Here is a 140,359-nt window from a genome sequence, read left to right as displayed (position 1 = left end):
TGCGGCAGCCAATTGCACTCAGTGGTGTCCCACACACAGTTGTGGATTGAGCGGCCAAATTATTATTATTATTTTAAGGGATTATTAACCCCAGAAAGTGAACCGCGGATCGACTAACAACTGGATTCCTACTTACTGCTGGGTAGCAGAGGCGTGTGGAGTAAGGAAACTTGCCTAAGATTTTGCCCCGCCTGGGAATTGAATCCGAGTCCTTTAGCTTGCGAGCACGCTAACCGCGACACTACAGGATCCCACTCTGTGGGCCCCATAGGTCCCTGCAGAATTGTAACACCAATTGGTTTGTACATAGCTTCACAAATGCTTAATAGCTATGATGGGCTGGACTGCTGGCCGCGGTGCTGAATCACTTTAAACTCTTATAACTGGTGTCTTCAGAAGCGAGGTCAATGTTAGGGTATTTAAAAAGAGAAGGGCGTTTTTTCAGAGTCTGCCACAAGACCTACCCTTTGACTGCACTTCCGGTCCTCTTTTCCCCTCCACCCATTTTTGTCTGATAAGGGATATGGAGCAAAGGTGGGTAAATAGAATTAAGATACAGATCAGCCACAATCTAATATAACGATGGAACAGGCTCAAGGAGCTGAATGGCCTATTCCTGTTCCTATGTTCCCATGTTCCCACCACCCGATTGGGCTCCTACCTCCAGCTTGGGTACCAAGCCAGGATTGTTAAGCACCATGGGGTTATCTCCCAATATGAAAGATGCTATATAAATATAAATTTGGATTGTATTGAGTATTTTGGGGCATAAAATAGCTGCCATGTTTGCCTACAGAAACAGTCATACAGTCAACAAAAAAAATCCTACATTTGATATTGCGTCTTTCACTTTGGGATGACATCTCAACAGGATATATTGTAAATGAACCAGCAGCCAATTTGTGCACAGCAAGGGCCCTCAAACAGTAATAAAGTGAATGATTTTATCTGGGGGATTGTTGGCTTGGATACCAGGAGAAACTCCCTTGTCTTTCCAACAGTGCCAGAGATCTTTAATGTCTACCTGAATAGGTAAGCAGGACCTTGGTTTAATGTCTCATCTGATGATGGAAATCATGTTAACGTCTATGAGATGTTGACAAGATATGAGTGCTATAATAATAATAATAATCCTTGCATTTTGATATAGCGCTGTTCACGTCGGGAGGACGTCCCAAAGCGCTTCACAGAACAAACACACTGTAAAGTGAATTGACTGTATATTTGTGGGCGAACGCGGCAGCCAATTGCGCACAGCAATGTCCCACAAACAGTCGTAGATTGAAAAAGATCAATTTATTATTGTTTTTGGTTTTGGAGGGATTATTATTAGGTGTGTGGAGTAAGGAAACTTGCCCAAGGTTTCGCCCTCTGCCTGGAATTGAACTCAGGTCTCTCGCTTGCAAAGCGAGTGCTCTAACCACTGAGCTACAGGACTCCAAAATGCAATGTACAATACGTTTATTTTTGGGGTGCGCTGAGGAGGAAGAGAGGATTAAGTATGTTGACCAAAAGCACGCTCAAAAACTAGATGGTTTTACAGAGAAAGAAGTAACAAAGTGAAGGAAGAGGGAAACTAAAGGTTTAACCACCAATATGGGAATCAAGTAGTGAGCAACAAGCAGTAGAATTGGAAGAGTTGAGCTCAGGGTAATTGGCAGGAGAAGATGCTTATTTAGGGAGTGGCAGTTCTAAGCAAGACATCCATGTGCCAACGCAGACCTACAGAAAGCCCTGTGTAGGCACAAATGCAAGGATGATTATTATCATTAGTTGTGGTTAGGTTAGTGTTCCATTGAGATGTGCAAGGCAAGTAACTAACCTGAAGCTGTTATAACAGAATGCATCATATTGATACAAATAGGCTAATTAAGTGACTGATGTGAGGATGCACCTGGATCACTACGGGGAGACCTTGTGCAGAGTATAGAAGATTATTCTCGATTCTCAGGCCGGGGAGAGCTTCTACTTCTTAGCCCAGAAATTGTGGGCAGCACCAGGGCAAACACAGGCAAAGTGGGTCACCACTGCTGCACACCCCAGCAGGCACAAATACCAGGCATCTCCGTCCAGCTGATAACATGGCCTGAGGCTGTCCTGGAAGGAAAAGATTTTATATTTGGACTAAATTTATTTGAAGTTAAATTTTTAATTTACATAAATTCAATTGTTGAGCTGTGGGTAACTACCAGGACTGGGTATAAATCCCTGTGAGTTGTGGGTAAATACTGCGCCGTTAGCACATAGAGCATACAGGAGCAAAAAAGATCACAGCTATGTAACGTTTTCTAATCCAACCTCTCCCTATTTCACTTTCCTTCAATCCCCTTCACCATCAAACATTCATCCAACTGCCTATTGAAACTATCCTCATTATACTATCTCCTCACTGGGAACAATGTTCCACCTTAGCCTTTTCCCCCTCCTTTGTTTGTTCTGTTGCCCTTGCTGTGGATCCTGACCCTATTCAACAAAGCATTGGAATCCAGTTCATCTAAGATAAGATGTTGTTAGATCTCCCCTGAGGCAGTAGTTATTATAATGATGATAATAATAATTAATCCTTGCATTTGGTATAGTGTCTATCACATTGGGAGAACCTCCGAAACGTATGGTAAATCCTCTATTGTTGAGTGGATGCTCCTTACTGTGAGGGGGTGTTAAACATTGACTGCTCACAACTCCATAAATAGAAGCGCGTAGCAGAGGAGTGGTTTTGAGCTTCAGTGTGACATCAGTCCATATGAGGCAACGACCATTTCCAGTATACAAGGGTTTGGTGAGAACATTGACCTCACTTCTGAAGACACCAGTTATAAGAGAGTTGGCACAATACAGCTGTTAAACCATAATCTGAATTTGATCCAGAGAAATTCAGAGATGTTGTTTATTGGTCTCCAGTCTGGAGCCAAATCTTATTCATATCAGGCAGCATTCTGCTCCCGCTGTTTTTTTTAAACATTCCATAATCTTCCCTACTCTCCTCATACCCCAGGAACCAACCAGACAGTAATAAGCTTCTGCGATGAGGCAAATTAATAGCCTTAAGGTTACAATGGAGTTATGTAACTCAGTGGTTAGAGCACTCGCCTCGCAAGCGGAGACCTGGGTTTGATTCCCAGCAAGGTGAAATGTTGGGCAAGTTTTTTTACTCCACACACCTCTGTTTACCTAGCAGCAAGTAGGTTGTTAGTTGGTTGGCGGATCGCTTTTCCGGGGGTAATAATTCCTTAAAAAAATAATACATTGGTCACTTCGATCCACAACTGTCTATGGGACACTGCAGTGAGCAATTGGTGACCACGTTTCGCCCACAAAGTATACATTCAATTCACTTTACAGTATATTCTGTGAAGAGCTTTAAGAACATAAGAACATAAGAATTAGTAGCAGGATTGGCCATTCGGCCCCTCGAGCCTGCCCCGCCATTTGATAAGATCATGGGTGATCTTCAGACCTAACTCTAATTACCTGCCCTATCCCCATGTCCCCTAATCCCTCTGTTTTTAAAAAATCTATCAGTCTCAGCCTTGAAGATGTTCAAGGACTGAGCATCTACTGCCTCCTGGGGTAGTGAATTCCATAAATTCACTACCCTCTGAGTGAATAAATGTTTCCTCAACTCTGTTCTAAAAGGCTGACCCTCAATTTTAAGACTGTGACCCTGGTTATAGATTCTCCTACCGGGGGAAACAGACCCTCAGTGTCTACTCTATCCAGCCCTTTAAGAATCTTATATGTTTCAATAAGATCTCCCCAGGCATCTAGAAGACGTGATAAGGCACTTTATCAAATGCAAGGATTATTATTACAGGCTCCAATTGAAAAGATTCTGTAGTAACGAGACACAAAGGAGACTTCTTTCTGGGAATCAGATGGTAGGGTTGGTATTCTGTATTCTGATCAAATGGGTCAAAGGCTTGTGAGTCTTTTGTAGACAGTTTACAGAAGAGCATTCTCTCCCTGAAATAAGAATAGACACATCACCACTCCCATGGGGTCTAATTTTGGAACAGTCAACAGGGATTTTAATGGGATTCCTTATGAAGGAATCTCACTAAAACATATTGCACATTAGATCCTATTATTAAAATCAGATTCCAAGCATTGGGGAGAATGGACAGGTTATTCCGAAGCAAAATATTTCAGGGAAAGCTATCTGGTCGCTAATTGGTATCACAGGTCTTGTTTTGGGACCCACTAGCTTATAGCTAATGGCTTTAAACCATGGCCTGCTGAATTGATAGCCAAAGTCCAGCAGTGATTTTGCTTCTAGAAACCTCCTGTCCTCATTATAACTGTCAGGAGGCATTGGGGCATCTCCAGGTAGGTGGTCATTACAGCCAAAGAAAGCACTTTGGATGGCTGACTTAGTCTTGAAGGTGTGGGTGTCCCTGATTAATGGGAAGACTGAACACTGGATATTCTGGGAGGATGGAATCCAATGAGCTGAATGGACTTCTTCTTCCAAACCTGTCTCCTGAAATATAATAAATGTTATTGCTGTACTGTTAACTATTCAGAAAAGTTGTACTGTTAGGCAGAGGCATTTTACCTGACCTCGTCAGCCTAGAAAGCAAACTATCGAAATATTTTAGATTTGGTGGGTAGCATTGAATGAGTGCTCTTTCCCGGAGCTTCAGCATTTTTCAGAAGAATCCTTTCTCTAAACGCATGTGTATGTTTCAGATCACACAATAATTCCTCAAGTTACATTCAAAAGATATGGGAGCTGCATTGGGTGGAGGTGGGGGGTTGGGGATGGATTAATGCAGATTGATACAGTTTGTTAATTAAATCGAGGTCAGGTCTGCCTATTCCAGTGGATGGTAAAGATCCCAAGGCACTATTCAAAAGAGAAGGTATCCTGGCCACCATCCCCCGAATAAAATTGGTCAATCACACTTTATGGCTGTTTTTGGGACATTGCTGTGTGGAATGCTTGCCTACAAAATCACTCCACCCTATAGTAAATCCCGGGAAATACTTTGAAACATCATTCTGATGTGAAAGGCATGGTATCAAGCACAAGGATTATTTAAAATGCAAAATACTGCAGATGCAGGAAATCTGAAACAAAAACAGAGATCGCTGGGAACACTCCATAGGTCAGGCAGCATCTATAGAGAAAGGAAAGTGGGTGAGTGTTTTGGGTCCATGACCCTTCGTCAAATTATTTATAATCGATGTGTAGACAATGGCTATCTTATTCGTGGCATTGGGAAAAGTGAGAAACAAAGGGTTGCTACCTGTTGACAAGGGGCTCAATGCCAATTATCAACAAGGCTAATCCCAGGATTAAGGACATTCGATTTTTAGATAGGACATTTTGCCTCTGTATAATTATTTTACCAAAGAAATCAACAGCTGTAACAGGTTAACGGGAAGGGAAGAGAGATGAAGGCCAAGACACTAATCAATTAAGAAACTGTTTGATTGCTAGAATGGGAAGATGGTATTCTGTGAGGATGAGATCAAAGGGACTTGCTTGCAAGTTTCTTGTGAGCACTTTGATACAGTTTACAGAAGAGCATTCACTTCCCAAAATACGAATAGTGTTTAGGATGATTCTAGGATCAATGGAGAAAAGGAAATTGAGAAGAAACAGGATCAAAATGTTTAATACTCTGTAAAATGTGGATAGTGTAAATGTAAGATTATTTAACTTAAACTGTGATTGAAGAATGATACCGTGCTTAAGAGTATTCAAACCAGACCGAAGGTTTTGTACAGCCATTGGCAAGCCTCAGTAAAAATAGGGATTAGAAGATGCTTTTCCCACAGAGGAGCAGGAAGCTCTTATCAACGCTGATACTATGTTAGTTGAGAGCTTTAAAAACAGCAGGAGTGGCTCTGATTCTAAAAAGAAGGTTGATGGTGAATTGGGATTTAGCAGGTGATCAAATATTCTGTCTTTAGTCTTAGGCTCGGGGGAAGTTAAACATGGAGTGAAACCACATCCTGTGGCCTGGAGTGACGTAGTGTATGATGTTCAATTGATATTCTGGATGTTATGCTTTAGCAGAGAGTCCAAAGAAATGTTATTCTCCTTATTCACTTTGTTCTCAACACTAAATAAGTTAGAGGTGACTCCCCTTCAAGTACACGATATCAGATAATGTTGATAATAATTTGGTCACTCAATTCATGACTGTTTGTGGGACCCTGCCGTGCCCAATTAGCTGCTGCGTTTCGCCCACAAAATATATAATAAATTCACTTTACAGTATATTCTGTGAAGCACTTTGAGATTTCTCAAAGACATGATAAGACCCTATATCAAATGCAAGGATTATTATTATTATTTGAAGCTCTATTGTGGTATCCAAGGTTTCAGCTATAAAACTCCCTACTAGTGACACCTATACATAGTTTTCTCCCCAAAACAACCAAGAGAAGCATTCACTCTTTTCTTGAAATAAGTTATTTCAGTCAATAAAAATTCCAGTGAAAGCCAGTGAAGAATCCAAGGGCATTTAAACTTATTGTGAAAATAAAAAAAAGTCTCTCTCTCTGGCTGTCTTTGCTAATAAATCTCAGTCTTATCTTTTAAGAGAGAACCAAAGATTCATGAGGATGAAGAACATTTTATGTTATCCATATCCCCTTCAATATTTTGTGTCAGCCTCACTCAATCAGTAGCACTCTCACCTCTGAACCAGAAGGTTGTGGGCTGAAGTCCCACATTTGGACAAATATCAAACTATAACTAGTTATTAAACCGTTTGATAAAGTGCTACAGAAGAGCCTTGAAAACAAAACTGAAGCCCACGGTATTAAAGGGATATTAGCAGCATGCATACAGAACCGGCTGGGAAACACAAGGCAGAGAGTGGTGGTGAATGGTTGTTCGACTCTCTACCCCCTCCTCGCCCCCTCCCTTCCCTCCCCTCACTCTGACCATTTCCCCCCTGCTCGGGTCCCGACCCAACTGTCAAGGGCCTTGGGACGTCCTCCCGACGTGAAAGGCGCTCTATAAATGAAATCTTGTTGTTGTTGTTATTGTTGTTGTTTTTCTGACTGGAGGGAAGTGTTCAGTGGTGTCCCCCATGAATCGGTATCGGGACTACTGCTCTTTTTCATCTATATAAATGACCTGAACTTGGGTATAGAGAGTTTGCGGATGATATTAAGCTAGGAAAAGTAATAAAGATAGTAGCAGACTGCAAGAGGATAGAGACAGACTGGTATAATGGGCAGACCGGTGGCCGCTGAAGTTTAATGTGGAGACATGTGAAGTGATGCATTTTGGGAGGAAAACTGAGGAGAGACAATATAAGCTGATGGTAGAATTTTAAAAGGGTCGAAGTTACAGAGAGGCCTGGGGGTTCATATAAGTAAATCTTTGAAGGTGGCAGGACAGCTAAAGCTGTTAAAAAAGCGTACGGGATACTAGGCTTTATGAGTAGGGGCATAGAATACAAAAGAATTTTCACACAGCAAGTTGTTCAGATCTGGAATGCATTGCCTGGAAGGGTGGTGGAAGCCGATTTGATAACAACTTTTAAGAAAGAAGTAGATAATTATTTGAGGACAAGTTTGCAGTGCTGTGGGGAGAGAGCGGGGGAGTGGGATTGATTTCGAAGCTCTTTTCAAAAAGCCGGCACAGGCACGATGGGCCGAATGGCCTCCTTCTGTGCTGTATAATCCTATGATTCTATGATTTTACAGAGAGGTAATACTGTTAATATCAGACTATATTCACCAACAAATATGCAGTCAATTCACTTTACAGCATATTCTGTGAAGCGCTTTGAGATATCTAGAAGACGTGAAAAGCACTATATCAAATGCAAGGATTATTATTATTATTATAGAGGTGTCACTGTTAATATCAGACTTTATATATGTGTCTGTGCTGATATCAGATTAATATCTTACCAGTTTGCTTCTATAACCCATAAGATAATAAGTTCCTAAATATATCCTGATTATCACTGGGAAGTGAATGTGAATATTGAACTTAATCTAGGCTGACACTCCAGTCCAGTGCTAGGGTTGTGTTGCTTTGTTGGAGGTGTCACCTTTCAGATGAGGTGTTAAACCAAGGTCTTGTCTGGCTGTTCAGGTGGACGTTAAAGATCCCTCAAGACTACTCGAAAAGATAAGGGAATTTCTTCCAGTGTCCTGGCCAATAAATTGGTAATTCGCTTAATGGCTGTTTGTGGGACATTGCTGTGTGCAAATTCAGTCCCTATATGCAGTCACTATACTTCACAATAAAGTCCTGTGAAGCGCTTTGGCAATTTCCTGACGATGTGACAAGACACTATACCAAATGTAAGGATTATATTATTTTGAGAATTGAGTTATCATAAGAGAGACTTATTTGTTCTCATCTGTCCGAAAAACCCTCCCTACCGTCATCCCAACAGCTTCAATGAGAATCTTAAATAAGAATCCTGGACTTAACCAAGGTAACACTTGCTGGTAACATTCATTACTCACGTGTGAAGAAATACTTCTCAGTGGCTTAAACTTGCTCTTCACACCCCTGAACCAGTTTCTTCTTGTCCTGCTGCCTTGGTGATTCTACCAACTGGTATATCATGTTCTCTCCCGCACCAGTCTCTGTGATCTTTTCATCGCCATCCTCGCCCGTCTCCACTGGCTCCCCATCCCTCAGAGGATAGAGTTCAAAATCCTTGTCTTCGCCTTCAAAGCCTTTTACGGCTTTGCTCCTCCCTATCCCTGTGACCTGCTAACTCTGGCCTATCCACTCCTTCCGCTCAGCAGGCTCCGTCCTGCTCCATGTCCCCTGCCTGGCTCACACCCTCAGCTTTCAGCTTCTCTGACCCCACGCTATGGAACTCCTTCAAACATTCCCTTTGCCTTCCCCACTCACTTGCCTCCTTCAAGGCCCATCTCAAAACCCTTCTCTTTGACCATGCCTTCAGTCACCTTCCTATCTCTACCCTCCCTGCCCTCCACCCTTCCTGATCCCAATTGTTGGAGGTGCTATCCTTCAGGTGAGATGTTAAACCAAGGTTACATCTTCTTGTTCAGGTGGACGTTATTCGAAAAGAGAAGAGTTTCTCTCTCCTGGTGTCCTGGCCAAAATTCCCGCAAATAAAATTGGCCACTCAGTCCATAGGTGTTTATGGGGCTATAAGAGATTTAAATTGGGACGACCAATATGGTGGTGTAGTAATCCAAGGTTTATTAAGTAATACAAATAGCTTAACATATTCTTAAAACTGAGACCATAGATACAGTAGAATTGATATTGATTTCACTGGGAAGTGTGCTGACCAACAACACAACTCCAACAATTCCAAAGTTACCTCTTTCATTTATACCCCAATTGAGCCCATGTGACTCTTTCAACAACAAATGAAATTCAAAGGTTGTTTTGTCCAATCAAATCCAAAATTTGGTTAGCTAATCGTATCCCCAGACTGGTTCATCCAATTACATTTCCTTACTCAGTGTACCCCATAGGTTATCAAGGTTTGAACTCAGGAATTTGGGAGTTGTTCTCGAAGCCTCTGATACCTAGTGTGAAAAGTTCACTTCGGCAGTTAACAGTCTTAATTGAGACCTTAAAGTCATAAAGTCTTTTCCCAACCAGATTGTAAGGCACCAAGAGTTCAATTAATCAGGACAATGTCCTATCCAAGGGATATCACACATTATTGTTAGACCCCAATCTTCCAAATAAGGAAAGGAACAGCATCCATCCATATCAAACGTGTCACAGAACATAAGAACATAAGAATTAGGACCAGGATTAGACAATTCGGCCCCTCTAGCCTGCCCCGCCATTCAATAAGATCATGATTGATCTATTCTAACTCCACCTACCCGCCTTATCCCCATATCCCTTAATCCCTTTATCCACAAGAAATCTATCAAGAACCCAAACACACAGATCTCAACGTCCCTTTCTGGTCCAAGTTTTAAAACACATTCCTTAAGATCAATCAGGCTATTGCTCCCAGGCCTTGCACACACCCTGGGTATCAAACAATGATTTTAACCATAATCTTACAGAACATTGCTGTGCGCAACTTGCTGCCATGTGTTTTATTCACAAAATGCACAATAACTCCACTTTACAATATATTCTGTGAAGCACTTTGAGACATCCCAACGACATGATAACCGCTATATCAAATGTAAGGATCATTATTATTATATTCAACTTGGTGGAGTTGATTGGCCTGGGTGGATGCCCTATGATGCTCTCTGTAAGATCATTGCTGCATTGTTTCATTCTACTCTTCTCTCTAACTCGGTGTGAATTTGAAATTTAAGTGCCTTCACCTACTCTGTGAATCTAGGTCATTTATGAATATATGGAAAGGGAGAGCGTCCCATTACGGACTATATAGGCACCTCACATCTCCCATTTTGACTTATCGCCCCTTAAGACACTCTGTCTTTTAAAAAGCAGCTCGATGTTGTGTGAGATCAGATGGGCTGAAAGTCCTTCTTCATCCAGACACATCTTATGATCCTGTTCATAAGTGGCATCCTGTCGCTCAGTGGTTAGAGCACTCGCCTCGCAAGTGAGACACCTGGGTTCAATTCCAGGCAGGGTGAAACCTTGGGCAAGTTTATTTACTCCACACGCCTAATAATAATCCCTCCAAAACAAAACAATAATAAATTGGTCATTTTCAATCCACGACTGTTTGTGGGACACTGCTGTGCGCAATTGACTGCTGCGTTTCGCCCACAAATATACGGTCAATTCAATTTACAATCTCTTCTGTGAAGCGCTTTGAGATGTCGAGAAGACGTGAAAAGCGCTATATCAAATGCAAAGATTATTATTATTATTATATATTGTTTGTTCCTCTTTCTACATCTACTCTGAGTTCTAAGTGAAGTGAGTTTAGATAATTTCAAGTTGATTGCTATAGTGGGTATGAGTAAGTGCCTGTGAATCTGTACGCAATGGGCACTCTCGCTGCAGAGACAACTGGGATGCCTGTTGTGAATATAGAAATAATGGTGCTCTCCTGGGGTTGGGGTTGAAGCAGAATGTTGGGCAGAGTACAAGAAGTTCTTGCCATGCTGTGGTCTGCAAATCTTTGATGTTCCACTGAATATCGAAAGGGATAAACATTCATTTCCCAGCATTGACATCTCTCAATGAGAGAGGCGTAAAACTCAGCTCAAAGCAATACATTATAGAAGCCTTTATTGCAGTTTTTAGTAAAGTCCGAGAGCGAAGCCTTTTTACTTCTGTATAGGCAATGTATATAAGGAACTTGTGACCTCTGCTCCTTGTCCCTTGGACTCTCTTTAATGAGTCCTACCTCACTTCCTGAACGCCTTTGTTCATTTCTAGTAATGAGGCTGCCTTTTGCAAGGAAACCAATTTAGAATACTATTCATTTCTAAATTCACTTTGAAAATCCCAGCTGGTGGTAGAGAATTTAACAAAATCAATAAAAGTTAAGATATATGTGTCAGTCTGGTCCTGTGACCCATAGGGCATCAAAAAGGCCCCCAACCCTGACCATTCGCACAAGTCTAGATAAGTCTATGTTTGATTTTTTCTTGATTGAATATTTCTTGATTTATGGTTTTAATCAAGAAAATTTATTTTGTTGGCTGACCATAAAGATTAGCTGCCACTTCTCCAGGTAATACTCAAAACGTCTCAAAATGCTTCATAGGATATACTGTAAAGTGGATTGACTGAATTTTGTGGGTGACGCAGCAGCCAGTTAGGCACAGCAATGCCCCACAAACAGCCATGGAGTTAGTGACCAACCAATTCAATTTGGGGGACACGAGGAGAAACTCCATTCTCTTTTTGAATAATGGCATGGGATCTTTAACATCCACCTGGATAGGCAGATGGGACCTTGGTTTAACATTTCATCTCACACCTCCGACAATGCAACACCCCCCAGTACTGCATTGAAGTGTCAGCTTGGACTATGTGATTCCAAGTCCCGATGTGAGGCTTGAACCCACAACCTTCTAACCGACAATCTTGGAGGCGAGAGTGCTACCACTGTGCCAGGCTGACACAGCAGACAACGTCACAGTATCAGCAGATATGATGCCCATTTACAATACCAGATGTGCAAGTTGCCTTTTCCCAATGTTGGCTTCCAATCCTGTTCTGCTTTACCTACTGCCAGTTCACAAATTGTGGTAGCTGCTGCTTGTGTATATAAAGCTCTGATCCCTATAGATGACCTCTACAGGGTCGACTTCTGAGTGATGTTACACAGCGCGGCTGAGATGAGACACAGGCATAGTAATTAAAGGGATAAGTAACTGAGTTCTACAAGACCAGAGAGAATTGAAGACATTCTTGTACATTAGATCGCTGGTCAGTAGACGAGGTAATAATTAGAAATGTTCATCCATTGACCCTGATAATAACGTACAGAAAGAGCTGGAAGATTTGGCTGATAAGGAAACCAGAGTTCCCAGTCTCTCGGTAGGTTCCCACTTGGTTCAACATGAGCATGTAATGAGAAGATTAACTCTGCAATTAACATTCCATATTTAAGGGGCAGAGACAGCTTAATGATGTACAGTGAAATCTATTATTCGCTGCAGAAGGCAAGAATATTTCCAGTTGCTAGATCTAGTTAATTCCAGATTATTGTGTCTTCTTAAAAAAAATCCAGTAACACAATTCAAAAAGTGCCTCTTTCTGCTCTGAGGTTGCAATCTGTGAGAGAGGTCCACTGACAGGTGTGGCAGGTCACTGGGAAATCTCTGGCATCAAGAATATGATATGTGTAACACAAATAGCGCCTCCTACTGGAAAACAAAGGAATTTCTCACCAACCTCCAGCAATTGGAGTGGATCATATGCCAGTGGCGTACATACATGTCGGCGTGATGCACATCTGATCTGCTATATAGTGAAATGTAATATCTTATTTCAAATCCCGCTAAGAACATTTTACATTGATGCAGAATATCTATGTTTGACTGCATCAGTTGCCATGTCTGGGCCATAACTGTGGGTGTTTGGCCTAAGCAGTTGCAGAAATGCACTCTGGCACTCATAAACTGGTAGAGAACAGCCAGCCCAGGCACCAGACCTTCAATGTTTGAGATGGTCAGCTCTGGTATGGAATTTTCTATCAACCCAATTGATCTTCATGGGTTTGGCTTGTGTTGGTCCCAGAGATGGGTCTTCAACCTGCCAAGTATACCCACAAAATCCCATAGGCTGTTTTTAGGGAAGTAAAGTATTAACCAAATGTAGCTGAAATGTTTTATTGGAACACAAGAGTGTAGAGGATAGTGCAGACCACTTGAGGTCAAAAGAATAGTCTACACTATTCTATCTCTCGTACCCCTCAAGTTTTCTTTACCAAAAAATTCTGAGTCAGAAGGTCGTGGGTTAAAACCCCACAAGAAACTATCAGTTCATAGTCTAGGCTGACTCTCCAGTGTTGGGGGAGGTGCTGTCCTGTAGATAAGATATTTAATCAAGGTCATATATGCATGTTCAAGTGGATGTTCTTCGCTCTATTCAAAAAGAGAAGGGAGTTTTTAACGGTGTCCTCGCCAACAATCCCCCAGATCAAATTGATCATTCACATTGTTGTAGTTTGTGAGACATTGCTGTGTACAAATTGGCTGCTGTTTTGACTACAAAATACATAGGTGGAGGAGGGATCTGAGGGCCAGGGTGGAGCTGGAGGTGGTGATGTGGGCAAAAAAGTTGGGTCTTAAGATGCGTTGAAAGTTGGGGAGGGAGCAAGCTGGAGGGTCTTTGGGATGGAGTTTTAGCGTGCGGGAAGAAAGCCCACCTGCTGATGATGGGGCGGGTAGGATAGAGGACATCAAGAAGGCTGGTGCTCGGGGCAAGTTTATGGAGGGATTTAAACATAAGATTGAGGATCTTAAAATCAGTCTACTGGGGGGATGTAGAGTCAGTGGAACCAAATGATGATGGGGTGATAAACTCATGGAGCCTGATGCGAGGAAGACATGGGCTACAGCTTGTGTAGGGACGACTTGGAGAATCCACCATTGAGCTGGGAAGTTGGATCAATTAAGCATGGACATGAGGGAAGGCATGGATCAGGGTCTCGGCAGGGAGTGGTGGTGATGAAGGCTGACGACCCATCAGGATATTAACGTTTCCCAATTCCCTTGTCTCCAAATCTCTAGAAATCCCTGCCTTGATGCCGCTACCTCAACCCTCTTTATCTATCTTTAAATCCCATCTGAAATTCTTCCTCTTTGACCACTCCTATGATCATCTCCCCCTTGTTTGTTGAACAACCCCACCACTGGGAGGAGCTCTGAGACGCTAACCAGCATGAAAGGCAGTATGTAAATGCAAGTCATTGATGGCCTTGTAAAGAGTGATGCTGTCTGCAAAGAATAACATGCCAATGTTTGATACAGAGCCTTCTGACAAAGTGTCTCAAATCACTTCACATCAGAGTTATTTGTGAAGTGTTATGTAAGCAAATACTACATTTAATCTGTGCCACTATTGCCGCACAACCAGTAAGCACAGATGAATACAACTACAACAATAAAAATAACAATAAATTGCATTTATACATCTGGCTTCCATGTCAGGAAGACGTGCCAATATGCTGGACAGTCAAGGATTTGCACCTGAGCTGGGGGACAGGAGAGTTGGGGGTCAAGGGGGTGGGAAGGTGACCGAAGGTTCAGTCAAAGAATGTGGCGATACACCTTGAAGGAGGCGAAGGGACTCCAGGATGGAATTCTAGAGGGTGGGGACAGATAACCTGACTGCTGATAGTGAAGCGGGCAGGTCGGGGGATGTGAAGCAGGCCAGTGTCTGCCAAATGGATGGAATGGGCAGAGTTTTAGAAGCCCATAGAGGAAGGTTGAGGCAAGATCATGGAGTTCTTTAAAAGTGAGGATGAGAACCTTGAACTCAATCATCTGGGCAATGGGGAGCCCATGGGACTGGGCGAGGATGGGTTGATGGACTCGTGGAGCCTGGTGCGTGGGATTCATGAGCTGCAGAGTTCTGATTGATTTGCATTCCAGTGAACCAATTCATAATCAATGAATCTGGTGTATTTTCTTGGGTAAATTTTAGATAAGAAAAGAATGCCAGCTTACTGGTTTCGTGCCTTTGGATTTTTACTGTCACCTGAACAGGTAGATTAGAGCTGGCTTTAATGTCACATTCAAAGAACAATACCTCTGCAAATATAACACTTCCCTCAATAATAACAACAATAACAAATTACATGTGTACAGTGCCTTTCACGTCAATAGGATGTCCCAATACTGAGCTTCTCTCAGTATTGCACTGGAATGTCACTGGAATGGATTATGAATTCAAAGACTTGGTGCGGGGCTTGAACTTCCAACCTTATAAGAGAAAGCAAGCAACTAAACAAAATTGATATTGCTCATACATATAGTAAGTGTAGTACACTTGGAAGAACCAGGCAGCATTGGATCTACAGTTCCCAGAGCTTTCCATGCTGTTGTAAACTGATCTACACAGAATTAATTGCTATCAACATCTCCATTATAGTAGTATGTGACTACAGCGATGGTAGAAGGTGAACCAGGTGAATCTTGTTTTTTTTTGTTAGCAATTCCTATGTTCTCATTTTGACAATACCTTCTCATCTTTATGAAGATGCAAAACCATGTGGGATCCACCGCATGAGCTGTGGCATCAATTGGAACTGAGCTATGTCCATTGACAAAAAAAATGCAAATTTGTTCACTCAATCCACGACTGTTTGTGGGACGCTGCTGTGCATAATTGACTGCCAGGTTTTGCCCACAAAATACATAGTCAATTCATTTTCAGTGTATCCTGTGAAACTCTTTGAAATGTGGCAAAGATGTGATCAACTGCAAGGATTATTAATATTATTACTATCATGTTATTACTATGACATTGAGAGCATTGCTCTAATGTTAAAATGGGATTTGTGGCTGAGATGATGAAGCATTTTACAAGGACAATCGTCTGTGAACTATTGAGATCTATCGCCTCGTGGACCAGCTTTGCTGTTTATCCCTTGAGTCAGCCAATAATAATTAACAGTGACAAGATATTTAAGGTATTTGGGGTTCTGATCTTGATTTACCATATTGGATTCCTTTGCTCTCCGAAACCTTTTGGAGCCAGAAGCGTGACTTTAGACAGCAACTGTCATTGATGTCGGTCATTTGAATAATGTTTGCAACACTTTCCCATCAAAGCTGTTTACATTGCCCAATGGTGTGGTGGACAAAGTTTGAGGTTATGCACCAGCAGGTTGCTTGTTAAAATCCCAAACCCCCATCCCCCCCGCTGAATTTGCTTGTTACACTGGGATTTAGCAGAAGGCTATTAGGGGTAGGGAAGGGAAAGGCAGCAAGAGTTTTTCTCTTTGTCACGATACAGCACCTTCTCTTGGTTTGTGCGCATTCGAGTGCACATGTGGGTGTGATAGAACAGAGGAGGAGAAGATTTATATAAACAAGCATTCAAAAAAAAACTTTCTCCTATCAATTTGTTCTTCCAAACTGCTGTGTGTGCATCTGGGATAGTGCTTGAAATAGCTCACGTGCTTGTCTCCGAGAGAATTCCCAAGCTTTCCAAGGCAATGCTTTTTAAAGGCTTAATGGTAATTGCATGAACATTGGTCCCAGCTGAGCCCCAATGCACTTACACAACAACAGGAGAAATTTGGACAGCAAAGCAAAAAATCCTTTGGAGTCTGAGTGTTTAACTTTTACAGAAAAGAGCCCCTTCCTGCACTGTGCCTGCAGAGATTGGGACATTGAGGCTGGTGGGAGGATATGAAGTGAAGTTTGAGGCCTGGCAAGATATTGTATTAAAGGTGGACCAACATCTGCACATCTGCAGATGTGCAGATCATCCAGAACTCTGTAGCTCATGTCCTCTCCCGCACCAGGCTCCGTGACCCTATCACCCCCATCTTCGCCTGACTCCACTGGCTCCCCATCACACAGAGGATACAGTTCAAGATTTTGGTCCTCACCTTCAAAGCCCTCCATGGCCTTGCTACCTCTGACACCTCCTAACCCTCTACCAACCTGCCTGCTCCCTCCACTCAGATGGCTCCGGCTTACTTCACATTCCACGCCTGCCTGCCTCACCATTGGTGGGTGGGCCTTCTACCGCTCTGCCCCCACCCTCTGGAACTCCATCCTACAATCCCTCCACCTCGCCCCCTCCCTTGCCTCCTTCAAGATTTGTCTCAAGACCCTTCTCTTCGACCGTGCCTTTGATCACCCTCCTTCCCCTACTTTCCTCCACCCTCCTCGATCCTGACCACCAGCTTGGGTTCAAAACATGGAGTGTCCAGTGCCTTGGGACATTCTCCTGATGTGAAAGTGCTATACAAATGTAATTTTGTTGTTGTTGTTGGCTGCTGAGGGCCGGATGCCCTGTTTGCGAAACATCCGCGGCCCACATAAAGCAATAAATTTGTGTTTTCCTTCCAGAAAAATAACATAACATAAGATTTACTGGTTAAGAAGGGAGTGGGCAGGCCAGATGAAATCGAATGTGTGTGTGATGAAATCGGCCTGCAAGCCGCTAATAGGGTGGACCATTGCTTTATGACGTATATGAGAGAAAGCAGTCTGGCAAAACAGACAGATATCCTGATAACACTGCAGCCGCTGTACATGGTGCAGTGGGCCTTCCCAAGTCTGACATATTTTCACATAATGTGTCGCCTGACCTACTTTCAATCCTCAAATGTTTCCAGGAAAGCTTCAGATCAGATTATATTGGTTAGAGCACTCACCTCGCAAGGAATCTCAAAACGTTTATCAAGATTTTACTGTAGAGTATAGTGATTGTGTCACCCACAGAGGTAAGTGCTACCATCCGAGCTAGACTGACACCTAAAGTAACCAAAAATGGGGAGCTGACGGACAGCTGATAGGGAGAGCTAATAATAATAATAATCCTTGCATTTGATATAGTGCTTAGTTATTCTGGCCCCAGTGTTTCAATCCTCCTTGGACCAGAGGACAAGAGAGTTGCAAATGCTACTCCCCTGAATAAGAAGGGGCAGAAAAATAAACCCGGGAACTACAGGCCCGTCAGCCTAATGTCAGTCGTGGGGAAACTTCGAGAGACTATAATACAGGACAAAATACATTTTCACTTAGGAAAATGTGGGTTGGTAAAGGACAGCCAACACGGCAAATCATGTGTAACAAACCTGATAAGAGTGTTTTGATGAAGTAACGTAGGATGAAGGTGGTGCAGTTGATGTAGTTTATATGTATTTTCAAAAGGCGTTTGATAAAGTGCCACATAAGAGACTTGTAAGCAAAATAGAAGCCCACAGTATTAAAGGGACAGTGGCAGCATGGATACAGAACTGGCTGGGAGACAGAAAGCAGAGAGTGGTGGTTAGCGGTTATTTTTCTGACCGGAAGGAATTGTGCAGTGTTGTCTTCCAGGGTCAGTGTTGGGACCACTGCTGTTTTTGATCTACATAAATGATCTGGACTTGGGTGTAGGGAGCACAATTTCCAAGTTTGCAGATGATATTAAGCTAGGAAAAGTAGTAACCAGTGAGGAGGATAGTAGCAGACTGCAAATGGACATAGACAGACTGGTAAAATGGGCAGACACGTGGCAGATGAAGTTTAATGTGGATAAATTCGAAGTAATGCGTTTTGGGAGGAAGAATAAGGAGAAGCAATATAAGATGATGGTACAATCTTAAAGGGGTGAAGGAACAGAGAGACCTGGAGGTTCATATAAGTAAATCTTTGTAGGTGTCAGAACAGGTAGATAAAGCTGTTAAAAAAGCATACAGGGAGATATTGGCTTTATAAATAGGGGCATAGAAAACAAAAGTCAGGAAGGTATGATGAACCTTTATAAAACACTGGTTAGGCCTCAGCTGCTGTGTTCAGTTTTGGGCACCACACTTTAGGAAGGAAGTCAAGGTATTGGAGAGGGTGCAAAGGAGATTTACCAGGATGGTACCAGGAATGAGGGACTTCAGTTATCAAGAGATGCGAGAGAAGCTAGGATTATTCTCTCTGGAGCAGAGAAGGTTCAGAGGAGACTTAATAGAAGTTTTCAAAATTATGAGGGGATTCGATAGGATGAACAAGGAGAAACTATTTCCAATGGCCAATAACTCGAGGACACTGATTTAAAATAGTTGTTAAAAGAAACAGAGGGAAGGTGAGGAGAATTTTTTTCACGCAATGAGTTGTTCAGATCTGGAATGCATTGCCTGAAAGGGTGGTGGAAGCCGATTCGATAACAACCTTTAAGAGAGAAGTAGATAATTATTTGGGGAGGACAAGTTTGCAGGGCTATGGGGAGAGAGTGGGGGAGTGGGATTGATTTGGAAGCTTTTTTCAGAGAGCCAGCACAGACACGATGGGCCGAATGGCCTCCTTCTGTGCTGTATAATTCTATGATTTCTATGATTACGTCTTCGAGATGTCTCAAAGCACTTGATAGAATATACTGTAAAGTGAATTGACTGTGTGTTTTGTGGGCGAAATCATCCCCCGTATCGTCCCACGCCAGAGAAAAAACTGCAGCAAGTTAGTGAACATCAAGCCTGCTGTGTATACTGCAGAGAACATTTAAGGAGCTTTTGAGATCAAATTATTACATGGGAAATGCAGCAGCGATCACAGTAAGAGCAGGGCATGTCCTCATTAAAAAGAGGAATGAATAAAATATCAGAGAGCAATCTCCCAGTATTCCAGCTGATGATTTTTGTTGTTTCAAAGTGGAGTTTCCAGCAATTATTAGAGTCTAGACCCATGCGGAATGAGTGAAGGGTTATTAAGGGGGAATTGGAATCAGCCATTCTGCAGAGGAAGTGAAGGAAGAATTGAGGTTCATGAAAGATTCATGAAAGAGCACCCAGGTAGCGGTATAGCTTGAGTTGGGTCAAATTGAAGAGAGCATTTCATTGCTCTCGCGCTCTCTTTTTTGTGGTCAGCTGAGCGTCCAACAAATCACTATGCTTAAGAGTCTCCAAATCAGACAGTTTCTACATTGCATGCCACCAACGCAATGGAAATTCCTGTGTCTAGAATGGAAGGCGCACTCACTCTATCCCTGGAAGGATGCATCCTGTTTACCTTATTGGAGAGAGTATTAGGCATAGGTTGGCAAGTCCCAATGCTTGTGGATCCCATAGTGTGTGGGTTACTGCTGGGATTTAAACACCCATCTCTCTCTGCACATGATGAGTATGGAAGGAGCATGATTTTGTCCTTGACATATTCTGTTATCTACAGCTATTTCTCTCTCTCTCTCTATATATATAATTTTGGCTTCTGCCTTGTTTGCTGTCAGGTACTTCACAAAAGTTGAGTCAGAACATCTAAAATATGTAACGATGCCCTATTTTAGAATATCTTAAACTTATTTGAAATCTTTATTTTAGAAAAATCAGCCTGCTTCAGTGGTAGCACTCTAGCCTCTGTCTCTTGTACCCCTTCAAAGGTTGAGCCTTTGAATTCAGTCTACGCTGAGAATCTGTGCTGGGAGAAAGGTACTGTGTTGTTAGAGGTGCTGTCCTTCAGGTGAAACGTTAAACCAAGCTCTTGCCTGCCTGTTCAGGTGGCCTTTAAAGATTCCCAGATACTATTGGAAAAGAGAAGGGAGTGTCTCTCTCCCGGTGTCCTGGCCAACAATCTACCAGATAAAATTAATCATTCACTTCATGGCTGTTTGCAAACACCCTGCTTGTCGGCCTGCCCAACTCCTCCCTCCACAGGTTGCAGATAATCCAGAACTCTGCAGCCTGTGTCCTCTCCCGCACCAAACTCTGTGACCCCATTTCCCCCACTCTCGCCCGACTCCATTGGCTCCCTATCCTTCAGAAGATCCAATTCAAGATCCTGGTCCTCACCTACAAAGCCTTCCATGGCCTCGCCCCACCCTATTCCTGTGACCTCCTAACCCCCTACCAACCCCCTACCAACCCGCCTCCTTCAAGTCCTGCCTCAAACATCTCCTCTTCGACCATGCCATCAGTCACCCCCCTTCCCCTCCTCTCCCTTCTCCCTCCCTGACCCCAGCTCGGGTCTGAAATGCTGTACATTGTCCAGCACCTTGGGACGTCCTCCCGACGTGAAAGGCGCTATACAAATGTAATCTTGTTGTTGTTGTTTTGTGGGACATTGCTTTGTGCAAATTGGCTGCCTCATTCACTCACATGATTCACAGTTACTTGCCAGGGGGGCCACTTGTCACACGTATCAGTAATATAAGTTTGGCACTGAACACCCAGAGTTAATATAGGTTGTAACAACATATCTGCAGTTGTTCAGAATTTGTTTATTGTTTCTGAGGAGAAGGCTGAGATAGGGAACTCAGGCCATCCCATAATGCAGGGCGATCCTAACCTCCAGATCCCTGACTGTCCATCACCTTGGGTCATCCTCCTGACGTGAAAGGCGTTATACAAGTGTAATTTTTTGTGGTTGCTATGCAAAAGTATCCGCCATTGCTGTCTCCTACACAGAGGCAAAATTTTAACAGGTGAAGTTATTCTGAAAAGCAACTTGTTATGCTGTATTCTACAAGGCAACAATTACTTTGCCTTTGACATAGGAGAAAATGTTGAAGCACCTCACAGACCCAATAGGGATATTAATTATAATAATCCTTATATTTGATATAGCACCTATCACATTGGGAGGTTGTCCCAAAGCGCTTCACAGGTTTTACTGTAAAGTGTAGCGACTTTGTGGGCGAATGAGGCAGCCAATTTGCTCAATGTTCCACAAAGAAGTGAGTGATGATAATAATCATTCTTGCATTTGATATAGCGCTTTTCACGTCTTCTAGATGCCTCAAAGTGCTTCACAGAGTATACTGTAAAGTCTGTATGAAAAGTGAAAGCGCTCTTAGATGCCGTCCGGCGTGGCGGGCGCTATATAAATCCAAATTGTTGTTGTATATTTGTGGGCAAAATGCGACAGCCATTTGCACACAGCAGTGTTCCACAAACAGTCGTTGATTGAAGTGACCAATTTTATTATTGTTTTTATTCTTAAGGGATTATTATCAGGTTTGTTGAGTAAGGAAACTTACCCAAGGTTTCGCCCCGTCGGGAATCAAACCCAGATCTCTAACTTGCTTGAGGGCCTGATTTGAGGAAAGTGTAAATGAATAGTGAGTAGGACCCACATGTATTGTTTTCATGACTCATGTGCTCTCATACAGCATAATTTAGTACAGATAAGATATTAGGTTTTTGCTAAACCCTTTGTAACCTATTTAAATGTAATAAAAAATACTCAAATTTGAAAAGGAAACGTAAAAAACTAACATATACACTAGAACGTTTGAATTTCAACCAGGGGATTGTTGCCCAGGACATTGGGAGAAACTCCCTTCTCTTTTACAATAATTCCATGGGATCCTTAATGTCTCCCCGAAGAGAAAGATGGGGCCTCGATTTAATGTCTCATCTGAAGGACGACACCTTCGCCAATGCAGCACACCCCTAGCGTTGTATTGGTGTCAGAATAGGTGATATGAGTTCCACATATGGGGCTGGAACCCACAACCTTCTGACTCAGGAGTGAGAATGCTACCTCTGAGCCAGGCTGACACACAGAATTGGTAAACAGAGAGTAAATGGGAATTAATGCCCAAGGAAGGATGCTGCTGGCATTAATGGTGTGGCTTATTAATCCTTCTTCCTCTTTGTTTGGTTAGGAACCTTCTGGACATGGACACCTTCTCCAAATCTGATCCTGGTAAGTGCCACAATTCCTGTCACAACCATCGGTTCAAAGGTCACGTGCAGCTTCTTTTTGCAAGTGGTTTCTGGCAGACGATCGAAGGCATGGGCTACTTCTGTGCTGAAGGTGCCTTCGTTTCTATGACACTGACACTCCATATACAGTGCATCGCAAGGTGTTGTTTGCCATGCATAACATCCCCACCCACCTATATTTAGTACTTGTGTGTGATGGGCTGGTGTCAGTTAGTGGGCTGACCAGTTCCCATGCTAAGAAGAAAAAATGGTCAATTTTCCAGATCTTTGGATCACCACAACATCACTTCCTGCTTGCTGCATTGTGTAAAGTAGGATGTGCAGTTTGACAGAAATCTCATGATTCGGAAATCTGATTTTTTCGTTAAGATGATTGTCTTGTAGAATATTAGGTTAGTTGTGTTGCAAAGCAGGAAGTGATGTCTACAGTGACCAAATGACCCGGAAGTTGGCCATTTTTGCATGAAAAGCCAGTGGGTAGCGAGTGAGCAGACTGCACGCATAAGCAATGAAAACTGGTCATATGGAACACACTGTGTGTTACTGGGTATAACACTCTGATACATAAATAGCAACACATTGTGTGTTACTGGGTATTACATGCTGGTACATGTACAATAATCCTTACATTTGGTATTGCACCTTTCACGTGAGGAAGCCAACCCAAAACCAGATATACTGTAAAGTGATGTGACTGTGTGTGTTTTGTGGGCGAACATCTATGTACAATCACATATATAATATATTGCATAATAACACACTGCGTTAGTGGGTATAGCACTGTATGTTATACAATAACACACTGTGTTATTGGCTATAACACTATATTATATAATAACACATTTTGTGTTATTGGCTATAACACTGTATATTATATAATAACACACTGTGTGTTACTGGCTATAAAACTGTGATTTATGTAATAACAAATCGTGTGTTACTGGTTGTAACACTATATTATATCGGGTGACCAAAAAGTCATGATAACTATCCTATTATCTTAAAAAATATATCATAATTTCTTTAAGACGTATTAGACATTGTAATGGTATCACAACTTTTTGGTCACCCTGTATATTATACAGTAACACACCATGTGTTACTGGCTATAACATTGTGTATTATATAACAGCAAGCGTGTGTTACTGGTTATAACACTTTAGAATATAATAACACACTGCGTGTTATTGGGTGCAACAGTCATGTGAAGGTGGGGCATGAGTTATTCCTGACAGGACAATGGTTAAATCTGGGACAAGTTTTACAGCATAACCATGTGCAGAGTGAAGCAGTGCTGTTAATTAAGGAGCCACTTTGAGCTGAAGAAAAACGGCGTGATAGAAACAGAACTGTATTAGAAAATGAGCAGAGAGCCCAGCAGCATGAGGAGGGAACTGAGCGAGGTGGAACAGTGAGAATTCTGTTAAGGAATTTGTTGAGAGTGGGAATTCAGTGCAGAGGGGGAAAGAGTTGATAATTATAAAATATATAAAGTTATATTAAAATAATAAAAAACATGTCTGAGCATATGGCAGGGCAGCTGAGACCAGTTGCAGTTGCATGCACAATGTGTGCCATGTGGGACCTCCAGGATGCTTTGTGTGCCCTGGACAAATACGTGTGTAGCAAATGCCTCAAGCTGCTTGAGCTTGAGTTCAGGGTTTCTGAGCATGAGGAGAGGCTGGTGTCACTACATAGCATACAGGAGGGTGAAGAGTTCATGGATTGAATGTTTCAGGAGGTGGCCACCCCACAGCCACAGAGGGTTCAGAAGGAGAGTGAGTGGGTGACCACCAGGCATGGTAGGAAGAAGGGACGGGCAGTGCAGAACTCCCCTGAGAGTGTGGCACTCACAAACCGGTTCTCTATACTGAATAGCGGTGAGGGTGATGACACCTCTGGGGAGGGGAGTCAAAACCCAATGGATGCACAGGGGGACACAGGAAAAAGTGTCAATGCAATATAATCAAATAGAATATAGAAACTACAGAGGAGAACTGAAAAAGGAAATAAGAGGGGCAAAGAGATTGTATGAGAAACATAAAAGGGAACCCTAAAGTATTTTATAAGCATATAAAGAATAAAAGGTTAGTCAAAGGTAAGGTGGGTCCAGTTAGGGACCAAAGAGGAAATCTTCTTGTGGAGGCAGGGGGTATGGGTGATGTACTGAATGAGTACTTTGCATCTGTCTTCACAAAAGAGGAGGATGCAGCCAATGCCACAGTACCAGGGGAGAGAAATTGGATAAGAATAAACTGAGAGGAGGTACTAAAAAGGTTGTCAGTGCTCAAGGTACACAAGTCACCCAGTCTGGATGGGATGCATTCTAGGTTTCTGAGGGAAGTAAGGGTGGAAATAATGGAGTCTCTGGCACAATCTTTCAATCCTCCTTGGACACTGGAGGGTTGCAAATGTTTCTCTCCTGTACAAAAAGGAACAGAAAGATAAACCTGGGAAATACACGCCCGTCAACCTAACGTCAATAGTGGGGAATCTTCTAGAGACTATAATCTGGGACAAAATACATTTTCACTTAGAAAAATATGGGTTAATAAAGGGCAGCCAACACGGATTTGTTAAAGGCAAATCATGCGTAACAAATCTGATAGAGTTTTTTCATGAAGTAACGGAAAGGGTGGATGAAGATAGTGCAGTTGATGTCCTTTATATGGATTTTCAAAAGGCGTTTGATAAAGTGCCACATAAGAGACTTGTAAACAAAATAGAAGCCCACGGTATTAAAGGGAAAGTGGCAGCGGATACAGAACTGTCTGGGAGACAGAGAGAAGTGGTGAACGGTGTTTTTTCTGACTGGAGGGAATTGTGCAGTGGTGTCCCCCAGGGTCAGTATTGGGACTACTGCTGTTTTGATCTACATAAATGACCTGGACTTGGGTGTAAGGAGTACATTTCCCAAGTTTGCAGATGATACTAAGCTAGGAAAAGTAGTAAACAGTGTGGAGGATAGTAGCAAACTGTAAATGGACATGGACAGACTGGTAAAATGGGCAGACACGTGGCAGATGAAGTTTAATGTAGAGAAATGCAAAGTGATGCATTTGGGAAAACGAGGAGAGGCAATATAAGCTGATGGTACAATCTTAAAGGGGGTGAGGGAACAGAGAGACCTGGGGGTCCATATAAGTAAATATTTGAAGGTGTAAGGACAGGTAGATAAAGCTGTTAAAAAAGCATATGGGTTACAAGGCTATATAAATAGGGGCATAGTATACAGAAGTCAGGAGGTTATGATGATCCTTTATAAAACACTGGTTAGGCTTCAGCGAGAGACTGTGTTCAGTTCCGGGCCCCACACTTTAGGAAGGATGTCAAGGCATTGGAGAGAGAGCAAAGAAGATTTACCAGGATGGTACCAGGAATGAGAGAATTCAGTTATCAGGAGAGGCGAGAGAAGCTAGGATTATTCTCCTTGGAGCAGAGAAGGTTAAGAGACTTAATAGAAGTTTTCAAAATTATGAGTGGATTCGGTAGGGTGAACAAGGAGAAACTATTTCCACTGGCGGTTGGGTCGGAGGGCACCAATTTAAAATAGTTGTTAAAAGAAACAGAGGAGAGGTGCGGAGAAATATTTTCACACAGCGAGTTGTGCATTGCCTTTCGGGTGATGGAAGCGATAACAACTTTTAAGTGAGAAGTAGATAATTATTTGGGGAGAACAGGTTTGCAGGGCTATGGGGAGAGATTGGGGGAGTGGGATTGATTTGGATAGCTGTTTTCAAAGACACGATGGGCCGAATGACCTCCTTCTGTGCTGTATAATTCTATGATTCTATGAAAAGCACTCATAGGCTTTTAATATGGATTCTTCAAACAGCAAGCCAACACTCAAAACAAAAATATTTGTGATAAACATTTAAGTTCTGATGTTTCATGGGCTTTCATTATCCAATCCAAGACCTAAAATGACACCTAATCTCAGCCTGTAAGAGTCTTTAAACAGTAACCTATTTGCCTACAAAGACACAGTCAAACTAATATTCTGTGAAATACTTGAGGTGGTTCTTCCAAATGCAAGGCTTTAATTATACTGTCTTAAAATTGAAAACGGTGCAGACCAGTTGTTCATTTGGCTCTTCATCCGCAAGATAATTTCTAAGAACTGCAGAAAACTGACTTCCAAATAAGAACTGAAATCTCCACAATTCTTTGCAATCTTCAGTGTTTCACTTTCTATCTTAATGTGAATGCTGTTAATTAAGGGAGAACATGTTGTGATGGCTATGCAAGTTCACTGTGAAAATTCCACCTGTTAATTTAAGGCTGTAATGTACTGCTGCCGTTGCTCGTCTTCTTAAATGGAGCTGATCAGTGATAATAATAAAAAATCCTAGCATTTGATCTAGCACCTTATCACATGTTGAGCTGTCACAAAGCTCCGCAGAATATATTGTAAAGTGGATTGAATGTGTATTTTGTGGGCGAAATGTGGCAGCCAATTGCGCACACAATGTCCCACAAACGTGGATTGAGTGACCAAATTATTATTATTATTTTTGGAGGATTAATTACCCTGGGAAAACGATCTGCCGATATGCTACTCACTGATAGGTAAAACAGAAGGGTAAGGAAACCTGCCTAAAGCTTTGCCCGGCCTGGAAATTGAACAAGGGTTCTCTTGTTTGTGAGGCATGCGCGCTAACCACTACACTACAGGATTCCATGAGTACTTATACTTTCCATAATGTTGTACTTGTTGACTCCAGTGCCTGGACCCTCACATCCCCTGTGACTGACACCAAGTGTGATGATATTCACTACAGGAAACCTGAGATCTGAGCCACTGTCACACACGGAGGTGCACCATCTCCTGTTCCTAGCCCCTTTAAGAGCTGAATGCACAAGACAGATTTGGACTTCTTCCCATCTATAAACTCTTTACAGCTGTTGCTAAAGTGAGGGTGATGTTGCCTAGTGATGGAAAGGCAACCTCAAGAAGATTACAAATCTCTTCAATACCAAGCTTCCATCCTAATAATGCTGACAGCATCAGCATCCAAGGCTGCACTCTCCACCTCTCAAAGCCAGTCAGGAACCTTGGTGTTCTGTTCGACCCTGAGCCGTCCTTTCTCCCTCATATCTGCGCCGCAACTGGCACCGCCTTCCATCACCTCTGGAATATCACCAGACTACGGCACTACCTCACCCCTCACGCTGTTGAAACTCTGCTCCACGCCTTTATCACCTCAAGGCTGGACTATGGGAACTCTCTCCTCGCCGGCCTTCCCGGCACCTCCCTCCACAAGCTGCAGGTCATCCAGAACTCTGCAGCTCGTGTACTGTCCCGCACCAGGCTTCGGGACCACATCACTCCCACCCTCGCTCGCCTCCACTGGCTCTCCATCCCCCAGAGGATCGAATTCAGGATCCTCATCCTCACCTACAAGGCCATTCACGGCCTCGCTTCCTCCTACCTCTCTGATCTACTATCCCCCTATCTACCTGCCCGTACCCTCCGTTCCTCTGTCTCCGGTCCACTCCACATCCCCCGCCCCAACCGCCCTACCATCGGTGGCCGGGCCTTCAGCCTCTCAGCCTCTAGGCTCTGGAACTCTATCCCCCAGTGCCTTCGCCTTGCCTCCTCCCTTTCCTCCTTCAAGGCCGGTCTCAAGACCTTTTTCTTTGACCGTGCCTTCAGCTCCCCTCTCAACTCTCTACCCCCTCCTCGCTCCCTCCCTTCCCTCACCCTGACCATTACCCCCAGCTCGGGTCCTTACCCAACTGTACAGCGCCTTGGGACGTCTTCCCGACGTGAAAGGCGCTCTATAAATGGAATCTTGTTGTTGTTGTTGTAAAGTCAAAAATGGAAGCAGCGGGGGAAGTAAACAGTGAAGAGAATCGCACACCTAACTACAGTTATTGACGGGTTGCAGATAGCTTGAGATTTGGCTGGTCTGAATACCCAGCCTCTCTCCGTCACCGTTCACAAGGGACTTTCTCAGCCTGGGAACTGAAAAACTCCAACGGGTCCTAGGCACTGAAATCCTTCAAAACAATGTCTGTACTATTATTTGCCCTCAGTTACACCTTTCATAAGATCACAAGCTTGGTTTGGATAAAGAAAACCCTTTGGCGCATTTCATCCCTCCAGAACACCCACCCTGCCCTCCCTCCCAGCACAGCATCAAGTTAACTTTTTAAATTAGTGCAGGATCCTGGTATCAAACACCTCACCTTTTAGTTACCCAACAAAATAATCATAGATATAACAAACTAGCGTAGATTTATGTCACAAGTCAAGAAATATTCAATCAAGAAACATTTATTTTGTTGGCCAGCCAAAGAGGATGACAACCACTGTTCTACTGGTTTCGAATATCTTAAAGTGTTGATCTGGGTTTACTTTTCCAATCCCATTTAAAATGTTATACAACTCAATGAGGTCCCCTCTGAGACATTTGCTCTCAAGACTGAAGAGCTCCAGCTTGTTTAGGCGTTACTCATAGCTCATTCCTCTAAGAATGCCTTTGTTGTGGTTGTAGTATTTGTGGTACTTGGGACATCCTCCTGACATGAAAGGCCCTATATAATGTAATTTTGTATTGTATTGTCTGTAATGCTACACCAGCTAATAAATCGAGAGCAGTTGTGGGGCCACAGATGGAGAGAGGACAGTAAAAAAAAAGGGCCAGTGAATGTTGAGAGACTGAGCTCAGAAATGTGTGATAACATGGAGAGTGTTTCAGCCACTTGCCCTCTGCACTCAGTGCCCAATGGCAGACCCTGAACCCAAATCATATACAGAGTTTGAGAAGTTGGATGTCAACTTCTTCAACCTAGTGGCTGAGCTCCAAGGATGGGCTCAGCAAAGCAACACTTTTGATGCAAGACTAGCTTCTCATTGGCTGAGCTTGCTGCCTTGATGGAGTTTGAAAAGATGAACACCTCGGAGCTGAGAAGCAATTGATGTTGCAAGAACCAACTTCCTCAGATGTCCAGCTGATGCTCCTCACCTGCTTTGAAACCAATACCTGCTTGGTACGATTCTGGCTTCTCATCTCCTGATTTTCTTAGCTGTCAGCCACCGGATGATCATTACACTCAGTACAGATCAAGCACTCCAGGATGCTAGTCTGCGTGAGGAGCGCTATATAAATGCAAGTTGTTGGTGCTGCTGTTGTTGTACAGAACACTGAGGATACAATATGACTGAGCAACAACGATAACAACATTACATTTGTATAGTGCTTTGCAAGTCGGGAGGACGTCCCAAGGCGCTGGACAGTCAGAGTACACATCTAATGTAAATTCCCCCGAACAAAACTCTTACTCTTAAAGCGCAACTTCCAGAATCCACCCCCCACCACCATTTGTCTCACAGGCTACGATTAGGTAGAACTTTTCCCAAATAGCTATAGTATTTAGAATTGTGGCTGAGTTGTGACTGGTTTGTCAGGGTGTGTTTTACCCTCAGTGATCTTTCCTCTCATTTCATTTGGTAAAGAGAAAGTTCTATAGTACTGCTAGTTAAAAAAAACTTTGAAATCTATTTTTTGATTTATTTTAATTTTCTTTTAAAAATGCAGTCACTGAGGGGTAGGTTTAGCGTCCAGAACCATCAAGTGAAGTACCTGATTGTGTCCTCATCACAGATTATATTCCAACTGAGGAGTTTGTTCCCACTTACCTATCTCAGCCGTGCATCCTACTACACCAAGGCCTGTGCTTGAGAGTCAACATGAACATGTCCATTTACACCTCTGTACATTCCTCTGCTTTTCTGAACCACCCACTCCTACCCCCCACCCCCCAGACCACCACCCCTCTCTCCCTAACCCTCAGACCATCCGTGGCATCCCTCCTCCTATCTTTCTAAGTTTTGTGTGTTTTCTTTCCAGTGGTCGTCCTCTTTATCCAAGGGATTGGCAGCAAGGAATGGCGGGAGGTGAGTGACCAGCAATCAGCTTTACATGCATTACATTTGAATAGCTTTTAAGGCAGCAAAAAAAATTGGACTTGGTTTATGGGTCATCATCGTGTGTTAGACTGACTCAGTGGTAGCACTCTCTCTTCTGGGCCAGAAGGTTGTTGATTCGAGCCACACGTCAGGACTTGGAATCATATAGTCTAACCAGGAAGGTCCAATTTGTGGCCCATGGGCTGATTTAATCTGACCCCCCATCCGCATCAGATTATTAGTGGAAAAAACAGCGTAGGTTAAATACAGCCTCTATCTTAGGACTGTGAAGCTCTATTCAATATATTTTCAAGCCCACATCAGGACTTTCAACTCACAGACTGACACTCCAATACAGTGTTATGGGAGCTCTGGATTGTCGTAGATACCGTCCGTCAGATGAAACATTAAACTGAGATCCTGTCTGCCTTTTGAGATAGATGTTAAAGATTCCATGGCAATACCCGAAAAGAGAAAGGAGTTTGTGGTTTACATACTGCAATTCAGTGACATTCAATTTCATTAATTTGTGAGGTTTGGAAATATGAATTCATTAAATAATGGTTGTCAGTCTGTGCGCTGTAAGAGCCTGGCACATTCATTATTATCAATAATTCTGCGTGGCAGCTTAATGAAGTCCGTTATCTACAAAAATAACCCTGGCTTAAATCAATCATCTCATAATTCTCTTTCATGTGCCTGTGTTTAGCCACTTTGGTCCAAATGGGTAATGAACAACAATGTGGTCCCTTCCATACTGGATAAGGCTATGAGAGCACCCATCTGTTCTGTTTTCAGTACAAAGCTGGTCTTTCTGGTGGGATAGTTCTGTAGATAGATTCAGCGAGAACTGTGTTTAACTCTAGATCTAGTAACTCAGAAACTATATCTTACATCGGTGGTGGCCAACCTATGGCCCTAAATGGAAATTGGTGTGCAGATGTTTAAACGTTCAAGGCTTTTACAAGTGGTTTGGGGTTAGTTTTTCTGGGGAGAGTCTGCATTCAAATGTTGACCTTTTCTGTAGGTTCTTTCTCCACTGACAAGCCTGTGGTGGTCTGAGGACAGCTATGAAGGATCGCTCACGACAGTGAAGCAAAGATCACCCACATCTCCTCTTTGGACGATAGGCTATAGAATGGGCTTGATGGGCTGTTATGTCCAGGCTGCATTTTCCAGCCAGTATGGAGCTCCAGAGCTGATACACACTCGAGTGTCTTTCTGTTTTATTTGCAGTGTATAAGTTACAGTAAAGTTGTCTCCTGCCTGATCCGCCCTACCATCGGTGGCCGGGCTTTCAGCCTCTCTGCCCCCACACTCTGGAACTCCATCCCACGGTCCCTTCACCTCACTTCCTCCCTCGCATTCTTCAAGGACAGTCACAAGACCCTTCTCTTCGACTGTGCCTTTGGTCTCCCTCCCACCTCTCTGCCTTCCCTCACCCCTACATCACCCCTCCCCAAGCTCAGGTCCCGACAGCTGACTGTTCAAAATGTAATTTTGTTGTTGTTGTCTAACCAGGGATTTTGCAAAATCCATGTAATTTTCAGTAAAATTGTGAAACCATGAAATCACTGCAATTAGGAGTCAAAAAGTGACATTTCATTCACTGATGAGTCAAAGGTTCATTTATTAAAATAAGTGAGGTTTCTATGATACCGGAACTTACCTTTTCGTTTTGCTTTGAATCATTCACAACTCTGCTCACCATTCAAAAATAAATTCCTCCCCTTATATTGCTATGTTTGCTTGTGTTGGCCTAACATCTTGATCACCACCAATAGAAGTGATTTATACACTGGATAGTGAGCTTGCTGGTTATGCGCCAGAAGAAGGACCAGCTGAAAAACACTCCACCTCAAGTAAAACCGTCACAGAAGCTTCGATCCCACCACTGAGTGACAGTGATGGGGCTACACACACTGCCGAACCCATTCCTTGATCAGCTGGCACTTCTGCAACACAACCCAGTTCAATTGAGGTCACGACACACCCACTACCAGTGCTTCTGTTTCTCCAGTCTCCAATGCCCCAGATCCACGCAGCTTAGCCCTGTAGTCTCCATGCTCTCGACGATAGAGATGTCCAGTAATCCTCTGTACAGGCTCCTATTTCACAGGCCCTGGAGATCGCATGACCCAGATCAGAAAGCAAAGCGCTGCTGCACAAATGGCACAAGTAGCCCAGGCAGGGAGGATGGTAAAGCTGAGTTGGCTGGATCTCCAAGTGCTACACCTAGAGACAACGTGGCTCTCCCCATCCTAGCAGTGTACAGGGGTAGAGGGGATCCCAGGAACATTTAGACAAGATAGCAGTGAAGGCCGGCATCCTGAGGGGTCACTATTCCAGGAACCAATTTGACCTCTGCCCCCCGTGAATACTGCAGACAGCTCTGGTCACTGTGACGTAGCGGGTGCCCAGGCCACAGAGATGGTGCAGAGGCTGATCCCCAGTGTTAGAGAAATGAGCAATAATTAAACAAGCTCAGCTTCTTCAATCTTGTGAGTAGACAACTTAGAGGGACCTCACAGAGGTCTATAACAATTTAAATGGGATTGAAAAAGTAAATCCTGATCAATACTTTAGGATGCACCGAGACAATAAAACAGAGGATACAGGTTTAGAATTGCAAAGGACAATTTCTGGATGGCCACCAGGGAGTTTTTCAATATGCAGAGGGTAATTAACGACTGGAACAGGGTTGCCAGGAAGAATGGCTAAGGGCATGACAATGGACTCATTTAAAAACCATCTTGATGCTGTGATGGAGTGAATGTTCTCATTGGATGAAATCAGATGGGCTGAAGGGCCTTCTTTTACCAAACCAATGTTCTGATCTTGTAATGGAATGAATTACCACACAAGAATATTGAACTTTGTTATTGTAATTTAGATCAGAGTATTACAAATCTGCAGTGTGCTTTAATATTTCCCATGTTTTTAAGGGAAGGTGTCTCTCTCCAGGAGGATTTATCTTCAATTTAACATTAGAATTATGGACAGTTGCCACTCAACAACCTGCATTTGGTTCATTTGTCATGGAAGCAATGTGGTGGCAAGGTACTATGCGAGAGGTATGAGATGTAAAGACAGAGAAATGAAACATAAAGAGAGAGAAGAGACATAATGAGAAAGAGGTATTGGAGACAAAGAGACAGAGAGAGTTGTAAGACGTACAATAGGAGACATTGACACCAAATTCCATGGCTCCGAATTCTCCTACAAATAATTTTTGATTCAAATCAATTCATCTAATTGATTTGTTGTCCCAGCAGGGAACCACCTGTCTCCGTTAGGTCAGTCCTGTCTGAACTCTGCAATTCTTGTCCTCTCAGCAACAAGCTCCATGAACCAATCACCCCCATCCTCGCCCGGTTTCATTGGTCCCTCTTTCCCTGGACGATCAAGTTTAAAATTCTTGTACTCACCCTTTAAAGCCCTCTGTCCTACCTCTGGGACTTTCTAAAATGCTACCAATGTATCCGCTCCCTCTGCTGGTCTGCTCCATGTCCCCTGCCCTGCCTGCTCCACCATTGGAGGTCAGGCCTTTAGCCTTTCTGCCCCCATCCTCTGGAACTCCATCCTTTGCACCTTCCCTCGTGCATAGGTTTGTCACCTCCCGCCTAGATTACTCAACTGCACTCCTCGCCTGTCTCCCCAGCTCCACTATTCAAAAGATCCAGCTCATTCAGAACTCTGCTGCCCGTATACTGATCCAGACCAAACTCTGTATCAACATATCACCAGTTCTGGCCAGGCTCCGCTGGCTCCCCATCCGAACAGATCAATTTCAAGATCCTCACTCTCATGTTCAAATCTACTCACTCCCTGGTACCTCCCTTCCTCTCCGACTTCATCACTCCCCAATCCATCACCCGGTGCCTCCACTTGACTGGCACTGGCCCGTCCCTCTCAACCTCAGCCCACCATCGGAGGTCGCACTTTCAGCCACTATGTCCCAAAACCCTGGAACACTCACCCTCAGTCTCTCCACCTTGCCCCCTCTCTCCCCTTTTTCAAGTCCAACCTGAAAACCTTCCTCTTTGACCGTGCTTACGGTCACCTCCCCTCCCTATATGAATCCAATTTGCTGTTGTTCTTGCTGTTTTGCTTAAAAGTCATTGTTAACTAATGGGCACTTCATAGAATCATAGAAATATTCAACACAGAAGGAGGTCATTTGGCCCACCATGTCTGTGCTGGCTCTTTGAAAGAGCTGTCCAACTTAATCCCACTCCCCCGCGCTCTCCCCTTAGATCTGCAAATTTGTCCTCCCCAAATATTTATCTACTTTGTTCTTGAAAGTTGTTATCAAATTGGTTTCCACCACCCTTACAAGCAAAGAATTCCAGACTAAACAACTCGCTGTGTGAAAAAAAAATTCTCAACTCCACTCTGGTTCTTTGGCAACTATTTTAAATCTGTGTCCTCTGGTTACCGACCCACCCACCAGTGGAAACAGTTTCTCCCTGTTCACCCCTCATAATTTTGAACACCTCTATTAAATCTCCCCTTAACCTTCTCTGCTCCAAGGAGAATAATCCTAGCTTCTCCAGCCTCTCCTGATAACTGAAGTCCCTCATTCCTGGTACCATCCTGGTAAATCTCCTTTGCACCCTCTCCAAGGCCTTGACATCCTTCCTAAAGTGTGATGCCCAGAACTAATACATATTACTTCAGGGCATTATTGTTCATTGTGTTTACTCAGCCAAATACACCCAGATTGCTTTCCTGAATGTATATACAGATTTTTAAGCAGTACAATTATACAGTAAGCTCTCCTTTACTTCCGACAAGCATTAGGATGTAAATAGAATGAAATGAGATATAACAAGATATAAGTCCTGTATTCTGTAGCTCATTGGTTAGAGTGCTTGCCTTGCAAGCAAGAGACGTGGGTTCGATTCCCACCAGGGTGCGACATTGGGCAAGTTTCTTTACTCCATACTCCTCTGTTTATCTAGCAGAAAGTAGGAATCCGGTTGTTAGTCGATTGGGGGAATGATTTTCTGGGGGTAATAATTCCTTCAAAAAGATTTATTTCTTAAAAATCCATGGCTGTGGGACACTACTGTGCGCAATTGGCTGCCATGTTTCGCCCTCAAAATATACAGTCAATTCACTCTACAGTATATTCTGTAAAGTGCTTTGAGATGTCTCAAAGATGTGATAAGACACTATATCAAATGCAAGGATTATTGTTATAAGGAAAAGAGAGATGTGAGTTGAAAAGAGTGGGAGAGACCTGATACTTAAAGAGGAGTGAAAGAATGAGATGTAAAGAGAGAGGGTGGGCTTGAGCTCATAGTCCTCTGACCCAGTGACAAGAGTGCCACCAACTGAGCCCAACTGAAACTACAAGACATGAGAAGTAGAGAAATAGACATGGGATGGGAGAAAGTGAGAATAAGAGAGACATGAAATGGAGAGAATGAGAGAGAGATAGACATAATATGGAGGGAGAGAGAAATAAGATGGGAAAGAGAGAGAAAGAGTTGAGGTAGGATAGAAAAAGAGACAGGAGATGTAGAGAGGAGCTCGGGAAAGACTAGACAGAAATGAGATGGGGAAATAGAGAGACATAAGGGGGGTTAAAGGGAATAAAAGCTGTATCTTTATGCAAATGTGTTTAATGTTAATGTAGTTAAGGTTATTGTTTGTTAAAGTTAATGTAGTTAATGTGTCCGTACTTGAGTGTAGAAGGATTACAGCTTACAGAGGATAGAGGTCAGATTCTGGGTTGGGAGTCCAACAGTGATAGAGTTTGATTGTGATAGAGTCTGACTGTGATAGATGAGTGCTGCTGGTTGTGAGAGGTCCTTTCATTTTCTTTTACCTCTTTGTTGACGTCTACGAGCAGCGCTGGTCCCGTTGTGTCTCCAGCCCATCCCGGGCAGGGCAAAATCTTAGGCAAGTTTCCTTACCCCACATGCCTCTGTTTACCTAGAAGTAAGTAGGAACCGGTAATTAGTCAATTGCCGATTGCTTTTCTGGTGGTAATAATCCCTTCAAAAAATAAAAAATTTGGTCACTCAATCCACGACTGTTTGTGGGACACTGCTGTGCGCAATTGGCTGCCATGTTTCACCCACAAAACACACAATCACTACACTTTACAGTGATGCGCTTTGAGATGTCTCGAAGACATGATAATGCGGCATATCAAATGCAAGATTTATTATTATTATCACACCGACTGCTCATTTTCTATTTGATTAAGAGTTGAACCCTGTCATTCACCTGTTGGCTTGAGATGCAGAATGCTGAAAAATAACTCATCTCTTTCCTTTAATCTTCAATAACCAGCTTATGGCAATATAATAGTAAGCAATAAAGCTGAGCAGCTTTGGTTTGTCTGGTGTTCAGTGGGGTGATGGATCAAGCGGTAGTATTTCTGATTTTTGCAATGATCTGAATAAACATCAAAGCTTTTATAAATAATGTGCCTGGCAGGGCTGTGTGAGACAGAGAAAGCCTTTCAGTTCCAAGACAGACACACATCAGAATGTGAGAAAAGCTTGAAGTAGAAGCTCGTAAAGATTTCACTTCACCTCCCCGGCTGTTCAACCAGACTTTGAGGCTCTTGTTTCTACGAAGCCACAACTCACCACAAGTGGCTGGACTGTGAGGATTCACTCTAGTTATCATGCTTTGGTTACCTTAACACACTTTAAAATCTCTAAACTACTTTGAAAAAGCTTGGCTTAATCATTAGTGCTTTTGACTCTGAGTCAGAAGGCTGTGGGTTCAATCCGCCCATCAGGACTTGGAACTCATATAGTTTAGGCTGATGCTGTAATGCAGTGTTGGGAGATTCCAATGATAGAGGTGCCATCTTTTGGATGAGACGTTAACCCCGGGTGCATCTGCCTATCAGCTGGATGTTAAAGATCCCATGGCACTATTCAAAAAGAGTAGGGAGTTTCATTCTTGGTGTTTTGGTCGACAATCCCCCAAATAAAATTGGTCATTCACTCCATGACTGTTTGTGAGACATGCTGTGTGCAAATTAGTTGCTGTGTTCGCCTACATAATACACAGTCACTTCACAATAAATCCTTTGAAGCAGTCTATGACTCCCTCCTGACGTGAAAGATGCTGTGTTAAATGTACATATTCTCATTGTAATGGGAGAAGCCAGAGAGAGAGAGAGTAATGTCCCTTTCCTTTATTCTATCAGCACGCTTTTTCCAATGGCTTCATCAAGTGAATTTCACACATACAGAAAACAATTTACACCCAACACATGAGTCGAATGACCTCCTGCTGTTTGTGTCACAGATTTCTCTTGTCTCTGCCCTTAAATCCTGAACTTGACAGCACTGTCACGTCAAAAGGAATCCCTGGAGGAGAAGCAATCTTACAAGAGAGGTTTGGATGAAGACAGCATTTCACCCTTTCAGAATTTCCATCCCTCTGTTTTGCCATTACAGCGTCCAGCTGTTTAATAAATCAAACCAGGTTTCTGGCATCAACCACCGTTCCTAGTGCCTTTCTGTGTAAAGAAATACTTCCTAGTGTCTGTCCTAAACATAACCTCCTCCCAGTGAACCTGTGGCCTCTTGTCCTGTTGCCTTGCCATATCTGAAAGTCTTGTTCTAAGTTTACTCCAGCCAGTTAAACAGTGAATAACCCTCACCCTGCTGAATACACAGTATTCTGTGCAGTGAGATGGGGTGACTGTGCGGTTACACTGCAGTTAGACAGTGAGCGAGGCTATATATTACTACTCTCTTTGCATACAGCATAAATTACAGTTAGATAATAAACTGAGCAGGCACTCAAGTAATAATGTACAAAAAGCCTTTGAGCATACATTACCATCCGAGCACAATCTGGACCTTTTCTTAATTCTCAAGATGCAGGTATTAACTTCCCACATTCCCATGGAAATAACATTGGCTACAGTTCCTGTGGCTCTCATTCAAAACTATAATGGGAGTGATGGTGTGACCAGGGAATGTACATTAATGCAGTATATGGTTTTAAAAATAAACTTAGTTCCTCTCTCTGCCAATATCAGGGCCATTCTTGAAACTTTTACTCCATTGTGTGGAGGTACGTGCAGACCAGGACTCCCTGATATGAAAGCACTATATCAAATGTAAGGATTATTGTATTATTCATGATGTGCAATTTACTGTTCGAATTCTCGCCAGCCCACGGGAACGCAGCATTGGGATAGTTAGGCTCGCACTAAATGTCTCCGGTTACCAGAAAGACTCTGCGCTAGTGCCATCCAGATTCCTTATTCAAGAAATCCTGCAATTTAACTTATCTTCTCCCCAAGTGAATCTTACATCTTTGATTCCCCTTTCCCCCTTTCCTCCCTGATCCAGCCTGCCCTGTTCTTCAGGTGAACAATAAAGATCCGATGACTGATACCAGTAGAGCAGGACATTTCTCGCTGTGTCATGGCCAATAATCCTCTTGATAAGCTGGTAATTCACAGCTGTTTGTGAGACCTTTCTGAACCTATGATGGCTGCCCCATTTGCCAACAAAACAGTTATCAAACCTTAAGATGACAAGATTATATAAATATGCAAGTTCTTTCTCTAGTTCACTTCTTGACCAGCACACCTCAGGACTTCAGAACACATGACCCACCCCCCAGCTCCTCGTTGATCCCTTTCCAACACAGTTTATCAACACTAAAGGGTTCTCATACACATCCTTACATTTAATATATCCAAGTGCTTTGAGACATTTTGATTTAATAACACCTATAAACATCAAAATGTCTTAATGCACTTCACAGGATTTACTTAAATGTGCAATTGAAGCCAATGGGCAATTTGTACACAGCAATGTTCCACCAACAGCTATGGAGTGAATGGTTAATTTCACCTTAAAAATTGTTGACCAAGAAATCAGGAGAAACTCCCTGCTCTTTTGGGATAGCACCACGGAATTGTTACCGTCCACCTGAACAGTTTGTTAATGTCTCATCCAGAAGGCAAACTCCAAGAATCCAGCGCATTCCGAGTATTGGAGTGTCAGTTTGGACCGTAGGCTCAAAGTCCCAAGTAGGGGTTGAACCCATAAACCTTCTGACCCAGAGGTGAGAGTGCTGCCACTGTGCCAGGCGGACACCTTTCTTCAAAGTGCTGTATGTAAGATGGAATGTGAAACTCAACTATGTTGGACGTTGTCCAATAAAAATAATTATAATAATCCTTGCATTTGATATAGCGCCTTATCATGTCTTCGAGATGTCTCAAAGCGCTTCACAGAATACATTGTACAGTGAATTGATTGTATATTTTGTGGTGAAACATGGCAGTCAATTGCGCACAGCAGTGTCCCACAAACAGTCGTGGATTGAAATGACCAGTTCATTATTCTTTTTAAGCAATTATTACCCCCAGAAAAGTGATCCACCAATCGACTAACAACCTACTTACTGCTTTGTAAACAGAGGCGTGTGGAGTAAGGGAACTTGTCTAATGACCCACCCTGGTTGGAATCGAACCCACACCTCTCGCTTGTGAGGCGAGTGCTCTAACCAATGTCTAACAGGAGTCCACAAGTGTCTTATCACATCGTCAAAATGACTCAAAGTGCTTCACAGGATATACTGTAAAGTGGAGTGACTATGTATTTTGTGGGTGAAACACAGCAGCCAGTTTGAACACAGCAATGTCCCACAAACAGCCATGGAGTGAGTGGCCAATTTTATTTGGGGGATTGTTGGCCAGGACACCTGGAGAGAGAAACTCCCTTCTCTTTTTGAATAGTGCCGTGGAATCTTTACTGAACAGAACCGCAGTTTAATAGTTTAATATCTCATCAGAAGGACAGTATCTGCAACAATGCAACACCACCGCCCCCCCCCCACCCCACCCCCAGCACTGTATTGTGTGTCATCTTAGATTATGTGATTCCAAGTCCCAATGTGATGATTGAACTCATAACCCGACGTGGTGCTTGTACCCACAACCTTCTTACTCAGAGGTGAGAGGTGCCACTGAGCCAGGCTGACACACTTAATAAAAGAATGGCTGTGTAATTACATGTGTGGACTTCAACGGAAGAAGCAATTCAATATTAATGACAAATTGCCAACTTGCAATTGTGTTAATAATAGATTTGATTCAAGCAACTGGAATCTAAGAGAGCTTTGAATGAGAACACTTTCAATACTTCTGTATAAACTAAGGGTTGAGTGTCCCTGTGGTTCCAGGCATGGTTCCATGGTTTGGGGATTCAGGAGTGAAAACTACGAGATATGATGTGATAATTCTCACATTTTTGATAAACAATGACCATTTAATAAATGAGTCTATTTAGTGACTGGAGGGCATCAATTTAACAGCAGCAACAACTTATATTTACATAGCCCTTTAATAAGGGGACTTGAGACTGAAGCAGTAAGACTCGACAGTGAGACTCGATAGTGAGACAGTGAGTGTCAGAAGAATATTGGTGAGTGAAGGACATCACAGTATGGTCCTTTTCTCCTTTGATATTCCCAACATAAGTACATTCCAGCTAGGGCGGGATGGGGGGGGGTAAGGGGGAGTTCTCATTGACCAGGAGAGTGGTGAACCTTGTTTGATTCCCTTAACCTTACAAATAAAAGGCTCCTGGGGATTTTGAGCCCTGCTGCTGGGACCAGTTAACTCAGCACAACATGAACCTGCATCTTTTATTGAACTGGCTCAGCACCTCCATGATTAGGATTCACTAAGATACATGGCCAGCCGGGAACTCGTGATTTGATTTTACATGGAATCCAACATTGTAAAGTTTGAATTAGACGATAGGAACGTAGGATTTAGGACGAAAAGGACCAAGGTCCATTGAGTTTGCCTTCTACCAACCAGGTTACAATAATGTAACATGTAACATAATGAAAATGTTGACAGTAATTAATTCTGCATGTATTAGTCTACAACCGAGAGGAAAGGTTTGGGAACCTTACATCCAAAGTTGCCTGGGTCTTCCAAGCATATACATTTACTATGTATATAAATGTAAATGCAACCAAACATCCGATTGGCTGCATCGTCCTCCCACCCCATGTCCTTTTCCACCTCACCCAGACCATCCACACCGCCTTCTCCCTCTGCCACGGTCCTGCCACTAACCCCTCCTTGCATTCGTTTGCCCCCGTTTCTCCCTCCTCCCTCTCAATCACAATCACCCAGATGAAATTCACCATCTGCTGCCTCGACACCCTCCCCACCCAGCTGCTGGTCACTCAACTATACCATCTTTCCCCACATCTGCTGGCCGACCACATCAACCAGTCTCGCTCCTCATGCTCTGTTCCACTCTCCTTGAAAACCGTTATCATCACACCCCTCCTCAAAAGCCCTCCTTTGATCCCTCTAATCTCTCACACCACCATCCCATCTCCAACCTACCCTTCCTTGCCAAAGTCATGGAACACATTGCTGCAGGTCAACTTTAGTCACACCTCTCTCTCCACTCCCTCCTCGAGCCCTTGTAGTCTGGTTTTCGTCCTGCCCACAGCAAAGAGACAGCGCTTGTCAAGGTCACAAACGACATTCTCTTTTTCTGTAACCAGGGCTCCCTCTGTCTCCTTGTCCTCCTGCATCTTTCTGCTGCGTTCGACACAGTCGACTATGCCATCCTCCTCCATCACCTCTCCTCCCCCATCTGCCACACTTGCATGGCTTGAGTCCTACATAACCAACCACCTACATTTTATCTCAGCAAATGGTTTCTCCTCCCGCCCCCGCCCGGTCACCTGCGGAAGTACCTCTGGGCTCCATCCTTGGCCCTCTACTTTTCCTTATCTATATGCTCCCTCTGGGCAATGTCATCTGCAGACACGGGTAAACTTCCACATATGCGAATGACACACAAATCTCCTTTGCCTCCTCCAGTACCAACTCCAGGTCCGTCAATGTTCTATCAGCTTGTCTGGCAGACATCAAGGCCTGGATGAGTGTAAACTTCCTGCAGCTGAATATGGACAAGACAGAAGCCATACTCCACACTCCTGCAGATCTAAACTCCTCAACCTCCCTGGGCTCTCCCTCAGACTCACCGAACCAGTGCACCATCTAGGTGTCTGGTTCGACCCCCAGTTGTCCTTCCTCCCCCACATCCAGTCCCTGACCAGGACCGCCTTCTTCCACCTCCGCCACATTGCCTCCGAATTTTATCCCAGATGCATCTGAAACCCTCGTTTATCACCTCCCACTTGGATTACTCAAACGCACTTCTCACTGGTTTCCCCAGCTCGAACATTCAAAAGAACCAGCTGATTCAGAACTCTGCTGCCCCCATATTGACCCGGACCAAACTATGTACCCACATCTCACCAGTTCTGGCCAGGTTTCACTGGCTCCCCATCACTGAACGGATTTAAGATCTTCATACTTGTGTTCAAATCCCTTCAGTCTCTGGCACTTCCCTACCTCTCTGACCTCCTCACTCCCCAATCCACCACCTGGCCCCTCCGCTCGACTGGCACTAGACTCCTGCTCATCGCACATCTTGCCACCTCCCATCAGAGGTCACGCTTTCAGCCACTATGCCCCATAATTCAGGAACACACTACCTCAATCTCTCTGCCTTCCCCCCTCTCTCCCCTTTTTTAAGTCCCTTGAAAACCTTCCTCTTTGACCGTGCTTAGGGCTTCTTCCCCCCTCCCCCCCAGCTCAGAGTCAGGTTCCACCACTGTTAAGCTCGCTAAGATGCTACTCTGCATGGAATGCGCTATATAAGTCCAAGTTGGTGTTGTTGTACTATATATCATATCTCAAATTACTCATATAGTGTGTCCCAAAATATTATTTTCTAAAAGAAATCCATCTAATTTCCATTTGAACAAATCAACACTTCCTCCTTCCATCTAGGGAGCCTGTTCCATATATTTACCACTCAGTCACTGAAATAATGTTTCTGCAGATTAGGCTTGAATTTACCTCCTTTCAATTGCAGGCTGTGTCCTCTGGTTAACATAACATAACATGTAGGAGCAGGAGTAGGCCATTCGGCCTATTCGAGCCTGCCCCGCCATTCAATCATGGCTGATCTTCTAATCATGTTTGACAAATCTCATAGAGTTTTTTTGAGGACATTTCCAGTAAACTAGATAAGGGTGAATCAGTGGATGTGGTCTATTTGGACTTCCAGATGGCATTCGATAAGGTGCTGCATAAAAGGTTAGTCCAAAAGATAAGGGCACATGGAATTGGGGGGAGCGTATTAACGTGGATTGGGGAATGGTTAATGGGTAGGAAACAAAGAGTAGGGATAAACGGGTCCTTTTCGGATTGGCGGGATGTGACTAGTGGAGGGCCGAATGGCCTACTCCTGCTCCTACATGTTATGTTATGTTATCTAACTCCAGCTAATAACCTAACCCTGCCTTATCCCCATATCCCTTAATACCTTTTGCAACAAGAAATCTATCTCAGTCTTGAATATGTTCAAGGACTGAGCGTCAACAGCCCTTTGGGGTAGTGAGTTCCATTCACATGCAGTTGTTTGAAAGTACCATCTGGGTTTATTCTGGCCTCCAGACATTAGCAATCTAGAAAATCAGGAATGTATAACTTGTATTGCTAGTCTGTATGAATAGAATGAATCCTTAGCCCACCCACAGTCTGAGAAATTGGTGCGTGGTGCAACCAGAGTGGTTTTAAAGCACTACCTTTGTGGAGTCCTGTAGCTCAGTGGTTAGAGCACTCGCTTTTGCAAGTGAGAGACCTGAGTTCAATTCCAGGCAGAGGGCGAAACTTTGGGCAAGTTTCCTTACTCCACACAGAGCCTAATAATAATCCCTCCAAAACCAAAAACAATAATAAATTGGTCATTTTCAATCTACGACTGTTTGTGGGACATTGCTGTGCGCAATTGACTGCCGCGTTCGCCCACAAATATACAGTCAATTCACTTTACAGTGTGTTCTGTGAAGCGCTTTGGGACGTCCTCCCGACGTGAAAAGCGCTATATCAAATGCAAGGATTATTATTATTATTATTATTATTATACATTCACCACCCTTTGAGTGAAGAAGTTCTTCCTCAACTCAGTGCGAAAGGGCTGGTCTCTGATTTTAAGGTTGTGACCCCTGGTTTTAGTTTCTCCAACCAGGGAAAACAATCTCCCACTATCTACTCTATCGTGTCCTTTGATGATCTTATAGGTTTCTATAGGTTGTACTGTTCAGGACAAGATGAAACAGTTTATCATCTAGTCCCTTTAGAATAGTTTGATGGAGAAACTCCATTGGAGTAGTGGGAGGCATGGGAGTGTCAGACTGATGCTGAGGGAAGTTGTGCTCTGACAGTCTCAGTCTCTGACAGGTTGATATAGTCATGCATTTGGTGCAATTACTGCTAATGTCTCACGTCCTCCCAGCTGTCAAAATACTTGTATTGTGATCCACAGTTGCCTGTCTGCTCATAAAAGGCTCAGGCTAACGCTGAGCTATTAAAGGACATCTCCCCATGACAGTTGCACAACACGTGTTGCATATTGCTTTAAAGCTAAATTGGCAATTGGACATTGACCAATGAGAAGCAAGCAGGAAACATAAAAGGATTCTGGGACAGGGACTGGGCAGAGCGTTGATGAGAGTTGAAGTAAAATAGTTATTAAATCTAAACTATGCTGTGGATTGACAAATAATACAACATGGTAACACGTTCCAAACAGCCCCAATTTTGTATCACTTTAAAAGACCCCAGCCTTTAAACCCATAATCCACGGTGCCTCACTGATCCAAATTAACAGATAAAATGAGTCAGGGCCGACTGACCATCACAGTTGCCGATCTTGCCCATGGTGAAAAAGCAGCCTCACGGGAATGGACAGTACATCAGTCACCAGTTGACTCCACTTGCGTTGTTCCAAGAATCTGTTTTACATCTGATCCCAATACAGCCGTCAACAACATCCACGGCAATGTGGAGCACCAGACTCTTTAAAGAATCTACTTGATTCTCCCACAGTAAGCTCTGCAGCCGATCACCCCAATCTTTGCCCGGCTTCATTGGTTCCCCATCCCCTAGAGGATCAAGTTAAAGATCCTTGTCCTCATATTTGTAGTCCAGTTCTCAACCAGGTGGCCTGCAGTATTCCAGGGCACTGCTGATGACAGCATAGCCAACCTGACTCATCAACAAGACTTGGAAAGAAAGAACAGTTACTGGGCGCAGGGACTCTTTCCACTCAGCTCTTGTTAATCCAACCTGTCCGCTCTCTCGGATTGGCAGGCAATGGCCTTCTCTATGTCCTCTGTCTGCCCCACTATCGGTGATTGGGCCTTCAGCCTTTCTGTCCACACCCTCTGAAACTCCAACCTGGAGTCCCTCTGTCTTATCCTAGGCCAATCTTCCTTATTCCAACCGCCTTGCCCTCCACCCCTCTCTGATCCAAACCCCCAGCTTGAGTGCAAATGCCTCTTTGTCCAGCGCTTTTGGATGTTCTCCCCATGTGAAAGGCGCTATATAAATGCAATTTGTAATTGTTTTTGTAGACCCTATAATAAATTAGGTTGTATTTTCGAGTCCCACGTCAGGATTTTGGGCTCACAGTGTAGGCTGACAATCTAGTGCAGTGCTGTGGGAAAGCTGCATTGTTGGAGATATTATCTTTCAGATGAGACATTAAAACCAATGTTCAATTTGCCTGTTCATATAAACATTAAAGAAGCTGTAGCAAATATAAGTATTATTATCATGGGAGGATGGTAGGGTGGGTGGGTGTGGGAGATCAAAGAGACTGAAGGGCTTTCTTCCTCCAACCCACTCTTGTGGTTCAATCATCGTAATTGTTCCTCAGCCCAAGCAGTTTTATGGAACGGGAATCGGAAGCTCAATGCTGACATCACCCCTTCCTTTCACACCCACCCCCCTTGTCACTTCAACCTCTATGCTGTGGGAAGCACGGCAGCATCTGTCCGCACACCATGCAGGGAGCTGCAGAGGGAAGGCTCAGATTCAGCTGCACAGAACGGTCATTGTGAGGAGCGCACACTTCAGGAAGTGGTGGAGGTAAATTGTTATATGACAAATTCAAGAGGGATTTCTATTGGTGAAGAAATCCATGGAAGGGTGTAGGAGTAATTCACACAGTTATATATGATGGTGTTATATAATATACACATGAGAGTTATTATGAGTAAAGGTGGTATGCATATGTGGAACTCTCAGTTTGGTTTGGATACTCTTAAGTATTTAGATGGGTCGCTGCATGTGTCAGAAATCTGGCTGACCAAAATATTGTACCGAATAACGTGTGTTTTTTACTTCAGAAAGATGGCTCAATGCGCTTCAAAAGATTTGCTGTAAAGTGTAAAGTGTGACTGTGCATTTTGTAGGTGAACCAGCAGCCAATTGCACACTGCAATATCCCACAAACAAACCAAAAATATTGTACCCTACAACTCAATGTTGTCAAGACGGCAGCCATACTCATTGGCTTCCATCAATGTCTTCTATCCTGCGGCTGACTTCCTCAACCTCCCTGGCCTATTCCCCCAGACTTACCGAACCAATGCGCAACCTAGGCATCAGGTTCGACCCACAGCTGTCCTTCCTTCACCAGGAATGCCTTCTTCCACCTCCACCATATTACCTGGCTCCGACCGTACCTTACCCCAGATGCAACTGAAACACTTATTCATGAGTTCGTCACCTCCCGACTGAACTTTTCAAATGCCCTCTTGATCTTGGGCAAGTTGATCTCTCCAGCTCCACCATGCACAGGATTCAACTGATCCAAAAATCCACTGCCCACATACTCACCCGTGCTAAACTCCATACCTCCATCATACCAGTTCTAGCCAAGCTCCACTTGCTCCCCATCACCGAGCAGGCCGATTTCAAGATCCCTAAACTCATTTTCACATCCCTTCATGCCCTGGCACCTCCCTACCTCTCCGACCTGCTTACAACAACAACAACAAGATTTCATTTATAGAGCGCCTTTCACGTCGGGAGGACATCCCAAGGTGCTGCTTACCCCACAACCCACAACACTGCTTCTGCTTGACTGGCTCCGGCCTTCTCCATGACCCCCATACCCTTCGTTCTACCATTGGTGACCGCACTTAAAGCTGCTATGCCCCAAAGCTCTGAAATACTCTTCCTCTATCCCTCTGCCTTGTCCCTTTGTTCCCCATTTTCAGGTCGCGCCTGAAGAGACCTTCCTATTCGACCATACCAATGGTCACTTACCCCTCCCCCTGGCTCGGCGTCATGCTCCACCACTGTCAAGCACTCTGGGACACTACCCTGTGTGAGGGGCGCAATCTAAATGCAAGTTGTTGTTGTTGCTAACACCCATCTGAATAGGCAGACATAAGAACATAAGAATTAGGACCAGGAGTAGGCCATTCTAGCCTGCCCCACCATTCAGTAAGATCATGGCTGATCTATTCTAACTCCACCTACCCTCCTTATCCCCATAACCCTTAATCCCTTTATCCACAAGAAATCTTATCAATCTCAGTCTTGAATATGTTCAAGGACTGAGCATCTACAGCACTTTGGGATAGAGAATTCCATAAATTCGCTACCTCTGAGTGAAGAAGTTTTTCCTCAACTATAGTTTTTCCTATAATAATAATAATCCTTGCATTTGATATAGCGCTTTTCACGTCTTCTAGATGTCTCAAAGCGCTTCACAGAATATACTGTAAAGTGAATTGACTGTATATCTGTGGGTGAAACACGGCAGCCAATTACACGTAGCAGTCTTCCACAAACAGTCGTGGATTGAAAATGACCAATTTATTATTGTTTTGGAGGGATTATTATTAGGCGTGTGGAGTAAATAAACTTGCCCAAGGTTTCACCCTGCCTGAAATTCAACCCAGGTGTCTCGCTTGCAAGGCGAATGCTCTAACCACTGAGCTACAGGACTCCACAGGTATCTCCTATTTTAGAGCCACAGCACTGCACTGGAGCATTAACCTAGAGACAATAAGAAATCATAGAAATCAAGTGAATGTTAATATATAAGCAATGCGATCAGCAACCAATTCACTTGGCTGGAATGAGTCATTGCTTCCCAGCTTCGCTCCTTCTTCTCCCACCACTCCCTCTATGTACCCTTCGAATTGGGTTTCCGTGCTGCCCACAGCATAGAGGTTAAAGTGACAAATGACAGCCTCCACACCTCAGCCGCTGGCAGCATTACCATCCAAGGATGCACACGCCACCTTACTAAGCCAGTCTTGTTTGACGCTCAACTGTCCTTTCTATTCCACATCCGTGGCCATGACCCACTCTGCCTTCCCCCACCTCTGCAACATCGCCCTGCTCTGCCACTGCCTTTCCCCTTAGGTCGCCAAGACCCTCACCCAGGCATTCATTACATTTAGGCTCGACTACGCCAACTCCCTGCTTGTCGGCCTTCCTAATTGTTCCCTCCTCAACATAAGAACATAAGAATTATAGACTAAAAAAAGACAGAGTTCCATCTCGTCTGCCTTCCACCTTCCTGGCTGTAGCAGGCACATATGTCCCAAAATACATATTTACTGTATCCCATAATGTTATTTCATAAAAGAAAGCTATCTAATCGGTGTTTGAAGGAATCAACATTTCCTGCTTCAACTGTCTCTCTCAGGAGCCTGTTCCACAGGTTCACTATTTGCTCACTGAAATAGTGTTTCTGTAGATTTGTTCTGAATTTACTCCCCTTCAATCGCAGTCCATGTTCACTAGTTTTATTACTCTGGACTACTTGAAACAGCCTGTCATGATCTACATTGTCTACAACAACAACAACAACAGCAACAACTTGGATTTATATAGCACTCTCCACATCGGACGGCGTCTCAGAGCGCTTCACAGTAATGGATCCAGGGGCCGAGCCAGGGGGAGGGGGAGGAACAAAGTCGCAGTCGAAAAGAAAGGTCTTCATCCGAGACCTGAAAATAGGAAGAGAGGGGGCGAGGCGAGGAGAGTTAGGAAGGGAGTTCTAGAGCCTCGGGGTGTAGTGGCTGAAGGCGCGGCCGCCGAGGGTGGAGCAGAGGATTTGGGGGACAAGGAGGAAGCCAGACCCGGTGGAAAGAAGGCAACGGAGAGGAGGTCAGAGAGGTAGGGGGCTGCAGAGGAGTGGAGAGATTTGAAGACAAGGGGAGGATCTTGAAGTCGATCTAGCCCGTTTAGAATCATAAAGACAGCAATCATATCACCACTCAATCTCCAGCGTGAACATACCCAATTTACTTAGTCGTTTCTCATGATCCAGACCCTCCATTCCCTCAATCATTCTGGTTGCCCTCCTCTGTATCGTCTCAATTTCTCCCATATCCTTTTTGTATTGCAGTGATCAGAACCGTACACAGTATGGTCTGTACTAAGTATAGTCTCACCAATGATTTATACAGTGGCAGGATTACCCCATTATTTTGGCTTTCTATTGATCTTTTGATGCATCCCAACATCAGGTTTGCTTTACTCACTGCCACAGAGCATTGTTGCAAGAGCTTCAATTTATTGTCAATCAGGAATCCCAGGTCCTTTTAATTTTCCATACATTTTTTTTTGTCCCCATGACAAGTACTTTACATTTCTCCACATTGAATTTCATCTGACACCGATCTGCCCAATTCCCAAGTATGTTCAAATCCTCCTGTAATCTATCTTGTCCAGCTTCGCAATCTACCACCATCATTAGCTTGGTGTCATCAGCAAGCTTAGCCACTGTGCTTATGACTGTCAAACAACCTGTAAATTAGATTGGCAAGACCTCCCCTTCATGAACTCATAATATCATCTACGATTTTATTTCTGTCGAGGCACTGCATTGCATGATTTTATCCTTAATATGAGCCTCCATAATTTTACCTAGATTGGGCATCAAATTTATTGGTCTGTAGTTTCCTGGGTCACTTTTGTTACTTTTCTTAAAAACAGAAGTAACGGTAACCTGAACAGGCAGACGTGACATGAGTTTAATTTCTCAACTGAAGAACAGCACCTCTGATAATGCAACACTGCCCTACAAGCTGCAGATAATTCAGAATTGCAGCTTGTGTCCTCTCCCGCACCAGGCTCTGTGACCCTATCAACCCTACCCTCGCCAGGGTCGACTGGCTCCCCATCCCCCAGAGGATTGAGTTAAAAATCCTCTTCCTTGCAGTCAGAGCTCTCCACAGCCTTCAGCCTCTCTGCCCCCACCCTTTGTAATTCTGTTCTGCAGTCACTGAGTGTTATCTCCAGCCTATGATTGAGCGAGACCAGCTGACTTCACTGAAGAGAAATTGAAAAGCTTCAATTGCTTTTTTCACCTGCCATCGTACAAACTCTATTTATTCTTTTGATCCATTTCTTTTCTGTATGAAGCTCTGCAACAGCTTGTCTAATTCTGTTTCTTATCACTCTCCCCTTAATTGAACTGGGTGAACCGGATGGGAGATGTTATAGCTATTTGTGGGGCACAGCTGTGCGCAATTGGCTGCCGCTTTTCGCTCACAAAATATACAGTCAATTTACTTTACAGTATATTCTGTGAAGCGCTTTGAGACGGATAGAAGATGTGATAAGGCGCAATATCAAATGCAGGGATTATTATTATTATTATAAGTTACAACTGTGTTCCCAAAGGTAGGTTCCTGCAGACATCTCACTGACTTTGTGCTTCTCCCCTCAGTACGGAAGGACTGAAGTGATTGAAAACTCGCTGAACCCCGACTTTGTTCGCAAGTTCGTGTTGGATTACTTTTTTGAAGAGAAGCAGAGCCTTCGCTTTGATGTGTGAGTAAATGAAGCTTCCTGTGTGAGCTGCCACTGCTCTGACCACCCCCAACACGAGCGAGGCAGAGGCTACCTCTCACCTTAAACCCATCCTGACCAAAGTGCTGGAGTCCGGGTGTCTGGTTTGTGAGGTGTGTAGTTTGCAGATCCTGCAAGGGCCGGTTACATCAGACCCTCTCGTTCTGGGACTCTGCTACTTGTCACTCTCCTCTTGGGCACCAGAAAGATAGAGGGTACGAGCCTTGCCACTTTTGCTCGGCTCAATTGGCGCCTCATCCTCCCGCGGAGTGAGTTTAAGATCATCATTCTGACCTTTAATCCCACCATGGCCTCGCCCCCACCCTACCTCTGTGATCTCAAACCCTCCCGACCCAGCCAATCCCTTCATTCAGCAGAGCTCCTGGCCAACAAGTGTCTGTTAATGAGTATTTTGGTGTTGGTGTTAGTGTGTGTTGGGGTGTGTGTTGGTGTGAGTGTATCTGTGTATTTGTGTGTGGGCAGCCTGACCTGTCCTGTCTGTGCTCTGTAGCCTCTCCCGCTCCCCCACATCTTTACTTCTCAATGCTGGCAGGGAACCAGCCACAAGGGACAAACACTAATGATTTACCTGACTGCAATCTTTCACACCAGCCATACAAACACTGAGCAGCTCACAGGCTCTGCCCAGGAAAAGATTCCTCAGTTGAATGATTATAATATTGGTGGGGGAAAGAATTAAATGTTCCTGAAAATTTAAAACTTGAGAAGTTCAACAGAATGTATGGGTGCCCGCAGGGGCAGGACACAGATTTCCTGTGTGGTGTGGTATATGTGGTGTGTTTGGTGTGGTTTGGTGTGTGGTGTGGTGTGAGTGGTGTGGCATGTGGTGTGGTGTGGTAGGTGTGGTGTGTGATGTGTGTGGTATGGTGTGTGTGGTGTGTGCTATATGTGGTGTGTGGTGCGGCATGTGATGTGTGGTGTGTGTTTTGGTGTGTGGTGTGGTGTGTGTGGTGTGTGGTATGGTATGTGGTGTGTGCTATATGTGGTGCGTGGTGTGTGTTTTGGTGTGTGGTGTGTTTGGTGTGGTATGTGTTGTGTGGAGCAGTGTATGCTGTGTGTGGTGTGTGTGGTGTGTGGGGTGTGGTGTGGGGTGTGCTGTGTGTGATGTGGTGTGTGCTGTGTGTGGTGTGTGGTATGGTGTGTGCTTTGTGGTGTGTGGTATGGTGTGTGTATGCTGTGTGTAGTGTGTGGTGTGGTGTGTGTGGTGTGCTGTGTGGTATCTGGTGCAGTGTGGTGCGGTGTGTGATGTGTTGTGTGGTGTGTAATGTAGTGTGTGGTGTGTGATGTAGTGTGTGACGTGTTGTGTGGTATGTGGTGTGTGGTGTGTGGTGTGTTGTGTGTGCTGTGGTGTGTGATGTAGTGTGTGGTGTGGTGTGTGATGTGGTGTGTGGCGTGTTGTGTGTGGTGTGTGGTGTAGTGTGTTGTGCGTGGTGTGGTGTGTGGCGTGTTGTGTCTGGTGTGTTGTGTGGTGCGTGGTGTGTGGTGCGTGGTGTGGGCTGTGGTGTGTGGTGTGTTGTGTGTTGTGTGGTGTGTTGTGTGTGGTGTGTGGTGTGGTGTTTTGTGTGTGGTGTGGTGTGTTGTGTGTGGTGTGGTGTGTGTGGTGTGTGGTGGGGTGAGTTGTGTGTGTTGTGTGTGGTGTGGTGTGTGGTGTGGTGTGTGTGTCATGGGATCTTTAACCTGAAAGTCAGGCAGGACCTCAGTCTTATGTCTTATTTCAAAGACAAGGACAGCGCCACTGATGATGCACTGCCACCCACTCCCCTGACTGAGATTAATTCAGCCAAGATATGGACTAGATTAGGTGGGCGCACACACACAATTACAACAACAATAGCAACTTGCACTTAAAGGCGCCCTCCACGCCGGACGGCGCCTCAGAGTACGTAACAATGATGGAGCCTAAGACCGAGCCAGGGGGTGGGGGAAGGTGACCGTAGGTGCGGTCGAAAAGGAAGGTCTTCAGGCGCGACCTGAAGATGGGGAACGAGGGGGCGAGGTGAAGGAGTTGAGGGAGGGAGTTCTAAAGTTTGAGGGGATGGTGGCTGAAGGCACGACCACCGATGGTGGAGCGGAGAATTCGGGGACATGGAGGAGTCCGGACCCAGTAGAGCCCACACAATTACATATACACAGAAATGCACATATGCATATGCAGATAATGTCACCACATACATCCTACCCACCAACCCACCCTCCCCCCCCACCACACACACACAGATAACATGTATGATGATGTTACTCAGTAGTTAGAGCCTCACAGATGTTTGTATTTCTCAGCTAATTATACTACGCTTCTATTCCCTAGTCTGACCTGTCAGAGATAACAACATTTAACACGTGGAACTGTCCCAGACATTCCCCCAGGTGTCAACCCGCTCACACTGAGTAAGCAACCCTTGCCAATTACACACAGTTAAATAAACACCATTGTGTTTGTCTGCAACATGGTGAGGAGCAAATATATTAAAGGGGGCAAGAAGCGAATGGGATTACTGTTTTAGCTTTAGGCAGATGGCTAGCACACAGTGGAGAAGACCAAGATATATTACTCCTTTCATTTGATACAGCATCTTTCAATTCAAGAGGATATCTCAAAGTGCTTCACGGGATTTACTTTAAGTGTAGTCACTGTGTTTTTGCAAACAAATGCATCAGTGAACTTGCACACGGCAGTGTCACACAAACAGCCATGGAGTGAACAATTTCTTTTTGAATAGTGCTATGGGACGTTTAACATCCACCTGAACAGGCAGACAAGACTTTGGTTTAACAACTCATCCAAAGGATGGCACCTCCGCTATTGCAGCATTCCCCCCCAGCACTGCATTGCACTGCAGTTAGCATGCAACACTCCCCCAGTACTGCAGTGGTGTGTCATCTTAAGAGTTGTGAGTTTGTAGACTCGATCTTTCTGACTTGGAGGCGAGTGTTCTTCCAACTGAGTCAGGCTGAACCCAGCATTAGAAATGAGATTAGAGTTAAAAATTTCTAGGGGGAGGGGTAAGGGGAAAGAGCAGGGAATTCAAGCTGGAGTTAGATGTGTGTGTGTAGAGGGGGGGAAGAGGGGAATATATGTTGCAATTGAAACCAGCAGAGATACTATAAACTGAATGGCTATAAAATACCTTATGACTTGGTTCCCCAAGACCAGTTGCACTGAGTGTTAGCAAAACATCCATTCTACTTGGCGTATGATCATTATTGTAGAGTTGCCCAGTGGCTTATTGGGTAGAGTTCAGATGAGACGTTAAACCGAGGTCTGCCTGTTGAAGTGGCGTTTAAAGATTCCATGACACTGCTGGAAACGAGAGGGGGCTTTCTTCCAATGTCTTGGCCAATAGTCCTGCAGGTGAATGGATCGTTCACTTCATGGCTGTATGTGGGAGTTTACTATGTGCAAATTGGCTGCCGCATTCAACAACAACAATAAAATTACATTTGTATAGTGCCAAGACACTGGACAATCAGTGTTTCGAGCCCAAGCGGAGGGTCAAGATCACGGAGGATGGAGGGCAGGGGGGAAGGAGGGTGACCATGACTGAAGGCATGGTCGAAGAGGAGGGTCTTGAGATGGGTCTTCAATGAGTGGAGTCCTGTAGCTCAGTGGTTAGAGCACTCGCTTTGCAAGTGAGAGACCTGAGTTCAATTCCAGGCAGGGCGAAACCTTGGGCAAGTTTCCTTACTCCACACGCCTAATAATAATCCCTCCAAAAAAAAAACAATAATTAAATTGGTCATTTTCAATCTACGACTGTTTGTGGGACATTGCTGTGCGCAATTGGCTGCCGCGTTCGCCCACAAATATACAGTCAATTCACTTTACAGTGTGTTCTGTGAAGCGCTTTGGGACATCCTCCCGACGTGAAAAGCGCTATATCAAATGCAAGGATTATTATTATTATTAATGAGGCAAGGGAGGGAGCGAGGGGGAGGGACTGTGGGATGGAGTTCCAGAGGGTGGGGGCAGAGTACCTGAAGGCCTGCCCACCAATGGTGGGGTGAAGCAGACCGGAACGCACAGAGCGGAGGGAACAAGCAGGTTGGTAGGGAGTTAGAAGGAGGGCTTTGAAAGTGCGGACCAGAATCTTGAACTGTATCCTCTGTGAGATGGGAAGCCAGTGGAGTTGGGCAAGGATGGGGTGATTGGATTGCAGAGCATGGTGCGGGAGGGGACACAGGCTGCAGTGTTTTGGATGACCTGCAGCCCAGAGGAGGTGGGGAGGCTGACAAGCAGTGAGTTTGCTTAGTCGAGCCTAGATGTTATGAATGCATGTGTGAGGATCTGGCGGCCTGCGGTGTGAGACAGTGGTGGAGCCGAGCGAGGTTGCGGAGATGGGGAAAGGCGGAGCGGATCATGGCATGAATGTGGGGTATGAAGGACAGTTAAGGGTCGAACAGGATGCTGAGATTCCGTATTCAGCTACAAAACACAGATTCACTGCATTTGACAGCAATTCCCCTGTGAACCGCTTTGAGATGTTTCAATGTTACATGAACTATGCCAAATGAAGGATTTTTTTTTGATCAGCTGGGTGTCTGACATGTGCGGAAACCGATCAACATGCTTAAGTGTATCCAAATCAAACCACAAATTCCTTACATGCCACCTACACATGAATATTCCAGACAGAACTTTTTGGAATGGAATGCACATTCTCTCCATGGAGGGACTCATCCTGCTTACCTAATTCCAGAAAGTATTAGGCACAGGTTGACAAGAGCCAAGGCTTGCATACCCCTGAGTGTGCATTGGGGTAACTGCTAGAGTTTAACCCGCTAATGAAGGACTCTTGCTGGCAGTGAAACAAAGGTATTCTCCTGGGTGAACCTGACTGACTAGTTTGGTTGCACTCCATTATCGCCTCAAAGTCTTTATATAATACAATTAACATTCACACAGTAGCTTTCACATCGGGAGTATGTCTCAAAGCACTTCACACGAGACTGGCCACCCGAGCAGGGGGTGGAGCCAGAAAAGGGCGGGGATGGGAAAGATGACCGAACATGTGGTCAAAGATGTCAGGCTTGAGATCAAGTATATCAAGGAGTCTTTAGTGTTTCAAACAATTGGTGGCACACCTTTCTCTCTGCAAAAACACACTTAGCAACCACAAATTTATGGTTCTTTAGAATTTACAGGAACTTTATGATTAACTCCCAGAAACTGCAGGGTCCAATGTTCACCCACCAACAAAAATAATCTACAAATAAGAGTCACTACACTGGGCAGTGATTAACTGAGAAGTGGTTTGAGATGATTTGGCTGTATTTTTTCATTGCAACAGCCTATATCAACAACTTGTATTTGGATTTTTTTTGGTCAGCTGGGTGTCTGACACACGCAGAAACCCATTACCATCCAAACCAGACAGAGTTCCATGCATCCCACCTACACATGGAAATCCCAGAGGGAGATTGCTGGAATGAAATGTGCACTCTCTCTCTGGGAGGACGCATCCTGCTTACTACTTCTGGAAAGTATTAGGAGTAGGTTGGCAAGAGACAAGGCTTGCAGACCACAGCGTGTGTGTTAGGGTATTGCTGGAGTCTAACCAGTTAAAACAGCATAGCTTGCCATTGAAATTGCTGTCCGCCAAGCTTTCCTGCTGCTTGTGCAGCCTGTGTCTGCCCCTTCAAGTCCTACTGGTGAGCCAGGCTAGTTGGTCTGTCATCAACAGTGCCCTGGAGTACTGCAGACCCACCTGCTCAGGAACTGGACTAGAGACTGTCGCAGAGGGTTAAATTGATTCCGACATTCTGTGGCCAGACATGTCACCTTGGAGCCAGTTCAGTATTTACATAATGTTCTTCATGTAGAATAGCATCTTGGCGCAGTTTAGGGAGATGATGCAGAGCACTCCATTATCACCTCAAAGTCTTTATATAATAGAATTAACATTTACACAGTAGCTTTCACATCGGGAGTACGTCTCAAAGCACACAGGATCAAAGTAGGTCTTTAGGCAATTTTTGATGACATATAGAAAGAGGATTAGATAGAGGAGTTCTGCAGAGATCCAGGCTTGACAATAAATAGTGGCGTGTACCGGGCGGTGAGGAGACCAGCAGGAGAGTGAGGTTGGAGATCAGAAAAATCGGGTGGTGAGAGGACATTAAGGAATTCATAGCTGAGAGTGAGGATCTTAAAGTAGATCAGCTGCAAATACAGGCAACGACCCAGGAATAAGTGCATACCCATCATTCCTAGAAAGGCAGGGATGATGGCTATGCAAAGTTTCACGTGGATAAAGATGATAATATTATGAAGAATAATAATGCTTGCATTTGATATAGCACCTTATCACAACATCAAGAAATCCCAAAGCGCTTCACAAGATTTACTGTAAAATGTAGTGACTGTGTATTTGTAGGAGAACATGGCAACCAATTTGCGCATAGTAATGTCTCACAAACAGCCATGAAGTGAGTGCCCAATTTTATTTGGGGGATTGTTGGTCAGAACACCAGGAAATCTTCCTACTCCTTTTGAGTATTGCTGAAGTATTGGGATCTTTAATGTCCACCTGAACAGGCAGGTGGGGCTTCCATAAAAACTGACAATGCAATGCACCCTCAATACTACACTGGAGCGTCAGCCTAGGCTGTGAGCTCAAAGTCCTAACTTGGGGCTTGAACCCACACCTTCAGTGTCACAGACAAGACTGTTACCAACTGAGCCAGGGGGGTAATATACAAAGAGATTTAGTCTCACAATCAAAGGTAAATCACCTTTGATATATATTCAGGGAAAGAAAGTGACAAAGAGTGGGTATTCAGAGGCTCTCATTATCTGTACATTTTTAATTGGTGAAACCATTAATGACGAGGATGTGGAACTCTGTCACTAATCATAGTTGAGACAGTTGTTAGATTCTTTTTTAAAGGGAATTTGATTCCATAAGAGAAAGAATATTGAAGGATATGTAGGGAGCACACGGGAGAGAGACATCAGACAATGTGGTGCTTGTTTCTGTACTATAGCATTTGGAATTATAATCAATTGTAAATCACATTCATACGCTGAAAGCTCTTTAAATATTATTATACTTAATTATAATTAATTGTATTTAATTATAATTAATTCTATTTATGGATTCCTGTAGCTTAGTGGTTAGAGAACTCGCCTCACAAGCGAGAGGACCTGGGTTTGATTCTTGGGCAGGGCGAAAAGTTAATAATAATAATAATCCTTGCATTTGATATAGCGCTTTACACGTCTTCTAGACGTCCCAAAGCGCTTCACAGAATATACTGTAAAGTGAATTGATTGTATATTTGTGGGCGAACGCAGCAGCCAATTGCACACAGCTGTGTCCCACAAACAGTCGTGGATTGAAAATGACCAATTTATTATTGTTTTGTTTTTTTGGAGGGATTATTATTAGGCGTGTGGAGTAAGGAAACTTGTCCAAGGTTTCGCCCTGCCTGGAATTGAACTCAGGTCTCTCACTTGAGCGACAGGACTCCACTCCACTCCAAGTTGGACAAATTTCCTGACTCCACGTGTCCCTGTTTACCTAGCAGTAAGTAGGAACCCGTTGTTAGTCAATTGGCGGATCGCTATTCTGGGGGTAATTATCTCTTAAAAAAAACAAGAATTTGGCCGCTCAATCCACGACTGTTTGTGGGACATTGTTGTGCGTAATTGGCTGTTATGTGGAGCTGTTGCCTCGTAGCTTGATCATAGCTCTCTGCAGAAATTCGTCTCGAGGCAAGCCATGGCAACCAGCCTAGCCGAAGGGCTCTCATGGAGGGAATTCAAAGAAAAGTTTGCAGGACTAGAAATTGCTTTGATCAATTTAATTCTGGCGATGGTATTGAATGGATAAATTGAAAATGTTGATACTTGAAGTCTGGGGATGTAGAATTCAAACTGCTTTTGTAACTTGTGGTGAAGTGTCACATATTCTCCAGCGAGGACTGAAATATCACTGGACTCTTTAAATATTAAAATTGTGCAACACATTGTGGCCTCTACCAATTCGGGCCACATTCTCATGTTGTTAAGTTCTGGAGTGAGCTACTACATCATTTTCCTTGCTTCTAAGCTTTCAATGGGGTGGAAATCACAGGATTGAATCTCTCCCCACCCCCACAACACACACACACACATACATTGATTTCTGAATAATGGATTGCTCTTTCCCGGGGGTAATAATCCCTCCAAAAAAAATGTGCCCACTTAATCCACTTGTCAGTATATCCTATGAAGCACTTTGAGATGCCTCAACGGTGTGATAAGTTACTATATCAAATGCAACCGTTATTATCATAATTATTATTATTAAATTCCATCTGCTGTAAATTTAATAAATAATAATTATGATAATAATAATGCTTGCATTTTATGTAGCGCCTTATCACGTTGTTGAGGCATCTCAAAGTGCTTTATAGGATATACTGTAAAGTAGATTGACTGTATATTTCTATGGTTCTATGATTTGAGGTAGGATTTAAGGACAGAAAGAGAGGGGGCGAGACGGATGGGTAGAGGGAGGGAGGTCCAAAGATTAGGGTGTAGGAACTGAAGTTTCGGCCACTGATAAGAGTAGGAGGGGGTGAGCAGAGGAATATGGTAGGAGAAGATCCCATTCCCAATACACAATCTATTAAAAATTGCTGTGTTTTAACCCTTTTACTCCCATGTCATCTGTGCCAGTTTGTCTGCCTGTCTGACTGGTTCGTGTTTATGCCCTCAGGTACAATGTGGACTATCGGAGCACAAACATCTCAAAACAAGTGAGTTTGGGAAATTATTCTGTAGCCTGTCACCAGTATAGCTGGTGTGTTGTGCACACTGTGTGATGTATCACGGTTGCAGTCATGCATGACATTGGCGACACGCTTTTAGTTGTTTGCATGAAGCTCCTCTTTTATGTTCACAGTCATACATGGGCCTGACATGTCAGCCAGTGGTACACACACACAGGGCTGGTGAATCACGGTCAGTAGTACACGGGCTGGCATGTTACGTTCACCATCAGCCCCAAGTCAGTTTGCATGTTTACACTGACTGAGGCCTTGTGACAGAAGTCACAAGCTTCTTTTTTTTTGACAGCTGAAGTCAAGGTGAAAAATCGATTTCCATTTTCTGTAACTCATAGGCACATGAATAGTTCATTAAACCTATTGGAAAAAGGTTGTTAGTGTTTGGATGTTATTCTCTGGCCATTGATTGCTGCAAGTAACCTTCTATTCCTGCAATGGCTTTTTTTATATTGGCTAAGAAGACAGGCCCTATCTTATGGATAAGAAACTCAGCTATTGTGGTTTGTGACAGATTGGCCTGTGATGAGGTCAAGCTACAGTATTGCGATAAAAGAGACAGATCATACAGTGGTTTTAAGAATGGGAGAGAGCGAGCAAGGCGGAGGGACTCTGGAATGGAGTTCGAAAGAGCATGGGGCAGAATGACTAAAAGCTCACCTGGGATGGGTGGTGGCGGAGGGATGTTGGTTGACTTGAAGCAGACCAGTTAATTGTGTGTCAGCCTGGCTCAGTGGTAGCACTCTTGCCTCTGTTTGTAGGACGTTGTTTCACCCACAAAATGCACAGTCACTACACAGTATATTCTGTGAGCGCTTTGAGATGACTCAAAATGTGATAAGGCGCTATATCAAATGCAAGAATTATTATTATTGTTGTGTGCAATTAGCTGTTGCTTTTCACTCACAAAATACAAAGTCAATCCACTTTCCAATATATCCTGAAAAGAACTTTGAGCTGTCTTGATTATGTGAAAGGCTCTATATCAAATGCAAGGATTATTATTATCACAGTAACATTCTAAACTCATCCTCATGACTATAACTTTTCGTCCCTGACACTCTCTCTCACACTGTCCTATCACCTCTGATTTTATGTTTGCCCAAAAAACACCCGGTCACCGCACTTCATTCTCTGAAACACTTTGAGACATGAAAACTGTTTCACCAAATGTAAGGTTATTGTTATTAAATGCATATTCATTTCCTCCAGAAGTTGATTCTATGAAAAATGTGCAGATCTGTGGGGTTAAGAGCAGGGTAGTGGGATTAGGTGGTAGTTCTTTCAAAGAGCCGTCACGTTGGGCCGAATGGCTGTAAGATTCTATGATTCTATAATACAGGTCCTCCATTCAAACTGCACAAAAAACTGCCTAATTATGGGTGGGTGGGGGTTGGGGAGGGGGTGTGGGGAAGCAGTTCTGTACTGCTTGGTCCCCGTACCATGGCAGTGGTTCTCTGACTTTCTGCGGTGCTGTTGAGGTTCAGTCCGCTGTGATCCAACATAAAATTCCCGTGAACCCTGGTCCTTTTCACTTCCAGCTCAGAGTAACATTGGCGGCTTTTTTGCTGAATGAAAATTTCAGAGTAAACCAGTCGCTGCTCATCATAATTAATATTACTTATTATTCTAACACATTATATTATTAGATATTGTTATTAATAATAATAATTAATAAAGAAATCTGTACATCTGATAGTGACTTTAATGTCAGGAGGACATCCGAAGGCACTTCACAAGATTTTATATAAAGCGGAGTGATTGCATTGTGTGGGTGAATGTGGCAGCCAATTTGCACACAGCAATGTCCCACAAACAACAATGAAGTGAGAGACCAATTTTATTTTGGGGATTGGTAACTAGGACATCAGGAGAGAGAAACTCCCTTCTCTTTTTGAATAGTGCCATGAGATTTTTAATATCCACCTAAACAGAAAGACAGGACCTTGTCTATATATTCGTACAACAGAACAAAACCTAATTATACTTCTGTTATAATTGAGTACAAATAGGCTGAGAACAATCCATAGTATTGAGGCTGCTGCTTTTTATAACTTGTTGTTATAAGGATCTAAGCATGCCTGTGTTTGTGAAGGATATCCAGGTCTGTCAGCAGATCTAGTCTGTTAATTACGCCCATCTGCATGTACCCCCGTGTGCCCTCTGATTGAACATCAGCCACTAACACAATCTCTCTGTCTCTTGCAACGTATCTTGGACAAACAGAAGGTGAAAATCTCTTTTGAATTTTCATTTATTCATAAAGAATCTGCTAATCTGCTAAGCGATTGGGTGACATTGATGATCTGCCCTGAGTGTGAGGCAATTGCTGCGCTCTTATACAGTGAGTGTGCCAGTGAGCAGTGAGTGTGGCAGTGAACAATGAGTGTGCCAGTGAGATCCAGTGAGCAGTGAGTGTGCCAGTGAGAGCTAGTGAGCGGTGAGTGTGCCAGTGAGAGCCAGTGAGCAGTGAGTGTGCCAGTGAGAGCCAGTGAGCAGTGAGTGTGCCAGTGAGAGCCAGTGAGCAGTGAGTGTGCCAGTGAGAGCCAGTGAGCAGTGAGTGTGCCAGTGAGAGCCAGAGATCAGTGAGTGTGCCAGTGAGAGCCAGAGATCAGTGAGTGTTCCAGTGAGAGCTAGTGAGCAGTGAGTGTGCCAGTGAGAGTCAGTGAGCAGTGAGTGTGCCAGTGAGAGCCAGTGAGCAGTGAGTGTGCCAGTGAGAGCCAGTCAGCAGTGAGTGTGCCAGTGAGAGCCAGTCAGCAGTGAGTGTGACAGTGAGAGCCAGAGATCAGTGAGTGTGCCAGTGAGAGCCAGTGAGCAGTGAGTGTGCCAGTGAGAGCCAGAGATCAGTGAGTGTGCCAGTGAGAGCCAGTGAGCAGTGAGTGTGCCAGTGAGAGCCAGTGAGCAGTGAGTGTGCCAGTGAGAGCTAGTGAGCAGTGAGTGTGCCAGTCTTACAGCCCATGTGCCAATTTAATTTAGATCTTTGGAACCACTCCCTGCCTCACTGTTGTCTGTGGCCCCTCAACAGCACAGGGCCGATGCACAGAGGCGTTAGGCAGGTCAGCTGTCTTCGGTCTCTGTGCCTTTCTCCTGAACTTCATACAAAAGACCCCAGGTTCTTACACACGTTTCAGAGTTCTGCCACCGAACACTGCTCTGGAGAATATGATGTGATTGAAGTGATGGTTCCACACAGGGAGAGAGAGCGCCTTATGGCTAGCAAATTAAATCCAGCGTTGTGTGCAGTAACCAATGATATGAAGCATTGTGTGCTGTATGATATGAAGCATTGTGTGCTGTATGATATGAAGTGCTATATGCTGTATGATATGAAGCGTTGCGTTCTGTATGATATGAAACATTGTGTGCTGTATGATATGAAGTGCTGTGTGCTGTATGATATGAAGCATTGTGTGCTGTATGATATGAAGTACTGTGTGCTGTATGAAGTGCTGTGTGCTGTATGATATGAAGCGTTGCGTTTTGTATGATATGAAGCATTGTGTGCTGTGTGCTGTATGATATGATGTATGTGTGCTGTATGAAGTGCTGTGTTCTGTATGATATGAAGTGCTGTGTGCTGTATGATATGAAGCCTTGTGTGCTGTGTGTTGTTTGATATGAAGCCTTGTGTGCTGTGTGCTGTATGATATGAAGTGCTTGTGTTGTATGATATGAAGCACTGTGTGCTGTATGATATGAAGTGCTGTGTGCTGTATGATATGAAGTGCTTGTGCTGTATGATATGAAGTGCTGTGTGCTGTATGATATGAAGCACTGTGTGCTGTATGATATGAAGTGCTGTGTGCTGTATGATATGAAGCCTTGTGTGCTGTGTGCTATATGATATGAATAGTCGTGTGCTGGATGATATGAAGCACTGTGTGTTACACCTGTTGATATAAAGTGCTGTTGTTTTGTGCCTCACTGTAGGATTTCCTCGGACAGGTGTTTTTCACACTGGGAGAAATTATCGGATCTGCAGCAAGCCGTGTGGAGCGATCATTGACGTGAGTTGTTCTTGTCAGTCTTTTCATTGATGAATGTAAACTATGTGGCCAGGAGGTGGTTGTTCTCACTACAATCTCTGTACAGTGTGAGGTCCAGGGGATTGGGATAGGTTAGAACAGGCAACCTGGGAGTGATGTATCCGTCAACACATTTTGACTGTAATGGGAGCTCATTGGTGAGAGGAATATTAAAATACACAATACAGATATACAATTATAGTCCAGGATTTGCACCCGAGCTGTGGGTTGGGGCAAGAATGGTGAGAGGGAAAATATGGTATTTATATGTATGATATGAAACATTTTAAAAATCAATGAATGTGTTGCTCACTGTATAACTGTATAGAGTCAGTGTATGTTCTACTCTTGTTAATTCCCCCTCCTGTCTGTACTTTGACATGGGGTTTCCTGGGACAGTTGCTCTATACTTTGAGAATTCAGTTCTGTGTTGAACTGACAGACTGTTCAATTCTTTCAATGATGGGGACATCAAAAGACAGGGATAAGGAGATGGAAGCTCTTCTGTGAGGCTTTAACAGATCATTCAATGAATTGTGTAGAGAAGGGAGAGTTCTGAATGAAATTTCTGTAATTACCAGCCTTTGATGAGTGTTCATTGTAAAGGTATCTAAATCTATGCAAGCTCATTCCTAACTTTATGCAATACCTGTTCATTCAGAGGAAAATTCTTAATGCTAACAATCAGTCAATCACAGTGTCGACCTTTCTGCACTTAGCGTGGAGTGCGAGGGGCACTGGGGATTGAAAGAGTGGCTGATTGGAATGAGATTATTTGCAAGGACAATAATCCACCTCTATGTCTTTCTTTCCAATTCATCTCAGTTTACAAAAGGTCTGTGATAAGGGAAGCAAAGCAATCATTGACAGCTGCTGAGACACACTCACTGTGGCTCCTGTTAACTCCTTCAAAACAGAGCTTGAGAGATACAGTGGAGAACATCACATATCCACAACAACAACTTGCATTTATACAGCACCCTTCACACAGAGTAGCATCTCAGAGCTCTTCGACACATGACCTATCTTCATATAATAATCCCCTCCTTTGGTATAGTAAGGTACCATATTTTTTTTTGGCAGCTGGATGTCTGTTACGTGCAGAAACCCATCACAAAGCTTAAGAACATAAGAACATAAGAATTAGGAGCAGGAGTAGGCCATTCAGCCCTTCGTGCCTGCTCCGCCATTCAATAAGATCATGGCTGATCTTCTCACCTAACCTGCCCTATCCCCATATCCCCTAATCACTCTATTTTTCAAGAATCTATCAGTCTCAGCCTTAAGAGTATCCAAACTAAACTGAGAATTCCATGCATCCCACCTACACATGTAAATACCCAAAATATCTATTGTATGGAATGTGCAGTCGCTCCCTGCTTGCATAATTCCGGAGAGTATTAGGTGCATGTTGGTGAGAGCCAAGGCTTGGGGACCTCAGGGTTTGGGGTAGCTGCTGGAGTCTAACCAGCTAAAAATGTAGAGCATTGCCTGACAAGCTTTCCCATCACTCTCAGTGTAACCTCATAGTGCAGAGCGACAGGAAGAGAGGTGCACCCTAGAGGTAAAGTTGTCAATCATAGCTGGGACCTCTCATCAGACCTCAGGGGCCCCCTCGGACCTTGGGGCCCTAAGCCGAGGCCCAGTTTGTTGGTCAATCCGGCCCCGCCCTTAGCATAGTAGTCAGAGCACTTGTCTTGCAAGCAATAGGACCTGGGTTTAATTCCCATGGGCTGAAACTTTAGGCAGGTTTCCTTTCTCCACACGCCTCTGTTTACCTAGCAGTAAATAGGAACCCAATTGTTAGTTATTGAAAGATCGCCTTCTGGGGGTAATAATATCTCAAATAAAGGCGCTACATCAAATGCAAGGATTGTTATTTTTGTTATTATATAGTCTGATATTAGCAGTGACACTTCTATGAGGTCTGACATAAGCAGTATAACCTTTGTATAGTCTGTTAACACTGACACCTTTATATAATCTGACATTAATGCTGACACTTCTATTCAGTGTGATAATCTGATATTAGCAGTAACACCTCTATATAGTCAGATATTAGCAAGGTGAGCGGGGACAGGGGTTTGCCAAAGGAAAACTGAGCCTGACAGGAAGTGGGGATTGAGGGGAAAAGTTTTCAATTTCAAATTAATTTTTTACTGATTTTTGTTTAATATAAACAAAATATCAGCCCTGCATCATCCAGGCAGAGGGTGAAACCTTGGGCAAGTTTCCTTACTCCACACGCCTAATAATAATCCCTCCAAAAAAAAAAAAACCAAAAAAAAAAAAACCAATAATTAAATTGGTCATTTTCAATCTACGACTGTTTGTGGGACATTGCTGTGCGCAATTGGCTGCCGCGTTCGCCCACAAATATACAGTCAATTCACTTTACAGTGTGTTCTGTGAAGCGCTTTGGGACGTCCTCCCGACGTGAAAAGCGCTATATCAAATGCAAGGATTATTATTATTATTATTATCTGCCCAGTGAGGGAATCCTTTGGGGTGGAAAGCACATTACTTGTCCTATAAAAAAAAATTCTTTATAATGAATAACATTGGGAGCATGTAAAAAACAATCAAACTGCTTCTATTTGAATTAATACCTGGAATACGGGTTGAATCAGGTTCAGCCTCCAACAATAACTAACTGTGGAACTGAATAATCATCAGATTTTCTATACATTTCTGAAACAAAAGCCAGTTTTGTTCATCTCTCCTTATTTGGCTATTATTCCATCCTTCCATCCAATAGTGGGGCTACCGTCAAACCCTGTTGTCATGGAAATGTATTGTGATACTCAGTTGTGCTGAGTGGGGTCTGGGGCTGAACTGTAATGCTGTGAAGCTCTCTGCCTCTCACTGTGAGTGTCAGCTCCTCGCATCAACACCACACTCCAGCCCTTGTGCTGTTCCTGTATGTAAACATAGCCATGGCTCAGCCTCACCAGTGGGCTTAGGTCAGACCATCTGTCCCACTCTGCATGTCAAACCATGAAACGTCTATAAGTAAACTAATTTCTGGATGATCATTTGTACATTTTTAAAAATTATTTCATCTGTTGTTTAACTCCATGTACGACTTTACATAAGGAATGAGAGACTTAACAGCGCTGTGTCGTGCTAACTACCCCACTGAATCTATCTACTCTAATCCCATTCCCTCCTAATTCCCCATTAGATATGTATGACAATGTTATAACCGGATTTCCCTGTAGTTAGTTACTTTGAAACGAAGGGAGGAAAGGCAGATTTAGAATCCTTACTGAATATTGTATTTGTGTGTCAGCCTTGTTCAGTTAGTAGCCCTCCTGCTTCCCCCACCCCAACCCTCAGATCGGGTCTGTAACTCTGCCTGTCTTGCACATTGGGAAAACCTCCCGAGGTGAAAGGCGCTATGTAAATGTAATTTTGTTGTTGTTGTTATAGGATCAAGCGTCACATGGCGACTCTGAACTCACAGTCTAAGCTGACGCTCCAGTGTAGTGTTGGGGGTGTGCTGTATTGTCGGAAGTGCTATCTTTCACATGGGACACTAAACTAAGGTCCCATCTGCCTGTAAAGATGGCTGTTAATAATCCCTTAGCATTAGTTGAAAAGAGCAGGCAGTTTCTCCCAGTGTCATGGCCAAAAATGTCCCATTCACCTCATGGCTATTTGTGGGTCTTTGCTGTGTGCAAATTGGTTGCTGTGTTCGCCTACAAAGTAGTCATTACTCTTTACAGTGATTTGATCTGTCCTCCTGACTTGAACAGCGTTGAATCTAATGTAAGGATTATTATTATTTTATTATTTTTGACAGCTTCTTTTCCATTGTCAATGATTATTTTTTTCCCTCTTAGATGTTGTTTGCTTTCCGATGTATACCCTTCTTACTTGTCCTTGTATTGGATTGTGAAGGGGTGAGTGGGAGGCATGAGCACAGGCTTGTCACTGGGAGAGTTCAGCGGAAGTTAGAGGGAGCAGTTTGGGAAGCTTTTCAGAATTGATGACTGAAGCTGAGACTTTAAAAGGGATTTGGTAAATATTTGAAAGACTCTGGTGATGGCTATGGTGAAAGAGCAGGAAACTGGGATTAAAGTACAGGATTCACATTCTCATCATTAAATCCCTCCACCATCTCACCCCACCCTACCTCTGCGACTTTCTTCAAGCTTCTCTCAGTGAGCACCAGCCAGCTTCATGTCCCCTATACTACCCACGTGGCTTTCAGCCTTTCAGCCCCCACTCCCTGGAATTCCACCCCGGAATACCTGTGACTTGCTCCCTCACGTTTTTTAAGACCCACTTTGGAATTCATATGGATTAAGTTGATACAATTGGTGTGTTGCTGGGGGTAACCTGACTGTTGTAGGTGCTGTCCTTTGGATGAAACATTAAACCGAGGTCCTGTCTGCCTGTTCAGGTAGATGTTAAAGATCCCAAGGCATTATTCAAACAGTGCCTGTTTTCTCCAGTGTCCCGGCCAACAATCTCACAGATAAAATTGGTCATTTATTTCATGGCTATTTGTGGGATATTGATGGACACAAATTAGCTACCGCGTTCGCTAACAAATATACAGTCCCTACACTTCACTATAAATTCTGCGAAATATTTGGGGATGTCCTCCTGACATGAAAGTGTTTATAAATGTAAGGATTATTATTGTTGTAGAGGTTCAATGGGCTAAATGGCTTTCTTCTGTGCTGTAACGATTTGATGTCTGCACACTTTTAGTGGGAAATTCAAGAAACGTTGCAGGTATAAATATATGTATAATGCAATTAGAGTAGCGAGGCTGGACCTTATCCTCTCATTTATTCAGTGAATATAATTTATTAAAACTACAGCTTTTTTAAGTGAAATCATTCTGACAGAGCATTCAGAGCAGAGAGAGAGGTATGTGTGGATCACTGTTCCTCATACACAGAGCCGGCATTTCAGCTTCAGACAGGCAAGAGAGATCCCTGGATGACTGACTGGCTGACGTGGCTTTTCGCTGGGTAACTGCCTGGACCAATAGATAAGAGCGGAAATTTTTGCGAAAATTGCTGGGGCATTTTTGACAAATTTTCCTGAAAATTGTGGAGAGTTGATTGGTGCTATTGAGGTACATTTTACTGCCAACCTACATTTTTTCACTTTATTGATAAAAACTAATCATAAGGAAATAACACATTGTTATTTTGCAAACATTGTTGCAAAAAAAAATATGAATTACTTCTTTAACATAATCTGCGAGGCCCTTTTTTTTGGTGGTGGGTGGTGGACACCAACAAGACTGCAGGAGCTCACCACCTCCAGCCTCTCAGAGCCGGCACCGCGCACAGACCAAGAGACCCAGAGAGAGACAGACACAGAGGAGAGACTCACATATACATTCACACAGAGACACTCACAAACATACATACAGAGAAGAGACACACGTTCACATAGACACTCACAAACACACACACATATGTTACAGGGGAGACACTCACACAAACACGTGGAGAGAGACACACACATAGACACTCACAAACGCATGTAGAGAGATATACGCACACAGACACTTACAAACACATAGAGAGACACACACATAGAAATTTCATTTATAGCGGATTTGTAGCAGAATCCTACAGCACAGAAGGAGGCCATTTGCCCCATTGTGCCTGTGCCGACTCTGAAAGAGCTATTAAGTCCCATTCCCCCGTTCTTCCCCATAGCCCTGCAGTTTTTTTCTTTTTAAGTAAATATCCAATTCTCTTTTGAAAGTTAAATATATATATATAATATATATATGTGTACATATCTGCTTTCACCATACATCTTGTGAAACACTTGGGTATTTCTGACGTGAAAATGATATACATTATTATTAATTATCCTTGCATTTGATATGGCGCTTTTCACGTCTTCTAGACGTCACAAAGTGCTTCACAGAATATACTGTAAAGTTAATTGATTATATATTTGTAGGCAAAACGTGGCAGCCAATTGCGCGCAGCAGTGTCCCACAAACAGTCATGGATTGAAGTGACCAATTTATTATTTTTTTATATACGTGTAAGGATTGTACTTATATCAGTCACTCTGCACATCTCTGGTTTATAAATATGTTGATTTTAATAAATAAAAGGTCATGATATTTTTAGCTGCAGAGCTCTGTTCTCTGGGACTCTCTCCAGGTGTTTGTGTGCATATCCATGTGTTTCGGTCTCTCAGCTGCAGGACGACGTCAGGAAGCCAGCAGTAGGAAGCAGCCTCTTTAGCGGAGCCCCCAGTGGTCCACAGGCCTATTCGCGAGGGGTTTGGGCTTTTATACATCACACGCTTCACCAGTCAGCTGCTCAAAACCAGAGGGAAGGTTTCAGTCTTGTTTCTGAAATAAGTTTCAAATACAGCAACAACGACACCCTTTTATATAGCGTTCTTCACGCAGGATAACATCTTGAATTAAGCGTCATTTATATTTTACGTAGGGTTGAGGAATGATAATGATAATTCTTGCATTTGATATAGTGCCTTTCACAACAGGGAGGGTGTCTCAAACGCTTCACAAGAATTACAGTAAAGTGCACTGATTGTTTTGTGGAATGCAGCAACCAATTTTACTCAGCAATGTCCCACAAACAGCCATAGAGTAAGTGATTAGTTTTTATTTGAGTGATTGTCATCCAGGACCCCAGGCAAAACCTCTTTCCCTTCTCTTTTCCAATATCGGCATAGGATTTTATCATCCAAGAAGAGACTAGTTCACTATCTCTCAAAGGACACACACACTTGTTGTTTGGAAAATTATGCTGTTTGCCATCCCCCCGCTGCAACATTGCCCACCTGTGCAACTGTCTCTGCCCTCAGGCTGCTGAAACCCTCATCCACGCTTTCATTACATCCTGACCTGATTGCTAATTCCCTGCTTACTGGACTTCCCAAATCTTCCCTCCACAAGCTGCACGAGTCCACAGAGGAGTTCAAGATCCTCATCCTCACCTTTAAAGTCCTCCAGGGACTTACTCCTCTGCGATCTACAAAAACTTTACGAAGCTGTCCGCTCCCTCCACTCTGCATGCACTGGCCTGCTCCATGTCCCCCAACCTGCCTGCTCCACCATCGGAGGTTGGGCCTTTTGCCATTCTGCCCCATCTCTGTAGCTCCATCCCGGAGCCACTCCACTTGTCCCCTCCTATGCCTCCTTCAAGGCCCATCTCAAGACCTTCCTTTTTGACCATGCCTTTGGTCATCGTCCCTCCTCCACCCCCTTGTTCTGCACCTTTCTCTGAACCCAACACACAGCTCAGGTGCAAACCTCTCACTGTCCAGCGCCTTGGGATGTCTTCCCCATGTGAAAGGTACTGTATAAATGTAATTTGTTATTGTTGTATTTACGAGGTATAAAAATACCTGCTCTAAGCTATTGGAAAAATAAGACCTACACGTTGGTAACTTTGAGTCCTTGTTGCTGAGTAAAACTTGTGAGATTTGACGTTCTGGTAGACCAGTCACTGGGGGCAGGCATTCTTCCCACTCAGCTCCTGTTAACACCATAAACCAAAGCACTAACTGGTAGGGTGGTCCTAGCTGGACAAGATGGCATATCACAAGCTCTCTGGTAACCAACGTCCTGTCTGCCTGTTCAGGTGGATGCTAACATTCCTATGGGAGAACTTGAAAGAGAAGGGAGTTTCTCTCTCCCGGTCTCTTGGTCAATAAACCCCCAAATAAAATTGGTCACTCACTCCATGACTGTTTGTGGAACATTCCTGTGTCCTTCCACTACATTGAGGGCAGATTCCATAGAATAACTGATGAAGAAACTCTGACGTTTGGCACGACAGCTAGGCTGAGCTGCTCACCAAGAAGCTGGCAAGCAATTCCTGTGCCTGCTGTTCACCTATCAGGTCTCAAACCCATGCTTGCTGGCTGCCTAATGATAATGACCAACTAGTGACTATCAGTCATAAGAAGGAGATATGCAAGGTCTCCTTGAATCTGAGATGAGACCAAAGTGACATGCCGAGCAGTGGAATACTGAAATCAAAACAACCAACTGTGGCAATCTGGGTTGTTCAGTTGAGCCACGGTCCTGGCTGTATTCTCTGGTGGGGAATCCAAAACAAGGGGCATAATCTTAAAATAGAGCTAGGCAATTTAGGAGTGAAATTAGGAGGCGGTTTTTCACCCAAAGAGTAGAGGAAATCTGGAACTCTCCCCCCCCAAAAGCCTGTGAATGCCAGATCCATTCACATTTTCAAGACGGAAATAGATAGATATTTATAACGGTATTAAGGGATATGGGGCAAGAGCGGGTAATTGGACTTGAGGTACAGATCAGCCATGGCAGAACTGGCTTGAGGGGCTGAATGGCCTATTCCTGTTTCTATATTTCTATGTCAGCAGTACTCCAGGGCACTGCTGACATAGATGATGACAGATCAGCCAGGACTGTGTGTGTGTGTGTGTGTGTGTGTGGGGTGGTGGTCAGTGGGGGGTTTGCTGTTAGACCAGTCACTGGGGGCAGGGATTCTTCCCACTCAGCTCCTGTTAACACCATAAACCAAAGTACTAACAGGTAGGGTGGTCCTAGCTGGACAAGCTTGACAGGACAGCTACGCCCACAAAATATACAGTAAATTCAGGGAAACGGTTTGAGACGTCTCGAAGGCGTGATAGGGTGCTATATCAAATGCAAGGATTCTTATTATTATAGACAACACTCTCAATGGCAAGCTATGTGGTTTTAGCTGGTTAGACTCTAGCATTTATCGTAACACACATTGTTGTCCCCAAGCCTTAGCTCTTGCCAAACTGCACCTAACTCTCTGGAATGAGATAAGCAGGATGGGTGCCTCAAGGGAGGGAGTGTGCATTCCATTCCAGAAATGGGAATTTCCATGGGAAGGAGGCATTGAACTCTCGTGGAGTCCTGTAGCTCAGTGGTTAGAGCACTCGCTTTGCAAGCGAGAGACCTGAGTTCAATTCCAGGCAGAGGGCGAAACCTTGGGCAAGTTTCCTTACTCCACACAGAGCCTAATAATAATCCCTCCAAAACCAAAAACAATAATAAATTGGTGATTTTCAATCTATGACTGTTTGTGGGACATTGCTGTGCGCAATTGGCTGCCGCGTTCGCCCACAAATACACAGTCAATTCACTTTACAGTGTGTTCTGTGAAGCGCTTTGGGACGTCCTCCCGACGTGAAAAGCGCTATATCAAATGCAAGGATTATTATTATTATTATTATTATTATTAACATGATGATGGGATTTCTGCACGTGTCAGACTCCTGGCTGACCACCCAAAATAATTGTTTAGTCTAGGATGACTCTCCAATTGAGTGCTGCACTGCCTTGTTTGAGGAGCCATTCTTCAGGTGAGGTGTTAAACCGATGCCCAGTCTGCCTGTTCAGGTGGACGTTAAAGATCCGGTGGCACTATTTGAACAGAGAAGGGAGTTTCTCTCTCCTTGATTTTCTGGCCAAAAATCCCCCCGATAAAATTGGTCACTCACTTCAAGGCTGTTTTAGGGATGTTGCTGCGTGCCGGACTGGCTGTGTTCATCTACAAACCATAACACTCAGTTATGGGTGGAGATACCACCCCTGGCACTGTGCTGAGGCCTGAGTGAGCTCTTTCAGGAGAAGACAAAGGAATGGATTTAAAATAAGAAATTAGGGCATGGCGACTAAATTAAATCCCTCACGTTCTGCAAAATGTCAGCCTGTCTCTCCTCAGCCTGGCTCCTTCACAAAAGGTCAGAACGGGCTGAAACACGTCTGCGAGCTGTTATCAGGTTTAAATACTGCAGAGAGGATGGGGAGAGAGGTAAAGGGCAGGACAGATTTCAAAGGCTTCAGAATGTTTTGGAAATGCTCAGGATATACAGGTGAAAGTCCTTTTTCACTGATCTCAATTCAAGGCTGTTACTGGGAGTGAAATGTACAAGTGTTTATCATCTACTGCAGCGGTTTTCAGAGTGTGGTTATCTTGGGAGGGAGGCACGCAATATTTTTTGACATTGATTTAGTCGGGTGAACTTTTTTTCTGATATAAATACTGCAGAGAGGATGGGGAGAGAGGTAAAGGGCAGGACAGATTTCAAAGACTTCAGAATGTATGCTTTTGTGGTAGAGATGTGTCAATATATTTTTCTTTAGTCAGCCGGGTGTCTGACACATGCGGAAATCCATCACCATGTTTCAGAGTATCCAACTAATAATTCCATGTATCTTACCTCACATGGTTTTAATGCCTTTGCATTCAGTCATGTGGAATCTATTAATCTCTTTGAGAACAAATGAGGAATCATTTTAAAAATTTAATTTGACAAGTACATTTGCAGTGTATTCCATGTACATTAGGAGTCCTGGAGTTCAGTGGTTAGAGCACTCGCCTGGCAAATGTTTGATTCCCGGCAGGGTGAAACATTGGGCAAATTTCCTTATTCCACACTCTTCTGTTTACTAGTAAGTAAGTCGTAAGTAAGTGAGAAGTAAGTAAGAACCCGATTGTTTGTCAATTGGCGGATTGCTTTTCCGAGGGTTATAGTTCCTTCAAAAAAATAATAAATTGGTTGCTCAATCAACGGCTGTTTGTGGGACATTGCTGTGCGCAAATTGGCTGTCGGAATTTGCTTTACAAAAACTTTACAGTATATCCTGCGCCTCTACTTGACTGGCACTGGTCTCCTGCTTGTCCCTCGCACCCTCCGCTCCAATGGAAGTCGCGCTTTCAGGTACAATGCCCCAAAACTCTGGAACACTCTCCCTCAATCCCTCCACCTTGTCCCCTTTTACAAGTCCGCCCTGAAAACCTTCCTTTTCAACCATGCTTACGGTCAAAGGGAAAGGTCCTGAGACACGCCTTGAACGAGTCGAGGGAGGGGGTGAGGCAGTGGGGCTCATGGATGAGTTCCAGAGGGTAGGGGAAGAAAAGCTGAAGGCTGAACCAGTGATGGTGGAGCAGGTAGGGTAGGGGACATGGAACAGGCCAGTGGCCGCCAAGTGGAGGGAACGGATAGGTTGGTTTTGTGTTAATAGATTGCAGAGGTAGGGAGGAGCAAGAACGTGGAGGGCTTTAAAAGTGAAAGCTTTAAAAGTGACAACTATTTATTGTCATATTCCAACCATGACAGATCAAACTTCTGCCAAACATATATGAAACTGCTGTTATTGCACCCCCCTCTCAGAGCAAGTGTCGCATGAGCTGAATGCCACATATATCTTGGTTTCTTATGTTTGCAAGGAAAGCTTCAGCACGCTGAGCAAATTAGAGCACAGCACAAAAAATAAAGCTGGAGAGGTGGTTTCCATGGTTACCGAGCGATAGAGAGAGACGGAGGTGCAGAGTGGTGGGATGAGCGGGCAATAGTGAGAGCGAGGCTGCAATGCTGGGGAATACTGACTGGAACATGACTGATGGAGACAGTGGAAAAACTGCAAAATGAATAACGCTTATAATCAGAATTCACTCTGTACGGAAACAGAATACAAGTATAATTGACTTATGGGAAACAACACAGAAAATGATGGTCAACCAAAGCAGGTGAGAGAAAAAGTTGAGGAATGAGGTTATGTACAACGTGAGTCTCTTTCTTTCAGTTGTTGATAGATCTGCCCCACATTGGGACTTTGAGTCGTATCAGCCTGGCGCAGTGGTAACACTCTTGCTTCTGAGTCAGAAGGGACTTGGAATCACATAGTCGAAGCTGACGCTCCAATGCAACGCTAGGAGGGTATTGCCTTGTCGGAGGTGCCGTACTTCAGGTGGGACATTAAACCGAGGTCCAGTCTGCCTGTTCAGGTAGACGTTAAAGATCCCACAGCACTACTTGAAAAGAAAAGAGAGTCTCTCTTTCCTGGTGTCCTGGCCAACAATCCCCCAAATGAAATTGTTATGCACAACTGACTTCCGCTTTATGCCCACAAATTACAGTGTCAATCCACAGTAGGCTTTGCACGCCCACCCACCCACGGCCCCCAAACAGTGAGTCAGAAAGCTGCCCACACACTTCATCCCGTGGAATTAATTGACCACCAGACCATCCAATCCCACAATCAGCACTTCAAATCCTTGCAAGTGTTCGATTATTATCATTACTATTATTATCATCACTGATAAGCCTGCTATACTGACTTTAACATCCAAACTTTACATCGTTTTTCAAAGGAATTACGGTGAAATCAAGTGACGGGGTATTTTGAAGGTGGACATGGCAGTCAATTTGCACGCAGCAATGTCCAACACAAACAACCATGGAGTGATTTTGATCTGGGGGATTGTTGGCCAGGATACCAGGAGAGAGAAACTCCCTCTCGTTTTCAATAGTGTTGTGGGATCTTTGACGTCCACCTGAACAGGCACAGATGGGACTTCGGTTTGATGGTGTTTGGTGACTGACGGCATCTTTGCTAATGAAGTGTCTGCAAGGTCTGACTTCACTGTGTGCAGAAAACATAATTCATTTACTTAGCAGCACTTCCTTGTGCCCTAAATAACTGGCTCTTCTTGATAAAACCTGCAGCGATCCTGAACCAATTAACACCAAGCTGCTTGATAAATTGCTGGAACTCTCAGGAGACCGATGCCTGTTTGCTAAACTCTGTCTCCTGCCTTTGATTAGAAATAAGCATAAAGTATTCCTAGCGGTGCCTGGGAATACTCAGTGTTAAATGGGAACGTGCAGCTATTCCTTAATATTAGTCCGGGACCAGCAAAAGCTTTCCCACAAAGATGGTTTTGGGGCATGAAGCATAAAAAATATAATCTGAAATAAGAAATTTCGCCCCCAAAATACACAGTCACTCCACTTTATAGTGGAAGTGTTTTGAGACGTCACAATGATGTGATGAGGTGCCACGTATCCCTCGTTCTTTCCATTCCACCATCGGTGACCGTGCTTTCACCCACTACATCCCGAAGCTCTGGAACTTTCTCCCTCAATCCCTTCACCTTTGCCCCTCCTCCTTGCCCCCTGAAGATTACCTCCTTACCGTTCAACTATGCTTACAGTCATGCCCCCCACCGCCCACCCCACCAGCTTGGCGTGATGCTCCGCCACTGTCAAGCGCTCTGGGATGCTATCCCGCGTGAGGGGCGCAAGATGTTGTTCTATCAAATTCAAGGATTATTTTTATTATTAAAAGGAGGAGCTCAGTGGAGCGGGGGAAGGGTGGGTTGGTTGGACGGGGATGAGGTGGTATGAGAGCTGTTGACTGCACACTAAGTTCTTTGTGATCAGTTCCTGATTGAGGAATGCTCTAGAAGTTTGGAAAGGGCTTCATAAAATAAGCAGTGAGCAATGATTTCTCCCAGTGTGTCGCAGGGAGGAATTGCCTGTTGCTGAGTAATCAATGGCCTTCAGCTGCTTCTCATTTCTTCTAAAAGGGGCAAATGCCACAAAATATAATTTTGCCCACAAAATATACAGTCAATTCACTTTAGAGTATATTCTCTGAAGTGCTTTGAGACGTCTCGAAGACTTGATAGGACGCTGTATCAACAACAACAACAAAATTATATTTGTATAGTACCTTTCATGTCGGGAGGACGTCCCAAGGATTATCAACTGCTAGAACAACAACATCAACAACAAGATTACATTTGTATGGCGCCTTTCACGTCGGGAGGGAATCCCAAGGCGCTGGACAATGTATAGCATTTCAGGATAATCAAGGAATGTTATTATTTTATTATTATTATTGAATCCAGCCAGGGTTGCCATTCATGATCACTGTATAGAGACCCCTTCGCCCCACCCACATATACACACACATAGATAATCATAATCCTTGCATTTGAAATTGCATCTTATCACATCATTGAGATGTCTCAAATTGTGTTACAGGAATTACTGCAAAACGCAGTATTTTATATTTCAGCAGCAAACGCGGCAGCCAATTTGCACACAGCAATGTCCCACAAACAATCATGAAATGAATGATTGATTTTATCTGGAGGATTGTTGGCCAGGATACCTGAAGAGAGAAACTTCCTTCTTGCTTTGATTAGTACAATGGGATCTTTAACTTCCACTTGAATAGGTAGACAGGACCTTGGGTTAACATCTCATTCAAAGGACGGCACCTCCAGCAGTACAGTACACCCCCAGCACTACATTGGAGCATCAGCCTGAACTGTGAGCTCAGATTCAAGGTGTGGAACTTCCCACTCAAATATGCAAGATTTAAGAAATTGTCATTAAACAGCTTCAGGAGAGGATGAGAGAAAATGGGTACAAATCAGCGTGTCAGGCTAGCATTCTCCTCTGCAATCAGCAAAAACGCATCTTCCATTGCATGGAGTCCTGGAGTGGAACTTTGCATAAAGTTTAATTCAGCTAAACTACACAACACCCATCACCATGCTACCCCCCCCCCCCCCCACCCCCCCCCCCACCGCTCAGCTCATTCTCCTCAATGATGGACAATAAAAATGGCAACATTTGAGAATTTAGAACCTGGAGTCGCTGCAGCTTATCAAAGTTTAAAAGGCTGATTAAAAATTAAAACCCATTTTCAAACTGGGGCAGAGACTGGTGCATCTTGTACACATTAAGCTGCTAAAAGTAGCAGTTTCCATTAAGATTTGCTTAAACAGTCAAGAAAAAGGCACATCTGAGATAGAATATGGGAATAATTGATCTTTCGCATTTCAGGACTGTAGTCTGTGCTGTATTTTTCAATAGGTAACTTAGTAATAATAATAATAATCGCTTAATATAGAGCCTTGTCATGTTGTTGAAATGTCTTTACAAAGTACTTTACAGGATTTACTATCAACAGTATTTCGCAGGCCAGACACTGGACGAAACTCCTTTCTCTTTTCAAATGCCTCATTCGAAGGCCATCACCTCCTATATTGCAGCACTTACCCAGCACTGAACTGTGATTCCAACTCCCAACATAGGGCTTGAACCAACGACCTTCTGACTCAGAGGCGAGAGCGCAACCACTGCACCAGGCTGACATGTAATGTAGAGCAAGTCACATTTGGAATTAGATCACAAACTGATTTACAGGATCCCTGCAGCTTAGGGGCAATAACATATTTTGGTCACCCTGAGCCAATGACCCCAAAGTGATGTTAACCTAATGTTCACTTCAAATAGTATTAATTGCTTTACTTTAAAATTTCTACGAGGCATATTTGCACCAAACCAAGTTAGAGTTGTCACTAACTAGGTTGTTTATTTGTGGGGGGATTTCTGTGTGCAAATTGGCTGCCACGTTTGCTTACAAAATTCATAGTCAGACCACTTTACATTTTAATAATAATCCGTAAATTTGCAACAGCCTTTCACATTGAGAGAAAGTTAACTGTGTGTTTTGTGGATGAACATGGCAGCCAATTAGCACATAGCAATGTCACACAAACAACAACAACAAGATTGCATTTATGGAGCGCCTTTCACGTCGGGAGGACGTCCCAAGGCGCTGGACTGTTGGGTCGGGACCCGAGCAGGGGGGAAATGGTCAGGGTGAGGGAAGGGAGGGAGCGAGGAGGGGGTAGAGAGTTGAGAGGGGAGCTGAAGGCACGGTTGAAGAGAAAAGTCTTGAGACTGGCCTTGAAGGAGGAAAGGGAGGAAGCAAGGCGAAGGCACTGGGGGAAAGAGTTCCAGAGCCTCGGGGCTGAGAGGCTGAAAGCCCGGCCACCGATGGTAGGGCGGTTAGGGCGGGGGGTATGGAGCAGACCGGAGCCAGAGGAACGGAGGGTACGGGCAGGTAAGTAGGGGGATAGTAGGTCGGAGAGGTAGGAGGGTGCAAGGCCGTGAATGGCCTTGTAGGTGAGGATGAGGATCTTGAATTCGATCCTCTGGGGGATGGGGAGCCAGTGGAGGCGAGCGAGGGTGGGAGTGATGTGGTCCCGAAGCCTGGTGCGGGACAGTACACGAGCTGCAGAGTTCTGAATGACCTGCAGTGTGGAGGGAGGGCCGGGAAGGCCGGCGAGGAGAGAGTTCCCATAGTTCAGCCTTGAGGTGATAAAGGCGTGGACCAGTGTTTCAGCCGCGTGAGGGGTGAGGTACTGCCGTAGTCTGGCAATGTTCCAGAGGTGGTGGAAGTCGGTGCCAGTTGTGGTGCGGATATGAGGGAGAAAGGACAGCTCAGGGTCGAACAGAACCCTGAGGTTCCTGACTGGCTTTGAGAGGTGGAGAGTGCAGCCTTGGATGCTGATGCTGTCAGCGCCTGAGGTGCGGAGGCGCTGACGCGAGCCAATCAGGAGGGCCTCAGTTTTGCGCACGTTGAGCTGAAGAAAGCCATAATGTCAATGACCAATTTTATCTGTTAGCCAGGGCACCAGGAGAAACTGCCTTCTCATTTTGAGTGATTTTGAGGAATGTTTAACATCCACCTGAACGGGTCCTTGGCTTAATGTCTCTTCCAAAAGGCAGCACCTCCAACAATGCAACACTCCCCAGCACTGCGCTGTAATGTCAGCCTAGATTATGTGAATCTCAACGTGAAGTCAGAATTTACATCCTTCTGACTCAAGAAGTGAGAATACTATCAACTGAGCCAGGCTGACACACTCCAAATGAGGTCTGACCAGCTCTCTGCAGCACTGAGCAAACAGTTTGCTTTTATACCGGGCCCTCTGTTCTGCCACCCAGCAGTCTAGTTGATCTATTATTTTCAGACTTGCATCTGACTTGTCTTGGAGTAAACAGAATGGGATTGGGTTTCAAGTTGTTGCTAGGTGATCCTGCCTTTATTGGGTTTCAGGATCAGAGGGCAGTCAGTTGCTGTAAAGTGACGGGTCAGAGATTGACACGGCAGCTGTTACACACCAGCAAACTGTCAGTCCCTGTTAGTGCATCGGCACCCAGGGACATGCGTTCCCATAGAAAGCAGGTGAACCGAATACAATTCTCTGAGAGCATCTTAGGTTTGTTAATGTGCTCTTAATGCCGTCTCACTTGGCTACAAAATTTCTTTATAACGTCTGAGATAGAGGCTTTGGATTGTAGACTATGGCTGTATGCAAATCGGCTCCCACATTTGCCTACAAATACACAGTTACTACACTATTAATAGTACAGATATTAATATGTGTGTGGGAAGAAGCCGATAATCTAACATGCCAGGCACATAGTATGCCAGGCAAGATCCCCTTACACAATTCCAAAAGAGCAGAGAGTGTCTCCGGGTGTCCTGACCAGAAATCCTTCAGATTAACTGGACATTTGCTTGGCTGATGCTCTGTCATGCACAAATTGCCTACATATATACAGTCACTAATAATTATTGTGAAGCTACTTTGGGATGTTTTGATGTTACAAGCACTGTTGTTGTTATATCAAATGCAAGGATTATTTTCATTATCATTTGAAAATGTAGGTGGTGGTAGCTTGATGTGAAATACACAACAATATTTGAGTTTGGAGAGTCTGCAGTGTAGGTTCATGAAAGTGATATGAAGGTTATGGAACCTAAAATGTAATGATGGACTGAGGCTGTGACCCTAGAGCTCAGGAGGCCGGGGAGATGTTTAGCATTATGAAGGGGCTCAACACAATAAGCAGTCAGTAATGTGGATCCACCAGTTATGAGACGAGGCAACCTTCAAATTAGGGCACAACAGGTTAGGAATAAAATGAGCAACAAGTTCTTCGCACAGAGAATAATAAGACAAGCCTCTGAGGCAGAAGATTGTGATTTGAAGCTCCACATCGGAAAATAAAAACCTAAATGGGGTAGAGGAGCAAAGGAACCTAGGGGTACACATACACAATTCATTAAAAGTAGCAACGCAGGTTAATAAGGCCATAAAAAGCAAACCAGGCATTGGGGTTCATTTCTAGAGGGATATAAATAAAAAGCAGGGCAGTTATGGTAAACTGCTACAGAACCTTGCTTAGACAACGCTTAGAATACTGTGTGCAGTTCTGGTCCCCACATTATAGAAGGGTGCAAAGGAGATTCACAAGGATGATCCCAGAACTGAGAGGTTATACCTACCAGGAAAGGCTGAACTTACTTGGACTCTTTTCTCTCGAAAAGAGGAGGGTAAGGGGTGTCCTGATAGGGTAAACATAGGGAAGATGTTTCCATTTGTGGGGGAGACCAAAACCAGGAACTGTCAACATAAAATAGTCACAAATAGATCAAATAGGGATGTTAGAAGAAATTTATTCACACAGAGATTAGTGGGAATTATGGAACATGCTACCACAAGGAGTTGTTGAGGCAAATAGCATAGATGTATTTAAGGGAAAGCTGATAGGTACATGAGGGAGAAAGGAATAGAAGGTTATGCTTGAAGGCTTACTTGAGGAAGGGCAGGAGAAGGCTCATGTGGAGCAGAAACACCAGCATAGACCAGTTGGGCCGAATGGCCTGTTTCTGTTCTGTATATTCTAATGTATTCTAACGCATGTAGTCTAAGATGACACTCCACTGCATTGCTGGTGAGGGGCGGTTCCATTGTCAGAAATGCCATCCTTCAGACGAGGCATTAAACTGAAGTCCGTTCTGCCTGTTCAGGTGGATGTTAAAGATCCTATGGCATTATTCAAAAAGAGAAAGGAGTTTCTCCTGGTGTCCTGGCCAACAAATCCCCCAAATAAAATTGGTCAAATTCCATGGCTGTTTGTGAAAAGCTGCTGTGTGTAACTGGTTGCTATGTTTCACCTACAAAATACACAGTCAATCCACTTTACAATATATCCTGTGAAGCGCTTTGTGACATCTCAATGACAAGATAAGGCTCTACATCTAATGCAAGGATTATTATTATTACTCAGAGGATAATTAATGGTTGGTACAGGGTTGCGAGGTCAGGAAATTGGACTCATTTAAAAAGCAGCTCAATGCATTGAGGGTGGAGCGGTAGGATGGGTGGTCTGGAGTGTTGAGATCTGATGGGCCGAAGCGCCTCCATCATCTGAACTGATCTTATGAAGTTAATTCCCACCCATGGAGAATATGTGTTTCCTATTCTTACTTCCTATATTTAATACTTTTCATAAATGGTTTTGAATTTCAAAATGGCTTCCTGCCTAAAGTTAGTGCATTCAGCTATTCAATAAGAGCTTGACTGGTGCTTCTCTTAGTAATGGTTAGCTTCACTACTGTGTGAAACCCATGTTCAAAAAGGCAGTGGCATAATAATAGTACTGAAAGGACTCTTCATGTTAGAAACCCAATTTTCTGCTTTGAGATAATGAGTCCGAAAATTGCCACTGTTCCAAACATAGTAGCTTTTAGTTTGTTTTACACTTGCTAAAGAACCACTAAGTTCAACAGTTGTGAGTGAGTTCACTGTGCTGTATTCCAGCAGTGATTGATCATTCCTCTCCCCAAGTGACAGATGAGAGTGTCTAGTATCCAGCCCCGAGCCACCTCTGAGTTAGGCCCATCACTATGCTGATCATGGCAGAACACACCATTCTCTACTGCTAAAACTGAGGGCTGAAAAGATCTCTTGTAGAACAAGCTCTCTAGCTCCCTTGTGCTAAAGTGTCAGATCGATGCTTGATTGACACAGAGAGATGGGACAAACACTACCACAGATCAGGGCTGACGGGCCCAGGGTAGATTATGATCAGTTTGACAATGGGTGGAATCTCTTTTGTGTTACTTTGTAAGGCATCACAGTCTTTTTCCCAGGTGTTGGAGGAATTTTAGTCTTTCCTTTGTTCTTACATCAGCCAAGAATGATTCAGCTGCCAATTTCCTCCCTTCCCACCATCATTCTTTCAATACACTGGTGACTAAATTCTTATCTTCACAAAATATTTAATGATGATTTCCAAAACCAAAAAGGGCTAGACATACATAACAGAATACTATTTACAGCTCGTTTCACCTCGGGAAGCCATCTAAAGCACTTGTCACTGGTGGCAGAGCACCAAACCAAACGGGGGGGGGGGAAAGGGAAAGATGACCTTGTAAAGTCCTGTCGTATAGTGGTTAGCGTGGTCACCTCATAAGCAAGAGATTTGGATTTGAATCCCGGGCAGGGCCAAACCTTAGTCAAATTTCTTTATTCCACACACCTCTGCTTATCTAGTAGTGCGTAGGATCTGGTTGTGCTCCCAGAACGAATGGTGGGGTCAATGGGGTTGAAGCAGGTGTTGGAGAGATTTGAAGGTGAGAAAAAGGATTACATCACAAAGCACAAACCAGTGTGTATTTGTTAAACAGACTGATAGTGATACAGCACGGAGATCTGCACTAAGCCAATCTCCTCCAAAGTCCTCCTGACATGATGTGACAGGCACTATGTGAATGTAAATTGTACTATACAACAACAACAAAATTACATTTATAGAGCACCTTTCACGTCGGGAGGACGTCCCAAAGCACTGAACAGTCAGGTGTCGGGGCCCGAGCATGGGGGGAGAGGTGGTGTAGGGGTGAGGGAAGGCAGAGAGGTATATTCTTATATTCTTTATATTCTATATTCTTCTGTATAGAATTAGACAGCCAGGCAGATTAGCTTGAATACAGAAGCACTTCCCAGCGAGCATGCCCTGGTATAGTGCTGGTTTGGGGTGTACTAATAATAATCCTTGCATTTGATATAGCGCCTTATCATGTCTTCAAGGCGTCTCAAAGCGCTTTGTGGAATATACTGTAAAGTGAATTGACTGGATATTTTGTTGGGGAAACGTGGCAGCCAATTACACGCAGCAGTGTCCCACAAACAGTCGTGAATTGAGTGACCAAGTTATTATTATTATTATTACTTTTTTGGAGGGATTATTATGCCCAGATAAGGGCATATTATTATGATCCGCCAATCGACTAACAACTGGGTTCCTATTTACTGCAAGGTAAACGTAGACTTGTGGAGTAAGGAAACTTGCCTAACTTTTCATCCTGCCTGGGAATCAAACCCAGGTCATCTAAGCGACAGGACTCCATAGATTCATCTATCTTCTATACTAATAAAACGACAATGTTGAGACATGACTTATACCTCGTTGGAAAGCTCTTGCATCTGAGAGTGTCACTTGTTTTCGGGGATCTCCTATTGTTGATGAGCTGTGACATAAACAAATTCATCACATATGTATGGCAGTTTTGCGTTTTGCGCTGCAGTTATACCTGGTGGCTACGCCGACTTACAGTGGCGCTGTGGCATCGTGCGTTTTAGAGCACGTACGCAGCACGCACACACTCAGATGAAGCCTGGTGGTGGTGAGGTGGAAGTTGCCATGAGCGGTGTTGATGGTAGCCATTTGGCAGCTTTTCCTGCTGCTCCTGGGCGGCCCCGGGCTGTGTGGTGCCATGCTGTAATTGGGCCGTTGACGGTTGGTTCTGTAAGGCCCCGGGGTTTCCGGATTCCTCTACGCCGCAGCATAGCAACGACTAGCCGGTGAGGGTGAATCCTGGGGTTCGAGTTGGGGTCTCATCCAGGGCTGGGGTTTAGCCCCTCCCCTCTTCCTCCCCGTATGTATATAATTATATATAATAATAATCTATCTATACTAATAAAAGACAAAATGTCTGTCTGTATGTCTGTCTGTGTGTCTGTCTGTGTGTCAATCTACATTCCATATTGGATTCTTTGGTTGCAAGCAAAGCTAGTAATTTATAATGGAACTTCTCTGCAGGAGGCAACGTTACCAACCAATGTGACATAAGACCAAAGTCAGCTCTGAATTACAAACTGATCTTGTGTTAATTTGCTCAAAAGTTGGCTTGGTAGGTTCCTGAATAGACAAACAGACAGGCAAGCAGGCACCAAACTGTCGCCATGCCTAATCTGACCTGAAGGATGCTGATGCTGTCTGTGTTTCATTCTCCAACACCAGTTTCACTCACCTCCGCTGGTGCACAACACAAGATCACATTCATGAATAAATATTAACCACAAATGTTTGTATTCAGAGGACTCTGTGATATTGGAGACTAAAGTGGCTTCTCATTGATGTCTCGGAGACGGGGGGAAGAGTTGGAATTCTTTCACTGCCACCCACATACATCTCTGATGGTAAAAGAGCCAGCTTTGGGATCAGGCTCATAAATCACTCTGGAATTTCATGGAAAATGAAGGGAGGGCACCGACTGTTCATTCATGTTAACTTTCACTGATAAACAGTGTCCTGTAGCATATTGGTTAGAGCACTCACCTTGCAAGCAAGAGGATCTGGGTTCGATTCCCAGGCAGGGTAAAACAACAACAAATTACATTGTGTCACCACTTTTAAGTCAGGAGAATATCCCAAGGTGTTGTACAGTCAAGGGTTTGAACATAATAATAATAATAATCCTTGCACTGAACTGGGGGTTGGGATCAGGAAGGCTGGAGGGCAGGGTGGGTAGGGGTAGGAGGGTAGTGGAAGGCGCAGTTGAAGAAGAGGGTCTTGAGACGGGCCTTGAAGTGCCACTGTCTCCTCTAGCCTCCGCAGCCACCATGCCTGCAAGCTGTTGATGTCCCCAGTCTCGGCGTGCTCGTTTGGCTGCCGCTCCTGACCTGAGCCATCCCTTCTCAAAATGCACCCGCTCCTAATCCTACTCCCCACCCTTCGCTATTCCCATTCAGTCCTTCTCTCCTACCAACCTCCCCGTCTTCTCTCCATCCTGGACCCTGCTCCAGCCTGGGCATCCTCCGCTGGGCTCCCTGCGGCACTCTGCAATTGCTGTCCCAAAGAAGCCACCCCAACTGCCCCAACGCTCACCTATTCCACAAGGCCTGCCTCCCCCACCTCCGCCTCCAAACTATCTGCTTCCTCTCAAATAATGCTCTTACAATCCACAACCTCATCCTGGATGAGCAAATAGACATTCTTGGGCTCACGGAAACCTGGCTATCCCCCGGTGACCCCGTCCCCCTCACCGAAACTGCCCCAACTGGTTACACTTCTCACCATAATCCCCATCCAACCAATGTGACGGCGGGGTGGTCTTCATCTCCCAAACCTCCCTCGGTCTATTCCCCTATTCTCTGGCTGTTTTGACCTTTTGCGCACCTCACCATGCCTCCTCTCTCTCCTTCAGAAGGCACAAAACCGGTCTCACAGTGCACTGCCAAATGTGGCTCAAGCATCTTCATATCCTCTGCTGCTCCTTCTCTCAAACCAAAATTGCTTTAAACTCACAGTTCATTCTCAAGGCCATAAACAACCCCAAAATCCGGTTCTCTACTACCCACCACCTCCTCGATGCCCCCTCTGAAGCAGCCTCGATTGTCACTTCTGATGCCAAGTTCAAAGAGATCCTGGACTTCTTTATCCCTAAGGTAGATAACATCTGCCTGGCTGCCTCCTACCACGCCCCCACCCTACATTGCTTTGTCCCTATCTCTCCCTCCTCCCTTTCTCCCACCATCACCCAGATTAAGCCCACCACTTGCTGCCTTGACCCCCCACCCAGTTTCTAGTCACTCAGGTCCCTTCATCTGCCCACTGCTGGCTGACACAATCAACCAGTCCCTCTCCTCAGGCTCTGTCCCACTCCCCCGCAAAACCACTGTCATCGTTCCTGTCCTTAAAAAACCTACCCTTGATCCCTCCAACCTGACAACCTTCAGACCCTTCTCAAACTGGCCAAAGTTTTTAGATGCATCATTGCAAATCAATTTCGCTCAGACCTCTCGCTCCAATCCCTACTTGAACCCCTCCGGTACGGTTTTCGCCCAGCTCACAGCACAGTGCTCGTCAAAGTAACAAATTATGTCCTCTGTCTCTGTGACTAGGGCTCCCTCTGCCTCCTCGTTCTCCTGGACCTCTCCGCCACATTTGACACAGTCAATCACGCCATCCACCTACACCGCCTCTCCTCCCTCAACCACCTTAATGGGACCGCACTTGGTTTGAGTCCTACTTAACCAAACACCAACAATACATCTTGGTGAATGGTTTTTCCTCCTGGCCCCACCTGGTCACCCCAGGAACCCAAGGCTCCATTCTTGGCCCCCTTATTTTCCTGAACTACATGCTCCCTCTCGGCTATGTCATCCACAAACATCTCCACATTTATGTAGATGACACCCAATTCTACTTGTCCTCCAGCTGGAACACCAGTTGCTGATGTCCTGTCAACTTGTTTGACGGACATCAAGGTCTGGATGAGCGCAAATTCCTGCAGCTGAACGTTGGCAAGATGGAAGCCATATTCGTTGGCTCCCGTCAACATCTTCACTCCTGCGGTTCTGAACTCTTCAACCTCCTCGGGCTCTCCCTCAGACTCACCAAACCCATGCGCAACATAGGCTTCAGGTTCGATCCCCAGGTTTCCTTTCTATCCACATCCGTTCCTTGAACAGGACCTTTTTTTTCCAACTCCATCTGCTTACCCCCGCTCTACCATCTGCTGCCTCTGCTCCTGTTTGTCCCATGTCCCCTCCACTCCACCATCGGTGGCTATACCTTCTGCCACCACGCACTGAAATTCTGGAACTCTCTCCCTCAATCCCTCAGCCTTGCCTCTTTTCTCTGAATTTTCAAATTGCACCTAAGGACCTTCCTTTTTGATCGTGCTTACGGTCACCTCCCCCTCCCTCTCCCTGGCTCGTTGTCGAACTTGGCTACTGACAAGCACTCCAGGATACTATCCCGCGTGAAGGGTGCTATATAAATGCAAGTTGTTGCTGCTGTTGTTGTTGAATTATCAAAGGAGGGAGCAAGGTGAAGTGACTGTGGGATGAGATCCAAAGGGGGAAGAGGGTGAAAGCATGTCTGACAATGGGGCGGGCTGGGCATTGGACGAGGAGCAGGCCGGAGTCTGCTGAGAGTAGGAAGCGGACAGGTTAATATGGGGTTAGCAGGTCACAGAGGTAGGAGGGGGCAAGGTCATGGAGGGCCTTGGAGGTGAGGACAAGGATTTTGAACTCCATCCTCTGAGGGATGAGGAGCCAGGGGAGCCAGGCGCGGGTGGGGGTGATAGGGTCATGAAGCCTGGTGTGGGAGAGAACACAAGCTGCAGAGTTCTGGATGATCTGCAGCTTGTAGAGGGAAGAATTGGGAAGGCCGACAAACAGGGAGTTGGCGTAGTTGAGCCTAGATGTAATAAATGCATGGATGAGGATTTCGGAGGCGTGATGGGTGAAGCAGAGGTGGAGCCGGGCGATGTTGCAGAGGTGGGAGGAAGGCAGAGCTGGTTATGGCATGAATATGGGGTAGAAAGGACAACTGAGTATCAAACAAGATGCCAAGGTTCTGGACTGGCTTGGTGAGATGGAGTGTGCATCCTTGCTGGTGATGCTGCCAGTGCCTGAAGTGTAGAGGTGTTGACGGGAGCCAATCAGGAAGACCTCAGGACAGCAGGTGTCCTGGAGTTGAGGGTGGAAGCAAAGAAATAGAGTTGGGTCTATGTGGAAGTTGACCACATGTCATCCGCATACATATGGAAGTTGACCCCATGTCTGTGGATGATGTCACCAAGAGGGAGCATATAGATGTTGAAGAGGAGAGAACCAAGGACAAGCCCTGAGGAAGGGCACACAAAATGGTGCGGTGACTGGAGGAGAATCTGTTTGTGGAGACAAAGTAGAGATGATGGGAAAGGTAGGATCTGAACCAGTCAAGGACAGGACCATGAAAGTTGAGGTTAGAGGAGAGGCGGTGGAGGAGGATAGCGTGGTCGATAGCATCCTTACTCCACATGCCTCTGTTTATCTAGCAGTAAGCAACAACTTGGTTGTTAATCGATTAGCGGATCGCTTTCTGGGGATAATAATAGTAATAATCCCTTCATCCCTTCAAAAAAAAATTTGGTCACTTAGTCCACAAATGTTTGTGGGACAATACTGTGCCCAATTGGCTGCCTCATTTCACTGACAATTTACAGTAAATTCACTTTACATTATATTCTGTAATATACCTTGAGATGTCTCAATAATAAGGCGCTGTATCAAATACAAGAACGATTATTATTATTATAAATACAGAGCAACTACATGGTGAACCAAGGGATAGCAAGCATGCTACCACTGCCCCAGTCTGACACCAGATCAGTAAAGCCTGCTTCTTAGAATTATACAGCACAGAAGGAGGCCATTCGGCCCATCGTGTCTGTGCCTGTTCTTTGAAAAAAGCTTCCAAATCAATCCCACTTCCCCGCGCTCTCCCCATAACCCTGGAAACCTGTCCTCCCAAAATAATTATCTATTTCTCTCTTAGAAGTTGTTATCAAATTAGCTTCCACCACCCTTTCAAGCAATGCATTCCAGATCTGAACAATCTTTGCTCCTGTCTCCCAGCCAATTCTGTATCCGCTGCCACTGTCCCTTTAATACTGTGGGCTTCTATTTTGCTTACAAGTCTCTTATGTGGCACTTTATCAAATGCTTTTTGAAAATTCATACAAACTACATCAACTGCACTACCTTCATCCACCTTCTCCATTACTTCATCAAAAAACTCTGTCAGGTTTGTTACACATGATTTGCCTTTAACAAATCCGGCTTTATTAACCTACATTTTTCTAAGTGAAAATTTATTTTGTCTCGGATTATAGTCTCTAGAAGTTTCTCCGCGACTGACATTAGGCTGACTGGCCTGTAGTTTCTGGGTTTATCCTTCTGCCTCTTTTTGTACAGGGGAATAACATTTACAACCCTCCAGTCCTCTGGCACTACTCCGGTGTCCAAGGAGGATTGAAAGATTGTGGCCAGAGCCTCCGTTATTTCCACGCTTAGTTCCCTCAGTAACCTAGGATACATTCCGTCCAGACCAGGTGACTTATCTACTTTGAGCACCGACAACCTTTAGTTCCAACTGCTTCATGGAATATCTTTACTGAATAAGAATGAAGAGCTTGGAGTAGGATTGAGATTTGGGTGTTTATTTCCTAGAAATGGCTGAGTGTTAGAAAATTATTATTTTTTATTTTGAAGGGATTATTACCCCCGGAAAAGCGATCCGCCAATCAACTAACAACTGGGTTCCTACTTACTACTAGATAAATAAAGGCATATGTGGAGTAAGGAAACTTGCCCAACATTTCGCCCTGACAGGGAGTCACTCCCAGGTTCTACTGTTAAGTGCAGTGACTGTGTTTTGTGGGTGAAACCCAGCAGCCAATTTGCATACAGCGACATCTCTGCAAACAGCCATGAAGTGAGCAAGCGCTTTTATCTGTCGACCAGGACACTGGGAGAGAGAAACTCCCTTCTTATTTCCCCCAACCACCCTTGACAGCGCCGCAGGAGATCTTTAACGTCCGTCCTGAACAGTTCATGGACGGAGAGTGAGTAAGGTTTAACGTTTCAACCAAAGGACAGCGTCTCCAACAATGTGGTGCTTTCACTCTCTCTCTCTCTCTCTCTCTCTGTCTCTGTCTCACCCAATGCTCTCTGTCTCTGTCTCACCCAGTCTCACCCAACTTAGACTATACGGGTTACGAGTCCTCGACATGTGTGTATATGAGTGGGGGAAGGGGGAGCTCAAACCCAAAACCTTCTGACTCAGAGGCGATAGCACACACACTCACGCACACACTCACGCATACACACTCACACACACATACTCACGCACACACACTCACACATTCACGCATACACACTCATGCAGACACATACATACACACACACCCACTCACACACACACAGAGAGACACACAGATACAGACACATAAAGACACATACACTCACCCACACAGACACACACACAATCAAACTCACAGACACACACACAATCTCACAGACACACATACACAGACCCAGACTCTCTCTGGAGGGATGCATCCTGCTTACCTAATTCTGGATGTAAGGAGGTGGGTAAGTACCAAGGTTTGGGGATGCTAGAGTGTACAGTGGGGTAACAGCTAAAACCACATAGCTTGCCATTGATAGAGCTGACTGGCAAGCTTTTCCACTGCTTGTCCACCAAAGACCACCCTACCCATTAAGGCTTTGGCTAGCAGGGTTAACAGGAGCTGAGTGGGAGGATGTCCTGCCACCAGTAACTAGTCTGCCCTACCAGGTCCTACCAATGAGCCAGACTAGCTGTGCTGTCAACAGTGCGCTGGAGTACAGCGGACCCAACTTGCTGAGGAATCGGATGACTCAAACCGCCATAGAGGGCTGGCATGATTTCAACATTTTGTTGCCAAACATGTCACCTTGGAGCCAGTTCAGCCCAGAGGGTACCCCGCTTATCTCTTAACTCTTGAAATTGGAATTGAAAGCATTAATTGAGGAAGCCATGATCTAATTAAATGGCAGAAAAGGCTCGAAGGGCTGAATGGCCTCTACCTGTTCCTATATTCCTATGTACCTCTTTAACTGCTCCAGGACACTACCCCGCATGAAGGGCGATATATAAATGCAAGTAAAAATGCTGCTGTTGGATGATTTTAAATTTGAATTATTATATATGGCTTAAAGTCTGTATTCACCAGAGTAAGCACCAGACTCCTCTGAGTACTGTGCACTCTACTGTGCTATTTATTTGATAATAGTATTTGTAATGGCTGATACACATGTTAACTGTGTATCTTTTATTAAATTGAGACAGAGTGGGACATCTCCAAAGCCTGTCACTGTGGTGTATAAGACGTATAAATCACGCTATTCTTGGTTCTAATTAGCTCAGGTAGTCATGTCTTGTCATATTTTTAACAAGGTGCAAAACTGATCCACAGACATCTGAAGCTAAAAGTCTCTTTCTATTCGTTTGTGTGTTTGTGTGTGTAAGGCTCCTGGCCTGATTCCTGTTCACTCTCTGGGTCTCTATAACTAAATGTACCTTGTCTCCACCTGACAAATGCGTTCTTTTCTCTGTCTCCCCAGCGGCGTCCCTGGCAAGAAATGTGGGACGCTTATCTTGTCTGCCGAAGAGCTCAGCAACTGTCGGGTCAGTGCGTGAAACATTACTCTCTGTTCCTGCATGGTCTGTGATCTGCCGTCCTGTGTCTCCCTCAGTAGTTACTTTTTCATTTATCACTGCAGACATTTTGTAAAAATGTATGTCTCCAAAGAAAATTTAGTTATTGTTGGAGTAGACTTGGCTGGACCTCAGTTGGAGTACAACCATGTGTCAGTCTGGCTCAGTGGTAGCACTGACACCTCTGAGTCATCTCTGAGTGAAAAGGTTATGGATTCCAAAATAATTCAGTCTTCTAAAATCACACTTTTTTAATCCATAAATGTCGTATAATTCTTTACTCAGAAAAGTAAGCATTTTATTAAAACTGCATTTCTTAATTAAATTCAGAATTCAGCTTGGAATCGACATAAACCAAGGTATTAAAACCTTACATTTCGCCCACAAATATACGGTCAATTCACTTTACAGTCTATTCTGTGAAGCGCTTTGAGACGTTGAGAAGACGTGAAAAGCCTATATCAAATGCAAGGATTATTATTATTATCTCACATTTATCAAAGTCACAAGTCCCAGCAGTGAGATGAATATCTTGCATAATGCCTATGTTTTAACCCCAACCTCAGTGGATGTTCTAAATCAACAATAAATAGATTAAAAGGCTGGAAAGGAGGTAGAACAATATACAGCCAAGGACAGACTATATTATTTGGCGCCTTTCACGTCAGGAGGACGTCCTAAAAGGCTTAACAATCCTGACTTGGCACCTGAGCTGAGGGATGGGGTTAGTCGAGGAGGGTGGGGAGGGGAACGATGGCTGAAAGCGCTCTCAAAGAGCTCGGTCTTAAGATGGACCTTGAATGAGGTGAAGCAGTGAGTCAGAGGGAGTCCAGGATGGGAATATAAATCCAATAGCCAGACTCGGTCAAAGCTAACTGAAGGGCCAAATAGAAATATTTGTAAGAGAAGGAAACAAAGATTCTTCAGAACTAATAAGAGGCAATAGGAGAGAGCTCCACCTGATAAAATAGGTCATTGACCAGTTTCACTTCCTGGCTGCTTGTGGGAAGATTAACACATTTGGAAATAATTACTCTAAGGTCCTCTAAAACACTTCGCCGTGATAAGGTGCTACAAGAATACAATTCCTTCCTTTCTCCTTCCTTCATTCCCTCTTTCCTTCACAGAAAGGTGGATCCCCACATTTTGTTTCTAAAGTGGATCCAATTATTTTTCTAATTTTCTCTCCGCTTACGTACACCTCTCTGCCCCTGGTCTGGCCTCTCTGCCCCTGGTCTGGCCTCCCTGCCCCTGGTCTGGCCTCCCTGCCCCTGGTCCGACCTCCTCTCTGTCCCTGGTCTGACCTCTTCTCTGCCCCTGGTCCGACCGCCTCTCTGCCCCTGGTCTGACCTGTGGTTTGAGGAATGCTGGACAAGGACATTTATGAGTGATGATGGAAATCAATGGGATGTGAAACACCAATGCCCTTTTAAGAGCTAAACTGAAGATGTGACAGCTGATACAAAAATGGGACATGTAAGTGTTAAATAGATACGTCACAATTGAAGTTCTAATTGTGATCTAATCATCAGGTGGAAGAGGCTCAATGGATTGAATGCTCTTCTCCTGTTTCTGTAAAGTTCAAGGAATTTGTGACAAATTAACTGATTGGACTGAAACCTGGATTTACAATGTAAAGGTGATAGCAGGACATTGTGATGAATGGAAAGGCCTGGTTTAGGGGGTGAGACGGGATGCCACAAAGTTTTGTTGCTGCAATCCATTTGCCATCAATACTTCAACTCACTGATTGGCAGATCAAGAAGGGCAAGAGCTCCCCCCACCCCACCATCGTACAAAATGTAACTACAAGATGTCCACAAATTCCTGTTGGCACTTGTTACAAAACAGCGATATGAGACTACAGAGGAGCTGAAACAAATGTCAGAGATGAGTTTCGCCTCATCACTTCATCCATGTTATGGAAGATGTCGCACCCAAACATAGCAACAAGTCATTATCTGCCATGAAAATGATGGCGCTCACACACACTGATCTTCTGGATGCCTAAATACAGTAAAATACTTGTACTGAATACAATTACTTCTAAATACAATTATCATCGTTCTTCCACGTTTCAGTTCACGGTAGAAAAAAACATATGGGCAACAGGACTTTGTGGACAGTTTGTACAGTGAATGGTGCTTGGCAAACACATTTGATTGTGAATTTTTTAAAGCCTCAGCATATAATCCCTTCAGCAGTTAATGGAGAGATGCTGCAAGCCTCATCTGCAGACAGAACTGCATCAAGCTGCTTATCCTGTGAAGTGCTCTTTCTCGCTCCTCTGACCTGTGGGTGCTCAATGTTGATTGAGGATGTGAACAACTAACTCTTAAAGACTGTGGATGACGTCAAGCACACGCTATGAAGGTCTCTGATGTTGAAGCGCTATTCCCAAGGTTAAGGAGAGGTTCATACACGAATCAATCTTTTATTCAATTGAAAAGAGGATGTGTGCAGAGAGTGAAAATGAAAGCAGGCACAGTTGAAATAACAGATACATTTCCACTATCAGAAATGCACAGAAATACTTTAACGCTCTCTTTGGTTCAGTTATTCAGAGATCAGATGGAAGGGGAACAAACTGGCCTTATATGGAACTTGTTTCCTTTTCATACTTTCACGGAACGTGGGCGATTGATAACATAGAGGAAGCATGTTTCTACCATGATAAATCCTTGCATTTGGATTAGTGCCTTATTAAAACATCTCAAAGCGCTTCACGGGATTTTTGTTGAAGTGTAGTGACCGTGTATTTATAGGTGAACTACCCATCGATACATCCATCCAATCCATCCATTTACCCATCCGTCCATTCATCCATCTGTCTGACCACATTCATCCATCTCTCCTTCCTATCCTACCCTCCCTCCTCTCCTTCTCCCTGTCTCCCCTCAAACATTCGCTGTACATGTACCTCATCTGCAGACAGACAGTGTCAATCAGAACTCCTTACTAGGATTCTATTTCTGACTCTTGTCCCAGAGCCTTGGGCTTTGACAAGACCTGTTAATAGATTTATCCTTAGATTCCACTACTCAGAAGAGTTGCCATCTCAGTATGATGTTAAACTTTAATGTGATCTACTTTAAAATCAAACTCCTCCCAGAGTCTGACCATGTGCCGAGCACAGTGCTGAGCCACACAGATCACAGAGATATTGATGTCTGGTGTGTGCTGAATGAGCTGATCTCAGTTAGGTCAGCAGTGGAGGTACCTTAGTGATTGAGAGGAAAATAGGAATCAGAGGAGGTCATTCAGCCCATCAAGCCCCTTCCACCAGTTAATTAGATCTTGGAAGTTTTATAAGTCCCAATGCCCTGCGCTTTCACCACATTTCCTCATACCTCAACTACCCAAATCTCTGTCCATCTCTTTCAATCATCTCTATTGATTCTGTCTCTTCAGCTTTATTGAGCAGAGATTTCCACATCTTCACAATGCTTTATGTGAGGAAATGCTTCCTGACCTCAGTTTAACTGTATTGGTTCAGACTTTAAGGCTCTGCTCCCTTGTAAAATGAACCTCCCTATGAGGTGTAAAACCATCCACTATCCAACCTGTCAATCAGTTCCTTTCATTATTTTAAATACCTCAATTAAATCACTCCTCTATAATCATAGAAATTTACGGCATAGAGGAGGCCATTTAACAATTGAGGCTATACCTACACTCAGAGCAAACTATTCACTTCTGCTCTAACAATGACAACCCCAGCCTCTCAACACAGCTAAACCTCTTCAACTCAGGTATTAGTCCAGTGAATCATCACTGAACACCTGCCAAGCCTGACTGGGTATATATCATTCAAAAGATCATAAGATTGATTCAGAGGAAGAAGCCCCTTTAGCCCATCCTAAATATTGTTACCTACATCACAGCATCAAGCTAACCTGTTCCAGTTGTTAATTAACTTCTAGGGAAAAAAAACTTCCTGATGTTTGTCGTGAAATTGCTCTTTACAGCTTTGTCATCTTGTTCTACTATCTCGATGCAACTGAAAGTATTGATGCCTCCTTTCAATACTGAAGAGCCCTAGCTCGTCCAGTCAGTCCTCATAGTTTATTCCTTGTCACTCTCCTCTGCACCACCTTTGGGTCCTGGACTTTTACCTTGTGTCATGGAGATCGGAACTGTCTGCAGTACTCTAGGTGCAGCCTGACCAGAGCACTGGACAGCCCGAGTGTGAGTGATGTTGGGACCCCTGAATGGATCACTTACCTAGACATTCAAATATCCATTAACTAATGAGCAGCACAAGCAGCACCCAAATAAATATTAATAATAATCCTTGCATTTGACATAGCGCTTTATCACAATGGCAGCACATCTCAATGGACTTCACAGGATATACTGTAAAGTATTTTGTGGGTGAATGAAGCAGCCAATTTGCGCATAGCAGTGGCTCACAAACAGCCATGGAGTGAATTTTATCTGGGGGTTGGCCTTTTCAGGAAACACAATTCTCTTTTCGAAGAGCGCCATGGGATCTTTAACATCCACCTGAACAGGTATTTGAGCCCTCAATTTAATGCATCATGTAAAGGATGTCATCTCTCACAATGCAGAACTCCTCCAAGCACTTCACTGCATTGGAGAGTCAACCTAGATTGTATGCATTCAAATTCCTGATTTGAGGCTTAAATCCACAACCTGATTAAGAGAGCTGACGGTGGATCCAGGCTGGCAACTAGCCAGCACTCGAATCCCCACTAAAACACGGAGAGCCAGCAGGAATGGGGATACGTGGGAAAGCTTATTCATGTTTGGATGGTGTTGCTCCAGAATACAGGCCCTTTATATTAAGCGAGGAGTTGTTCTGATAAGAATGTCTGTGCTTTATAGGATATTGCAACAATGCAGCTCTGTGCGAACAAGCTGGACAAAAAGGATTTCTTTGGGAAATCGGATCCTTTCTTAGTCTTTTACCGGAGCAATGAGGATGGAACGTGAGTATTTAACTGCATTGGGAATCTGTGGAGGAACAGTTTTCATCTACTTTCTTGTGGCTCCAAGTATAATAAACCGGATGTCAGCTTGGCTTAGTTAGTGGCGCTCTCGTTTCTGAATCAGAAGGTTCAAGTCCCATCTTTGGACTTTGAACTTACAGTCCAATGCAGTGCTGGGTGTGTGCTGCATTGTTGGAGATGTGTTAAACAATTCTGCCTGTTCAGATGGAAGTCAACAATTCTGTGACACTATTCTAAAAGAGAAGGGAGTTTCTCTCTCTCAGTGTCCTGGCCAGCAATCCCCCAGTTAAAATTGGTCATGTACTTCATGGCTGTCTGTGGAACATTGCTGTGAGCAAATTGGCTGCTGCAATCCACAAACTACACAGTCATTAGACTTCAGAGTAAAATCCTGTAAAACACTTTGAGACAGTTCAACAATGTGATAAGGCAGCTGTATCAAATACAAATATTATTGCTATTTATCTGCTTCTCAAATAAGCCCCAGTGTCCTGGCTTCATTTACCTTTCTTGAAAACTCATTCCACTTACTGTTGAGACAGAAATAAGTTTTTGTAGTGTTTTCCCATGTCAACATGTCTCAATGTGCTTCATCATTATTTAACTGTCAAATCTAGTGACTGCTCAATGGACAACTACTATATGTCAGCTGCTCGTAGGAATTCCATAACCAGCCATGAAGTGAATAATCAATTCATCAGCATTGGCCAGGATATTGGGAGGAAATCTCTTCACTTTTCCAATACTGTCACCCAATGTTTAACATGAAAGTCAAACCAGGCTATCACAAGAAGGAAAAAAGGGGAGTTAGAGTGAGTCAGTGACTAGAGGGCAATTTAATAGCATTGACAAAAACGGAAAGTAGGACTAAGTGGATTGCTTTTCCAAAGGACCAGCACAGACACGATGGGGAGAGAGCACGGAATGAGATTCGAGTAGAGAGCTTCAGTGAGGCATAGAATTATACAACTCAGAAGGAGGCCATTTGGCCCATCGTGTCGGTGCCGACTCTTTGAAAAGAGCTATCCAATTAAATCCCACTCCCCCGCTCTCTCCCCATAGCCCTGTAAACTTGTCATCTCCAAATAATTATCGACTTCTATCTTAAAAGTTGTTATTGAATCGCCTTCCACTACCCTTCCAAGCAATGCAATCCAGATCTGAGCAACTCGCTGTGTGAAAAAATTCTCACCTCCCCTCTGTTTCTTTTAACAACTATTTTAAATCAGTGCCCTCGGGTTACCGACCCACTCACCAGTGGAAATAATTCTCCTTGTTCATCCTATCGAATCCCCTCATAATTTTGAAAATTTCTATTGAGTCTCCTCTTAACCTTCTCTGTTCCAAGGAGAATAATCCTAGCTTCACTAACCTCTCCTGATAACTGAAGTCCCTCATTCCTGATACCATCCTGATAAATCTCCTTTGCATCCTCTCCAATGCCTTGTCATCTTTCCTAAAGTGTGGTGCCCAGAACTGAACACAGTTTCTAGCTGAGACATAACTAGTGTTTTATAAAGGTTCATCACAACTTCCTGACTTTTGTATTCTATGTCCCTATTTATAAAGCCGAGAATCCTGTATGCTTTTTTAACAGCTTTATCTACCTGTTCTGCCACCTTCAAAGATGGGGGGGGAGAGTAAGGGATGGGATTAGAGTAGAGAGCTCCAGTGGGTCAGCAAGCACCAGCACAGGCACAATAGGAAAAAGGGGTAGGTGAATGGGATTAAAGTAGAGAGTTCCAATGGGGAATTGCTGGTACAAACACAGACCCAACACACTTAATGGCTTTTCTGTATTGTAAATGGTCTGTGAACAGTTATGGATTCCTGTGTCTGGTTTAGTTGCTCTCTCCTCTCTCTGAATCTCGCAGGTTCACAATCTGCCATAAAACCGAGGTGGTGAAGAACACACTGAACCCCGTGTGGCAGCCCTTCACCATCCCCGTGAGAGCCTTATGCAACGGCGACTATGACAGGTCAGTGGACCACGACCTCAACAGATTTTGGCTTCCAGTGGACAAGAAAATATCAGTCCTTCCATTTGTACAGCGTCTATAAATTCAAAATCCTCAAAGTGCTTCAGAGTGTTAAGGTCAATGACTCTGTAATTGTCGGCAAACCCGCAGCTAATTGTGCACACCAACGTCTCACAAAATGCCATTGAGTGAGCCATCTTACCCTAATTTTATCTGGGGAATTGTTGGCCAGGACACCAGGAGAGAGAAACTCTCCTCTTTTCAAATAGTGCCATGGGATCTTTAACGTCCACCTGCACAAGCAGATGGAACCTTGGTTTAACGTTTCATCCAAACTATTCCCTGATTTACTTTGTAAAACCATGAATTGAGTAACCAAATTTACCTGGAGGATTGTTGGCCAGAACACTGGGAGCAAGGAACTCCCTTCTCTTTTCAAATAGTGTATGACCCATAAAAAACACAATCACTACACTCTACAGTAAATACTGTGAAGCGCTTTGAGACGTCCTCCTGATGTGAAAGTTACTGTATCACATGTAAGGATTATTACTATTTAACAACCACCCGTGATGTCCATTGTCCCACTGCTCACTCCTACAGCATCTCATTTCCATCTAGTTTCATATTCTATCTACTGAGCTCTGCCTAATGGTGTTGGATGGGAAGAGAGGGAGTTAGTAGATTTTGATGACACATGAGAGAAACTCAGTACTGTTTCTACATTGTGCAGTCAGTAAGGACATTGTGTAAGCTACTCACCCAGCTGTGTGTGTTTCCTCTATAGAACAGTGAAGGTGGACGTGTACGACTGGGATCGAGATGGCAGGTAATGCTGGTCACAACAGTGAAGTCAATGGCTAACTTTCCCATCGCTTCCTTCACTTAGCGAGCACCAGCCTGCTTCATGTCTCCCCACCTCCTCCCCAGGGGTGGTATAGGATGAGGGTGGTATAGGGTGAGGGCAGTAAATCTCTTTAATCATTGAGTTAACATGTTGAGTGCAGGTGAAATTAGCAGCCGATGTGTGAACATACATTATTAGCAGAGGGTTGCCATGGCCTTGTGGTCAGGAGTAAAAGTGGGGAAGGGGATTGGGCGGGTTTCTGGGATATGGATGCTTAAACGAGAAAAGCAAAGGGGGAGATGTATGCTGGGCTACAAATAATCACTGTAAGAAATCAGAATTTCAGAATGTCGCTGTGCTAAATTCCACCCAAAACCCAAACACCAGAACTCAGGATATTATTACAATTTCTGTGTTTGCACACAGAGTTTCCCTTTTTGGCTGGCTTCCCATTAAACATGCTGTCTCTGTGGAGCCAGCCCTGTGGAGGGGAGGTGCTGCTCAGTAGCGATAGCAAAAGCTCAAAGCAATCATTGAGGTTGTGGACGGCCTGTTCTGTTCCTCGTGTCCCAGCTTCCCTGTTGTGCTAAACTAAGCGGAAAGTGTTTCAAAGCTATGCAAATGCGAAATAACTCAGGGACCGGCAATAATTGGATCCTTAAACACCCGTCGGTCCATCAGCCAGTTTTGACAGCCCAAGTTTTGCAAACTGAGAGAAAAACTTGCAAATTACTCTCTTTTTAAAAACTGTAAGATCCCAAGAGGGTTTCGTTGGTCTGTTTCATCTGATCCTCCAGAATGACTAATCCAATGGATTTCCCATTATAGCACCAAGCTGTTTATTAAATAAGTCCAAAGTCTTGTCCTCAACTACCCTTCCTGGTGGCCAATCCCAGCCTTCTACCCACAAAACACAGTCACTGCACTTTACAGTACATCCTGTGAAGCGTTTGTGACATCCTCCTGATGTGAAAGACGATGTATCAAATGTAAGGATTATTATTAGATCATTATTAATTCTACAGAACATTCTAGGACATCCAACATATAATAACTCTGTCAATCATATAATAATAATCTGGCATTTCATATAGCACATTATCATGTCGTCGAGTCCTCTCAATGATTTGTTTTTAAAAAATGCTGGTCTCTGTTTCAATACCATTCATGGTAGAGAATTCCACATTCCAACTGCACTGTGGGAACCAGTGGCAGGAACCAACACGGTGATTGTCAGTGCCTAAAATAGGAAGAAGAAATTGTCTCATCTCTAAACACAAAGTGCCTTTTAACAAACATACCCCCGCAGCACTGAGGGAGGTCTGGCTCAGTGACCCATGTCTGGGGACAGGAAAGGAACAGCCCAGGGTTTGCTTTCCTGATGGCAATGCAGTGCCACCTGCTGGAGGACATGAGTGGGTGACCTCACCCCAATATGATTGACAGGGTATATACATGGGTTGAAAACTGACAAATAAAGTTTATTACAGATAAATGCAAGGTTCTATAGACAGAAAGTTAAAGTAGGAAACACAGATACTCCATGGATTGGATGGAACTTGCACCACAAAACTTATTTTGTTTTATTTTGATTCTATTTTCCCCTCTGCTTCTCCAGTCCCTAACCACCTACATCCGACTCTTCTGAAGCTGACCACTACTTTAACCAAGTCCAGTTTCTTGGCCCTAACCATCTCCTTTTTACAATAAATGGTCAGTCCTTCTACACCTCCATCCCCCACCCCGATGGCTTGCAGGCACTCCACTTCTTCCTGGAACAGCAGCCCAACCAATCTCAATCCACTTGTTCTCAGCTTTTCATTTACCTTTTCTCAATTCCTCCAAATCAAAGGTACCTGCATGGGCCCTAACTATGACTGCCTATTTGTGGGATACTCTTTGTTCCAATCCTACTCAGGTTCCCTTCCTGACCTCTTTATCTGGTACATAGATGACTTTGTGGGTTGTTGCTCTTGCCCTGATCTGGAAAATGTCATTAATTTGGCTTCCAACTTTCCACCCCTCCCTTACATGGTCCATCTCTTACTTTGCCCTTCCCTTCCTCAACTTCTCTATCTTCATCACAGACTATCCATGGATATCTATTACAAGCCCTCAACTCCCACAACTACCTTAATTACATTCCTTCCCACCTCGCTTTCTTTAAGAGTCGAACGAGGGGGCAGGATGAAATGGAATTGAGGCCTAGGACAGCTCTGAAATAAAGTGAGTCGGTGCTGTTGAAGAGAAAGTTCGAAAGCATGCATGTTTTGCCGTATGGTGGAGAAGATAGATCTCATGAGGCCATGAGAGTAGTGGTTAAGAGTAACGCTGAATATCATAGAGATATCTGTGATCGTGGGTGGATCCAAAACAGAAAAGGTAGAATTTAAGCCGGAATCTATATGGAATGAATTGGAGCCTGAAGACAGTTACTCAGAAACGGCCGTGAAAGCGAGTTTTGCAGAACACATCAACAAACACAAGAAGGGAAACGCATAGCAAAGAAGGTGAACAGGGTAAAAGGGAAAAATGAAAGAAACATCAAAGAGAAGAGCAGAATTTCTTCAAGGTAGGCATTTCTGGAAGAAAAGTAGCAGTGAATTAAACAATAAGCAAAAGGCAAAATACTGCAGATGCTGGAAATCTTAAATAAAAACAGAGGTTGCTGGAAACACTCACCAGGTCAGGCAGCATCTATGGAGCGAGGAGAATGAGTTAACGTTTCAGGTCAATGACCTTTCATCAGAACTGGGGGTTATTGGAAGGGAGCAGATTATAAGTACAAGCAGAGAAGAGGGCAGGGAAAGAAAAACAAAGGAATAAATTAGGTGGGGAACAGATGATGAAATCACATTATCAAACCCGCTGGAAGGGAGGGATGGTGCAAGATAAAATAAAGCAAAAGTGGGAGATAAGGAAAAGAAAAGATGTGTCTGAGGCCCAGAGGATGTTATAGAAGAGGGGGAGGCAAGGCTGAGAGAGGATGGGAGCTGTGGTGATCGTCTGAAATGGTTAAAATCAATGTGGAAGCCAGAGAGCTGTAAGATGTCTGAGAGGTAGAGCCCGTTTCACAAGCTTATATGTGATTTATTGGACCAGGGTAGGAGACCATGGCAGAAAGGTCAGAGTGGGAGTGGGAAGGAAACTTAAAGTGGCAAGCGCCCGGAAGCTCTGGGGATGCACTTGCGGATGGAACGCAGGTGATGGGCAAAGCAATCACCCAATTGTGGATTAATTTAAGTTTGCTTCTATGATTGGAGGATGGAGTTTGCGAAAGATGAAATGAGCCAAATGATTCATCCGAACAGGCCTTGTAGTCTTGTGGTACATTCACTGTCTGGCCTCCATCAGGAGCGAGGCAGTGGGCAGCGTTTGTGGGACCGCAGCCTAATTGAGGGAAAACAGAGGGGAATCTGTCGCTAGAGGAGAGGGACTGCGAGAGGAAACAACTGTGTGGAAATGCCCAATAAGTCAATCAGCCTCTGAAACCATACAGTAACATTTCAGTGCTGATCCTCCTGGGGAAGAGATGCTCTGATTAACTCTGTGTGTTTTCTCTCTTTGTGCTTCTCATTTCAAGCCATGACTTTATCGGGGAGTACACCACAAGCTACAGAGAGCTCTCCAGAGGCCAAAGTCAGTTTAATGTGTACGAGGTGAGAACTGGCTGATGTGTGCGTGTACTGTGTCTATATAATGTATCTGTTATAGGCATTATGTGTCCATTTATGTGCATGTGTGTCCGAGCTGTAAGTGTGTGCACTATCTACAGTATTTATGTTTGATTGTGTACACACTGCTTATCTAAATATGTGTACTCCAGGGCCCTACTGTTGACAGCTCAACCAACCTGGCTCATTAGCAGGACTTGGAACAGCAGGCCAGTCACTCAGCATCTGTCAATCCTACAAGCCAAAAGCCCTAATGGGTAGGATGGTCTAACTGGAAAAGCAGCGGGAAAGCTTGCCAGAGAGTGCTATCAATAACAAGTTATGTGGTGTTAGCTGGTTAGACTCCAGCAGTAACCTCAATGCAGACCAGTCACTGGGGGCAGGGAGTCATCCCACTCAGTTCCTGTTAACCCTGCAAGCCAAAGCCTTAATAGGTAAGGTGGTCCTAGCTTGACAAGTTGTGGGAACCCTTGCCAGACAGTAATATCAATGGCAAGCTATGCAGTTTTAGCTGGTTAGACTCCAGCAGTTACCCCCAACGTAAACTCTGGGGTCCCCAAGCCTTGGCTCCTGCCAACTTGCGCCTAATACTTTCCAGAATTAGGTACGCAGGATGCATCCCTCCAGAGAGAGAGAGAGTGCGCATTCCATTCCAACAATCTATCTCTGGAATTTCCATGTGTAGGTAAATGCATGGAGTTCTCAGTTTGGTTTGGATACTCTTAAGCATGGTGATGGGTTTCCGCATGTGTCAGACACCCGATTGACCAAAACAAAATTACACCAATGCACACCACTAGATTCCCCAAGCCTTGCCCTTGCCAACCTGTGCCTGATATGCAAAGATTATATTACTTTACAGGAAGCAGGGTACATCCCTCAGGGGAGAGACTGCATATGCCGTTACACATGGAGGGAAATTTCCATACAAATGTTAGTCTTTCACATGAAGAAACCCATCACCACGCTTAAGAATATCCCAATCAGATTGAGAGTTCTGTGTGGGAATTACTGCATCTGCAATAGAGTAGACAAGCTCTCCTGGGAAAGATGCACCCTGCTTACCCAAATCTGGAGAATCTGAGGGATGGGGAGCCAGTGGAGCCGGGAGATGTGATGGGGTCATGGAGCCTGGTACGGGAGAGGACTTGAGCTGCAGAGTTCTGGATGATCTGCAGCTTCTGGAGGGAAGAGTTGGGAAGGCCGACAAGGTGGGAGTTGGCATAGTTGAGCCTGGATCTAATGAAGGCATGTATGAGTTTCGGCAGCCTGAGGGGTGAGGCAATGGCAGAGTCGCATAATATAGCACCTTATCACATCATTGAGACATCTCAAAGACATATATAAAAAGTAGCTGGATGCTGTGAATGGAGGTGTTCTGGAGGGATGAGATTAGATGGATTGAGGACGAATGTTGTGATGATGTGAGGGGTGAGCTACAACAATAACAACTTGCACTTATATAGCGCCTTCCATGGAGGGTAGCACCTCAAAGTGCTTAACAGTAGCAGAGCCTGACACCAAGCTGGTGGGAGGTGGGAGGTAGCTGTAAGCACAGTTGAACAGGAAAGTCTTCAGGGGGGACTTGAAAGAGGGGAGAGAGGAGACAAGGCGGAGGGATTGAGGCAGAGTGTTCCAGAGTTTTGGGGCATATAAGCTGAAAGCACGACCTCCGATGGTGGGGCGGAGGGTGCGAGAGATGAGCAGGAGGCTGGTGTCAGTTGAGCTGAGGCACCGGGTGGTGGATTGAGGAATGAGGAGGTTGGAGAGGTAGGGAAGTACCAGGGAGTGAATGGATTTGAACGCGAGAGTGAGGATCTTGAAGTCGATCCGTTCAGTGATGGGGAGCCAGTGAAGCCTGGCCAGAACTGGTGAGATGTGGTTACGGAGTTTGGTCCGGATAAGTATGTGGGCAGCAGAGTTTTGAATGTGCTGGATCTTGTGAATGTTGGAGTTGGGGAGACCGTCAAGAAGTGCATTGGAGTAATCCAAACGGGAGGTGACAAACGCATGCACGAGGGTTTCGGCTGCATTTGGGATAAGGTACGATCGGAGGCAGGCAATATGGCGGAGCTGGAAGAAAGCTATCCTGGTCAGGGACAGGATGTGGGTGAGGAAGGATAGTTGGAGGTCGAACCAGGTTGCACACTGGTTCGATGAGTCTGAGGGAGAGCCCAGGGAGGTTTAGGAGTTTAGATGCCAGGAGTGAAGACATTGACGGGAGCCAAGGAGTATGGCTTCCATCTTGTCTGCATTCAGCTGCAGGAAGTTTACACTCATCCAGTCCTTGATGTCTGCCAGATAAGCTGATAAAATATTGATGGACCTGGAGTCGATACTGGAGGAGGTAAAGTAGATTCATGTGTCATCCAAATGCATGTGGAAGTTTACCCTGTGTCTGCGGATGACATCACCCAGAGGGAGCATATAAATAAGGAAAAGAAGAGGCCCAAGGACGGCACCCTGGGGTACCCCACAGGTGACCGGGCGGGGGCGGGAGGAGAAACCATTTGCTGAGATGAAATGGAAGCAGTTGGTTAAATAGGACTCAAACCATGAAAGTGAGGTCCCACAAAGGTAGATGAGGGAGGAGAGCCGATGGAGGAGGATGGCGTAGTCGGCTGTGTAGATCGCGGCAGAGAGATACAGAAGGACGAGGAGGCAGTGGAAGCCCTGGTTACAGATAGAGAGAATATCATTTGTGACTTTGACAAGCGCTGTCTCTGTGTTGTGGGCAGTCAGGGCGAAAATCAGAGCTGTGTAATGACCTGATTTTTTATGGAGTAATTGAGCCCACCATCAGCGAGCTAACACTGATTGCCCTCTGACCAGTGGGGAGAGATTGGGAGAGACAGTTTACATTATAGCATGTCTGAACATTTAGCATTTCTAAGTGACTATAGGAACAAAGGGAAATGTATTAAACACTCACTAATCACTGAGTTTCTACCTTCTAAAGCACAGTTTAGAGTGAATATGGCATACATTTATCAGGATGTTCCCAGGGTGAGTGATACAGCTATCAGAGGTCAGTGCTTTGCTCTATGGTATTCAGGCGATTGAGAGGGGATCTAATTGAGGGGTTTAACATTATGAAAGGTTTCAATAGGTTGTTTCCACTTGTTGGTGAGTCCATAACGAGAGGGCATAACTATAAGATAACCAGTAACAGATCTAACAAAGTTTAGGAAGAGCTTCTTCACACAGAGGGAGGTAAGAATTTGGAACTCACTGCCAGAAACTGTGGTTGAAGCAAAAGAAATCAATGTATTTAAGAGGAAACTTAATGCAGACATGAGTGGAAAGGGAATAGGAGAATATGAGTAGGGTGAGTAAGCAAAAAGGATTATTACATTCGATACGGTCGACCATGCTATCCTCCTCCACCGCTTGTCCTCCCACCTAAACCTTCAAGGCCCTGTCCTTGAGTGGTTTAGGTCGTACCTCTCCCAACATCTTCACTTTGTCTCCACGAATGGTTTTTCCTCCGGCCCCCGCACTGTCTCGTGCGGTGTCCCTCAGGGCTCTGTCCTCGGTCCCCTCCTCTTCACCCTCTATATGCTCCCCCTTGGTGATATCATCCGCAGACATGGGGTTAACTTCCACATGTATGCGGATGACACCCAACTCTACCTTTCCTCCTCTACCCTCAACTCCACGACCACCGATGTCCTGACAGCTGCCTGTCCGACATCGAGTCCTGGACGAGAGACAACTTTCTCCAGCTCAATGTGCGTAAAACTGAGGCCCTCCTGATTGGCTCACGTCAGCGCCTCCGCACCTCAGGCGCTGACAGCATCAGCATCCAAGGCTGCACTCTCCACCTCTCAAAGCCAGTCAGGAACCTCGGGGTTCTGTTCGACCCTGAGCTGTCCTTTCTCCCTCATATCCGCGCCACAACTGGCACCGCCTTCCATCACCTACGGAATGTCGCAAGACTACGGCACTACCTCACCCTCACGCGGCTGAAACTCTGGTCCACGCCTTTATCACCTCAAGGCTGGACTATGGGAACTCTCTCCTCGCCGGCCTTCCCGGTACCTCCCTCCTAAAGCTGCAGGTCATTCAGAACTCTGCAGCTCGTGTACTGTCCCGCACCAGGCTTCGGGACCACATCACTCCCACCCTCGCTCGCCTCCACTGGCTCCCCATCCCCCAGAGGATCGAATTCAAGATCCTCATCCTCAACTACAAGGCCCCCTCCTACCTCTCTGACCTACTATCCCCCTACCTACCTGCCCGTACCCTCCGTTCCTCTGGCTCCGGTCTGCTCCACATACCACGCCCCAACCGCCCTACCATCGGTGGACGGGCCTTCAGCCTCTCAGCTCCCAGGCTCTGGAACTCTATCCCCCAGTGCCTTTGCCTTGCCTCCTCCCCTTCCTCCTTCAAGGCCGGTCTCAAGACCTTTCTCTTTGACCGTGCCTTCAGCTCCCCTCTCGACTCTCTACCCTCTCCTCGCTCCCTCCCTTCCCTCCCCTCACTCTGACCATTTCGCCCCTGATCGGGTCCTGACCCAACTGTCCAGCGCCTTGGGACGTCCTCCCGACGTGAAAGGCGCTCAATAAATGGAATCTTGTTGTTGTTGTTGTTGTATTAGGGCTAATTTGTGTGTATCTCAATGTAATTTAACTTCCAACATCCTATAAATCCAGGCTTCCTGCCCTTCACATAGAACGTGCATTAATATAATCCTTGCATTTGATATAGCACCTATTACATTGGGAAGAGTCTCAGAGCACTTCGCAGGATTTACTAAAATGCATTGACTGTGTGTTTTGGAGGTGAATGCTGCAGCTAATATGTGCTCAGTAACGTCCCGCAAAAAGCTATGAAAGGAATGACTAATTTTAGCTGGAGGTTTGTTTCTCAGGACATAGGCAGGCACCCTGTTCTCTTTTCAAATAGTGCCACAGGATCTTTAAAATCCCTCAGACAGTGCACTGTTCCTCAGCAAGTGTCAGCCGAGACTGTGAGCTCAAAACTCCGATGTGGGACATGAACTCTCAACTTTCTGAGGCATAGAGGTGAGAGTGTTACTAACTGAGCCTGGCTGACACACAAATATGCAGGACATATTGAAAAACAAGAAAGATTTGACACTTCCTATTGAAGACCACTATATATCAGTAATATTTAATCATATGCTGGGCTGCTTCATTAAAGGGAATATAGAAATTGTCGAAATATGAGCTATAGGGGAACATCTTTCAACTAAGTCTCTCGAGATGGAGCCTAGTTCTCAATTAGCTGGTTCAACCAGAGATCTTGAGTGAAACATTGAATATTCATTTCCTCATCCTCTGCTTATTTAATTGCTTGTTTAATTGATATTGTTGTTGGTTTGTGTGTCAGCCTGTTACAGAGGTTACACTCTCGCCTCTGGGTCAGAAAGTTGTGGGTTCAAGCCCCAAGTCGCATAGTATAAAGCTGTTGCTCCAGTACAGTGCAGCAGTTTGCATTATCACATTACAGTGTTGCATTATCAGATGGTACCATCCATTAGATGAGATGTTAAACTGAGGCCTGTCTGTCCTGGTGGACGTTAAAGATCCCATGGCACTATTCAAAAAGAGAAGGGAGTTTCTCCTGGTGTTCTGCCCAACAACCCCCCCAAGTAAAACTGGTCACTCACTCCATGACTGTTTGTGGGACACTGCTGTGTACAATTGGCAGTTCCATTTCACCCACAAAATACGCAGTGAATTCACTTTACAGTATATCCTGTGAAGCGCTTTGAGACGTCTCAACGACCTGATAAGGCACTATATCAAATTCAAACATTATTATATTATTTACTCCTTTATATTCGCTTGTCCATATGATATATTCACTTCTGACAGATTGCTATTCTTGTTACTGGGATTATTGTATCCTGGGTGGATGTAGGATTGTTGGTTCAGTGATTACACTGAGATACTAAACTAACAGTTTCACTGACATTTAGTTAACTTTGTTTGGTCAGACTGCCTCATTAACTTTTATGACTTAGTCAGGCTTTCTCATGGATCCATAGAAATGCACAGTACCGGGGATAGGCATTCAGCTCATTATGTGCAATCTATTCTGTCCCATTTACCTTCCCCCACCCTCCCCCTCATAGTCCTGTAAATTATACTGTTGATAATGATCTAGTTTCTGGATATGAATCACTACACCGAGCAGGGCATTCCATATCCTAACAACTCTGTGTAAGATATTCTCCTAATCCGACAGTCCCTGGCTCTTTTCCCATCAATGCAAAAAGCTGTTACACCTCCAGACAGTCAGAGGTCTCCGTCGCAGAACAAAGCCATCACCACACGCATGAGCTGGAGGAATCCACTGTTTAATCCACTCCAGTGTTTCGCTACACAAACTCATAAAGTGCTTGAGGTCCAGAGAGACTGCAATCCACTTGTATAGCCTGAATTCTCAGGATCCAGCACTTCCACTTGCTTTACACAATCCTCAGGAGTCCTGAATTGAATGATTATGGGCTTAAAGTGCTGTCTATTTACAGCAAGGCAATCTGTATGAATCAATGAGGCAGCACATGGGGTGAACAGTCTCCTGGCCCACTACATTTTGTGTTTCCGAGACATTATCAGCCCTGAAAGGCGTTTGTCTATGTGAGGGGCACCCAGTATCAGTGGCAGCACACTCACCTCTGAGTTAGAAGGTTGTGGGTTCAAGAACCATGCGGGACTTGGAATCACATAGGCTAAGCTGACACTCCAGTGCAGTGCTGGGGGGATGTTACATTGTTGAAGGTGCCATCCTTCAGATGAAATGTTGAACCGAAGTCCCATCTGTCTGTTCAGATGGACATTAAAGTTCCAATGGCACTATTCAAAAAAAGGGAGATTCTCTCTCCCGGTGTCCTAGGCAACAATTCCCCAAATAGAATTGGTCACTCACTCCATGTGGGATACTGATGTACTCAATAGGCTGCTATGTTTCGCCCACAAAATACCCAGTCACTGTACGTAACAGTAAATCCTGTGAAGCACTTTAAGGCTGATAAGTTGTTATATCAAATGCAAGGTTTATTATTATTATTATAAATGCAAGTTGTTGTTGGCAATGCTGACCCAGGGACAGTCTCTGAGTATGTAAAAGTCAGAGGTCATGGGCTCAGTGCCTACCAGGATGGCAGTAATGGGCTGGTGGTCAGGGTCCCACACTGCACTACAGTGAAAGTGGCAGTTTGTGCTGCAAAGTTTTGTTTTTTGTGAATTCGGCAAAAAAATAAAGAATTCACAGATATGGCGATGCATGGAGCAAGGCTGATAGCCACATGTATTGCAAATTCAATTCATCACTTCCTGTCTCTGTTTAGGTTTTAAATCCGAAGAAAAGAGGGAAAAAGAAGAAGTATGTCAACTCTGGCACCGTGAGTACTCGGGGCATTTCTCCACCAAAACCCCCAACCTCTATAAAACTAAACCAGCCCCCCCATCATTCCCTTCAACATATACATACGCACACAACCAGCCCCAACAGCCTACCCCAACACTAGCCCCCCATAACATACACACGCACACAAAACCATCCCCCCAATACCCCCCTAGAACACCCACCAACACACACAGGCATAACCAGCCCCCAATACACAAACAAAGCCCTCCCAACACCCCCAATACACACCCTACACCCACACATAGACAGATGCACAACCAGCACCCAGCACCCCCACAGCATGCACACTGCCCCACATACCATTCCCAGCCTCATCCACATGCTCAGTAACTTGCCTTAAACACCCCACATTCCCCCAACGTATACCCCTCCCCCACCTGCCCCTGCCAGCTACCAAACTCTGATCAGCAAATCTAATAACACACTGTGTTGTGCTGCCTCCGCTAAGGCTTGTCTCTTATTGTCCACTCTCTTTTCCATTAGGTGACCCTTCTTTCTTTCAAAGTGGAATCAGATTTCACGTTTGTGGATTACATTAAGGGAGGGTATGCATCAGATTGATTATTTTTATTGATCTGACCCAGCTAGTCAGTAAGAAAACCATATCACATACATCTGGTCTCTATTCTTTTCCAGAACTCAGCTGAACTTCACTGTGGCCATAGATTTCACAGCATCTAATGGTGAGTGAGTGAAGGTGTGCATGGAAGGAAATGTGCTCTAAAATCAAGTGACATGTTCCTGATTTACTGATGCCCAACACTACTTAACACAAGGAAGTGGAATTAATCAGCAGGTTGAGGGCCTCAGTATTCTTACTCAATGCGTAAAATGGATTCATTGGCTTATTCTTTGGCTCACAAGCTTAGGTCAGCCTGGCTTGATTGGTAGCACTTGCCTCTGGCAAAAAGGTTATGGGTTCAAGTCCCACTTAGTCTAGGCTAACACTCCAATGCAGTGTTCAGGGGTTATGGGAGCGCTGCATTGTTTGACGTACCATCCTCTAAATAAGACTTTAAACTGAGGTCCTGTCTGCATGGCACTACTCAAAAAAAAAAGGTAGCTTTTCCTGGTGTCCTGGCCAACAATCGCTCAGCTGAAATTGGCTATTCACTTTATGGCTGTTTGTGAGACATTACAATTTGCAAATTGGTTGCAAAATGCAGTCACTGCATTCACCTACAAAATACAGTCACTGGATACAGTATATCCGGTGAAGGGCTTTATGACGTCCCCTCAACATGAAAAGTGCTATATCAAATGGAAAGATTATTATTTATTTCCTAATGCGTTGTGTGTGCAGGTAACCCTTCGCAGCCCACCTCCCTCCATTATCTGAACCCCTACCAGATGAATGCCTATGCTATGGCTCTGAAAGCGGTCGGAGAGATCATCCAGGATTATGACAGTGACAAGCTCTTTCCAGCTCTAGGATTCGGGGCGAAAATTCCTCCAGATGGGAAAATCTCCCACGAGTTCACATTGGTAGGTGAAGCCTAGGTTGACCATGCTTATGGTGACAGATACCCTCCCTCCAGCTCAGCTTCTTGCTCTGCTACTGTGAAGCGCTCTGGGACGCTACCCTCTTTAGCAACAACAACAACAAAATTACATTTGTATAGTCAGGAGGACATCCCAAGGTGCTGGAAAGTCAGTGTTTTGGACCCAAACTGGAGGTCGGGATTGGGGAGGGTGGAGGGCAGGATGATCGAAAGCACAGTCAAGATGGGTCTTGAAGGAGACAAGGGATGAGGCGAGGTGGAGGGACCTTGGAATGGAGTTCCAGAGGGTGGGGCCAGAGTGGCAGAAGGCCCACCTGCCAATGATAGGGTAGGCAAAGCGGAGAACTTGAAGCAGGCCGGAGCCTGCTTAGCAGAGGGAGCAGGCAGGATGCTAGGAGTTTAGGAGATCACAGAGGTAGGGGGGGGTGAGGCCATGGAAGGCTTTGAAGGTAAGGACCAGGATCTTGAACTGCATCCTCTGTATGATGGGAAGCCAGTGGAATCGGGCGAGGGTTGGGTGGTAGGGCCATGGAGCTTGGTGTGGGAGAGGACACGGGCTGCAGAGTTCTGGATGATCTGCAGCCTATGGAGGGAGGAGTTGGGGAGGCCAACAAGCAAGGAGTTGACATAGTCAAGCCTCGATGTTATGAATGCGTGTATAAGGGTTTCAGCAGGCTGCTGTGTGAGATAGTAGAGGATGTTGTAGAGTTGGGGGAAGGTAGAGCGGATCATGGCATGGATGTGGAGTAGAAAGAATAGTTGAGGGTCGAATAAGATGCAAAGGTTCCGGACTGGCTTAGTAAGGTGAAGTGTGCATCCATGGATTGTGATGCTGTCAGCGTCTGAGGTGTGCAGGCACTGAAGGGAGCCAATCAAGGCCTCAGTCTTGTTGACATTCGACTGAAGAAAGTTAGCTCCCATCCAAGACTTGATGTCTGGTAGACATTCTGTCAGAACAACAGTGGTCTTGGAGTCAAGGGTGGAGGCAGAGAGGTAGAGTTGGGTGTCATCCACATACATGTGAAAGTTGACCCCATGTCTGTGGATGAGGGAGCATATTGATATTGAAGAGGAGGGGATCAAGTCCAGAGCCCCGAGGAACCCCACACAAGACGGTGAAGGGACAAGAGGAGAAACCGTTTGTGGGGATGAAGTGGAGGCAGTGTGAGAGGCACAATCTGAATCATTCAAGGACAGAGCCGTGAAGGTTGAGGTGAGAGAAGAGGCAGTGGTAGATGAGGCTAGAGTGGTCAACGGTGTCGAAGGCAGTAGAGAGGTCAAGGAGGATGAGGAAGCAGAGGAAGCCCTGGTCACAGATGGACAGAATGTCATTTGTCACTTTGACCAGGGCTGTTTCTGTGCTGTGGGTGGCACGGAAATCTAATTGGAGTGGTTCGTGAAGGGAATGGAGGAAGAGGAAGGAACAAAGCTGGGGAGCAACAACTCATTCTAGGACCTTGGAAAGGAAAGCAAGGTTGGAGATGGGGTGGTAGTTTGAGAGCAGGAATGGATCCAGGGAGGGTTTTTTAAGGATAGGAGTGGTGATGGCCATTTTTAAAGGGGTGGGAACAGTAGCAGTGGACAGGGAGAGATTTATGATATCTGTGAGTAGAGGGGCAAGGATGTGGAGCTGGGTGGTAAGGAGAGGGATAGAGGGAGGAGGGAGCACGTGATCAGTTTCATGTGGGTTACAGTGATGGTGAGAAAGGAGTGGGAGACAGGTTCGAAGGTGTGGAGGGAGGGATGGGTAAGGGCTGGGTTAAGAGGGGGAGATGGGGAGGTGGTAATAAATGGAATGGCAGATGCAGCTGAATGGATCCCCTCAACTTTGGATTCGAGGAAATCCAGCATCACCTCGCAGTTGGCGTTGGAGGAGGATGGGCTAGGCGTGAGAGGGTGAATGGAGGAGCTGGTTGGTGATGGAGAAGAGGAGCCTGGGATTGTCCTTGGCCTCCAAGATTGTCTTGGAGTAGAAGGACGATTTAGCAGAGGCAAGGGCAGAGTGGTAAGATTTGATAAGGTCCAGCCAGATCTGCTGCGGACCGTTAAGTTCAATTTAAGCCAGGTGTGTTCAGCGGCATGCACATGTGCTTTAAGGGAGCGGAGGTGGCTGGTGTACCATGGTGACTTTCCTGAGTAGGAGACGGTTCAGGAAGTGAGGGGAGCAAGAGAATCGAGAGTGGTGGAGAGGGAGCTGTGGAGAAGAATGACTGAGGAGGACAGGTCATTGTGGAAGAAGCCCAGAGGATGAGGAGTTCAGATGATTCCAAAGCAATGGAAAGGGAGTGGGGGGACATTTTTTTCTGGGGCAGTAGGAGATGGAGGTGGGTTTGATGGTGGTGTGGAGAGGGATTCAGGAATTAAAGAAGATGAAGTGATGGTCCGAGTTCGATAATGGTGAGGTCCTATACGGTGAGGCCCAGAATGATCACCAGTTTGAGGGGTGACCGCGGACATGAGTGGCAGAGTGGCAGCAAGTTGCTGTTGTTGAAGCTCACAAATCTTGCACGTACTTCAAAACTTAATCAAGTCTAAATTTCAATTATTTTGTTTCTCATTTAAGAAACATCATTAAAATGTCTTTAAAAATCATTTCCAACCCAGATTACTGAATAATGGGAGCCCAACCCCAGCTGAGAAAGCCCTGAACACATTCCATATGTAAATAATCAGTACTGCTTCTATTGCAGGATCAAGTGCGCAGAGATCAGTTGGTAGCACTCTCACCTCTGAGGCAGAAGGTTGTGAGTTCATACCCCACATCAGGACTTGGAACTCATATAGTCTAAGCTGATGTTCCAATCCAGTTGTTGGGATGTGATGCATTGTCAGAGGTCCCATCCTTCAGATGAGACATTAAATTGACGTCCTGTCTGCTTATTCAGGTGGACGTTAAAGATCCCATGGCACTATTATTGTAAAGGAGCAGGGAATTTCTCCCGATGTCCTAGCCAACATTCCCCCAAATAAAATCGGTCACTCACTCCATGCCTGATTGTGGGTCCTTGCTATTTGTAAATTGGATGCTAGGTTTGCCTACAAAACACTCAGTCACTACACTTTAAGACATCTCAACTTGAAACGCGCTGCATGAAATGTGAGGATGAATGTTATTATCAGAAATCTGCTTACGATGGCAGGAAGCGCATTTCCCCGCTTCAGTTTGTCACTGTTAAACCCCAAATAGGATTAATCTCATGGAACCCACCACACAGAGTAGGAAGGACTGAACCAGTTAATGCAATGCTAATCCTCATTATAGGTTGCTTTGTCTTCCAAAATGTCACAACACAAACAGTGGGATACTTTAATTAAAAATAATTACTGTTAATGTTGCTCCTGAAACACAAAAAAGCAATAACACAGGTTTATTAACTCTCCATATTTTACCCCCTAGGAAAGCAAGGCAGAGGCTGAATAGAACAGAACTGGCAGTAAATTAATTTATGCTTATGCAAACGTTGGCAGATTTAATTTTATTTCTCACTTGATAAACTAATCGCTCCTTTTCCATCAAAACTGTAATATACAGAGTCACAGTAAAATATTATGGTTTAGATTTGCACAGGGTGATACCGTTCGGAATAAATGAATAATAATTTGAAATGATGAGAAATCCCAGATAATTTTCAGCCCTCTCCCCCACCTCCGTGCCCCACCACCTCCGTTACAGTAATTCCCTCCTTGGTGTAGTAATCTTCACAAAGCCACATTTCATATTTTTATACAAATTGTACCATTTACTTTTGTTCCACTCTGCGAGCCAATGTGGAGATGCCAGGCAGCTGATATACCCAGGTCAGGGTTGTGTAGGAGACGTTAAGGACAAAGACAAGAAAATATTTATTTACACAGGGTGCAATGAATAGCTGGAGTGGATTACCAGAAAGCATTTGTTTAAACAACTGCTCAATGCAGCAATGGGAAGATAGTAGGATTGGAAAAGGCAGCGGGTGAAAATATTCTTTGGGGGGAGTAAAATTAATTTAGAGAATCAGTCCCCTTCAAGACTGGCGAGCTGTTGACTGACAGGTTCATTGACCAATTAGAGGTGAGGGCGCCCTGATGAGCAGCCCACTGGACCGGTGCCAACAATAGTTGGGAGAAGGGCAAGAAGTGTGGTGGATACTACACTGGCTCCTTGGTGGCTACTTGGAGCACCTATTGGGTTGAGTGGTAGGGTATTCTGGAAGGATAAAACTGTATCAAATGGGCCAAAGAAGCTTCTTCATCTACACCTCTCCATGATCTTTGCTTTAAAACTACAGGAAGAATGTACCTCAGACCCATTTTGGCCCAGGCTCTGGTTGTGCTTCATCTCCTCATCTCAAAGGAAGGAGAATGGACACTTACATTATGGGAAGGCATTGTAGATTGATGTGCCACCATTAAACCAGCTATCATTTATTTTCTCCTGTGAAGACACTGGTTCATGATGGATACAGTTCTACATGTTTCTGCTTCTTATCTAAGTGTATTAGAAATTGCCTTATTTCTACTGGAAAGTAGATTAACACTGCAACCTTCACAGTCATCAGAGACAGGGAGTAATTCTAGAATCCAACCACATAATAATTGCATGGTTCTAGAAGCCAATGTTGTAATCATTTAATCCTAGAATCCAGCAACACCGTCCATAATTCAACATGTTTTTCTAGAATCCCACAGGATAAAAATAACATGTTTCTGGAACCTAGCTACAAGATAATTTGAGTTCCCAACAACAACATTAATTTAAACAAATTGCATTTATATAATGCCTGTCATGTCAAGAGGTTATACCAAGGAACTGGACAATCAAGAGTTTACACCCAAACTGTGCATTGAATTCTGGTTGGGTCGAGGTCAAGAGGGATGACAGTTGGAAGATGACTAAGACGTCCAAGAGGAAGCTCTTGAGACAGAACATATAGGGTTGAGGGAAGGAATGAGGTGAAGTGGCTCTGGGACGGAGTTCCAGAGAATGGGAGCAGAAAGGCTGAAGTCCTGACCACTGATAGTGGAGCAGACACTGCGCGGAATGTGAAGCAGGCCAGTATCTGCTGAGCGGAGGGAGCAGGTGGGTTGGTAGGGTTTTAGAAGATCACAGAGGGAGGGTGAGGCACATATGTGGAGGGATTTAGATGTTCAGAATGTAGCATTTGTGGTAAACACCTGGATCTAGCATTTAACTCCATGGTAGTCATGCTGTTCTATGATATAGTTGCGTCATTCTAGATACAACCAACTGGTAATTGAACTAATTTACAATGACATGGTTCTGGAATTAAAACTGCGGTGGTTGTGCAGATGACCAGACAAACAGTAGTTTCATGGTTCTAGAACTAAACGTACTTATAAATCACATGGAACCATAGAAATGTCATAGGCCATCCAGCCTATTGGTTTGAGTCAGTGTTTGGTCCTCCGAGATGTTTCCCACCTCCCCTTCCCCCTCCAACCCCGTCCTTGTAAAGCTGAGATGTTACTCTATGTGAAGGGCACTCTCTAAATGCGAGTTGGTGTTCAAATTGAGTTAAAGTGGAGTTAATGTGGAGTAGAGTTCTGTAGCCTAGTGATTAGCGCGCTTGCCTTGCAAGCAAGAGGACCCGAGTACAATTCCCAAGCGGGGCAAAATCTTAGGCAAGTTTCCTTATTCCACACGCCTGTTTACCAAGCAATAAGTAGGAACCCATTTGTTAGTCAATTGGTAGATTGCTTTCCAGGGTAATTATCCCTTTTTTAAAAATTGGTTACTTAACCCACAGCTGTTTGTGAGACACTGCTGTGTGCAATTCCTTGCCGAATTTCGCCCACAGCCTACACAGTCAATTCTGTGAAATACTTTGAAACATCTCAATGATGTGATAAGGTGCGATATCAAATGTAAGGATTATTATAATATTATATAATGTTACCTTCCTACAGAATGGGGATCCAGACAACCCAAACTGCAATGGAATTGATGGAGTTCTAGAGGCGTACTACCAGAGTCTACGCACAGTGCAACTTTACGGGCCCACTAACTTCGCCCCAGTCATCAATAAGGTTGCCAGGTAAGATTGAAACCCATCAATACACCGATCATGAAGTGTATGTGCATTATTGTCATGAGATCTGCAACCTCTCTAATACCATAGGTCAGACAGAGAACTCAAAAAGATTCTCCAAATAGAAAATATTAAGCTGCAATCATTTAACTGGCTACTTTGTTAGTAAGGTTGATTCCCAGAGGCCTCTCATCACTGATTCACGGGGAGGTAGCCAAATGCAGAGAAGAAATCAAACCCGTGTGCTCCCATGTCAAACATCTTGGCATTAATGGATTTGGCATCTCTGCAGTGGCCATGCCAGGCCCAGCACCATAGTACCCCAGGCACCTCTAATAGGAGAAGACAGAGATATCCATGTATTTTTTTTCTGTATCACTAGTATCTAATGTGCTGTCTTTATTGGCATCCTTGGTCACTTGTTGACTCAATCCCGCCTAGTTTGATGCACTTTGAGCTCACAGTCCAGGCTGATACTCCAATGCAGTACTGGGGGGAGCGTTCCATTATCCGAGTTACCATCCTTCAGATGAGACATTAAACTGAGGTGTCGTCTGTCTGCTCCTGTGGTTGTAAAGACCCTGTGGCACTATGTGAAAAAAGATTTTCTTGGTGTCCTAGTCATCAATAGCCTGCAGCTAAAATGATCATTCACTTCATGGCTGTTTATGGGACCTTGCTGTGTGCTGAGTCCTGACACTGACACTATCCCAGGGCTGGGAATCTCCCAAACAGAGACTGAGATACCCATAAATAGAGTCTCTGCTAAAAGGCAAGGTTAATGTACATGTGGGTTTATTGCGTGCTGTTTATACTGCAGGTCTGCAGCGTCAGTGACCGATGGCTCCGAGTATTTTGTGCTGTTAATAATCACTGATGGAGTGATCTCAGACATGGTGCAGACCAAAGAAGCCATCGTCAATGTAAGTAATGCCCACTTGGCAGGACCAAGTTCATATAAAGTACCAAGCTGTTAGATATCAGGAAATGTCACCCAGCATTCTGTTTAGGCAAAATCTGTTAAGTTAAACTTTATTAGTTCTATAAAGTTACACCATGGAGGGATTATAACAAAGCAATGCTACTGCGGGACGAGATGTTCAGCAGCCGAGGTTCAAATCTGTCTTGTCTGGTTATTCAAGCTTTTGATCTTCCATCAAGTCTTCACTCGTGCTGCTCCGATCTTTTTCTTGCCCCTCGTTCTTTGTTCTCCCTGTCTTTATACCCTCATTTCACTCCCTCAATACTTTCCACCAATCTCTTGTCAGTCATTTACAATCTGTTATTTTACATACCCTATCTTACACCATTCAATGGTTGGTGAATAGGTTACAATCCCACATCAACATATCCAATCATGTTTCCTTCACCCCCTTTTTCTTCGTATTGATTCCAGTTACCTGACTACGTTACCGTGACCTCTCACCCGTTTTAACCCCTTGTTAGTATGTTAATTTTGCACACCTTATGCTAACAATACTGAATGCTCTTATGCATAACCCAACAAAGCTGTATAATATTTCACATCTGACACCCAGGTTTTTCAGGCTTATGTTATCTTATTTTACTGTTCTATATATGGATCCTCTTGCTGAACACCTCAATCAAACCATGCCTCAGCTCCACAGAACACAACTCCAGCCTTGCAATGCTAAATGATAATCTGCTCAATAGTTTGAAGGCCTCAGAGGAGGAATAAGCTATTAGAGACACAGTGTACTGTGTACGGTGCGAGTTATTGCACTACTTTTAACATGCCTTCTATCCTTTCTGCTCAGGCCTCAAACCTTCCAATGTCAATAATTATCGTTGGAGTGGGACCTGCTGAATTTGATGGTGAGTTTTTTGTGTATTTCTGGTTTTAGACAGTTCCAGATTGCAGAGGCCAGTGATGCTTACACTGGCAATTGATGGGGAATCTTGTTAAAATATTCCGCATCATAAAGGGTACAGACTCTTCTCTCCTCGCCGGCCTTCCTGGCACCTCCCTCCACAAGCTGCAGGTCATTCAGAACTCTGCAGCTCGTGTACTGTCCCGCACCAGGCTTCGGGACCACATCACTCCCACCCTCGCTCGCCTCCACTGGCTCCCCATCCCCCAGAGGATCGATTTCAAGATCCTCATCCTCACCCACAAGGCCATTCACGGCCTTGCTCTCTCCGACCTACTATCCCCCTCCGTTCCTCTGGCTCCGGTCTCCTCCACATCCCCCGCCCCAACCGCCCTACCATCGGTAGCCGGGCCTTCAGTCTCTCAGCCCCTAGGCTCTGGAACTCTATCCCCTAGTGCCTTCGCCTTGCTTCCTCCCTTTCCTCCTTCAAGGCCACTCTCAAGAACTTTCTCTTTGACCATGCCTTCAGCTCCCCTCTCGACTCTCTACCCACTCCTCGCTCCCTCCCTTCCCTCCCCTCACCCTGACCATTTCCCCCTTGCTCAGGTCCTGACCCAACTGCACAGCGCCTTGGGACGTCCTCCTGACGTGAAAAGCGCTTTATAAATGGAATCTTGTTGTTGTTGTTGTTGACTAGCTGGATTCCAACACCTGCTCAATATGGTCTCGAAATCAGTCTCTAACCGTGTCAACCAGAACGCTTACCGAACAGTTTCAACCAGAATGCTTCATTTGCTCAGCGAACACTTGCCGGCTTCATGTCCCCCGCCCTCTGCTCCACATTCAAGGGTTGGAAGATAGTCTGCCACTACTCCCGCTGCTCCATCCTAGAGTCCCTCCATCTCACCCATCGCACTTTCAAAGCCTTCCTCAAGACCTACCTCTTTGACCACTTTGTCATCCGTTCCCTCCTCACCCCTCTTCGACTCCCATCCACAGCTCAGCTGCCCAGACATTCTCTTGAGACATTCCCCTTACGTGAAATGCAATGTGTAAATGTATTGTATTGGGTAAGGCGGAACGTGGAAAGGCAGTTTGGATTAAGACTTTATGCAGAGCATTGCTAACACGCGGAATGGTTTACACAGGGAGGGGGTGCGGGTGGATGGGTAGTATTATCAAGGAATCGGGTACATGTTTGACATTAGATTGGGCATATGGAAGAAAGGGAGAGATGTGATTTGAAAATGGAACTGGCGAGTTGTCTTTTCCATGCATGTACATTCCTGTTCCTGAGGGACCACTTGCTTTACCTTTAAATGCCTCTATGGTCTGTCCCCTCACCTTTGTGACCTTCTCAAATCTCCTTAAACCCTACCAACCTGGCTATTCCACTCACTCAACAAGACTGCTTTAATTGATTGTCCAATGTTTTGGAATGTCCTTCAGATGCTCCCTCTCTCCTCTATTCCTCCCTCTCTTTCCTTCCCTCGTGGTCTCTTTATTCTCTTTATAACCTGCCCTTTATCTTTGCCTGGAGATGAGCTTAAATATCATTTGTATCATTAGAAGAAATTTCTTCACACAGAGAGAAGTGGGAATGTGGAACATGCTACCACAAGGAGTTGTTGAGGCAAATAGCATAGATGTATTTAAGGGAACGCAAGATAAGTACATGAAGAGAAAGGAATAGGTTATGCTTGAAGGCTTAGTTGAGGAAGGGCAGGAGGAGGCTCATGTGGAGCATAAACACCAAATGGCCTGTTTCTGTGCTGTATATTCTAATGTATTCTAATGTGTCAGCCTGGTGCAGAGATATCACTCTTGTCTCCATGTTAGAAGGTTGTGGGTTCAAGCCCCACTCCGGGACTTGGAATCACATAGTCTAAGCTGACACTCTAATGCAGTGCTGGGTCCCATCTGCTAAAGATCTTGGAAACGAGAAGAGAGTTTCCCCCAGTGTCTTGGCCAACAATCCCCCAAATAAAATCGGTCGCTCGTTCCATAGCTGTTTGTGGGATACTGCTGTGTGTAATTTGCTGCCATATTTCGCCCACACAATACAGTCAATCCACTTTACATTGTGTGGGATGTCTCAACGACATGATAAGGCCATAGATCAAATGCAAGAATTATTATTATTTTATTATGTCCATTCACCTTTAAATTGGGAAAGGATGTGAATATCCTGACATCACTGCTTCATGTGCAGCCGGCGTTAGGGAGGGAGGTGTGTGATTGACGTTCACACGTTGCCTGTGGGCAGCCTCTCTGTGAGGGGCTTCTCACCGCTACCCATGTCTTCAGTTGCCATCCTTCACTCAAAGAAATGATGCTTTCCCAACACTTTCACCAGTTTCTGGCTCCAGGCCAGGGGGCTGTCATCGCAATTGACATGCGTGTGGAGACGCCACCTGCTGTACTTTACTTGTCAGTCAGTGGCAGTCAGTCTACAACAATCAATCTGTAACATTCAGCCATTAATAGTCAGTCTAGAAAAGTCATGATTCAGTCATATAATTCAGTCTGTAGAACAGTCAGTTAATACACTACTTTTAAGATGGCGACGGTTAGAGGTTGGGTTCACGAGGCGCTCCTGGACCTTGAGGCGCATGGGGCCTGCTGTGGGTCGTCCAGACTCGAGCTGGGGCGTCGGGAGCCCTGACGCTCGAGGCCGAGGTCTCCCACGGCCGGGGAGCCTGGAATGGAGACGGAGGCGACCTATCCGGGATCGGGGCGCCTCGGATGGGACCCGCGGGTCAACGTCCAATGGAACCTGGGACGCGGACGGAGCTGGCGCCTGGAGCGGCTCAGCGGTGAGCGGGACCCGCGGCGACGCTGACTCGAGGTCTGAGGATTTCCCCAGTGAGGAGATCGACGTCCCGAGTGGTTACAAGGCCCAGCGCGGGGCCCGGGGCGGTTCAGAGGGACTCACCGCCCGCGCCGCCATCCGGGACTTTCTGAGGGCTCAGCCAATTAACAACCGGCTGCCCTGTGACGTCCGCCCACCTCATTTGAATCTCGAGGCCAGGACTCACTGAGAAGACATGACTGCCCATCTCCTCACTGAGCCTTCACCAGCTCAGCTCGGCCCCGCTCAGCTCAGCCCCGCCCAGCTCAGCCCAGCTCAGCCCAGCTCAGCCCCGCTCAACTCAGCCCAGCTCAGCTCAGCCCCGCTCAGCCCTGCTCAGCTCAGCCCCGCTCAGCCCTGCTCAGCTCAGCTCAGCCCAGCCCAGCCCAGCAGGATAACCATGGCTCGCTGAACATTCCTGTCCACTCCGAGTCTCAGCGTGCGCACATTGGCTGACACAATTGACCCGAGCTGTTTCCCCAAGATGTTCCTGACCCCAGCCCCTTCCCTCCACTACTCCCACTCAACACTCCTCTCCCTCCGCCTTCCCCAACTCCTACCCTTCTTCGACTCCCCCACGGCCTCCCTCTGCTCCTTCCTTCACATTCTTCGTTGTGTCCACCGTGGTAGATGCCCTTGGCTGTCCTACAGCACCCATCCTGATTGCCCCTTCCCCCGCTCTTGCTGCAAAGCCCACCGGCCCTCATTCACGGGAGCAAACCTTTCCTCCCTCACTTGCATCCCCATCCAACCCATCTGCCCACCCCCTCCCACCCCTCATCCCCCCCACACTCCCATCACTAACTGTCCCCTCCGCATCGGTCTGCAGAACATTCACTCATTAACCAACAAGTCCCTCACAATCCATGACCTCACCGTTGAGGAAAATATTGACATCCTCGCCCTCACCGAAACTTGGGTCACCCCAGGTGACACCTTCCCACTAATTGAGGCCACACCTCCAGGTTACACCTTCCACCAAACCCCACTGCAGTGGTGTGGCTCTCATCTCCCGGTACCCCCTACTCCTCCGGAACCTTCCTTTGAATACCTTTTGAGTACCTTACGCTCTACCACCCCTCCAGGTTTTCCTTCAAAATCCTCCTTGTTTACCATCCCCCCCAAGCCTTCCCCCACCTTTCTCTCGGACATCTCCACCCTCCTATCTTCCCTCTCCCTCTGCTCTGAACGCCTCCTAATCTTAGGCGACTTCAACCTCCACTTCACCCCCTCCTGCTCTACCTCTGTCAACTTCTCCTCCCTCCTCTTCCCTCAACCTCTCCCTCCTCATCCACTCCACCACCCACAACCGTGGCCACCTCCTTGACCTGATAATCACCTGGGGCCTCACCGTCTTGGACATCACCATCATCGATAAAGCCATCTCAGACCACCACTTCATCTCCCTCAACACCTCAGTACCCCTTCCTCTTTCCCAACCTCCACCATTACATACTGTCCATAGAAAACAATTTCCTCCCTCTCCACTGCCCTGGAGTCATCTAAACTCCTACACCTCTGGCCCTCACTGACCGATCTCCCCTCCTCACCCTCCTTTCTCCACAACTCCCTCTTCTCCATTCTGTACTCCCTTGCCCCCCTCACCTCCCGAACTGCCTCATACTCCCGTAAATCCCCCTGATACACCTCAAGGCACAAGTGCGAGCTGCCGAATGCCCCTGGACCAAATCCAAACTAGCAGTCCATCGGCAGATTTGGCTTCACCACACCAAGACCTACCACTGCGCTCTTGCCTCCGCAAAATCCTCGTTCTATTCCAGGTTATCTTGGAGGCAAAGGACAACCCCAGGCTTCTCTTTTCCACCACTAACCATCTCCTTCGTCCACCTTCCCATACCTCACCCATCCTCTCCTCAAACTCCAACTGTGAGGAGATGCTGGACTTCCTTGAATCTAAAATTGAGGGGATATGTTCAGCCACCTCGTCTCCCAGCTCCACCTTCTGGTCACTCTCGTGTACCGATGTCATCAACCTCTCCTTGTCCACCGGTTCAGTTTCCACCCCCTAATAACAGCCGTAATCACCCCCATCTTGAAAAAATCTTCCCTGAATCCATCCCTTGTCTCCAGCTACCGCCCCATCTCTAACCTCCCATTCCTCTCCAAGGTCTTGGAACGAGTCGTTGCGTCCCAGCTCCGCTCCTTTCTCTCTCGCCATTCCCTCTTTGAACTCCTCCAATCCGTCTTTCGTGCTCCCCCCTCCTTAGCCTCCTTCAAGTCCCGCCTCAAGATCCTCCTCTTCGACCAGCCACCCCCCTTCCCCTCCCTTCCCCCCCCCCCCCCCCCCCTGACCCCAGCTCGGGTCTGAAATGCTGTACTCTGTCCAGCGACTTGGGACATCCTCCCGATGTGAAAGGCGCTATACAAATGTAATCTTGTTGTTTTCCATTTGACTCTCTGCTAAAGTGGAGTTTGATTGCCACGTGCCACTGATTGCAATTAGTTTACACTCCTGGAAGCCTGGCTCTCTTTGTTCGTGCTCTGAGACGCCGTCCAGCGTGGAGGGCACTGTATAAATCCAAGTTGTTGTTGTTGTCCTTTCTACTCCATCTTCCAGACGAGACATTAAACCAAGATTGTCAACTTGTCAGTTTGGGTGGAAGTGTCCCGTGACACTATTGGAAAAGAGTTTCTCCTGTAGTACATGAGGAACAACAACAGCAACAACAAATTTATTTTATATTTACAGTCCAAAGTTTGCATGTCAACTGAGAGCCAAGGAGGGAGGATTTGAGGGTGGTGGGGGGGTGGAGGGTGGATGGTGACCTCTACATCTCTTTTACCTTCTTGCAAGTTCTTTTCGATAAATGTGCCACATATTTTCATTTCTTTTGAAGAAAAATTCATGTGGCTTGGAAAAGGAGAGGTCTTAGCAGGGATGCCTGAGGTATCCCATCCAATACCTACCTCCAGTTTGACCTTGTTCCCTTGGAGCCCACCCTTAGCTTACTTCCCATCAGATGGTTATTACTACAGTAAAGCTCATGTCTTAACCTTACCCAGTGGCCATCAGTTACAGCCTTTTGGAAATCCATAAACACTACACTGTATGGCTTCCCATTAAATTCAGATGAAACCTTCTCAAACTAGAGTTGATCAGATCTTCTCCATTAAACCATAGAGAACAGACGGTCTGTGCTGAGTTAGCTGCTCTGATCCAGGCAGCATTTAGGGCTACATTGTTTTCATGACCCAGTGATCTATGTATGAACTATATTTGAGGACAGAATCATGGTTTGACAATCTGAAATGGGAAAAGCTACTGGTCGGTGAGTCAGTGACTCGGGAACATAGTTATAAGATAATCACAAGAAGAGCGATAGGAGAGTTTTTGAGATTTTTTTCGCTCAAGAGTTTTGGGGATGTGGAATGCCCTGCCAAGTAAGGTAGGAGAGGGCAGAGTCCATTTTGGGTTTCAAGAGCGAAGTAAATGGATATAAGAAGGGATTTGGGTGTGGGGTGGGGGCAGTGGGATTGAATAAACACCTTGCTCTGAGAGCAAGCATAGACTCAATGGGCTGAATGGCTTCCTTCTGCAATGTAAACTTCTATGATTCTGTGATTTGACATCTGTCATGGATGAATAGCCTCACAACACTTGCTTTCCAGGCTCAGAGTCTCCAAACGATTGATTGCCACTAGGTGGCATCTCACACATGCTCAATAAAAACAACAACAAACTGCAAACAACACATTTAAATAGTAGCTTTCACATTGGGAGGTCATTCTTAGGTGCTGGTCAGTAAAGGGTTTGCATCCGAGCTGGGGGTTGGAGTCATGAGGGGTGCAGCACAAAGTGGTGGGGGTGGGAAGATGACCGAAGGCACAGTCGAAGAGGAAGGTCTTGAGAAAAAGTGAGGGAGGGGGCGAGGCAGAGGGGCTCTGGGATGGAGTCAAAAAACAAGAGAAAGGAGCAATATTTACCGCAGTTTAAACATTAAAGTTTATGTTTTTATTTCGAAATGCATAAAATACTTTGTGCATCTGGTTTTGTTTTTAAATGGACTCAATAACGATGCAGTTCTATTGCTATTGCTCCTTCCTCTTGTCCTTTCGATCATGGGCAAGAGCGCCGCCTAGCGGCGATCAACCGATTGGAGACCCTGGTCTAGACTGATACATGGCGAGGAAAAGTGACAGTCATTGTCTGTGATCCTCTACCCAGCACGAGTCCATCCCTTCAGAAGATGAACGTAGAAAATTGGCAACTTTCTCTTCACTGACAGATGTCCTTTAGTTCAGAATCTAAACCACTTGGGTGGTAGAGATGTATGTGGGTGGGTGGGCGGGGGTGTGCATGTTGATAAGGTGGTAAGATGGTTGCAGAAGTACAAAGGTACTCTCATGTTACAAAGTACTTTATCCCTTGTCAGTCCTATCACTATTGAAATGTGACCTGCTGCTGCATTACCTACAGCCTTGAGTGTGAGACTGGGCTGTAAATACTCATAGAACATGGAATCATTGCCAGGGCGATAGGGGAAGGAATTCAGAGATGTGCCTGAAGAAAGCTTCCGGGATGGCTTCCACCTGCACCAGCTGGATATGTTTGTCGTTCTCCCTGAGGGACTAAGATGCAAGTGTTTTCTCCCTGTCAGCACTCAGTTATTCTGAATGAGCTCTGCTTTGCCATCTGTTTCCCCAGGCCATTGAAATTCAATCCCCCACAGCCCTTGATGTTGTATTGTAACAGGCATCTAGCAAAGGGTTTCTGAAAGCCTTTTGCCTCAGCAAAAGACATCCCAATGATATTTACTGAAAGCAAAAAGGTTTAGTCCTTTGTATGAGAGTTTACCCACAAACAAAAAAAAGTTGTGAAGTGTATTGACGAATAATAATAATAATCTTCTAGATGTCTCAAAGCGCTTCACAGTATAGACTGTAAAGTGAATTGACTATATTTGTGGGTGAAATTTGTGGGCGAATATTTCTCACTGGTACAAAATATCAGTTCTTTGTCTCTGATGTTTTAGCACCCAATATGAACCAAGCTTTTGAGATTATTATATCCTACTGTTGGCAGTTCCTTTTCCAAATAAAACCAAAATGTCAGACATGTACTTTGAATTGTTTATATGGATCTCAATGAACAATGCTAATGCAATAAGGTTTTATTGAAGAATACCTTAGTCTCAGCAGTGAAAGCTATGTTACTTTGCTTTGACTTTGGCCACTGTTGGTGTGCCATATACTTTGGAAGTTGAGTTATTTCTGGTGGTCAATTGCACATCAATTTTGATTTCTCCACACATTGTAGTATGCTATGTCAACACATTTAGCATCTTCTGAAACGCCCAGTCCTGTTGGTTACGGGGATAGGGAGGGACTGAAATTAACTCCATGAAAATACTCCAAGGAATACAATGGATTCCCTGCTGCGGGAGTTAGGAAGTGAGAGGAATTTGGAGGCAAGAAGGTGTGAATCCTAGTGATGTGTGCTATAGTTTTATTTGGATTTCATTTGGAAATCATGAGTGTTTGTGCAGGACATTCCCCCAGTGGAGTGCACGGTAGTGCTGGTTTGGCCCAGTTTGGGGAGAGAAAAACCTTTGTTGAGTCTTTTGGCCATTTCTCATTCCCTACAGCTATGGAGGAACTGGATGGGGATGAAGTTCGGATCTCTTCCAAGGGTCGGGTTGCAGAACGGGATATTGTACAGGTAAAATCTGTTCTCAGCCATTCACTTCTGCGCCTCAGGTGTGTTTCCCACATACGACGGAAGCAGACCTGATATGTACATCTCCATTGAAAACCAAAATTAGCATTCATTGCACTGCCAACTTGGCAAATTGGACAAAAAGACAAATCAGATTAACACAGATCTTGGAAATTTAGAAGCTATACTCACTTCTCAATTTCTGGTCATCCAGATATCTGACAATGTAGAAATCCATGATAATGCTTAATAGCATCTAAACCAGACTGAGAGTTCCATGCATGCCACCTACACATGGACATTTCCTTGGCTGGAAAGAAATGTGCACACTCTCCCGGAGGGATGCTACCTGCTTACCTAATTCCAGAGACTATTAGGCACAGGTTAGCAAGAGCCAAGGCTTGGGGACCCTAGAGTGTGCATTCGGGTAGTGCTGGACTCACCAACTAAAACCATGTTGCTTGCCATTGAGAGAACTGTCTGACAAGCTTTCTTACTGATGTCCAGCTAGGACCATCTAGCACTTAGGACTTTGGCTTGCAGGGTTAACTAAAGCTGAGCGGAAATAATCTTCCAGTTCTCCCAGTGACTGGTTTGCCCCTCCAAGTGCTGCCGATGAGACATCAGCAGTGTGTTGTCATCAGCATGCACTGCAGTACTGCGGTTTTGCCTGCTTTGGCCTGCAGATCCCTTGTAAACTAAAACTTATATAATAGATGTTTAGCAATGGCTAGACTTTAATAACTTCAACACCTTCACTTAATAAGCATTGACATAAAGATAGAATATGTTGACCTTTAGGGGTTGGTGGATTCATTTATATTAACTGAGGTGTGGCACAGGTGAGGTGTTGGGGAGCAATGTCTGAACTCACATGTAGAACCGAAGCGCTTCCATTTCTTACACCAGCTCTTATAGCTTCGTAATAACCTAGTATGGGCAGTTTTGTACTAAGACTTCTCTTAATGGTAAGTTATGCATGGAACTCTCAACCTAGTTTGGATACATGGTGATGGGTTTCTGTGTCAGATATCCATCTGACCAAAAAAAAACTATGAGTTGAGATTCGCCAAATACGTTCAGATGCAGAAGTTAGTTAAGATTTACTTGCTGTATTGCTGGGCTGGATTCAACCCGAAAGGTCCCTGATCTATATTATTATCTATATCACACTGTTACTACTTTGTTGAGTGAATTATTGTGAACTGAATGGTGCATTAGTGTGTGTCATTTGCAGCATGGTTTATATAATGTACCACATTGCGGGGGATTGCATTTCTTCTCAAGTCCCTCCCCCAGCAAATGAAGGCAGTGACCTTTTCCACAAGGGTGGGAGAACAGGTGAGTGTTAATAGTGTTAATCTTCAGAGGTCTAAAAGGTTTCTATAAGATCCCCTCTAATTCTTCTATATTCTAGAGAATATAGGCCCAAATTGGTCAGCCTATCTTCGTAACTCATCCCCTTCATTCCTGGTACTAACCTAATAAATCTACGCTGCACCCCCTCCAAGACAAGTACATCCTTCCTTAAATAAGGAGACCAAAACTGCACACAGTATTCCAGGTGTGGTCTCACCAGGCCCATTACAGTTGCAGCAAGACTTCCCTACTCTTATACTCTAATCCTTTGATAATGAATGCTAACATACCGTTCGCCTTCCTAATTGCTGCTGCACCTGCAGACTAACTTTCTGTGATTGGTGTACAAGGACACCCAAGTCCCTCTGGACGCTAACACATTCTAATCACTCCCCTTCTAAAAAATAACCCGCTCTACTGTTTTTGCTACCTAGGTGGATGACTTCGCACTTCTCTACATTATACTTCATCTGCCACCTACCTGCCCAATCACCTAACCTATCTATGTCTCGCTACATTTTTTTAATGTCGTCCTCTGTGTTGGCACTTCCTCCTAGTTTTGTGTCATCCGCGAATTTAGATATATTAACTTCGATGTCCTCATCTAGATCGTTGATGGAGATGGTAAATAGCTGAGGCCCAAGGACTGATCCTTGTGGCACTCCACTAGTCACATCCCGCCAATCCGAAAAGGACCCATTTATCCCCACTCTTTGTTTCCTACCTGTTAACCATTCCGCAATCCACGTTAATATGTTTCTCCCAATTCCATGGGCCCTTATCTTTTGGACTAACCTTTTATGCGGCACCTTATCGAATGCCTTCTGGAAGTCCAAATAGACCACATCCACTGATTCACCCTTATCTGGTTTACTGGAAATGCCCTCAAAAAACTCTATGAGATTTGTCAAACATGACTTCCCTTTTGTAAAGCCATGTTGACTTGGTCTAATTATATTGTGCTCCTCTAAATACCGCTCTACCACATCCTTAATCAACAATTCTAAATGTTTTCCTATCACTAATGTGAGACTAACTGGCCTACAGTTCCCCATCTTTTCCTTTCCACCTTTTTTAAATAGTGGTGTGACATTTGCGATCTTCCAATCCATGGGAACTGTTCCAGAATCCAAGGAATTTTGGAAGATCAGACACAAGGCCTCCACTATCTCATAAGCTACCTCTTTTAAAACCCTGGGATGCAAGCCATCCGGACCAGGGGATTTGTCACTTTTTAGTGCTAACAGTTTCCCGAGCACCAATTCTCTACTAATGAAAATTTCCCTAAGTTGCTCCCTGTCCTTATCCTCTTGGTGCATCTCTATTGATGTCAGACTTGTTGTGTCTTCTAGGGTGAAGACAGATGCAAAGTACCCATTTAGGAACTCTGCCATGTCCTTGTCCCCCATTACAACTTCTCCCGTCCCTTGACTGTAGTGGACCTACATTTACCCTCACTAGCCTATTCCTCTTAATATATTTGTAAAAACTTTTACAATCAGACTTAATGTTCCTAGCTAGCTTACCCTCATACTCCTTTTTCTCGCTCTTAATGAGTTTTTTAGTTTTATTTTGCTGGTTTCTAAAACTCTCCCAATCTTCAGATTTGCTGCTTTTCTTGGCAGTTTTATAAGCCTTTTCTTTTAATTTGATGCTTTCCCTAACTGCTCTAGTTAGCCACGGATGAATTGCTTTCCCTGTGGTACTCTTATTCCGCAAGGGAATATGCGACCGCTGAGAATTTTGCACTACATCCTTAAATATTTGCCACTGTTGGTCTACATTTTTACCTCTTAATCTTATTCTCCAGTCTATTTTACCTAAATCTTTCCTCATACCTACAAAATTAGCCCTATTTAAATTCAGAATACTTGCCTCGGATTTAACTATATCCCTCTCTAACTTAATGCAGAATTCAATCATATTGTGATCACTCTGCCCTAGAGGATTCTTAATACCTACACTGCCAACTAGCCCTGTTTCGTTACACAAAACAAGGTCTAGGATGGCCTGTCCCCTAGTTGGTTCCTCGGCATGCTGCTCTAGAAAGTTATCTCTCATACACTCAATGAACTCTTCTTCTGACCTACTTTTGCCGATTTGGTTTTCCCAATCTATGTGGAGATTGAAATCACCCACTATTATCGCTTTACCTTTCCTACATGCTCCACTGATTTCTTGATTGATACCCTGTGCTATATTGTGATCGCTGTTTGGGGGTCTATAAACCACTCCCATTAATATTTTCTGCCCTTTATTATTTTGTATTTCCACCCATATTGTCTCAACCTCCTGGTCATCGGATTTCAGATCCTTCCTCTCCACTGCTTTTATTTTATCCCTAATTAACAGGGCCACCCCCCACCTCTTTTTCCACAGTGCCTATCTTTCCTGTAAACTGAGAACCCTGGAATATTTAACTCCCACCCTCGATCTCCTTGTAACCATGTTTCAGTGATGGCTACTAGATCGTACCCATATGTGTCTATCTGTGCTTTTAGTTCATCAGCTTTATTCCGAATGCTTCGCGCATTCAGATATAACATTTTTAATTTCCTACCATTTCCTCTACTCTCTGATTCCTTATTTACTTTGCCAAGCTTCTTACCCCTAGTTAACATATTCCTATTATCTGGCATGCTATTCTGCACTGTCATCTTTACTTTTTCGAATGCTAACTTATGGTTTCTCTTACCTATATATTCCCCCCCCACTTTACTAGTTTAAATTCCTATTTATTTCCCTATTAATTCATTTAGCTAGGATATTTGTCCCAGCACGATTTAAATGCTGCCCTTTTCTCCGAAAGAGCTCTCTTTTCCCCCCAATATTCGTGCCAATGGCCCATAAAAAGAAACCCCTGAGTTCCGCACCACTCTTTTAGCCATGCGTTCAAGTCCTTAATTTGTTTGTTCATGTACCAATTGTCGTATGGTACAGGCAGTAGTCCCGATATTACCACCTTTGATGATCTCAACTTCAATTTGGATCCCAGCTCTTCAAATCCCTTCTCAAGTCACCTTGGCCAAATCTACCGATGTCATTGGTACCAATGTGAAGTACCACCAACGGATCCTTGCCCTCATATTTTAAATTGTCCTCTAACCCTGCCGAGACATCCTTCACCCCGGCCCCAGGGAGGTAGCAAAGCCTTCTGGTCTTCTGGTTGGTGTTGCAGATGATTGTGTCTGTCTGCCTAATAGTCTCGTCCCCAATGACGACAACCATCCGCTCTTTTGCCCCAGTGTTAGAGGTAGTTTTTCCTTCCACCTCACCGGCTTCCTTGTCGATACAAGTTCCAAGGATCTCATATCTGTTGTTCAAGGTTAATGCCGGATTCACTACCACTCTTTCCGTTGTTCCCCTGACCTCCTGACTGTCCATTGACCTATCCTGATCATAATCAATGTTGAGTGTATATTCCCTCAGGGGAGTGACTGGCTCCAGGATGTAGCTATCCAGGAAGCACTCACTGTCTCTGATACTCTGCAGTGTCTGCACCTCGGATTCCAGCTCAGCCACTCTGAGCTGGAGCTGCCTCAGTTGCAGACATCTTCTGCAATCTTCTTCAAGCCTCAGAGGATCTTTAACACCGTGTGATACATTCTTAGGTTTGTCATTCTCCATCTTGTGCAGCATTCCTCAGGGCTCTGTCCTTGGTCCCCTCCTCTTCAATATCTATATGCTGCCTCTTGGTGACATCATCCACAGACATGGGGTCAACTTCTACATGACACCCAACTCTACTCACTGCCTCCACCCTTGACTCCAGGATCACTGCTGTCATGACAGAATGTCTGTCAGACATCAAGTCCTGGATGAGAACTAACATTTTTCAGTTGAACGTCAACAAGACCAAAGCCCTCCGGATTGGCTCCCATCAGTGCCTCCTCACCTCAGGCGCTGAGAGCATCACTATCCATAGTTGCACACTCCACCTTACTAAGTCATTCCAGAACTTGGCGTCTTGTTTGACTCTCAACTATCCTTTCTACACCACATCCGTGCCACGACCCTCTGCCTTCTCCCACCTCCACAACATCGCCGACTCTGCCACTGTCTCACACCGCAGGCTGCCGAAATCCTCATACACGCATTCATAACACCCAGGCTTGACTATATAAATTCCCTGCTTGTCGGACTCCCTGCTCCTCCCTCCATAGGCTGCAGATCATCAGAACTCTGCAAGCCGTGCCCTCTTCTGCACCAGGCTCCGTGACCCTATCACCCCCATCCTTGCCCGACTTCATTGGGGGGCAGGCCTTCTACCGCTCTGCCCCTACCCTTGGGAACTCCATTCCACAGTCCCTCCACTTCGCCACCTGCCTTGCCTCCTTCAAAACCCATCTCAAGATCCTCCTCTTCGACTGTGCCTTTGATCACCCTTCTTCCCCCACTGCCCTCCACCCTCCCCAATCCCAACTCCCAGCTCAAGTTCGATTCAGTTTGTCCAGCACCTTGGGATGTCCTCCCGACTTGAAAGTTGCTATACAAATGTAATTTTGTTGTTATTAGTATCGCTCATCTTGCTGTGTCTCATTTTCTCCTTCAGTTTGTGCCATTCCGAGATTACGTTGACCGCACCGGAAACCAAGTCTTGAGTATGGCTCGACTCGCAAAGGACGTTTTAGCGGAGATCCCGGACCAGCTGTTGTCCTACATGAAGTCTGGAGATATAAAGCCACGGCCTGCTCCTCCCCCCTACACATCTGTCTCACAACCAGCGTTTCACACGAGAATCTGAGGTGGTCATTGCCACTGATGTATTTATAGACTATTTTACTACTGGAATTTCTGTGAGAATATGAGTGTGTGTGTGAAAGAGAGAGAGAGAGAACTTCCTTCTTCCATTGTAGAGTTCTATTCACTCCACTCTTAATATCATCGTAGTCCTCATGACTGAAACATAGACACTTGAAATCCATCTGTAAACTTTTATGGCTTTGTAACAACTCTTACACTTAAAGCAAGCAACAAATTCTAGACTTTTAACTCTGAGCAATGCCATGTAATCATCTCGCAGCATCCCACTCCACCCCCACCCCCGCAAATGGATGTAAAGGAGCTTTCAGTGGCAGTTTTGCATCACTGACTAGTTTAGCGCTGGTCGATGTGGCAATGACTGGATCATTGTGAAGCTCAATTTTTTTGTGAGTGACATTTCTTGAGCTTGTGTTCAGTTTTCTCGAGGATGTTCCAGTAAGGTTGGACAGTATTGAGCAGCTCTGGGGAGGAGAGAAGCCAAAGCAGGCCATGACCTTTGACCTTGGGCTCCAAAAGTCTGTCAGTCATATCGTGTCCACTATGACGCAAGTGATAAAGAACGGACCCAGGTATGGAATGTCTGGCTTCTCCAGACCCTCACAAAGTAGAATTGCACGCTGATCGATGCTTATTAATAAAAAAAATCTCATACTCTGCTACTCATCATTTCAGTCCCATTTACCTGACTCTTCCCTATCCCTGAAAATTACAGGTATTTCTTTTTAGAGATCTTTCTAATTCTCTCTTGAAAGCTAATCTGGAACCTGTGTTGACCACCACTCCCAGCAGGGGGTTCCACATCCTAACACTTCTCTGTGTAAAAAATATCCTCCTGATCTCCACCTTTGCTCCTTTGGTAATTACTTTAAATTATAGCCCTCTCGTCACTGACTCCCTGACCAGTAAAAATAATTTTCTCTCTATTAGCTCTATTAAACCCCTCATGATTTTAAAGGTGGGCACCAACGGTGGGTTGTTCTGGAGGGATGAGATCAGATGGGCCAGATGGCCCTTCTTCATCCAGTGATTTTGTGATATGTGGAATATTAGTGATTTTGTCTGGAGACTCATAGCATTGTGATGGATTCCTGTGTATCAGATACTTGGCTGCCTGACCAAAAACAAAACAGTTTCTTGGCTTTGTTTAGAACTGAAGCTTTATCAAAATTCACGTTATTGTGTAAATTTCAAGTGAATCAGCATATCACGCGCAGAAGGCATGTGGACTCAATTTTGTGTTGATCTAGCAGACATATTCCCTTATGCATGCTCACTGAGGTGGAGTTGACTATCCAGTGGCTGATGAAAGGTTAATCAGCCATGTAATCCAATGCAAGGTATTTGGGAGGAATTAGGCCTAGTTTCTATACAGCATTTCCTTGCATTTGACAACTGTATCGGAGATTATAGAGTCTGTCAGCTATCAAAATTCTGTTGGAATGCTCCTATTCCTACGTATAATAATAATAATAATCCTTGCATTTGATGCAGAGCCTTTTACACCAAAATATCACAAAGCACTTTACTGTTAAGTGCAGTGACTGTGTGTTTGTAGGCAAACAGAATCTGGTGAATCGTTGGCCAGGGAATAGGGAGAAACTAATCTTTGCATTTGATATAGTGCCCTAACAGAATATACTAAAGTGGTTTGTGTATTTTTGTGGTTGAAGCACGCCAGCCAATTGCTCATATCAGTATCCCACAAACAGCCATGGAGTGAGTGACCAATTTTATTTGGGGATCGCTGATCAGGACACTAGGAGAGAGAAACACTCTTCTCTTTTTGAATAGTGCCGTGGGATCTTTAACATCCACCTGAAGAGGCAGGCAGTTTAACGTCTGATTCAAAGGATGGCACCTCTGACAATGCAGCATCCTATCCCCAGCATTGCATTGGGGAGGAGTATGCAGTTAAAGGGTCGTTCCCCTTGTCAATCAGCCAATCAGAGCTGAGAATGCCCCAACGAGCAGCTTGATAGACTGGAAGTGGGTGGGTGCAGCCAACATCACAGAATCATAAGATTATACAGCACAGAAAGAGGTCATTTTGCCCATCGTGTTCGTGCCAGCTCTTTGAAAGAGCTGTCCAAATTAATCCCACTCACCTGCTCTTTCCCCATAGCCCTCAAATTTGTCCTCCCCAAATATCTATCCACTTCTCTTGAAATTTGTTATCGAATCGGCTCCCACCACCCATTTAGGCAATGCATTCCAAATCTAATCAACTCGCTGCGTGAAAACATTTCTCCTCACCTCCCCTGAGGTTCTTTTGTCAACATTTTAAATCGGTGACCTCTGGTCAGTGGAAACAATTTCTTCCTGTTCACCCTATTGAAACCCCTCATAATTTTGAACACCTCTGCGAAATCTCCCCTTACCTTCTCTGCTCCAAAGAGAATAATCCTAGCTTCTCTAGTCTCTACTGATAACTGAAGTCTCTCATTCCTGGTACAATCCTGGTAAATCTCATTTGCACCCTCTCAATGGCTTGACATCCTTCCTAAAGTGTGGTGCCCAGAACAGAACACAGTGCTCTAGCTGAGGCCGAACCAATATTTTATAAAGGTTCATCCTTACTTTTGAATTTTATGCCCCATTTATAAAACCTAGTAACCTGTATGCTTTTTTAACAGCATTATACATTAGAATACATTAGAATATACAGCACAGAAACAGGCCATTCAGCCCAACTGGTCTATGGTGTTTCTGCTCCACATGAGCCTTCTCCTGCCCTTCCTCAACTAAGCCTTTAAGCATAACGTTCTATTCCTTTCTCCTCATGTACCTATCAAGCTTTCCCTTAAATACATCTACCCTATTTGCCTCAACAACTCCTTGTGGTAACATGTTCCACATTCCCACTACTCTCTGTGTGAAGAAATTTCTTCTAACTTCCCTATTGATCTATTTGTGACTATTTTATATTGATGGCCCCTGGTTTTGGTCTCCCCACAAGTAGAAACATCTTCCCTATGTCGACCCTATCAAATGTTCCATCATTTTAAAGACCTCTATCAGGTCACCCCTTACCTTCTTCAAGAGTGGAGTCCTGTAGCTCAGTGGTTAGAGCACTCGCTTTGCAAGCGAGAGACCTGAGTTCAATTCCAGGCAGGGGGCGAAACCTTGGGCAAGTTTCCTTACTCCACACGCCTAATAATAATCCCTCCAAAACCAAAAACAATATTAAATTGGTCATTTTCAATCTACAACTGTTTGTGGGACATTGCTATGCGCAATTGGCTGCCGCATTCGCCCACAAATGTACAGTCAATTCACTTTACAGTGTGTTCTGTGAAGCGCTTTGGGACGTCCTCCCGACGCGAAAAGCGCTATATCAAATGCAAGGATTATTATTAAGAGAAAAGAGTCCAAGTATGTTCAGCCTTTCCTGATAGGTATAACCTATCAGTTCTGGGGAAGAAGAACTTCTTCACTCAAAGGGTGGTGAATGTATGGAACTCACTACCCCAAAGGGCTGTTGACGCTCAGTCTTGAACATATTCAAGACTGAGATAGATAGATTTCTTATTGCAAAAGGGATTAAGGAATATGGGGATAAGGCAGGATTAGGTTATTAGCTGGAGTTAGATTAGAAGATCAGCCATGATTGAATGGTGGAGCAGACTCGAAGGGCCGAATGGCCTACTCCTGCTCCTACATGTTATGTTGTTATCCTTGTGAATCTCCTTTGCACCCTCTCCAGTGCCTCTACATCCCTTCTATAATGTGGGAACGGGAACTGCACACGGTATTCTAAGTGTGGTCCAACCAAGGTTCTATAGAGGTTTACCATAAGTTCCCTGCTTCTCATTTCTGTTCCTCTAGAAATGAACCCCAATGCCTGGTTTGCTTTTCTTATGGTCTTATTAACCTGCATTGCTACTTTTAGTGAATTGTGTATGTGCACTGCTAGGTCCCTTTGCTACTCTACCCCATTTAGGTTTTTATTTTGCAGGATTTATGTAACTTCCTTACTCCTACCAAAATGTACCAGCTCACACTTTTCTATATTCCCCATCCCTCAGAAGATCGAATTCAAGATTCTTGTTCTCACTTTCAAGGCCATCCATGGCCTTGCCCCCTCCTACCTCTCTGACCTGCTGACTCCCTATCAATCTGCCCGCTCCCTCCATTCAGCGGGCTCCGGCCTATTCCGTGTCTCCCGCCCAACCCACCCTACCATCAGCGCCGGGCTTTCAGCCTCTCTGCCCCCTCACTCTGGAACTCCATCCCACAGTCCCTTCACCTCGCTTCCTCCCTTGCCTCCTTCAAGGCCGGTCTCAAGACCCTCCTCTTTGATCAAGCCTTCGGTCACTCTCGCACTTCTCTGCCTTCCCTCACCCCTACCCCACCCCTCCCCCATGCTCGGTCCTGACCCCTGACTGTCCAGCGCCTTGTGACATCCTCCCGATGTGAAAGGTGCTTTATAAATGTAATTTTGTTGTTGTTGTTGTTGAAATGCATTTGCCATTTAAATGTCCACTCAGCAAGTTTATTAATGTCTTGCTGTAATTTGTTGCAGTCCTCCTCTGCATTAACTACTCCCCCCAATTTGGTGTCGTCCGCAAATTTTGAAATTGTACTGCTGATTCCCGAA

At 44.7% G+C, this 140,359-nt stretch overlaps 1 protein-coding gene across 1 annotated transcript; it reads left to right on the top strand.

Annotated features, from left to right (window-relative positions):
* The first annotated feature begins 22,634 nt into the window (after positions 1-22,634).
* On the top strand, positions 22,635-136,374 carry LOC103176602 (copine-9). The gene is made up of 20 exons (XM_007890245.2): positions 22,635-22,671; positions 30,548-30,594; positions 51,201-51,304; positions 60,043-60,082; positions 62,336-62,338; positions 64,040-64,116; positions 92,781-92,844; positions 97,723-97,826; positions 99,722-99,826; positions 100,614-100,655; positions 104,257-104,332; positions 111,669-111,722; positions 112,232-112,293; positions 112,385-112,431; positions 113,052-113,233; positions 119,158-119,285; positions 120,100-120,202; positions 121,058-121,115; positions 129,569-129,642; positions 135,551-136,374. Exons 1-20 carry the CDS (start codon positions 22,644-22,646, stop codon positions 135,740-135,742), a joined length of 1,590 nt encoding a protein of 529 aa, XP_007888436.1. The 5' UTR covers positions 22,635-22,643; the 3' UTR covers positions 135,743-136,374.
* Positions 136,375-140,359: the final 3,985 nt, after the last annotated feature.

The sequence above is a fragment of the Callorhinchus milii genome, unplaced genomic scaffold, assembly GCF_018977255.1.
Source record: "Callorhinchus milii isolate IMCB2004 unplaced genomic scaffold, IMCB_Cmil_1.0 Scaffold12, whole genome shotgun sequence".
Lineage (NCBI taxonomy): Eukaryota > Metazoa > Chordata > Chondrichthyes > Chimaeriformes > Callorhinchidae > Callorhinchus > Callorhinchus milii.
Note: the sequence above shows the minus strand (reverse complement) of the source record. Positions and strands in the feature narration are given on the sequence as shown.

Bases quoted from the DNA above. Each gene is read 5' to 3' on its own strand.
- LOC103176602 (XM_007890245.2), top strand. From the start codon at position 22,644: ATGGACACCTTCTCCAAATCTGATCCTG. The intron at 100,656-104,256 runs GTAATGCTGGTC...TCTCATTTCAAG, and splicing joins GACTGGGATCGAGATGGCAG to CCATGACTTTATCGGGGAGT. The intron at 113,234-119,157 runs GTAGGTGAAGCC...ACCTTCCTACAG, and splicing joins TCTCCCACGAGTTCACATTG to AATGGGGATCCAGACAACCC.